Below are 140,777 nucleotides of genomic sequence, written 5' to 3'. Positions count from 1 at the left end.
GAAGAGGCTTGTGTGTGATAGAAGAAAGTGAAGTGAGCAGAATTTTCTGGACTATGTATGACTAGTACATGCAAAGGTGTTTAAAATTTCAGTGATACCCCTTTTTAGGGAGGGAGATGAGGTGTTCTCTTGATAAGTGACAGTGATATCACAACATCACTTAAAATGCTACCTGTGATAAGGTTTCCCCAAAGGTGAAATTAGTCTGAATTGCCACTTGGGTGTTAGTTTCCCTCTTGTGTTTGTTTTAAGTATGGGTAAGTTTGGGTTGCATAGGGTCAGTATAGTGTACTTATGCTGAAATGTGCCCCTCCCCTAGAGAAAAACTATTCGGTGATGACATTTTAGTCAAATTGTTACTTATATTGGAGGAAAGTATCCCTGGAGAGAGCACTGGCTTTCAAAGTTTTCGTTTGTCATTCAAAAATTAGTTGTGTAGGGACTTCCCTGGGGATCCAGTGGTTAAGACTCCCCCTTCCAATGCAGGAGGTGCGGGTTGGGGAGCTGGGATCCCACGTGCCCTGCAGCCAAAGAACCAGAAAGCAAAAGCATTGTAACAAGTTTAATAATAAAGACTTTAAAATGTTCCACATCAAAAAAAAATCTTTAAAAAATTATGTAAATAGACTTGGCTGAAAATTTTTATTTTTGCCTTTTAAAAATCAGACCTTGAACACAACCTACTAAAAAATCTGTGACGTTGGTAAATTGGGGACACAACTTTGGAGGGAGGGGCCTGTTTCATTTCCACTGTTACCTGGTAAATGGTGTCTGAACATGGGCTGGCAATTTGAGAAAATTCTCTGAAGTAAGCTTAAAATTCACTGAACAAACGGAATTTTGTAAAAAATAAATACTAGGCAGATTTATTGAAGTTTTAAAAGTTTAAATGTAGTTTCAAAAATGTTTTTAGCCTAACTTTTTGAAAATCAAGTGATAGGCAAACAATGTTGGAAACCAGATTGCACCAAAGTTTTTTCAGGATCAAGGAAAGGAATTTAAATCTTTTCCCTACTGTTCAAATGTTAATAGTTTGCATAATGAAACTGATAATAAAGTACATGAATTTTATTGAATGATCTGTCAGTTACTCCTAAATCTAATCACTGATACCATTGCAACACATAGAGACTGAATCTTTAAGGAAAGCGGACAGCAATTTTTCTCTTAACCATACTAGTGGTTTTGTTTTGAAATGCCTTATGTTGTTGGTGCTCAAAATGGAATTACTGTTCCACAAACATCATAGGTTGTGGTTTGCTTAAGGCTGCTGCTAGATAAAGAGACCTGTATTTTAAATTCTTTTCAGACCAGTGGAAACTTTTCTGTCAATAGGTGTTCAGTGTCATCAAAATGTTAATTGAAAAAGTAACCTTGAATGCTACATTTTACATCTCCCACTTATCAAGGTTTGCCCATTGTTGGCAAGTTTGAAGTGAAACTGATCCAGCTTTTTTTTTTTTCCTGCCGCGCCTTGTGGCCTGCAGGATCACAGTTCCCCAAGAAGGAATCAAACCTGTGTACCCTGCACTGGAAGCGTGGAGTCTTAACCATTGGACAGCCAGGGAAGTCCCAACCCAACTTCTTGATGGTGGCATTGAACCCTTGGGAAGCAATATTGCAGTGTTTCTCAGGCTGTTCTTAGGACCACCTTCAAAATCAACAGTGCTGGTTAAAAATGAGAATTTCTGGACCATCCTTCAGCTGTACTGAACCACAATCTCTCTAAGAGGTGCCAGGAATCTGCATATTTAACAAATTCCTCGAGTTAAAATAGTTTTGAAGACCTGTAATATAGCAACATGTAGTTAACAGAACCACAAGTTTCCATATTTTTTCATTAATTCATCAAATAACATATTTTGTTCCTAGGTGTACAGTGGTAGGCCCTGAAGAGGCAGTGGTTAGCAAAAAGTATTTGGAGAGAGCAATAATTACAACAAGCTGGTAATGAAAAAGAAACAGTACTGTGAGATGTGTTTAAGAAAGCAGAAACCAGCATACATGTGTATACATGTATGTATAGTCATTACAAGCATATTGCTTGAAACAAAACTGCACTAGGAATATCCCACTGTGTTGACTAAAATTCTGCCTTCTGCTCCTCTTAGCAGATGAAAAAATAAAGACATGGGGCATATATACACAGATCAACATCATTTACCCAGGCCAGGCCTCAACACTTCCAGTCAGGGAAGACATCTGACCTGAGGAAAAAGAAGGGGAATACCTGAAAAATTAAAGCCCAAGCAGTTACCATGTGTCTATATTAAAAATGGGGAGCTCATCTGCTGAATCAAGGTGGTTGGATGTGCAAGTACACATGGAAAAATGGAAAATGCAAGTGTTTTGTGGGGTTGGGCTTCCCTGTTTGCTAACTGAGCAACAGGCACTAGCGAGTGTTGGGGTAAAATGATATACCAGCTATCCTATGACTTTAAAGCTTTATCCGCCTCACTCTTTGTCCAGAACCCATAAGACTTTCGTATCCTCCCTCTCTACAGATCTCCCCCAATTTCTCCCTCTTCCCCCGAACTCAGACCTATAACCCCCAAACCTGTAATTGTGAAGGAAATAAACATTTGGTCACCAAAACCTCACACTTCTCAAAATCTCATTCTCCCCACTTGCCCCCTCTTTTTTTTTTTTTTTTTTTTTTTTGGCCACAGCACACGGCTTGCAGGATCTTAGCTCCCGGACCAACCAGGGATCAAACCTACAGAGTCCTAACCATTGGACTGCCGGGGAATTCCCCATTTTCCCCTTTTGGACATCTTACTCCCTTGGCCCCTTTTTTCCCTAAAGTCTCTCTACCATTAAGGACAGGCTTCACTGGAAAGGAAGGGTCACCTTGTTCACCTAGTATGAAGGAAGTCTATAGAGTAGCAAGGGAAAGCATATGATATCTGCATATCAGACCAAAAGTGGGAGAAGTGATTTTGATAGTAATGAGACAGATTTGGCAGAAACAGTGTAGAAAGTGCCAGCTAAGTCCCTCAGAGATCGCCCTAGGGTTCAGCCTGGGGCAGGGCAAGTGAGCAGAAATTCCAGGGAGGTTGAATAAGAAGCCAAAAACAGAAGCAAGGCTCAAGACACCTATTTGGAACACTGCAAAGTGTCCCTATGACCACATAAGCTAGTAAAGCACAGCAGAATTGAGACATATCACGTTTGGGCACAGAGAGAACCTGAGGCTCTCGTTCTCCTCAGAATTCCCTTTGATTCCTATATGGCATAAGAGGAATATTAGTTAAGTGCTAAGGGGCTTGCCATGGGGCCACTGTGATGAAGGGGGTGGTTACTGCATGACAGGAGCTATAAGGTAGACAGCCCACCCAGGGACTGGATGGAGACACAGCAGAATTTAAAAGGGTTGTCAATACCAGTGAAAGCCAAAGTGAGATCAAGTTAGTCAAGGAAGACCACTGGCCTGAGTGCTGAGAAACCAGACCACCAGTTACACTAGCATTGGTCATTCAGTGGTAACTATAGGAAGAGTATGTGCCAAAATTCAGACACCAGACAGACTACGCCTCAGAGGTCAGAGTTTACTAATAAAGGCCCTTTCCTTCCATTATCAGAACACCTAAACCCTTTGCACCCAGACCTTGGAAAGTCTTGGAAAGGTGGAAATGAAAGAGCTTTTAGTGAAAACAAATAGCCCTAATAATAGGTCTGACCTTTAAGTTAACTGAAGTTATCTAACTTGAATTAGATCATTTTAAACTGGAAGAGATCAACTTACTTTTACTTGGCAAGTTTATGTGTTTGTTCTAACCTCAGTGGAAAATGGAAACTTAATGAGAAGGAGGGTATAAGGGAATTTGGGACCTCTAGAAGTCCCCATTTTAAAAGCAGGAGAGGGGCTTCCCTGATGGTGCAGTGGTCAAGAATCCGCCTGGGAGACATGGGTTCAAGCCCTGGTCAGAGAAGATTCCACATGCCACCAAGCAACTAAGCCAGCGCGCCACAACTACTGAGCATGCGCGCTAGAGCCCCTGAGCCACAACTACTGAGCCTGCGAGCCACAACTACTGAAGCCCGTGTGCCTAGAGCCCATGCTCTGCAACAAGAGAAGCCACCACAATGAAGAGTAGCCCCCGCTCGCCACAATTAGAGAAAAAACCCGTGCTCAGCAACGAAGAGCCAACGCAGCCAAAAATAAAAAATAAATAAAATCAGGAGAGGTAAGGCTAATACTACCAAACTATATGTTCCAGGTGGAGGTGGCCCCAGTTGGGTTGGGGCCTTCATTTGGTAAATCACGTGGCCTTTTTTATCTAGATCATTTATTCATACCTGTGTTTCAAAGTGGCACCAATTCTGTGTACGGTCCAGACTCCAGAATTCTGTGGGATCAGGCTGACACTAATCTCCAGCTGAGATCAAATCATGGCTTGACTGATTCCCTGCCCTATCCTGCTTCCCTCACTCCCTTTCACCTGAGAGCATTTCCCCAGCAAATCATTTGCACAAGAATCGCTGGGCTGGGCTCTGCTTCTAGGCACTTGACCTAAGACAGCTGAGCTGGAGCTAGAGCAGAAATTGATTTCACCTAGACACCCTTGACAGAGTTTGATGCAGTAAATAATGATACATTGAATTATCTCCTTCTGAGGAAGGAGTGCGAATCCTTTTACTTTATGAGGCATAGCTGCATTCTGTTAGGCAGGAGTATTTTTGAAAGTATATATATGGGAATAAAATTGTTTGGGTGCCGAACAGCCATAGGGGTGAATTTTGTTAAACAACACAGCATTCGTTTTTCCTTTCTAATAGAACCCAGTTTTCCTTTTAGAATTTTTCTCTCCCGGTTGTATGTAGACTTGATGAGATAGAAATCTTGGTCATTAGAGACTCCTTATCACCCAAAAGAGTGGGCATTTGACCCAGCCTTGCCCAACCAGACACTTTGTCCTGGGACTTTGAACCTTGAACAAAATAACGGAAGCAAGTTAAAATTATCATAGTTTTTTCAGCAGCACCAGTAGAAGAGAACTTTGGATAGTTTCTGCTCTCAGTACTCTAGAACTGCCTGATTTCTGTTTACACGTTTCATTCCCCAGCCTTCCCTTCCATCCTGAGAGCTTTTTCATAACTTTTTTAAAAATTTGTTTTCCTTAATTAGCTAGCTAGTTGCTATTACATGCAGCCCATCAAATGAAGAGGCTTTTCTATTTATTTATTTATATTGAGGTGTAGTTGATGTACAATATTATATAAGTTGCAGGTGTACAACATGGTCACAATTTTTAAAGGTTATACTTCATTTATAGTTATTATAAAATATTTGCTACATTCCCTGTGTGTACTATATATCCTTGTAGCTTATTTATCTTACACATAGTACTTTGTACCTCTTAATCCCCTACCCCAGTCTTGCCCCTCCCCGCTTCCCTCTTCCCACTGGTAACCACTAGTTTGTTCTCTATATCTGGTAAGTCTGCTTCTGTTTTGTTATACTCAGTAGTTTGTTGTATTTTTTAGATTCCACACGAGTGATATCATACAGTATTTGTCTTTCGCTGTCCAGCTTATTTCACTAAGCATAGTACCCTCCAAGTCCATCCATGTTGTTGCAAGAAGAGGTTTTTCTTGTACAGGCAGCATGGCTAATTTCAGGGAGGAGAGCCACAAAGTATGGGTGAGAGCTTCCTGCTCCACCTCAGCTGCCACTGCTGCAACCAGTGTCAGTTGGGCCTTCACAGCTATGCCATCAGGGGCATAAATCAGTCATTTTATAGGAAAGTGCCAGGCCCTATCTCAAGGCTGCCACTGAACATCCAGAGCAACTAGCAATATGCCCCGAGTTTCTGGCTTTTTCTTCCACTTTCAGACTGCGATAAAATGCCACACGTCACAGGCAAGGAATCTGACTTCTCTAACAGCCACCAAAGGGGCTGGGTGATGCAATCTGGGATGATGGAGGAGTTAACTCCCAGTGGGGAAGACTCTCTGACTATGGGGAAATAAGAGACAGGAGAGAGATGTACACTGTCCTGTGATGGATCCTCTCCAGCCAGCTCCAGCCATGCCGCTCCGGATGCACTGCGAACACTTGGAGGTAGGCAGTCAGTTTTAGCTCAGGCCACCAAGCTGCCTAGCTCTGTGTTGTTAGACATACAAAAAGAACTACTAGACCACAAAGGAGTCGGCATTAGTGTTCTTGAAATGAGCCACAGGCCATCAGCTTTAGCTGAGATTATATAGAATCTCATGTGGGAAAAAAAAAAAAAAAAAGAAGAATCTCATGTGGAAATTGTTAACCGTTCCAGATAATGATTTTTGTGCAAAGAGGAGGGTTGGTTGGGCCAGTTCAGTGCTGTCCCCTTAAACCTGATTGATGTGAAAACCCCCAGAAGCCTAGAAGTTTGGGAACTGTGAGTGTCATCTATTCTAAACTTAGAAGTTATAGGAAAATTCTGGATCCAAGCCCCTGGAACTTCAATCAGGTCACTTCCTCTATGTATTACTGCACAAATGAGACCAGGTCCAGAGTAGAATTTTACTTTATCTCTGATGTCAGGGGAGCACTGCTGGTTTTTGACACGTCCTCAAATTTCCCATATAAACCAGTTTGGTGTTTACAAGTTTGGTGTGATTTTTGATGGTGCCCAGCAGAATGCTGGCTCTTCAGGGGTCACAGTGGTGATCTTTCAAGATATCCTGCTAGGATTCACCCTCAGAAAGTGCCCCTCCATCCTGGAATACAAAGTGCAAGCCAGAAACAACTCCATTCAACACAGCTCCCTGTTTCGGCTTCTATGGCATTGGCTTGGTCTTGGAGTATATTAAGAATAACAGTGGTGAAGGACTTCCCTGGTGGTCCAGTGGTTAAAACTCCATGCTTCCACTGCAGGGGGCGAGGGTTTGATCCCTGGTCGGGGAAGTTCTGCAAAAAAAAAAGAAGACTAACAGTGGTGAAGCAACCATGAAGCTTAGCTCTGTCAAATCTCAAATGATTTATGATGTTATTGATAATTCTCAAGGATCCTATGTATATCCAGTGACGCCCAGAATAGAAGCAAGGCAAATATTCCATTCTGAAGCAAGATGAATATTCCATTCTGCATTGGCAATGCCAAAGGAGATGATGCTTTAGACTAAAAGATTTCTCAATAAAGCTTTTGAATTCAATATAATCTCCTTGAAAGGGCATGGGTCTGTGGCAGGCATCATGGCTTCTCTGTATAATGCCAACAGGAGAGAAGATGTTCAGAAGCTCGCAGCCTTCGTGAAAAATTATTTGGAGATACATCTATGAACACATCCTAACCAATACGTACTCTGTCCTTGAACATCGGACAAAATTTAAAGTAACTTGGGAATGGCTACGAAAAACTTAACAAACATGGCATTTTTCTCGAATGGACATATTTATTATAGACTCTTCTTTTTTTCAAGGAACAATAGCAAAACATCCACAGCTGGTGGGACTTAGACATCTTAATTCTGACTTGAACTGGAAACATTTAAAAAATCTTCCTCTTGCTTTTCTAACAAAAACTAGCTTATGTTGCCTTTGCTGCTACTTTTCCTAGCTAGATCTCAGTATTCACACTTGATTGTGGACTTAATTATGCAAACTGAAGTTGTTTCTAGAGGCACACAAACACACAGTGAGGAGGGTGGATGGTGTTCTCTAGAAACTCGATTCTTGATCCTTTACAAAGTGACAGCAGTGGGGTCTCCTGGCTTCCGCAGCTGTTAATTCAGGTCTGCACTGACCGTGTGCTGAGTGTTCAGAAGTTCCAGACTAAAGGGCAAACTGGAGATCTTTCTTTATACTGTTATTCTCATAAAGCGATAAAAGTGATGTACTACATGTTTATATAGCAAGGTCTGTTTTTAGTACCAAATAGTTTATATCACTATGCGCTTATATTTCCAATAATGTGGTTCTCAGTAACACACATAGAGAATTTTAGAATTTGTTAGAATCCTTCACTTCCTGCATTATAGCATTACATTAGCCACAGTTGCGCTCCCCACTTCCACCCTCCCTCCCTTTTAAAGCTGCTTTACAAAAAAGATTTAGAAGTTCTCAGGTTCACTTTTGCTTTCCTTTCAAAGAGTAGAAGAGAAGGTTGGTTGATTGGCTCTTTTTTTGGTTATGCCGTTGAACTAAAATTCTCTGTTAAATTCCCTTATCCTTTGTTCACTTGAATGTTCTTTTATAGTGTTTGACCAGAGGGAAACTGAGTTCTGGAAGGTCTTTGCTGAAGAGTCTTTTCCCTTATTGTTTATATATTGTCAGTATTTTATGTTGAATAGGTGAAGAACATTAAAATCCTAAAACAGCTAGAAAAAGAGAGAGACAGAGAGAGAAAGGAGGATTTCCTTTCTTTTCTCCCTCCACAGACTGCTCTGAGGCACAGTTTCTTCACATAGTTTGTCCAGGTAGTGCAGGCTGTGCCAATGCTTCTACACAGTGATTAGCTGTGTCTCTTCCAGGCTCACCGTGAAGCAGTAGCCAGCACACATACTATGTCCCCCTGTGTTACTTGCCAACCGAACTTCCTCTTTTCCTCTCCCTCGCTGTCAATGCCCTCAGATTGCACCTCATAGATAAAACATCAGCACTTAATCCCTGCCTCAGGTTCTGTCATGATAAATATTCCTTTGTATCTGTTTATTTTTGCACTTTTTAAAAGTAGTTTTTTTGCATATGTTACTGTGAATCCCCACTCCACCCACACCTTTTTTTTTCACTAAGTGATCTGCTGCCAACTGGCACCAATTCTGCAAATCAAAGTGTGCATTGCAAACATGATCATGTGATCCTCTTTACTAGAAGGTACACCAGGCAATCTGTCTACTTCTGTTCCCCAGAACCTCTCCCACATTTGCGTTTTTTTTTGGTTCGTGTGTTATTTTCTTCCAGTTTTATTGAGATATAATTGACATACAGCACTGTATAAGTTTAAGATGTACAGCATAATGATTTTTTTTTTTTGGCTACTTTTTTTTGTTTGTGTTTTGGTCTTCATTGCTGTGCGCAGGTTTTCTCTAGTTGTGGCAAGCGGGGGCTCTTCGTTGCAGTGCACGGACTTCTCATTGTGGTGGCTTCTCTTGTTGTGGAGCATGGGCTCAGGTGCACGGGCTTCAGTAGTTGTGGCACGTAGGCTCAGTAGTTGTGGCACACAGGCTTAGTTGCTCCACAGCATGTGGGATCTTTCTGGACCAGGGATGGAACCCATGTCCCCTGCATTGACAGGTGGATTCTTAACCACTGCACCACCAGGGAAGTCCCCAGCATAATGATTTGATTTACATACACCAATTTTATTATGAAGTGATTATCATAATAAGTTCAGTGAACATCCATAATCTCATATAGGTCCAAGATTAAAGAAATAGGAAAAAAACTTATTTCTCTTGTGATGAGAACTGTTAGGATTTACTCTCTTAACAACTTGCATATATAACATCCAGCAGTGTTAATTATATTTATCATATGGTACATTACATCCCTAGTACTTATTTCTCTTATAACTGGAAGTTTGTATCTTTTGACTGCCTTCATCCAATTCCCCCTTCCCCTGCCCTGCTTCCACATATTTAAATATCAGTTATGGAAATTTCTTTAGCTTGTCTTTGGGCAGTGCAACAACCCCTTGCTTGATGATTTCCAGAACCCATTCCACTGACAGCTCAGCTCCAGCTTGTAGCATCCTTGAGCTAAAGAAGGTGATTACCAGATCAATACTTTGTGTTACATCCTGAAATGAAGGGTGAGTTCAAAATTGTTCAAAGAGATCTCATGTTCAAAGCAGTGCATACACCAAGTTTGGATGGTGGTGAAGAGAATTTGGCAGGCAGGAACTGGTGATCTCTAATATCATTGAAATCATTTCTTCAATGACATTTAAGTCTTGTTTGTAATCTGCTAAAGGAACATTCCTGGAACTCAGCAAACCTCTCAAGGACTGTCTGGCTTGTTCCAGAACTTTGTTGTGTTTTTTAGACAGCAAGGAAAATAAATAGATTATCAGTTTACTGTAAGAGGATAAAACTCAGGAACAGCCAGATGAAAGAGACACATAGGGCAAGGTATGTGGGAAGGGGCATGGAGCTTCCATGCTCTCCCAGCATGTTACTCTCCCCGAATCTCACCAATCTGGAAGCTCTGTACTGTTTTTTTAATAATACTTAGTTCTTCCTCCAAAGTAGGAAATGTTAATATTAATATTTCACTAGTTAAAAGCAAACTATGGTTCAAAAAAATTCTAATTGGTTTTGAACTGTAGTGAGAATGTTAATGATATATAATGGAAATGATATATTTATTCCATTATAGCTGCATATTTTTAAATAGAAGTTGAAGTATTTAAGAGTCAGAGTTTTCACTAAAAAGAGTCCATTCTGTCCCTAAGCAAAGCCTGTAGATGGGACGTTCTACATACAATAAGAAGAGAGGAGGAAGAGAAGGAGCCTTCAATGGTACTAAGAAAACTAGGATAATATAATATAATGCCCTAGAAGCCAAGAGTGAATTTAAGGAAGTGATCAATTTTAAATGCTATACATGGATAAATCAAGGAGAAAATGAACAGAAAAACTACATAGTAGTGAACCGTATCTCTTTTCTGTTAAGCCTTCTTGGGGCTTTAGTATGTTGGTCACTTCGGGAGAGTCAGGAGAAATGAAAATAACAGATATCCTACCTTCACAAAATCCATTTTACTTCTTTAATTTCCTCCTTCTGCATATATCAGAAACTACTGCTCTCTAGCAATGTCTATTGTCCGTCCATTGCTCTAGCCAACTTTTGCCCAAGAATACATTTTAACCCACTTTTTAAAGTATCTGCCATAGCAGATCATGACAGAAAATAGCAGATGTAGCAATGATTGTTGCCAATGCTTGACATTTAATTTAGCTTTTCAGAATGATGGCTCTCTTGATAACTGGAAAAATCTAACTTGATTACTGTTTGGGGGGTGGAAAATGATAGGGACACAATATCATTGACCATGCCTCCCTCCCTTGATCTCTTCAAAAGCCTATGTCTATGTGGTAGAGCTTCTGGCAAAGGTTTTCAAAAGAAACATACTCAGTTGGCATGTTTCCTTGGCCCTTTGCCCCCTTTACTTTCCTCCTTCTTTTTGTGGACACAATGCCTTGTAAGGGTAGAGCCATCTTACAACCATAAAGGCACATACTAGTGATAGTGAGACAGGAAGCAAGGAGCCTGGCTCCTTGCTGGCATTCTCAGAGTTGCACCAGCCCTGGAGTGCCTACCTCTGGACTTATTATATGAGAATAACAATTCCCTTTTTGTTTAGTCACTAGAATCTGGTTTTCTGTTGCTTGAAGCACAATTCTACCCAGACATTTGATTGTCTGCCTTCCCCACTAGATCATAAGATGTCAGATAGCATGTCTGTATTTGCTACCTAAGATAGGAAGCTTTCATAGCAAATAATAGAAAACCCAACTCAAAACTGCTTTTACTATAAGGAAGTTTATTAACTCAAGATAACTGGAATCCAAAAGTAAGACAAACTTAAGAGTTGACGTGGGCTTCCCTGGTGGCACAGTGGTTGAGAGTCCGCCTGCCGATGCAGGGGACACGGGTTCGTGCCCCGGTCCGGGAAGATCCCACATGCCGTGGAGTGGCTGGGCCCGTGAGCCATGGCCGCTGAGCCTGCGCGTCCGGAGCCTGTGCTCCACAACGGGAGAGGCCACAGCAGTGAGAGGTCCGCGTACCGAAAAAAAAAAAAAAAAAAAGACTAGCAATTTCAAGCCTCATATCCAAGAACAACCATGTCCAGAAGGAGCATGAATCACTTCTGGAAGTTCTCCTGGAATAGCTTTTCTGGAAGCATCCTGCAAACCTATCCTTGCAACTCATTGAGGTGAACTGGGGAACATGCATGACCCTAATCCAATCCCTGACAAGAGGGTAATATTACCCTTAGACCAGTCCAGACCACCTCTGGAGCTGAGGATGCTGTGCTACACCAACTATGGGTAAGAGAGAGATTCCTGAACAATGTCAGAATTCTGCTGGACAGGGAGATCAGCTCTGTGCTTTGTGACCACCTAGAGGGGTAGGATAGGGAGGGTGGGAGGGAGACGCAAGAGGGAGGAGATATGGGGACATATGTATATGTATAGCTGATTCACTTCGTTATAAAGTAGAAACTAACACACCATTGTAAAGCAATTATACTCCAATAAAGATGTTAAAAAAAAAATTCTGCTGGGAAGGAAGAAAGAGGGAAAGGATGTTGAGTAGGTAAAGAACTCACTTTTTCTATTCCTAGCATCTTGCAAACATACTTAAAAAAAAAACAACTCCTCTTATACACGAAAAGTTTATGCTTTATCTTAACAAGTTCCTTGAGAGAAGGAAGCATGTTTTACTTTTGTTTATACTACTCTTATGTCTCACTCAATAGCCTGAACATAGTAGAATTTTGACTTTTTTTTTTTTGTCAACAAGCCTCAGTATAAGAAAATGGCCTAAATTATTTAACCTCTTGGATTCTTTCATAGATTGCTAAATTTTCTTGTTAATCAATCAACTTTTTTTTCCTTTGGCCACATGGCTTGCAGTATGTTAGTTCCGGACCAGGGATTGAATCTGGGGCCGTGGCAGTGAAAGCACCAAGTCCTAACCACTGGACCGCCAGGGAACTCCCTACTAATCAACTTCTTTGACTCCCAAGACTTACAACTGCTGGGGTAGTCAACAGGTTGACATTTATTCAACAACCATATTACTGTACTAGTGACTTCTTCTGGAAGAGCAAATCGTAGTGAAGCTCTTAAAGTTCCTTTTTCTTATCCAAATGAAGAAACTGCAGGGATGAAGAATGTTCTGCTTCTCTAAAGGCACAGTTGTCAGACTTAAAGTTCCAAATACTCCCCCAATTCAATAACTAGAGATGACTACTGATGATTATTTTTAATGGGTGATTTTCAAAGATGTGAACGTTTTATATGATCCATGGAGATTTAAGTCTCTGAAGGGGAAAAAAATACATGCCTCTATACCAAAATTTCATCATGAGGCAAACTTGGATCATCGCTAAACTGACTCCTAAACCTCTCTCCTTATACTACTAGAAGGTTTGTGTGCGTTTTTGTTTTGCTTTTTTAAGTTTGGGGCTGTAAGGTGATACTTATATTTTATAATAATGTCTCTTCAGTTGACTAGAGCCACTGACATAGTCCCTTACTTGACCAGGATGGTTGGCACTGGTGAGCTTGGTTCGTGGAAAGTGCCTCTGACTTGGAGATGGAATCTCAGCCCAGACCACTGACATGACCAGGAAGTAAGCACTGAATCACTCAGCTTCTCTTGCACAAATAGGGATTACGATTGCTGCTTTTGACACGGCCGTAGACTAAATGGGATTCGGTATCTAAGCACAAATCCAGGCACATAATATTAATTTAACGATTTAATACACTTGTTTCCTCATCCATTTCTCCAAACATTCCAACTAATCCTAAACCTCCAAATGGGCCAGGATTCAGCAAAATGAAGAAGTGGCCTGCCTGGGACATGTGGGTGGGGGTGGTGGGACCGCCAACCCGTGTCGTAGTCTAGGGGTGGCTCGGCCCCCCATACCGAAACCCGCGGCCAGAAAGCTCCTCGCGTTCCAGGAACCCGGATGCAGGGCGTCGCCACGGATATCTTGCCTAGACTTCGCCCTCCGTGGAGAGGGGAGGGGCGGGAGCCGAGTGAGGGCAACGCAGTACACCGGTCGGAATCATCGCGACTCGGGCCACGGCGGCGGACGCAGGCCCACCTGCCCGAGGGAGGGGGGAGCACGGGCAAAACAGCCAAGCCCCACGTCTCGGAGTGGGCAACTCCCAGCAAGGTCGCGCCGGACGCTTCGAGGCGGTTTCCAGACCTTCAGAAGCGGAAGCGGGTCCCGGGAGTGCGCCCCGGCGCGAGTGGGCGGGGCCGCCCTCCCGGAAGTGCCTGAGGCCTCGGGCTGGCGCGCTGCGCAGCGCAGCGGTATGCAGAGTTCCCCAGTCTGGTACGGCTTCGGCTGTCGGGGCCGGGCCCAGTCGGTTTTGCTAGCCTCTCTGAGAGGGCGGGTGCCTTTTAGGGCAGCGATCCCGCGGTGGAAAGGGAGGAGGAGTCGTAGGGGACCCTGGCCCTTGCCCCAGCTAGAGAGGGAAGAGAGTTTGGCCGGCCTGCGGGCGAAAGCGTCGGTTCCCTTTCCACAGGGGAGGGGCGGATGGACGGGCTTCTGACTCCCAAGGAGTCCGCAGAATTCATTGCGGAGAACAGTCGAGATGTGTTCATTGACGGCGGAGGCGTGCGGAGGGTGGCCGAGCTTCTGCTGGCCAAGGCCGCGGGGCCCGAGCTGCGCGTTGGGGCCTGGAAGGCCCTTCATGAGCTGAACCCCAAGGCGGCGGACGAGGCCGCCGTTAACTGGGTGTTCGTGACAGACACGCTCAACTTCTCCTTCTGGTCGGAGAGTGACGAGCACAGATGTCTGGTGGGGTACGGGGGGAAAACGTACAGTGGGTACTGGTCCCTGTGCGCCGCGGTCAACAGAGCCCTGGACGAAGGTTGGTGCCCCTTCTCCCGGTCAGACCCAGCAGCTTTGAGGTTTCAGTTTAGTGGTAGGGTCCCACAGAGCGGGTTGGGAGATGGAATAATGTGTTGATAAGGCGAAATTGAAGTTCTTCACTGCCGGTACCTCTGCTTAAAAGTATGAGAAGAGGCTGGCATGAAATCTTTATTCAGTGGGAAATGATTCTAATATTTATCATTGTCACAGATAAGTCAAAGTCAGTTTTCTAAAGAATGCCACTTTGATGGCATCTGAGGAACAAAGGGCAGAAATTATAACACATTTTACACAGTCAAAATACATCTGATGTAATATTACAATTGTTAGAAGTGGATGAATAAATACAGACAAGCAAATAGAGAGTGAGGGATCTGCTTCAGATTTTTAATTACTCATCCACTTTTACTGCATTCCTGTAACAGTTATGCAGTTTCATTTTAATTGTGTTGCAATAGCAAGGGCCTAATGAATATAAATGTATGACGTTATTCCAATGCCTTTTCTTTTCTCCCCAAGGGATACCAATAACTAGTGCTTCGTACTATGCCACAGTTACCCTGGATGAGGTTCGGCATATACTCCGTTCTGATACAGACGTCCCCATGCCTTTGATAGAAGAGAGGCATCGGATTCTCAATGAAACCGGGAAAATTCTGCTTGAGAAATTTGAAGGCTCTTTTCTTAATTGTGTCCGAAAAAGTGATAAAAGTGCTCAGAAGTTATTGCACCTGGTAGTTGAAAGCTTTCCTTCTTATAGAGATGTGACTCAGTTTGAGGTGAGTTGCTTCTGTTGGCCATTTAATTTTTTTTTATTTTTATTTTTTAAAATATACTTATTTATTTTTTGGCAGCATTGGGTCTTCGTTGCAGTGCGCGGGCTTCTCATTGCAGTGGCTTCTCTTGTTGCGGAGCACGGGCTCTAGGCGCGCGGGCTTCAGTAGTTGTGGCACACGGGCTCAGTAGCTGTGGCTCACGGGCTCTGTAGCGCAGGCTCAGTAGTTGTGGCGCACGGGCTTAGTTGCTCCGCGGCATGTGGGATCTTTCCGGACCAGGGCTCAAACCCGTGTCCCCTGCATTGGCAGGTGGATTCTTAATCGCTGTGCCACTAGGGAAGCCCCTGTTGGCCATTTTAGAGTTCTTTAATTATCTTCTCATAGTTAACTCTTTTACTTCCAGAATTCCTTTTGAGAATAAAAATTTAAATTTTGGAATTTTTTTCCATGTGGAACAAAGGAACAATAACAAAATTATTAAGTAGTGTTTCAAAGATATTTTCTTAATTTTTCTAATCAGTGTATTCTCTTTATTCTGTCCTTTAAAAATGTTTCAAACCTGAATTAACACTAGACCTTCAACATGATGTTGTCACTTAGGGATAGTGAGGTCCTTTTAGTACTTCAAAAAATTTACTTCATTGGATGAAAATCAGGATGCATACTAAATTCTCTCTAATAAAAAATATTTCTTGCAGAGTTCTCATGTATATATACTGTGTGTTTTCTTTTTCATACACAGGGTACTTTAACAGTATTATTTGCTTTATGGTACAAAAAAGTTTAAATAGGTGTTCTTTTAAAAGGGTGAAAAAAAATTTTTAAAAAAAGGGTGAACATTTTGTGTACCCTCCCAGTGTATACCTGGATTTTGCTTTTGTATAATTCTTTTAGAATTTGTTATCACTGTTTATTTTAACTGTGACGTAGAATTGAAAGCAACTTCAGGGGGATCATATAATGTAAATCTATTGACTAAGTTAATGAATACTTGTGTCAACTTAAAATTTTGAAGCTACCCTTTTGTAATCACAATTCTACAACTAAAATTACCAGTAATATTGTTCAAATCGTTCTTTATGATTTACAAGGTGTTTGCACAGACACTCTCATTTGATCTACAGAACAACTCTGTGGGGCCTAGGGACAAGGAACATTACAGTCCTGTTTGCAGACCAAGAACCAAAGTCTGAAAAAAAGAAAGGTTAACTAGTGTATCTTAGGTCATTTAGTCAAGAAATAGCTAGCTTTTCAATTCTGCTGTAAAGTGAGAGATGCCTGATTATGTATGTTAAGATTCTTTTAATTGCAACTGACAGACACAAAACAAGAAAAAACTTAAGCAAAAAGAATTTGGGGCTAGGTACTGGGGATAAACATCCGGGATCAGGGACTCAATGCCATCAGGATTCAGTCTCTCTTCTTTGTTTCTCTTGACTCCATTTTTCCTTTACTGCAGACCAGCTTTCTCCATGAAGTAGAAAAGATCCATGAATTTTGCATTTTATCACTTCAGCCATCAGGGAGAGAGGGAGAAACTTCCTCTGGGTTCTAAAACTCCTGCGCGAGGACTGAATGGGCCGGACAGAGGCAGTTCTTAGAAAAGAGGCCCTAGGCCACTGTTGAACTTTATTCTCTTCTGAGGAACCATTTTACTAATGCAGAGGGTACTTGGAGATTTATCTTTGTCTTCAAAGTATGTCATTTCAACCTTGTTTTTCAGGAAATTTGGATCAAGTTCCTTGGTCCATCATTCCGACCATTTATAAATATATTAAACAGTGTATAAAATAAATCAAACTGCCATTAATGTGGCTAAGACTCTGTGTATTCCAGAACTGACATGGTTGTTGTACAAGAAGGGCTGAGATTAAATCTAACATGACTTCAGGATGGAATGAATTCAGGACACCATGTAGTTTATTTACTTTCAAGTTGTCCTGAATTTTTGTCTTTGTGAAAGAAAGGAGTGATTTTTTTTGGTAGATTATGGTGTTGATTTAGTAAGCATTTGTTGAATTTCTCTTTTATTTACAGCATAGTGCTTTCTTTTGATTTGTTATGTATGCTGAAGAGTTCAGTTAAAAACTGTACCAGGATATAGATTAATTTTAAGGCTGATACATTTTAAATGAAAATTAGTACCTGAACCATTTCCCATCAGTATTTATTTCTAAAATACATTCTTACAGAAATATCCCCAAAATGTAACCAAAATCAAACCTAAACCTTTTAACACTTTCCTAAAGGAGTATTATATTTTTTCATGTATTTTTTCATAAGATTATCATTATTGTTACTCAAAAGCACTATATTTCTGAAAGCCATATGATTCCTAACATAACACTGAGCATGTAGTGTGTGTTCACTTAACCCTTTGATTAGTTAATTTACAGTTACTTTTGCATATTCATTTAAAAGATATATAAATAGTTAGAGCACTTTGCTCAATTAATTCCAAGTCTAAAGGAATTCTAATTAAGTTTGGGCGCTGCTTCTGAATTCAGAAAGTGCTAAAATCAAATGTCTTTTAATCCATATTTTAAAATTTTCTAATTGCAAAAGTAAAACAAATTAATACAGAATTTGGACGGTACAGAGGAGCAGTCTTTATTCTGCCAAGAGGTAACCACTGTTCACAATTGGGTCTTTTTCTCTGTGTGTGTGAATGTGTATACATATGAGTGGGGGAGAGTTATGCTATACAAACTGTCTTAAAATTTAACATATTATGAGCATCTATGTCAATAAAAATTCTTTCACAGCACACTTTTTTTTCCATACTACTATTTTTAATGACTTCACAGTATTCCACCATATAGATGTACCTTACCATAATTATTTGCCCGAACTATTTTACCAGAATAATTGTGATACACAGTTTTAGTTTTTAAATTAAATTTTGTATCTTATTGTTTTCAGTTTTATATAATAATAAGCAATACTGACAACAGTTCACACCCATAATATTTTCTTAGGATGGATTCCTAGTAATGGGATTACTGAGTCAGAGCATGGCCAGGATTTTCAGGCTTGTGATACATAAAAATGGTAACTCTTCTCCAGAAAGATGATCAGCCACAGCGTATTGGAATGCCCTTTTCCCTGCTCCTTCGTAATATGGTCGTGGTATTGGTTGCTGTATTTTTTTTTTTTTTTGGTTGCTGTATTTTTTAATCTTCAGCAAGTTACATAAAAATAGTTACAATTGTTTTTAATGTTTATTTAGTTACTGCGATTATCATTCATTTTTAGATATTACGAACAAATTAATGAAATTAGAAAATTTGTCTAAATGAGACAGTTTTAGATCAGTGATTTCCCAACCTGGCTGTGCCCCAGAATCAGTTAGGAAGCTTCAGAATTCAGATACATTTCCAAAGCACCATCCTCAAAGATTCTGATCTATGGGTAAAAGAACTATTTTTTTTAAGCTCTTCAAGTGACTCTGATTTAGACTATTCAGTAGCTATATAAAAGTCCTAATTAATAGATTGGCTTCCTTTACGCTGATGTACTGATAAATATACATGAAAAGCATGAGCTTTTCTGATATTTTAATTGATAACATTTTATGTTACTCTTAAGCATTTGTAATTTTTGACCTTTCTAATTTGTTCATAATAAGTTTGTTGCAGAAAATCAACTCATGGTTATAGAGTTTTACACTGGTAATTACTTTATAAAGGTACTATTTTGAAAATATTTTATTCACAAAGCAATATTATGGAAATATAGGGTAATTGTTATTTGGGGATTTACTGTATTTTCAGTGATATCAGTTAATATTTTACAGATGTAGAATTTTATTACTAAAATTATTTCATTACTAAAAACCGTATCAGCTTGTTAAGAAAATGTTTTATAGGTGATTTGAGTTTATTTTTAGATTCCTTGCTTGAATTTGTTTTTGTTTTCATTTTAGGGTATTATAATCTAATCCTTGTGATACTAGTTGGCTACCATGGAAACAGTGCTCATGATGTGACAATTTGTGTTTTGTTAGATGCCAGCACTGATTTTGTTATATAAGTCTGGTTCCTAGATTTTTCCAGTTCGCTCTATGAATCTTGTTAAAAATAGGAGACAGTAGCTTTTATCATAGTAAATATTATGATGTAATAATTTTGTTTGAAACAGTTTTATTTTGCCAATTAAGTTTTATGCCTTGCTGTTTAATAAAGTAGACTTGAATTAGAAACCTAGTTACCATATATAAGTCCGGTGTATATAGAGGAACAGCTGCCAGGTTGTCATATTTTGATAGGTTTGAGAATATAGATTATTAGCAAATGATATAGGGATATTTCTTAGTGGTGATTTGTTCCCCCAGCACTCAGTGTAATTTACAGTCTTTACACTATGTCAAAAAATGAGTGTATGTGTTTGCCCTAGAAAACAAGATACCTGCTTTTTTAGTGGTGGCCTTAGAAAATTTAGTTTAAAAAAAAAAAAGAAATGAAATTTAGTTTATTTAGTAAAAGTAAGTCTGGATTGATTGTAAGAGGTATACCTTAAGGTTAAGGAATATTAGGTTATTTCTCATTAGGACAGTGTAGCATTGGAGGTTTTTTTAGTAAATAAAGGAATCTATATTATCATCTTAAAGAATTTTTATATGGAGTCTTTCCTTGAAGAATTTAATTTCACTTTTTATTTACTTCTTTATGTCATTTACTTATTTAAACATTCTCCAAGGTGGTCAGAATATATTTTGGGAGCCAGTGATACTGATTATTCACATTTAGCAGACTAGCAGTTATAAAAGATGATTTGAGGTTATTAGCATTGGTGTTAGGACTAAGAGTAGACTGTAATTATCTGTTTTTCCATAGTGAAAGCTAATGAGCATTTGTAGTTTTATAGAGAGTTTTAAAAATTTTATTTATTTATTTGGCTGCACCGGGGTCTTAATTGCGGCACATGGGATCTTTAGTTGCGGCATGTGGGATCTAGTTCCCTGACCAGGGATTGAACCCAGGCCCCCTGCATTGGGAGCATGGAGTGTTAACCACTGGACCACCAGGGAAGTCCCTATAGAGAATTTTTGAGTTAAATTATGACCCATTATCTTATAATGCCTGGTTAAATTTGTTTCTTCCATGTATAAATATAATTGGTAACTAATTTTGTTATATGGACTTACATATTAACTTGGACCATTTCCAAAAAGGGTAGACTTGATAAATTATAGCTGCTGATCAGTTTTGTCTTTATCTCTGAAATAAGTTAATCATTTTATCTGAAAGGAAACATTAAAAAATGGATGTTGTAATTCTCTTCAGAGGTGAATTTAGGAATGAGTATTTTCTTCTTTATACTCTTCCATATTTTATACAATTAATGTGATTTATGTTGCAATCAGAAAAACATATATTTTTTAACTTAAGAAACTTTCTAAAGAAATGCTATCTAGCCCTTAACAATAGCAAGCAGGTGGATTATAGTGACACGGAAATATGTATATGAAGTAATGCCATTGAAAAAGAACACTAAATAGTGCCATGATTCCATAAATTGTATTTTATGTGCTTTGAAAAATATAGGAAGTAAATTTGGAGTGATAGAGATAACTTAGTATTTATTAGACCCCTTCTTTTCTTCTGTAAAAGGCCTATAAATTCTTACCAAAGAGTAAGATTATTCCACCCTTGAAAAATGTTTTCTATGTGTGCCTTTTTTTTAACAGCATACATAAAGCTTTCACATACCCAGGTAACATTTATATTCTCCTCATTCATCAGGGGAAAAGAATTTCTTTTTACAAACGGGCCCAAATCCTTGTGGCAGATACGTGGAGTGTATTAGAGGGAAAAGGAGACGGCTGCTTTAAGGACATCTCCAGAATCACCATGTTTGCTGACTATAGATTACCTCAGGTTCTTGTTTACCTGGGAGCCCTGAAATACTCTGACGAACTACTGGAGAAACTTCTCAAAGGTTTGCCAGCTTAATTAAGCCATTCTTTGTTATATGTTGGGTCTTTGTCTAGTTTCTTTCACAAAAGGTCTTCTTTCCTTAAAAAACAAAACAAAACACTATTACTGTTAAAAGCACATGTAAAGAAGAATGCAGGGGCAATTAAATTACAAAGAAAATTGCTTTTTGTTTACAGTGTGGAATATCGATATTGTTGGAAATCACACTATTTGGACGTCATCATTTCAGAGTCTTATAATAAAATGAAACCTAAATTTATGTCACGTGAAGGTGTGCAACACTAAGACAGTTCAGGTTTGTATTTAAAGCGTGCTAAGCTGAAGAGCACACTACACTGTGAAATAAAAGGTGGGCTGAGGGCTTCCCTGGTGGCGCAGTGGTTGAGAGTCCGCCTGCTGATGCAGGGGACACGGGTTCGTGCCCCGGTCTGGGAAGATCCCACATGCCGTGGAGTGGCTGGGCCCGTGAGCCATGGCCGCTGAGCCTGTGCGTCCGGAGCCTGTGCTGCACAACGGGAGAGGCCACAGCAGTGAGAGGCCTGTGTACGGGGGAAAAAAAAAAAAAAGGTGGGCAGAGAGATAGGTAATATGTACTGGATTTTGCATTAGGAGGCTCCAAGGTCTGTCACTGGCTTATCTTGCACAAGTCGCTCACTTTCCTAGGCTTATTTATTTACCATTTTTGGGTTTGATTATTGATTCTCAAGAGTGGGAGCCTTATTTTAATATGTGAGTATAGATAATTGTGTTTGTATGAAAAGTAGCTTTTTGTTTTTTAAACATTTCTTTGTATAAGGAAAATAATTATACTGTACAATTTTCATGTTAATTTCTCTTTTAGGTACAGTATTTTCAGCTACTTTTTTCTTTATTTTTAAAAGAAGTAGTTTTTATGATTGAATAATTTTCTCTTGTGAAATAGATTTCAATCACCCAAAATAAGAATAGCACAGGATATAAAAGTACCATTATTCCTATGATTGCTTCTACCAGGTTATGCAGCCTTGGGCAATCTGTTTTGCCCATTTCCTCATTTGAAAAATAACAAGCTATTTTATGTCACATTGCTCATGTCTGGGGTCATTAATTGTTGGATACCTTTAAAAGGGACAACATTTAGCAGTCAGGGCTTCTACATACAGCCATATTCAGCTGATCTTTTTTTTGGCCAACATATAGAATGTTCATTCCTATCTCTAAACACACTCTTGCTTGGTTTCCCTCACCCAGATTTTCTTTTTTTCAATTCAAATCCTACACATCCACAAAGGCTTAGTTCAAATGTTACCTCTTCCACATAGCTTTTCCTAACTCTCCATGCTTTGTCCGTCTCCTTCTCCTGAGTTTTTAGAGCACCCAGTTGTCTCTGCTACTGTGGGAAAAACTCTGGTGAGAAGGGATCACCCAGCATAGTTGTACAGAGTTGTCTGAATTTTCTTCTTCCATCCATTTCACCTCCAGAGGCTCTTTTGCAGATGTCCAGCTGCAGCTGTTACTGCCTCTTATTACATCCAGCTTCAAACTATCCTTCGCTAGTTTGTCATAGGGGGAGCAAATTCCCTTGCCTCTTAGTTTATTTAAGCAAAGTTGGACTTTTTTTTTCCCAAAAAAGTACTTTACTAGCAAACTAGAGGAGAAACATTGATAGAACCTATAAATATAAAGGAGCACACATAAGTCTAGGACACTGATTAAAAAAATTTTTTTTTAATATTTATTTATTTGGCTGCGCCGGGTCTTAGTTGCGGCATGTGGGCTCTTTTAGTTGCAGCATGCGAGCTCTTAGTTGCAGCGTGCGGAATCTAGTTCCCTGACCGGGGATTGAACCCGGGCCCCCTGAATTGGGAGCATGGAGTCTTAACCACTGGACCACCAGGGAAGTCCCTAAAGATTATCTTAAGTGAAATCTAGAACCAGGTGGCTTGATTAGATGAGGTAGAAACTTCCTTAACTGATATCCAGTGATACTTTTTCCAAACTTGAGGATATGCTACACGTATAATTCTTCTCTTCTCTTCTGGGTAGGGCAGCTCTTGGAAGACCTACTTAGATTTCTGTTCATTTACCTACCTAGATTTCTGTTCATTTTATCTTTAGCCCATCTCTTCGCCAAAGGCATATTTTTTAGCTAGCTATAAAGACTGACAATGCATTTTGGCTTAAATTAGATTCTTCATTGTGATTCTAAGGCTGAATTTTAGGCCTAATATGTTGGCCAAATTACCTTCCCTGACTCTAATCTATGTCAGTCCTCTCAAATGGTTTCATTCTTTTTCTGTTTCAAAGTCCATGTCCTGTTCCATACTATAAGTTGCTGTATTAGTTACTTTGTTTGTTTCCTTATGGCTGACATAACAAATTATCACAAACTTGATGGCTTAAAACAACAGAAATATATTCTCTCATGTCTCTGGAGGCTAGAAGTCTGAAATCAAGGTGTTTACAGGGCCATGCTTGATCCCTCTGAAGGGTGTTGGGAAGAATCTTTCTTTGCCTCTTCCTAGCTTCTGGTGGCTGCCAGCAGTCCTTGGCATTCCTTAGCTTTGTAGCTGCATCACTCCAACCATGGCTTTCTTCACTGTGTGTCTCCTCTGTCTCTTCGTATCCTCTCCTTTTTTTTATGAGGACAGCAGTCATGGCATTGAAGGCCCATCCTAACACAGTTATGACCTCATCTTAACTTGATTACATCTGTAGAGGCTCTTTACGAGTAAGGCCACATCCACAGGTACCAGGAGTTAGGACTCGAATGTATTTTGGGGGCGGGGAGGGTGGGGGGAAACACAGTTCAACTCTACAGTTAACTGTTACTGTGTAACAAATTTTGCTCATATTTAATGACTTAAAGTAACAAACATTATCTCACAGTTTCTATGGATCAGGAATTTGGGTGCTGCTTAACTGAGTGCATCTGGCTCAAGGTTGCAGTCAAGCTGTTAGCTGGGGCAGTGGTCTTATCTAATGGCTCCACTTGGGTGTGGTATCTACCTCCAAATTCACTGTCATGGTTGATTTGGCAAATCTGGCAAGTTGATAGTCAAGTTTGAAGGAGTTGATTAGCAAGAGAACTGAAGAATGGATTTGTATGCTGGCACCTGGGGCAAAGTAAGGAAATGGAGGGACACAGCCAGTGTCTGTTCTTCCACCTGCCCCAGGGATCAGGGAGAGATGGATGGAGGGGACACTATTTAAGATCCTAGGTGACAGAGTGGAACTCAATGGGGCTAGGGTATTTTCTCTAGGTCTCAGTGGATCACAGGGCCTCTCAGGTACTGTGAAGCTCTGTGCAAGGGTACAGATTGGTGGCCAGAGGCCAAATTTAGCTTGCAGATGTGTTTTGCTTGGCTTGAACAGTGTTTTAAGTGATTTTTAATTAGTTATCAGCACTTGACAAGTAGGAGATTTCACATGAAAATCAACTTTCTGGCTTCTCTAGTAAGAGTAGGGAAATATAGGTACATTGGGTTTACCTTTACACGGGGCAGCACATGCTCTCTAGCTCACCACAGTTTGCATCTGGCAGCTGCATCCACTTACTCTATCTGGCTTATCTTTATAGGCAGTTGAGTTGATGAGCCCAACTCTAGTCTCCCTGGCAAAGCACTGCCAGCGCCCACCCTGCAGGATGATATACCCTGGAGATGGGCGCTGAATATACTGCAGGTCCTATAGGAGCTCGCGGCTCCATATTCAGGCAGAGCTGACTAAAGGATCCTGAATCCAGGATGTGAGGGCAATCTGGCTACGACATCTGTCACCCCATTGATGGCCAGGGTTGATTCGGCTGATCTGGCTGGCTAGGCAGGTGTCCCCTTCTTCCCTCACTGCTCCATGTGCGTCCCTCCTGAAGCTGCACGCTCGGTGGAAGAGGACGACCTTCCCTGATAGAGGAGGACTGTTCTTTGGTCAAGGGTATACAAGTAGCTGCGCTCCCGTGCTAGAACCTCCAAACAAGCTCTCAAGGATCCTAAATCCGAAGAATGATGATGGTTTTCCTTGCTCAAGCTAAGAACTTTGATTTCCTAAGTTTTCCTTGGTGTACCTGGCATGTCCCCAAGACAGTGTTAAGTGGGGAAGGGAGGTACTGTTTATTTGGCCCCCTAGGAGTCCTCCAGATTTTGCAATAATGTTTTTATTTTTCCTGACATTAAACCCAAAATTTAAATCATCTCTAAAAGTAATTTAATAATCTTGCTGTCATATTTTAAAATGTATGGTTAGGGACTTCCCTGGTGGTGCAGTGGTTAAGAATCCACCTGCCAGTGCAGGGGACATGAGTTCAAGCCCTGGTCCGGGAAGATCCCACATGCCGCAGAGCAACTAAGCCTGTGCGCCACAACTACTGAGCCTGCACTCTAGAGCCCACGAGCTACAACTACTGAACCTGCATGCCACAACTACTGCAGCCCGCGTGCCTAGAGCCTGTGCTCCGCAACAAAGAGAAGCCACCGCAACGAGAATCCCACGCACCGCAACAAAAAGTAGCCCCTGCTCGCCGCAACTGGAGAAAGCCTGCACACAGCAACAAAGACCCAGCATAGCCAAAAAAAAAAAAAAAAAGTATGGTTACCCCATACTTTTTATTTATTGGGGAGCTAGTATATGCAAGGTGCTAGGTTAGGTCCTAGGAATATTGAGACAACTAAGCCAGACATGATCCTTGTCCTTGTGGAACTTAACTTGCAATTTTGAATTAATGCCTGAGTTTAGAAATGGTTTAAATTACCAAAAATAAATCTGAGATTTACAATTTTAAAATCAGTACTATTTAAATACTGTGTTTTGTCCTATAGTAAAGTTTTGAGTAGATTTCATTTCATTGACTCTTAGTGCTTCTTGCTCTGTCTTTTTTCCCTTTCAGGAGAAGTGCTTTCGTATGGGAATAGGCAAGAGGTGGAAATCAGAGGGTGTTCACTTTGGTGTGTTGAGCTGATCCGGGATTGTCTTCTGGAGCTTACTGAAAAAAAGGATGAAAAATCTAGTGGAGAGATCAATTCCATTCTTCTGGATTATTTCTTATGGGACTATGCCCGTGATCACAGGGAAGATATGAAAGGAATTCCATTTCATCGCACACGTTGCATATATTATTGACCCACAGTGTAAACTGATCCTAAAAAAACTTGCATTTTTTTTTTTTTCTCTTTGCGGTATGTGGGCCTCTCACTGTTGTGGCCTCTCCCGTTGCGGGGCACAGGCTCCGGACGCGCAGGCTCAGCGGCCATGGCTCACGGGCCCAGCCGCTCCGCGGCATGTGAGATCTTCCCAGACCAGGGCACGAACCCATGTCCCCTGCATCGGCAGGTGGACTCTCAACCACTGTGCCGCCAGGGAAGCCCTAAAAACTTGCATTTTTATATCGCATAATTATTTGTATAATTTTGCTTTGTTATTAGAGAAGGTGGTAGAGGTTACAGCAACAAGAAAATTGATTACCCAGGCTCTCTTAAAATATTTTTCCTGACAGATCACTCTGTATTGCCAACTTTTCCCTTTGTTTACTTGTTTAGTTCTAACTATATTTTCCTTTTCTGTGGATACATGACAGAAATAGTAAAGGAAATTTAATGCTTTCTTTAAATCTCAAGATTTCTTTTTTTTTTTTTTACATCTTTATTGGAGTATAATTGCTTTACAGTGATGTGTTAGTTTCTGCTTTATAACCAAATGAATCAGTTATACATATACATATGTTCCCATATCTCTTCCCTCTTGTGTCTCCCTCCCTCCCACCCTCCCTACCCAGATTTCTTAAAATTAATCATGCCTTATAATGTTATTGATCTTTGGTAATAATATTTCATCCATTCAATTGGTATCTTTTTTCAAGGTGTCATAATTTTCTATATACCTTAATCATTTGATATAAGAGAGGGAAAGTAGGGTCTTTGCTGTATGAATGCTGCTGCTCTTGTAGAAATCAATCTTGACAGATTTTTAAAAACTTCTTATTGATAAACATAATGATTTTCAATTAGGATATCTGTCCAGTTTTCTTTTTTTCCTTCGGAGTAACTACATTAGAATTTATTGAATAAAGATTTTTTAAACTTCTCTTAAATCTGGAATGAATTATTTCATTAAAATAGAATTTACCACACATATTTTTAAAAGGTTTACAATGAATTTGACTATTTACTTTATGTTGCAGGACTCTCATTACCTACCAAGCAAGCACTCGTCTTGCACCTTCATCCCCACCTCCCTTCTAACGTAATCTTGATTTTTGTTACCTACCTTATCACCTCACTGTGACTTGGTGTGAATCAGAAAAAGCCGGCCTTTCTCCAGGCACTTCACTGCCATCTGCTGGAAACTTGTCATAATAGCTTTACAAATGACAATGAGTGGGAATGTGAGTGGGGCCCCCTGGAGTCCTGTACTGCACAACTTGCCCCACCAGAAGTAGCGGTCCTGTATCTGTCTCTCCCCTATGTGACTAAGGGGAAGGTGATCTTGTCCCCAGTTTTGGAGATAGACCCGAGTTAATATGAATGGTGTATTATTCATGATAATCCTATTCTCTGCCTGTGATTGTTCTAATAATAGATATATAATCTAGTTCTGGCCAGTGACACTGGAGGGCAAGTCTGCAGGGAGGCTTATGGGAAAAGGTTTCTTCACTTTTAAGAAGGGGCCATGGGAGAAGATCCCTCTTCTTCCTCTGAGCAATGTTCTGCCTAAAATGTGATACCTGAAGCTGTAGTAACGATTGTGTGGAGCCAGAGCCCTCCTGAACCTGCCCTGCCTGAGTCCAACCTAGCTATGGCCTTCATTCCTGAGATAATGAGCTCAGCACCTTATTATTGCCATAATTTTGAATTAGTTTTCTGTAGAAAGTATCATAGTTAATAGTTTCCAATTTAACCTGCTCTTACAAGACTCCAGGAAGCATAAGCAGAACAGTTGCTTAGACCTCAGGGCTGGCCCAGCTCCTTCTCCTGTCGCCCTTCTTGCTCCTCTCCCTGTCCTGCCCACCGCTGTACCCTTTCCCCTGCTTCCTGTCTTTTCCTTCTTCTCCCTCCTCCCCACCTCTCCCTCTCCTCCCCTCTCCTTCCCCATCCAGGCTCAGCCAGCTCTGGGCTTCCTGCTTTCCCCATTTACTTCTCCATCATGTAAAAGACACGGAAGGCAGTTTAGGGCTGTATGGTGCTCCTTGATGTCCAAGACACAGCTGTCTTTTCTCTTGTTTACACTGAGCATAGCCTGGACTCGCCATCCAAGGTGTCTGCGTTCTAATCTAGGCAGCAGGGTTGAAGAAGCTATGAAGTTGAAGAGTGCAAGTGTTGACAGGAAGCCTCTAACAGTTACCACGTGCAGTTTTGCTTTCATTTCACTGACTAGAACTTAGTCACATGACCACAGCTTACTGCCAGGGAGGCCAGGGAACTATTCTCTATTCCAGGCATTGGGTACCAGCTAAACTAAGGAGTGTGGATGAGTATTAAGAAACAGCAAGTTTTCGTCACCATGCATGGATTTTATAGTTTTCATACCTGATACAGACTAAGAATTTAAATAACAATTCACCTAATGGTTTTAACAGCCAATGATGCTCACTTTCCAGATCTATTGTTTCATTAGGGATTGCAAAATAGTAATATTCTAATTCTAATATTCTTGGTTGTGTGAGCCTTGCACAGAGAGAACTTCTCTCTTGATGGATTTCAGGATAGACTGAGGAGCATAATGAACTTGGAGCCACAGCTCCTGAAGTTCCAGAAGATGAGAATGTAGAAATAGGATCTAGAAAGGTTTCTGGTTATGTTGATTTATTGTGCATGCTAATCTCAAAGACAATTAATGTAAATGTGCACGGTTCCTGGAGCCCTACCCCGCCCTCCCCATCACAGCCCTCCATTCAGGGGAGTCCTTTGTTTACTGTCATTAAACCAGTTCCCTAGCAGAGATCAAACATTAGTTCTGATTCCTTGGTGACTGTTTCCTTTAATAGCTTTTGCTTTGTAACAAGCTCAAAAAACATTTTTTTAAAACATATTTCATTGATTTCTTTAGGATTTTCTGATGGTTTAGCCGCGGTACCATGTCGATGTCCTCCAGCCAAAGTAAACAGGTTGGGTTAATTACTTGTTGCAGCATGGGATGTCTCAGTAAGAGGATGCCTTGGGACAGGGTCTAAGGAAGCAAGGTTCTCTCTAAATTGGATGCCATCAGCCAAAGGCAATTCTACCTTTGGCTATCTCAAATCTTATCCATAAGGAGGGCAGGCTGAAGCAAGGAAAAACAGAAATTGGTAAAGAAGCATCAGTCACTCATTTCAGCCACGATAGTAGGATGTTTGGTTCTGTGTGTGTGGCACAGTAGCCTAGGCAAAATTATCACGTGGACTTATTTTGTCTCACTTTATCAAGGTCTCTGAGTAACCTCGTCTAAGATTATGTTCAACAGGCGAATACCATGGCATAGCTGTGAGTGCCAGGAAAGCTTTTGTCAGGGGCTGCTTTTGTTCCTTTCTCAACCTTTAACTTCTCCCTGATTAGCACTAAAGAAATTAATAGATTTCATTCAATTCAGTTCAGAAATCAATTAATGAATTCCTTCACTGTTCCTCTTCCCTGAAGCTGAATGGATAATGGTTTAATAATCCAGTTGCGGAGGTGCAGGTTTAATGAGCCACAGTACGTGACTTGAGGCAACTACACCTTCCTTTTCCTTGTAGCTCTATGACTCATCTCTCCCTCAGTGTGCTTAGATCAGTTTTTTCCTTTTTTCTTCTTTTTTTACTTTGTTTTTTTATTCTCAGCCCTTTGGTGGATGTTATTGCCAAAGAGAATACCTGAACAAGTAAGGAAATTGACCTTATTCAGTTAATTGCAATATGAAGAGCACCCCAGATGCGAAGATCAGGGTTTCTTGGCAGGGTGGTGTTGCCCTAGTCTTTTATAGGGAGGAGTAGACAGGTTACAGGTGGGGGAATTCACAGGTGGGTTTGTTTTGCAATCAGGAGGCATCTCAGTTCCCTGAAGAGGAAATTTTTATCTTTGTGTCTAGCTAGTTTGAGGCAGACAGATAGTTCTAATCTCAGCTAATCATTCATGAGACAAAGAATGAGGAATTGGGGAGTCTGTGGCTGGCCTCCTCAGCAGGTTTGGGTGAAAGGGGAAACATTCGTGTTTGGTCTTGTCACAGTCACAAGTCAAGCAGGGAGACATGAGAAAGAGTCGACAGACAGTCTTATCTAAGTCACATGGAGAAGGGTCGTTCTTTTGGGTACACCGTTTCCCAGAACATAAAAGGGTGGGGGATTTCAGAAAACAAAAGGTTAAAAGGTTGAAGGGATTTCTTTTTATTCTTTTTTAAAATATTTATTTAGTTAGTCATTTGGCCACCTCGGGTCTTAGTTGCGGCATGCGTGATCTTCATTGTGGCACGTGGGATCTTTCGTTGTGGCACGCAGGCTCCAGAGTGTGCAGGCTCAGTAGTCGCAGCACATGGGCTCTGTAGTTGTGGCATGTGGACTAAGTAGTTGTGGCATGCGGGCTCAGTAGTTGTAGCACGCGGGCTCCTGAGTGAGGGCTCAGTAGCTGCGGTGTGCAGGCCTAGTTGCCTTGCGGCATGTGTGATCCTAATTCCCTGACCAGGGATCTAACCTGCGTCCCCTCCATTGAAAGGCGGATTCCCAACCACTGGACCACCAGAGAAGTCCCTGGAGGGATTTCTTTTTTTCTAATTTTTAAAATTAATTAATTTTATTTTTGGCTGCGTTGGGTCTTCATTGCTGTCCGTGGGCTTTCTCTCGTTGTGGTGAGCAGGGGTTACTCTTTGTTGCCGTGTGCGGGCTTCTCATTGCAGTGGCTTCTCTTGTTGTGGAGCATGGGCTCTAGGCACACAGGCTTCAGTAGTTGTGGCTTGCAGGCTCTAGAGCACAGGCTCAGTAGTTGTGGCACACAGGCTTAGTTGCTCTGCAGCATGTGGGATCTTCCCGGACCAGGGCCTGAACCTGTGTCCTCTGCATTGGCAGGCAGATTCTTAACCACTGGATCACCAGGGAAGCCCCTCTGGAGGGATTTCTTAATGTCACTGTTTTCTGAAAGTACAGAGCTCAGGTAAAGTTCAATGTTGTCGCCATCAACCCTTTCTTGTGCTTGTGCGTTTTTTGGGAAAAAGATAAGCTGCCATGGCCTAGGCAACATTTGTATTTGCTCTCAAACCATGGGAGGTAATGATCCTCAAAGTAAGGAAGTCCAGAATTGTGAGTTCTCCATAGTATAAAGTATCCAGAATTAAGATCCAAGGGTCTGGGCTGCCCTAAGGGGAATCACTGTATGCTCACTCCCTTGGTTCTGTCATCAGCTTTTGAACGAATCAGTTAAAATCCCTATGCCTATTTAATTTACATATGCAAGAGGATAATCTGAGTCTGATTTTCTAGTTCTGGTTCCAGTTTTCTTTTTGCATCATTTTGTAAAATATATGCATGTCTCATTTACAGGCTGCAGTAGGATGATATCGTGGTGGTTAATTTTGTGTCAGCTTGACTAGTCCAAGGTGCCCAGTTAGTTGGTCAAACACTAGTCTAGATGTTGCTGTGAAGATATTCTCCAGGGGTGATTAACATTTACAATCAATAGATGAGTAAAGCAGTTACACTCCATAACGTGGGGGCTTCAGCCAATCAGTTGAAGGCTTTAAGAGCAAAGACTGAGCTTTCCAGAAGAAGGAACAACCCTGCCTCAAGGCTAAAACGTAGAAACCCTGCCTGAGTTTCCCACTTGCTGCCCTGCCCTGAAGATTTTAGACTCAAGACTGTAACATCAGCTCTTATCTGAATTTCCAATTTGCTAGCCTGCCCTACAGATTTCAGACTTGACAGCTCCCACAATCACATGAGCCAATTCCTTAAAATATATCTCTTACTCTCTAGATAGATGAATGGATGGGTGGAGGGATAGATAGACATATATAGATTATATGTCTATAGTTAGATCTATGTATCTATCTCTCTATATATATTCTGTTGGCTCTGTTTCTCTGGAGAACCCTAATACAGGTATGAATAAATAAAATGGCAAAATAATTTTTGTCTAACTCAGGGATATCGAATATATAATAAGAAATTAATAAATGTATAATGGGACTAAGTAATTTTCAAGATTCCTTTCAGGTATAAAATTTGCTGACTAGGGCTTCCCTGGTCGTGCAGTGGTTAAGAATCCGTCTGCCAACTCAGGGGACATGGGTTTGATCCCTGGTCCGGGAAGATCCCACATGCTGCGGAGCAACTAAGCCCGTGCACCATAACTACTGAGCCTGCGCTCTAGAGTCTGTGTGCCGCAACTACTGAGCCCCTGCGCCACAGCTACTGAAGCCTGCATGCCTAGAGCCCATGCTCCGCAACAAGAGAAGCCACCACAATGAGAAGCCTGCACACCGCAACAAAGAGTAGCCCCCGCTCGCCACAACTAGAGAAAGCCCACGTGCAGCAATGAAGACCCAATGCAGCCAAAAATAAATTTAAAAATTAAATCTTTAAAAGAGAAAGAAAAAATCAAGCATGGTTCCTGTACTAACTGTATTTCAGGATAACCTGATAGTGGGAAAGCTCTTCCTTATAGAACAATTCTAGCTAATAAATGCAAAAAAGAATATTAGAATTAGGACATTACCATTTTGGAATTCCTACTGAAATAATACCTCTGTAAAATAATATCAATGGTTGTTAAAACCATTAAGTAAAATGCTGATGGGTAAATTTTAAAGGGATGGATTAGGCTGAAAGCACCTGAACTCACTAATAATCTTATCACCAGAAGTGAGATACTCAGACATCATGTACCTCCTGGTGTGTTGCAATAGGGAAGTACACAGCCCTGTATTCTTGCCAGAAAAATTGAGCCTGAATCTAATCAAGAATCTAGATCTACAAGTTTACAGGAAATGTAGGAAAAAAGAGGAACAAGTTAAATGGCAACACAAAGATGCCATCGCCAAATATAGAATGTGAGATGTTCTAAAGGACAAACGGCACAGTTTCTTCAACAAATAAGTGATTAAAAAAAAAGTGGTGAGCATTGGTGAGGATGTGGAGAAATTGGATCCCTTGTGCACTGTTGGTGGGATTGTAAAATGGTGAAGCTGCTGTGGAAAACAGTACAGCAGTTCCTCAAAAAATTAAAGATAGGATTATCACACAATCCAGCAATTCCATTCTGGGTATATACCCAAAAGAACTGAAAGCAGGATCTTGAAGAGATAGTTGTACACCTTTGTGCTTAGCAGCATTATTTTCAATAGCCAAAAGTTGGAAGCAACTCAAGTGTCCAACAAGAGATGAACGGATAAACAAAATGTTATATGCATACAGTGGAATATTAGCCTTAAGAAGGAAAGAAATTCTGACACATGCTACTGAGGCAAGAGACAGATGGGCCCTCAGGGCAAACGGTTTGCGTTCGTTCCTTGTAGACGGATACTCTGAGATGGGAATAACAGGACAACTGAGAGAGGAGGCTCAGCCCTGCCCAGATAGAAGATAAGAGACCTCATTCTCGAAGTTAGAAGACCTTCCCGACTACACATGTGCAGAAAGGCTCCTTGGAGGTCAAAAGGGGAGTCATGCCAAGTGACCAAACCTACACATAGGCCTCGTTGGTAGAATCCATCTTGGCTAAGAGATGCATGTGCACACATGGGAAAATCCTGAGGTACACCAAATATGGACTCTGAATCAGACAAATCAAAATGCTTGGTCAAAGGAAACATGGAAGAAATGCCCCATATAAGTGATTTAAACTGCCACGAGGGCGCGACTCTCTCTCTGAGCCCGCCTGTGTGTCTATCCACACGTACTGTACTTTTTTTTCTCTTAATAAATACTTTACTTGTTTCACTACTTTCCGTCTTTGTGCGAATTCTTCTTCTGCAAAGACGTAGAGCCAGGGCCTTGTCACTGACCACTGGTCTAGTGGCTAGGATTCAGTGCTCTCACCGCCACAACCTGACCTCAGTTACTGGCCGGGAGCCGAAATCTCACTTCAAGCCGCTGCAGGCCAAGGCCACCCAAGATCACTACAACATGCGTGAAGTTTGAGGATATTATGCTAAGAGAATAAGTCAGTCACAAAAGGACAAATACCATATGAATCCACTTAATGAGGTACTTAGGGTAGTCAAATTCATAGAGACAGAAATTAGAATGGTGGTTTCCAGGGGGGAAAGGGGTGAATGGGGAATGGTTGTTTACTGGGTATAGAGTTTCAGTTTTGCAAGTCAGAAAGTTCTGGAGATTTGTTGAACAACAGTGTGAATGGACTTAACACTTCTCAACTGCATACCTAAAAATGGTCAAGATGGTAAATTTTATGTTGTGTGTATTTACCACAGTTTTTAAAAAGGTGGAGGTAACTTACTAAAAGAGAATTAAGGGACCTGTCAACCAAATGCTACATGTGAACCATGTTTGGATCCTGATTTGAGTAAATACAGGGAGAGAGAAAGATGGAGAGGGGAACAGACAGAGAGAGAGAGAGAAAGATGTACATTATGTAGAAAGCTATAGCTGAGCTCAGTCTTTGAGGAGGCAGTGTTGACTTTGTCATCTGACACATATAGGCTTCAGTCTTGCCTCTGTCACTTACCAACCATGTAGCCTTGAGCAAATTACTTGCTGTCTGTTTTTTAGTTTTTTATTTCCATAAATATTTGTTGCATCTCTGCGACGAGCTTAGTATTTACTATGTATTAAACGCTGCTCAACAATGGGGGCATAAAAATAAATAATATATGGTCTCTGCTGATGCTGGAGAATAAAATGTGAGGCAAGAAATAGCAGGGATGAGTCTAGAAAGGTAGGCAAAAAGTAGATTAAGGAAGGCCTTTGTATACCATGTCAAGAAGACTGGACTTTATCATGAGAGCCGTTTTATCTTTTTCATAAAAGAGCCATGCAGTTTATACATTTTAAAATTTGTCCTCTATGTTTATAAAAATGTGTTATAAATTTAAAAAATTTAACTGCAATTCAATAAAAAAAAATCTCAATGGAACTTTCTTCTGGAAAATGTCAAACTGATTCAAAAGCTCTTCTGGAAGAGAAATGCTAAGAATAGTCAAGAAAGTTACAATAATGAGGAAGGGCTTGCCCTATCAGCAAAATATACAGCAAAATGTGCAAATATACAGTCTGCCTCACTGAATGCTTGCCCGTATTACATTATGAAAAGATGTTGCCAACTTTATAGGGGAAAATGGTTTATCATTTTAATTTTTTAAAATATTTATTTATGGGCTTCCCTGGCGGCGCAGTGGTTGAGTCCGCCTGCCGATGCAGGGGACGCGGGTTCGTGCCCCAGTCCGGCAGGATCCCGCATGCCGCGGAGCAGCTGGGCCCGTGAGCCATGGCCGCTGAGCCTGCGCATCCGGAGCCTGTGCTCCACAAGGGGAGAGGCTGCGGCGGTGGGAGGCCCGCGTACCGCAAAACAAAAACAAAAGTATTTATTAATTTAATTTATTTTTTAATTTATTTCTTTTGGCTACGTCAGGTCTTAGTTGCAGTATGAAGGGTCTTTGTTGAGGCATGGGGATCTTTCGTTGTGGTGCAGGCTCTTCACTGCGGCATGCAGGTTTCTCTCTAGTTGTGGTGTATGACCTTCTCTCTAGTTGTCGCTCGTGGGTTTCTCTCTAGTTGTGGCATGCAGGTTTTCTCTCTCTAGTTGTGGCACGCAGGCTCCAGGACACATGGGCTCTGTAGTTGTGGTGCGTGTGTTCCAGAGCGCGTGGGCTCTTGTAGTTTGCAGCATGTGGGTTCTCTAGTTGAGGCGCACGAGCTCAGTAATTGTGGCAAGTGGGCTTAGTTGCCCCGCAGCATGTGGGATCTTAGTTCCCTGACCAGGGATTGAACGTGCATCCCCTGCATTGGAAGGCGGATTGTTTACCACTGTACCACCGGGGAAGTCCCTATCATTTTAATTTACATTGTTTTGGTTTATTAGTGAAGTAAAACATCACTGACATGTAAGCCAGACTGGTTTTGTCCAGCACCAGACTTGACTTAGGGGCTGGCAGATCTTTAAGTTGCTACAAACAATCCTCTGTCACAAATACCTCGGTTACCAATGTAGACTTTACTGAAGATTTTGCAGGGGAGAGAGAGGAAGAGGTTCACCTTCCTCACAGCATACAACCTAAAGATCTCCATTAGCCATTTCTGTTCTCCCTGGAATTCCTTTATCAGCTATCCTTTCCCTCTCTCTGATTCAGCTTCTTCCCAGCATCTTGGGTTTCCTCCATCTTTCTCATTCCTTCTCAAGAGCAGTCAAATAATTCTCCTGGTTCATATGCGCAACACCATCTTCTCTGAAGCCTGGGTACCTACCAAAGGTCAAACCCAGGAGACTTAACTTCCACCTGGGTGTAGGCTGGCAAAGCATCTTCTCGGCAAAAGAAGTCTCTCTCTCTACATGGATTTCTCATTCCAGCTGCTGAGTAGTAATATTCTCCATGACGTCACAGAAATGGTATAGGCAAAGGGCAGATTTGTGGTCAAGTTTGTGTCCTGCATAGATCACTATAGCAGGTGTGCAGGAAGGATTTGTGAGGGCAAGATGGGAAACACAGGAAAATTACAGGTTCTTGCCCTGCCAAATGGTGGGAGTGCAGGCTGCTGCACTCCAGCACCCTCCCTGCACTGCTATCCAATTGCTTTGCTTCAGTATAGAGAGGCACATGCAGCCTCTTGCCCTAGCCCTGTCCAACCAGAAGGCCAGTTTCCCGTTGGTACCACTCCCCCAGGCTCTCCAGGTCACTCTTAGAGCCTCCTTTGACTTAAGAGAGATGCCTCTTACTTGTGAACCCTCTATTCCCCACTCCACAAGGACCAAGACCCCATGACTCTCCTTTAACACGCCAACTCCCTCTTTATAAGGGCTATAAAAGGAGATAGGATTGGAGTTGGAATGGAATTAGTTTTGTTCTGCTGTAAATCCTGGGGGTGAAGGGGCTGATAATGACTGGTGTCTACAATGTGGGGAACTTAAGTGACCCCTTCTCTTCAACTTTGGACTCAAGACACCACTTTGGGGGCAACAGGAAATGTCCCATTCCAATCCTGTTAGGCATTTGCTGACCTCGTCTGCAGACATGTGGCCTCCTGAAACCTGCTGCCTAGTCTTCCCGGGAATTCCCAAACCTAAATTGTTACTGTTATTCATTGCAGTTTTGTCAGCAGACCAGTCATGATGGGCAACTTTAAAAAAAAAAAATTCTAAAAGTGCAACATAATTAACAAATTCACATCTTTGGATTTTAAAAATTCAAAATAATTCAATTTAATAATTTAAGCAGCTTTTTTTCCTGCTTTCACATTTAATTTTTATGAGAGAAGGACTGCTTTTTGAAGATACTTAGATGGTGCTATTAAAAATGGGAGGCATTGAGGCATTTAAAAGTAAATTGGAAAAGTTAAACATAGAATTACCATATGACCCAGCAATTTCATTCCTAGGTCTATACCCAGAAAAACTGAAAAAAACAAAACAAAATATTAAACAGATACTTGTACATGATGTTAATAGCAGCATTATTCATATTATTCCCAAAGTGGAAAAACCCCACATATCCCTCGGCTGATGAATGAATAAATAAAATGTGGTATGTCCGCATAACGTAATATTATTCATCCATAAAAGGGAATTAAAGTTCTGATACATGCTACAACATGGGTGAAACTGGGAAACGTTTAGCTCTTGCCAGACACAAGGCCACAAATTGTATGATTCTATGACTATGAAATGCCCAGAACAGGTAAATCCATAGAAACAGAAAGCAGATTAGTGGTCGCCAGTGGCTGGGGAAGAGAGGAATGGGAGTGACTGCTAACTGGTATGAGGGTTTCCTTTTGGGGTGATGAAAATGTTTTGGAAATAGGTTATGGTTGCACAACATTGTGAATGTCTAAAACGCCATTGAATGGTACACTTTAAAACGGTTCATGTTATGTTATGCGGACTTAACTTCAATAAAAATAAACGAATTGGTAGCTAAAATATTGAAAGCAATGTGAATCTTTCTCATATTCATCTTACAAACTCCTGGAGAGTTCTCTGGCTCAGCACTATGAGAGGGGTCCCTGGGTAGTATTTACTTTGGAGCTAATGTGGGAGACGGGGCCTCCAGGTGGCCGGCTCTAGGCTCCTCCCTGACGGGGCGGGGTCATGGGCGGGGCTTGGCGGGCTGGGGCGGGGTCTGGGGAGCTTCCGGCCGCCCTGAGGGGTGGGGGCGCGTCAGCGCGGGCTTTGCTGGTTGCCGGGAGAACCCGCGACAACAAAAGGCGCGGGCTGAGGCGGTAGCTGCGGTGCGGCGGTGCGAAGTGAAGGCGAAGAGTCCTGCGCTGCGCTAGCCGCGGGAGACTGGGGTTTCTCGAACCGGTCAGTGAGTGGCAGGCGGGTCGGGCCGGGCTGGCGGGGTCGGCCCTGGTGCGGCGCCGGCCGGCTCTCTGAGCCGGTGTTCCCGGTCGGCCGTTGGGAGGAGAAGGGGCCGGCCGGGGGGATTGGGAGCCTTCGCGGCTCGGCTGGCGGGGAGGGCGGTCGGGGCGCCCGCAAGGCGGAGCAGTGCGTCCGAGGGGCCTGGGCCTATGCTGGGACTCCCAGGCGAGCGGCCGGGGAAGTTGGGTGCGCCTTGAGGTAGAAGGGCTTGGGGAAGAGGGACGCGCGGGAACCCCGGGAACCCCGGACCGAGCCTCACTGAATCGGATCCTGTGTATTTCTTGTTTTCGTGCTTCCAGCTGCGGTATCTGAAGAGGGATGGAAAGGCCCATCTTCCTTGGGGGTTTCGTTTTGTCAAAGGTCTCCTTTTTCCATTGCGGATGTTGAAACTTCGGTGCATTATAAGTTCTGCGGAAGTCTGAAAGACCCCTCCCTTAGAGCAGGAGATAATTGAGAAAGAAAGGGTGCCCAGATTCTTTCTTTGAAACACTTTTAAAATAAAACTTCGCCCACTCCAACTTTAAAAATCTTTGTTGTTTCCCCTGTTTGCTTCCTGTCTTCTCCATCTGTTCTTTATGCATTTGGGGCCTTTTCTGAGATCCTTATGAGATTCACTATCCACTTGCCAGAAAGTTTCTTAAGAAAATATTACTTACAAACTACAATTTTTAGCAGTCACTACTTCTGAAAAGCCAAGGGCACAGGATGGCAACGGTATTTGGAGACACTTTTCTGATCAACGACATGGCATCAGTGATCGAATATTTCTCCTTCCTTTGCTCAGATTTCAAAACTCCGTTGAGTATGCCAGCCAATCAGATTTCACCTTTCTTTACATTGATTGGTGAGATTAATACGTACGCTTCTGATGGCTGTAATTGATCAGAATCTGAAGAAGTATAAGTGCTATGGATTTTTTAAAACACATGTAAATTCTTTTTAAAATTTATTTATTTATTCATTCATTTATTTATTTATTTTAGCGGTACGCGGGCCTCTCACTGTTGTGGCCTCTCCCGTTGCGGAGCGCAGGCTCAGAGGCCATGGCTCACGGGCCCAGCCGCTCCGCGGCATGTGGGATCTTCCCGGACCGGGGCACGAACCCATGTCCCCTGCATCGGCAGGCGGACTCTCAACCACTGCGGCACCAGGGAAGCCCAGAACCATTTATTTTTGTTTTGTTTCTTTAAACATTTTTGAGTATCTTTTTTTTTTTTTAAGATTTATTTTTTGGCTGCGTTGGGCCTTCGTTGCTGTGCGCAGCCTTTCTCTAGTTGCGGCAAGCGGGGCCTACTCTTCGTTGCAGTGAGAAGGCTTCTCATTGTGGTGGCTTCTCTTGTTGTGGAGCATGGGCTCTAGGTGAGTAGGCTTCAGTAGTTGCAGCACGCAGGCTCAGTAGTTGTGTCATGTGGGCTTCGGTAGTTGTGGTGCATGGGCTCTGTAGTTGTGGCTTGCAGGCTCAGTAGTTGTGGTGCATGGGCTTAGTTGCTCCGCAGCATACGGGATCTTCCCAGACCGGGGATCAAACCCGTGTCCCCTGCATTGGCAGGCGGATTCTTAACCACTGCGCCACCAGGGAAGTCCTATGAACCGTTCTGAATTAACTTTTGTATACGATGTGAGGTAGAAGTCCAACTTCATTTTTATGCATGTGGATATCCAGTTGTCCCATGACCACTTGTTGAAAAGACTATCTTTCCCCCATTGAATTGTGCTGACACTGTTGTTGAAAATCAGTTGCCCATAAATATGAGGATTTATTTCTGTATTCTCAATTCTTTTCCATTGATCTTTAAGTCTGTCGTATGCCAGTACCACACTGTCTTGATTACTGTTGCCTGGTTTTAAAATTGGGGAAGTATGTCCTCTAACTTTGTTCTTGTATTGGCTATTCTATGTCCCTTGAATTTCCATATGAATTTTAGGATCAGCTTGTCAGTTTCTACAAAGAAGTCAGCTGGGATTTTGATAGGCATTCTGTTGACTCTTTAGATCAATTTGGGGAATATTGCCATTTTAATATGTTAAGTCTTCTAATCCATGAACATGATATGTTTTTCCATTTATTTAAATCTTCTTTACTTTCAACAATATTTTGTAGTTTTCAGAGTAAGTTTTACACATCTTTTGTTAAATTTATTCCTAAATTTATTTGATTCTTTGTAATGCTATTGTAAATGGAATTGTTTTCTTATTTTTCAGGTTGTTCATTGTAAGTATAGCTACCAATTTAATTTTTTTAAAACATTGTCCCTGCAATTTTTAAAGAATATTTATTTATTTTACTTTTGGCAGCATTGGTTCTTAGTTGCGGCACATGGCATTGTTCGTTGGGACGCACAGGTTCAGCAATTGTGACGTGCAGGCTCCAGAGTGCACAGGCTCTGTAGTTGTGGTGCACGGGCTTAGTTGCCCGTGGTGTGTGGGATCTTAATTCCCCGACCAGGGATCGAACCTGCATCCCCTGCATTGGAAGGCAGATTCTTTTCTGTTTGTTTTTAAAAATAATTTATTTTATATATTTATTTTTGGCTGTGCTGGGTCTTTGCTACTGCACACGGGCTTTCTCTAGTTATGTTGAGTGGGGGCTACTCTGTTGCCGTGCGCAGGCTTCTCATTGCAGTGGCTTCTCGTGTTTCAGAGCACGGGCTCTAGGCTTATAGGCTCAGTAGTTGTGGCGCATGGGCTTAGTTACTCCACGGCATGTGGGATCTTCCTGGACCAGGGCTTGAACCCGTGTCCCCTGCATTGGCAGGTGGATTCTTAACCACTGTGCCACCAGGGAAGCCCAGAAGGCGGATTCTTAACCACTGGACACCAGGGAAGTCCCCCAGTATAATTTTTAATGTATTAATTCCACCAGAGATCTTCAGAAATAAGTACCATGTAATTTAGGAGTGGAACAGCAGTTTTTCTGTTAGTTTTGGTTATTTTTAAATAGAAGATTTAGTTTTAAATTTACATTGACTTATAGAAATCCTTAAAACTATTTTCATGGATTGATTTCTAACATTTGCGACAAAGAGGAGTTGTTATTTTTCAGTACATAGCTGTAAAATCTAAGGGTTTGCTTTGCACTACTGTGTACGTGTACAATTACCCAATTATTTCCTTGCCTTATGTTTCTTTTTAATTAATTAATTTATTTATGGCTGAGTTGGGTCTTCGTTGCTACACGGACTTTCTAGTTGCTGAGAGCAGGGGCTACTCTTCGTTGTGGTGTGCGGGCTTCACATTGTGGTGGCTTCTCTTGTTGCAGAGCACGGGCTCTAGGCACGTGAGCTTCAGTAGTTGTGACATGTGGGCTCAGTAGTTGCGGTGCACAGGCTTAGTTGCTCCGCGGCACGTGGAGTCTTCCCAGACCAGGGCTCGAACCCGTGTCCCCTGCATTGGCAGGCGGATTCTTAACCACTGCGCCACCAGGGAAGTCCTTGCCTTATGTTTCTAATTCCCCAGTTATTCAATATTTAGATTAATGAGCTGGGAAACATATTACCACTATAGAAAGAATGGCATAGTGGAATCCCATGCACTTATCACTTTGCTTCATCATTTACCAACTCAAGGCTCCCATCCCCTAGATTATTTTGCAGCAAATCCAGACATCATATCACTTCATCTATAAATTATAGGTATACTTTTTCAAGACAGATTTACTCTTTGTAGCTATCTTATATTAGAACAAAACCTGCTTTAATTGACTTTGCTTTAGAAGTTGCTTAGTTTATTAGGATAGAGAAGTCAATAACTAAATTTTGTTTTTATTTTGATACACAGGAGTCCAGATCTTACGTAAAATGGATGTTTCTCACGCTAGATACTGAATATTAAGTAGAAAATATGTTTAGTAAAATCTAAGCTGCCATGGAAGAAATACCAGTAAAAGTTGCTGTAAGAATTAGACCTCTGCTGTGCAAAGAAGTTCTTCATAATTATCAGGCTTGTGTGAGAGTTATTCCAAACACCCAACAAGTTATCATTGGGAGAGATAGAGTCTTTACTTTTGATTTTGTTTTTGGCAAAAATTCCACTCAAGATGAAGTTTATAATACCTGTATAAAGCCACTAGTGTTGTCACTCATTGAGGGCTATAACGCAACCGTTTTTGCCTATGGACAGACTGGATCTGGGAAGACATACACCATTGGAGGAGGCCATGTTGGTAAGATTCTCATACTCTTTTACTTTTATTTCAGACAGTAGAAAGAAGCTGAAATACCACAGTGCCTGACACATAGTAGGTGCTCAGCGTATTAACTGAATGAAATAATCAATAGGATAACAGATGTGTTCATAAGATCATCATTTTTGAAAGATTTGCTTTAAATATTGAAGTTTCATTAAACAATTTATGATTATATTAGCTTGAGGAAAGACGTTTAAGACAATGTTCAGTATTCAGCCCTTTGCTGTTTTTCCCCAGTTTTGAGATATAATTGACATGCAACATTGTATTAGTCCAAAGTATACAGCATAATAGTTTGATATATCTATATATTGCAAAATGATTACCACAGTAAGTTCAGTTAACATCAGTCACCTCAGTTACATTTTTCTTCTTGTGATGAGAACTTTTAAGTTCTACTCCCTTAACAATTTTCACAGCTTGGTCACATACTTAAAGCTATATTATTTTTTTTTTAAGAGGCCATGAATACAATTTTAATTCCTTAAGGGAAAAGGTTATTAAAATTATCTATTGTCCTAAAATATTTTAGCTAAAATACTTCATACCAAAAGAAACAGATCACCATTAGGAAGAGTTTTTGATGTTTTTTTCTGCTAGTTTAAAAAAAATTAATGTTCATTGTAAAAAGAATTGCAAGTGATGCTTAAGAAATCTAATTAAACTAATGAAAGCTCCTCTCATTCCCAGGAAATAACAGTTTGATGTATACATTCAGAGTCCTCTAGACATTTTTCTAGGTATATTACAAGTACTCATACATGTAGTGTTTTGGGTTTTTTTGTTGTTAGTTTAATTGTTTGATGAGGTATTTCATACCTGTGATTCTGTAACTTTCTTTTTGCATTTAACGATATAAAATATCATTTCACCTCTTTCCATTTGGGTCATAGAATTTCACTTCATTTTTTTTGGCTGTACATATAATGTTCCATAGTTTGAATGAAACGTAATTCACCCATTCCGGTATTAATGGACAGGATTAATGGTTGGTTTTGATTTTTACTGTTATAAAAAGTTACAGTGTATATATCTTTATGCATTTAACTTTGCATCCATTTGTTAGTATTTCTGTAGAATAGATTCCTAGAAGTAGATTTGTTGAGTAATGGGTATGCACGTTTAAAATGGGGATAGATACTGACAAATTATCCAAAAGGGTGTACCAGTTTATATCCTGCCACCAATATGTGAAAGCCATTTATTTGCTCATATCCTTGCCAGTTACTGGAAATCAGAAATCCGAAATTTTTTTTTCACTATCTGATAAGTGAAAAATTGCACTTTGTTGTTTGAAGTTACATTTCTTGGTGTATTTGTGAAAATACCATTTTTGATTTCCCAGCCTATCTGTAAGACACCAATTCTGGGTCAGTCATCTGCTGTTTGATTATTGACCGTGCAAATAATGTAGTTTTTTTCTCCAATAAATAATTTATTGAGCTTTTGCAGTGGCTAGAGTACCATGCTAGGCACTGTGGTAAATGAAATCTCTTATTTTTCAATATGATGCTTATTTAAATTACTATTCATTTCCCTGTTTTTCAGAACCTTGGATTTACCAACTTTTACCAGGTGTAATCTTCTCTAAAAACTTTCATTTTCATACTCTTTTTTTTTTTTTTTTTTGGCTCAGCGGCCATGGCTCACGGGCCCAGCTGCTCCGCGGCATGTGAGATCTTCCTGGACCGGGGCACGAACCCGTGTCCTCTGCATTGGCAGGCGGACTCTCAACCACTGCGCCACCAGGAAAGCCCTGCATACTCTTTAAATAGTGTATAAGAGCTAAATGATGGCTATTAAAGTATAAAACTTTACAGGTTTTCTCTCTGAAATAGTCTTTCAGGAATATAAGAGTGACGGTGAAAATGTGATCTTTAGGTTACCAGAATACATTTTGAAGCTTTATTTGTAAATATTATTTGTAATTCAGCTTTTTTTTTTTAAGTCTTTTGAGTTACTCTGCTTTGTTATCCGTTGAAGTGGGAAATGAATGAGCTATTCTGATCAGCCTCATATTCTGGCTAATCTAGAATGCATATATTCAATATATGCTGGAGTTTATAGATAGTACTATTGGCTAGTTCCTGGAAGCTCTCCAGAAGGAATTTTCACTTTCTCTTGTACTCGAAAAACCTGCAGCTTCCCATATTTGCTACATGATGGCAATCAAAGGCGGTCCAAGTTAGTAAGGTTCAGATTTTCAGGATGTTTGTTGCCAAAAATCTGAACATTGGTAATCTTCAACTTGGAAGCAAGTTGTTTTTAAGGTTCATTTGTAAGCCACCTTTTTGTAGCTTGGAATGTATTTTCCATGGAACAATGCTAAAAATGGTGGGCAGGTTTCTAAATTGGCCTACAGAAACTTATTTAAGTCCAATTTATTCTTTTACTTATTCTAAATTTTATCTTGTACATTATTTTTACTATTTTAAAAATTGTGGTTAAATAAATAAATGTAAAACAAAATTTACCATTTTAACCGTTTTTAAGAGTACAGTTCTGTGACATTAAGTATATTCACAGTGTTTTGTAACCATCACTGCTCTTTCCAAAACTTTTCATCTCCCCAAATAGAAACTTTGTACCCATTAAGCAATAACTGTCCTCCCCCTGCCATCCCCTGGTAACCTTGAATTTACTTTCTTTGACTGTAAGTTTGCCTCTTCTAGATATTTCATAGAAGTGGAGTCATACAGTGTTCGTCCTCCTATGTCTGGCTTCTGTACTTAGCAGAATGTATCTAAGGATATCCTACATGTTGTAGCATGTATTGGAACTTCATTACTTTTTATGACTGAATGATTTTCCATTGTATGTATAAGTCATCTTTTGTTTATCCATTCATCTGTTGATGGACACTTGAATTGTATTCCCCTTTAGGCTATTGGGACTAATGCTGCTATGAACATTGGTGTACAAATACCTGAGTCTCTTGTATGCATTTCTGTTCATTCATGTTATTGTGTTAATCTGTGTTCTGCATTGCGCAAGTGATGGAGGAGAAGAGGCATAGAGATGTTCCCTTCCTCATTCCTGGATTGAGGTCTTGGCTTGGGCAGAACTGGTCTTTCTGTACCTCTCTTCTGCACACGTCCTTTGTTGCCATTAGACCCTGGCTTGCTCCCCTGTCCCTTTCTTATGCCTGTTTACCCTCAAACTACCTGTACCTTTCCATCCCAGAAATCTCAAAACATGCTTTTTGGCTAAATTTGAAGAAATACGACACAAATAATTTTTTTTAAAGGGTTCTTGCTAACATAAATGAGTTGCATTCCAATGATTGGGATTCTCCCCAGACCATAATAAATGATCTAAAGAGAGATATTTTAGGTACTACCTCTACCTATTTTGAACTTCACTGGTGCCACTTATGCCTATTGCATTCCTGGGGTTTTCAATAAATATTTTCTTATTAAATCTTTTATTTTTGCCTTAAACTGTTATATAACTATCATTTAGTTTTTTTCATTGTCATGTCATTTGATTGTAAGCTTTTTTTTGTGTTGCTTGCAATTCTGTACAGTATATTTAGTTTATTTTTAAGTTATTTATATTTAAACTTTTATTTTTAGACTATATATATTTATTTCTAAAGGTAAAAATTCAGATATTACAGCCATAAGATAAAAGTAAAAGTTTTCCTTTCTTTTCTCTCCCTGTTCTAACTCCCCAGAGGTAACCACCATTTTTTGTGAATTTTTTCAAAAATATTCTTTGCATAGATATGTATGTTTTCTTTTATGCAAATGAATTTGCTCTCCAGTTGCTTTTTTTTTTTTTTTTGCGGTACGCGGGCCTCTCACTGTTGTGGCCTCTCCCGTTGCGGAGCACAGGCTCCGGACACACAGGCCAGCGGCCATGGCTCACGGGCCCAGCTGCTCTGCGGCCTGTGGGATCCTCCCGGACTGGGGCACGAACCCGTGTCCCCTGCATCAGCAGGCGGACTCTCAACCACTGCGCCACCAGGGAAGCCCTGCAGTTGCTTTTTTTAACTTTATGGATCTTAGACATCTGTTTAACAATAGGTGCATAGTATACCATTGTTAACCGTTCTCCTACTAATGGATTTATTAGTGTTTGGAATTTTTTATCAATTACAGGAAATTGTTACTGATCCTTTTACAACACCTTTGGGTATGTGTATATGTATTTCTTTAGGACTATATCTGAGTCAAAGGGTGATCACGTTTCAACTTTTGATACTATTTATACTAATGTTTCTCCAAAAAAGCTGTGCTGGTTAACATTGTCATAGTATTCTAGAGGACCAGTTTGCTCACCTTGAGGAAATGGGGCATTATCAAATTTAAAAATCATTGCTCACATGACATTTTAAACAGTGAATAGTCATAAACAGTGATCACAGTTTTTCATTAATTACACTGATGTTCACAATTACATTGTGAATACAGTTTTTCATCAATTACAATGATGTGATTTTTAATAGTATTTTAGTGTTAATAATTGAGAGAATGCTGGGTAAATCAGTCTTTATTGTATCTTAAAATAATAGTTACATTTCTCACTTCCCCTCTGTTTTACCCACTCTCGCTGCCATCCAACCACCCCACTTCTCTCTGCTCCTCTTTGCAGCAGAACCTTGAAGGTATTATCTGTGACTCGTGGTGTCAGTTCTCCTCTCGGTCTTTCTTACACTCACTCCGTTTGGACTTTCACCTCCACTACCACTGACACTGCAATTGTCGAGATATCACAAATGACCTTCACTTACTAAATTTAGTGGTCAATTCTCATCAAACCGGCCTTTCAGCAAATTTGATGCATGCTCTCCACTTGGTTTCCAGGCCACCACGTTCTTGGTTTCCTCCTACTTAACTGGTCACTCATGCTAACTTGCTGGTTCCTGATAAGTGAACCAACAAATGATGAAGCACCCAGGGCTCAATCTTTGGTGTTCTTCTCTTCTGACTCTCAACTTTTCCCCTTGGTCTCATCCAGCCCTACGACATTAAATACCATCTATATGTAGCTTCCAGTTTTTTACCTCCAGTCCAGATGACTGTCTTGTACTCTAGTCTCATATATCCAACTGCCTATTCAACCTTCCCAACTGTATCCCTAATAGATACCTCAAACTTAATAGGTCAAAAAATGAACTTCTGACATTTTCCCCTTAAACCAGCTCAACACACACTCTTCCCTATATCAGTTGATGGCAACTCCACTGGCTCAAGACAAAATCTTGGAGTCATCCTTGACTCATCACTTTCTGTCACATTCCATATCCAATCTGTCAGGGAATCTTAATGGCTCTCCCTTCAACATAAATCCAGAACCTGGTCACTTCTCACCTTTCTCTGCTGCCAAGCTTATGTCACCATCATGTCCACCTCTCCCCCGAACCCTCTAGACTCCTGAATTAGTGCACTGGTCTCCTAAGTGGTCTCCCCACTTCTGCCCCTACCCTTCTATGACTGAGGCAAAACGCAGCAGACAGAGTGGTCTCTTTTAAATCCCAAGTTACTGCTCTGCTCCAGTGGCTCTCATCTCACCCAGAATAAGACCTAAAATCTATCGTGGTCTACAAGGACCTACATGGTCTTGTTTCTGTCACCTCTCTGACCTCATGCCCTGCTACTCTCCCCTTGCTCCATCTGCTCCAACTACAATGGCCTCCTTGTTTATGGATCACACCATTTTAGCACCTTTGCGCTTGCTGTTCTGGGACATTCAGATACCTACATGGCTCCTCTGCCACCTCTTTCAAGTTTCTGCTCAAAGGTCAGCTTCTCTGTGATGCCCACCCATCATGACTTTCCTATTTAAAGTTACAAGCACCTCCCATCAAATACACTTACACTTCCAGTCCCCCTTACCTTGCCCTATTTTTTTCTCCAGGCATACTTAATGCCTTTTAATATACTATATAATTCACTTATTGTTTTTAGCTGTTGTCTGTCTATCCTAGTACAGTTCCTTAAGGGCAGGGATCTTTTCCTTGTTTTGTTCACTGATGGTTCCCAGGGTCCTAGAATACTGCCTGGCACATAGTAGGTACTATATAAATATTTAATGAATGCATGAATGAAGTTTGAGTAAGAGCATGCATGTGAAAATTTTCACTTCTGAACTTTATAGAAAAAAAGTTTTCTTTTTCTATTTTAAAATTTTATAATAGAAATTTGAGAAAATAAATTTATTGATTGTAGCTTTTCTTATATCAAATTTCAGATGTGCTTTCTTTCTCTAAATTTTCAGCTTCAGTTGTGGAGGGTCAAAAAGGTATCATTCCTCGTGCTATCCAAGAAATATTTCAAAACATCTCTGAAAATCTTAGCATTGACTCTAAGATAAAAGTGTCTTATATAGAAGTATACAAGGAAGACCTAAGAGATCTTCTAGAATTGGAGACATCTATGAAGGATCTTCACATCCGAGAAGATGAAAAGGGAAACACAGGTAAAGTAGCCTACTTAATTGATAGTCTTCATTAGCAAATGAATATGATTTAATTCAGTTTCTGGATATTTTCCAAGGATTCTTTAAAAACAGACATAGAAACAAAATGCTTTTGCTTTTAAATTGAATAGCTTATTGATTACCAGTAGCAGTTAACGCACCCAGGTGAAAAGTAGAAGTTCAGAGTGGTTGGTAAGATGAAGTTATTAAGGTGTAATTCCAAATACAGGTGACCCTTGAACAACGTGGTGGGGAGGGTGGCGATTAGGGGTGCCGACCCTCTGTGCAGTCAAAAACCCAAGTATAATTTACAGTCATCCTTCTGTATCCACTGCCTCAGCGGATTCAACTAACCTCAGATTGTGTAGTACTGTAGTATTTACTATTGAAAAAAATCCACATGTAAGTGGACCTGCACAGTTCAAACCCGTGTTGCTCAAGGATCAACTGTATTTATTTCCTATAATTGCCACCTCCCCCGCCCCTGGGCTGATCTTAAGAAAGTGTGACATAGGCTAAATTAATTTTTGTACTTTTTTTTCTCCCAGAGTTACCCTGAGGTTGGGGATGGCTTCTCCCTTTGGTGTTTTGGTGTTCATCCAAGATAATCCAAGAACTCTCCTTTCTTCCTTTCTGATTTTTGTCCCAGCACACCTATTGCTTCCTCTTTTTTTTTTTTTAAATTTAGAGTGTATGTGTTTGCTCCTTCATATTGACATTTACTCGTCCTTTGTTGTGCTTCTCAACGTCTGACGTTCTGTGCTGTCAACCTGTTAATCTCATTAAACATCTATTTGTTTGGAAATGGGAGAATGTTAGAATGGGAAGGTCAAAATACAAGTATTTTAAAGAATAACACTTTCTGATTTTCTGACTTAAAAGGTAATATGTTCAATGTAGAACATTTTGAAAATATAGTAAAGTATAAGGAAGAAATTTAAAGATCATCTTTAATCTCAGAACTCAGAAATAGCAACTTCCAATTTTGGTGTGTTTCCTTCCAGATTTCTTTTTCTACACACATCTGATTAAAAAAAAAAATACACTCACAATCCCACATATTGTATGGCATCTTTTTTTTTTTTTTTTTTTTTTTTTGCGGTACGCGGGCCTCTCACTGCCATGGCCTCTCCCGTTGTGGAGCACAGGCTCTGGACGCACAGGCCCAGCGGCCATGGCTCATGGGCCCAGCTGCACCGCAACATGTGGGATCCTCCCGGACCAGGGCATGAACCCGTGTCCCCTGCATTGGCAGGCGGACTCTCAACCACTGCGCCACCAGGGAAGCCTCTTGTTTTGTTTTTTAGAAAGAAAGCATACATAGTACTTTGTGACCTTATTAGATAATTTTGCATAGTTTATCTTTTCTGGACGAAATCCAGACGGATGTTTTGAGCTTCTGTAAAATGTAATTATTGAATGTGTTTATCTTTTATTAAAAGTTACCAAAAAATACATGTTTATTGTAAAATAGACAGTAGGGAAGTATACACTATCACTCCTCATAAATTTAATGATGGAAATACTCCACACCTGATAGCAATCCTGCAAAAATTTTGGGAGGATATAACAGTCTTAAGACAAATTACCATATATCTTATAAAATGTCCCAATCACAACCAAAATGCATTTGTTTGACATATTTATTGAGTTTCTCTGTATCAAGTGGTAGTTGGTATCCAACCTGGATGCTGCACAATTAACATCACCTTGGAAGCTTTTTAAGAAATACTGATTTCTGGGCCCCACTTTTCACAGATTCTGATGAATTAGTTAAAGATGGGGCGTGGGTGTTGGCACTTTCCCTTTTATAAAGCTCCCAGGTGATTTTCAGCTGGGTTTGAGGACCATAGGTAGTGCTAAGCTATAGCCTAACATTAGAAAACTTTTAGAAAAGTTATACTATGATTTATGGTTAAATTGTTATATTTTATAAACTGATAGTTTAGCACTCCCTGTTGTAGTACAGGTACATTAGAACTTTAAATGAACTGGGCTGTTAAAAAAGGTGTCATGATGGAAACAATGCAAGAAAAGTGAATATTTTTTAAAGAAACAGTGACATGACAAGATCTGATTAAAGAGGAAGCTTGGTGCTATAATTCAAGCACAGACTTGGGAGGTTTACTGCTGTGGTTCAAATCCCAAATCCACCTACTCCTTTTCGAAATATTTTTGGATATAAACAAATAACACATGTAGTAAGCTTAGGTTATTTTGGGTTCTATTCTGTTGTTAAAATAGAAACTTTTTTGCCTTTTTTGAATTGCCTTGCACTCTTATATTATGTAGGGGGAAACTGTTTTTAAAATGAATAAACAGGGCTTCCCTGGTGGTGCAGTGGTTGAGAGTCCGCCTGCTGATGTAGGGGACACGGGCTCGTGCCCCGGGCCGGGAAGATCCCACATGCCTCGGAGCGGCTGGGCCCGTGAGCCATGGTCGCTGAGCCTACGCGTCCAGAGCCTGTGCTCTGCGACGGGAGAGGCCACAACAGTGAGAGGCCCTAGTACCGCAAAAAAAAAAAAAAGAATAAACAACTTTATTTATATTGAAATTTTCATTTATCATTGGTTATTTACCAAAAACTTTAAACCTTAGGATGGCTTGAATATTAACGAAACTCAAAAGAAACTAATTTAATTTAATTTTAATCTACTACTGATTAATTCTTTTGAGTTATATATATAATTAATCTATTATCTTTCAATCAGTATATTAGATTCTACAAATCAAAATACTGGAATAAATAATTTTTCTTTTGCCATGTGTTTTAAAGAATTGAGTGTGATGTGTGATTCCAAAAAAACCCACAGATTGTTTAAAACATACATATATATGACATCTTTTAGAATTTAAACATCAAAATGAATGCCATCTATTAAAATAGTCCTGTTAGCAGATTATCTAAAATTATTTAATGATGTTGCTGATGTTACTTTTATTTTGAAATGCTATGAAGTTTTTTAAAGGGAATGTCTTAGCTGGGCGATATAAGCAAATGATAATTGTTGTATGGTTAATTTAACTCTACTGGATTTTGATTAAAACTTGCTGTTGCTATTTTAAGTGATTGTTGGGGCCAAGGAATGCCAGGTGGAGACTGCAGATGAAGTGATGAGTCTCCTGGAGATGGGGAATGCAGCCAGGCATACGGATACCACCCAAATGAACGAGCACTCCAGTAGGTCACACGCGATTTTCACAATCAGCCTTCGTCAAGTGGCGAAAAATAAAGAGGCAGCTGAAGATGGATCGTGGTATTCCCATCACCATATTGTCTCAAAGTTCCAGTTTGTGGATTTGGCTGGATCAGAAAGAGTAACCAAAACAGGGAATACTGGTGAACGGTTCAAAGAATCCATTCAAATCAACAGTGGCTTGCTGGCTTTAGGAAACGTAATAAGCGCTCTTGGGGACCCACGCAGGAAGAGTTCACATATTCCATACAGGGATGCTAAAATTACCCGGCTTCTGAAAGATTCCCTGGGAGGCAGTGCCAAGACCGTCATGATCACCTGTGTCAGTCCATCCTCCTTGGATTTTGACGAGTCCTTAAATTCTCTCAAATATGCCAACAGAGCACGCAACATTAGAAACAAACCCACCTTAAACTTCAGCCCCGAGTCAGACCGTATGGGCGAAATGGAATTTGAGATTAAGTTGCTTCGAGAAGCTTTGCAAAGCCAGCAGGCTAGTAGCAACCAAACTAGCCAGATCCATCGGGAGGGGACTCTTGATAAAAATAGGATCCATTCTCTTGAGGAGCAAGTTGCTCAGCTACAAGCAGAATGTTTGGGTTACCAAAATTGTTTAGAGGAAGCCTTTACCTTCCTGGTGGACTTAAAAGATTCTGTCAGACTAAACCAAAATCAGCAACACAAACTGCAGGAGTGGTTTAACGTGACCCAGGAGGTCACCTCATTCAGAGGAGACCAAGGCATTGGAAACCTGGAAGAAGGACCACAGCATATTACAGTTCTCCAGCTGAAGCGAGAGCTTAAGAAATGCCAGGTACTTAGACACTACCTTTGTAAGTAACTTGTTTAAAGACTAAATTTATCTGGGCAAGTAAGAGTCATTTTGGAATTTCAGAAGTTTTTTTGGAAAGGATTATATATAAAATCTCATTTGCCTTTACTCTGTTTCTTTCTCCCTTTTCCTATTGCTTTCTCCTCATAATTCATCTTTCTTGGTTCCTCCTCCTTTCTTCTTCAAATGTATTTTAATTTGTTGTATTTATTAAGTAGGCTCTTGTGGGACTGGTCATTAATTTAGAGGATGAGAAGAAACACAGTTTCAGAACAAAATTAGGTTAAATTTTATTGAGTTTTTAATCCCTCTTTAGGTCAGTGCTTCTTGAAAGAAAAAAAATACTACCTGACTCCTTGAGTTTGGTGTTTTGATTTTTTAGAGAAACAAATAAATCATCATATTTGATAATATTTAAGGAATGTAGCTATGTACATGTATACATATTGTATATATGTATATTGAGTTAAAATTACATTTTCCCACTTTTCATTTGAAAAACATGTGTTATTTAAAGATTATGTGTCACTGGGGAAATAATGGAGAATAGACATACCTAGTTCTGCTTATGTGGAGTTTGCAATCTGGTGGACAAACGGATAGTCCACCATTTTTTTTAAAATAGGAAAAGATATAGGTAATAAGACGGCTTTCTAGTTAGAAATCTTTCCTCAATATCTATTTGTATGTATTAGAAAGAAACCTCTATTACAGCAATTCTCAAACTTTTTGCTCACAAGTTTTCTTTACTTTCTTCAAATTGAGGTCCCCTAAAGAGCTTTTGTTTGTGTGGGTTGTTATCTATTGCTATTTACCATATTAGAATTAAAACAACAAATTTATTAATTCACTCAGAACTAACAATAATAACCCAATTACATGTTAATATAAAGAACATTTTTTCATTAAAAATAACTATTTTCCAAAACAAAAAAATTTAATAACAGTGTAATTGCTTTATATTTTTTCAAATTTCTTTTCATGTCTGATTTAATAGAAGACAGGTGGATTTTCATATCAGTCAGCATGCAGTTTGTTGCAATATGTTGTTTTAGTTGAAGTATATGAAAAAAATCCAGCCTCATCTAGATTTGTAGTTGGAAGAGAGGAATATTTTAATGACTTTTTCAGATAATTCTGCGTATTCTTTGACATTATATCAAAACTCAACAAGCGGAAATTTCCTAAAGGTTACCTGCAATGTGGGATTTGAAACCATTTTGTTACATTAACATTCACTGATTTTTATCTTGTACTTTGAATGGATCTTTTATCCACACACGATTTTGAATCAACATGCATTGGACACTTGAAAAATATTTGTTTACTAAATTATGAAGATCTTTCAATGCTGACACATTTCACTATACACTATCAAAAAAATCACATTCCTTAATATCACCACTGATCTCACCTGCAAAGTTGTTAATTACTGGAAGCTGTCAAGTTTACAGTAGCAGAAGTGTTTTCCAAAATTCTAATTTTTGCATGAAACTTGAATTTTATCATTTGCAACAAATACTATTAGTTGTTTTCCTTGAAATGATGGTTCTGTCACACATACAAGTGTGAATAGTTTGTCTGTTGTTCTTTAGAGTAAAAATAGCACCCTATGAAAAATGTGGCTAGTTCAGCTTGCAACTCAAACAGTTGCACAAGATTTTTTGCCCCAGATAACTATCACCCTTCAGTATACAGCAGAACTACTTTATGCATACCTCCCATTTGACACATAGAATACTAAAAAAGTGCTCATGTGTTGAGATTTAATGAAATCATGTTTATTCCTTCATCAAGATATTCTTAAGTGAAACTGGCATTTGTTGGTTTGTTTGTATTGTTAGTGCACAGAAGGGAAGAATACAGTGGCTACCACTACAGTTTGGTGACACTTTCTTTATTCATACTAGGAGCCAGCAGTTTTACATATCATTGTTTTTGCACCATCAGTACAAATGACAACATGGTGAAAAAGGCAAATATCATTTTAGTATAACTAGGAAAATGGTTTTAACCTCATGGATACCCTGAAAGGATCTAAGGTTCATGCTAAAAGATTCACTACTGAATACACTACGAGAACTGCTGCTCTTTTACAAAGCTTTGATCTTTAAATATAAGCATATAAAGTACTGCTTTTAAAATCATGGATTTTTTTTTTTTAAAGGCAGTAACTCTGCTCTGCCTTTTTCTTAAATAGAGCAGGCCTGGCCCTTCCTGTTCGGTATAAGAAACTGGCAGAACATTAAGTACAGGTAATAGGAAGCTTGAACTTTGTGGTACACTATAGGAGTTGGTGGTAGAAAGCATGCTTCTAAGATGACTGATTTTGGAAGCCCACAAAACCCATCTGCTTGGGGGTGAGATGGGTAGTAACCTCCTCTCTCCGTCTGTTGGAAACTTTAAATTTAAACTTGCTCTAGATAATGTACTCTAGATTATGATATCCCAAAGATATTAACAGTCTTGACGAAAAATGGTACCATGATCAGATTGTTTTGGGAAATGCTAGGTTGCAAAAAACAAACAGGTTTCTTAATCCAAAGACTTCCCAGAACTTTGAAAAGTACTGATGTATATTGTGAGTCTCCAGGTGAGAGATATAGCATTCAGTGTTTCCCAATTTAAAAAAATGGATTCCCTTTTTTGGTCTGCAATCTTCTAGGCCTAGTAATCTATGGATACCACTGAACAGCAAATAGACAAATGATTGGTGTCATTCCTTACCCCATATGTCTCTTTAAAAAATTGTTTTTTAAACTTCATTTCTGTTCTTTTTTTCTGTGAGAGAATATAGTATTTAAGAACATGGGTAACAAACTTCCAAGGTTTGAATCCCAGCTCCTCTGTTTACTAGCTCTGACCTTGGACAAATACTTAACCTCTCTGTGCTTCAGTTTCCCTACCTGTAAAATGGAAACACTAATAATCTCCGTTTAGGGTTGCTTTGAAAGCTATTAGAGCATTATTAGTTCCCATAAAGTGATGAGAAAGATGCCTGAGCTATAGTAAGGCTTAATACACATTAGCCTATTATGATCTCCTCTCATTTATTCTTCTTCTACCTGGGCCTAGGTTATACATCTGTGGCAGCTAAGGGATTGGACTCAGTAATTGTAGGTAGGGCCACGTGCCAGGGGTTCTGTGAAGGCAGCTCATCCCTTCATAAATACCTCTTAAGTCTCTTGGTTACTTCTGTACTCCATAATTTGAACACAGGGACAGTATGTGAACATGAATATACTCAACAGATAAATACTTTTAAATAAATAATAAACAATAAAACTGTAGTTTATAAAGTATATGTAAAAATATTTAAATATGCAGCACTGGGAGAGCAGTTACATTTTAAGCTTCTCGGATGGGCAATTAATTGCCCATAGCAGAGGGTATTAACTAATAAGAATTATAGTTATATTTTATTTTAAAAACAGAAAAGTCATAAAGGTCATATAAATATATAGGGTTATAAGGACCATCAGGGTCATGCGTCCCCTCCTTATTTGGTCATTCAAAGATCCCAAGCAGAGAAAAGAAGGGACTTGCCCAAAGTCCCAAGGGAAGGCTGTAGCAAATTCAAGGCTGGCCTCAGTCCGTGGGTTCCCAGTGCAGAGGCCCGTCCACCTCCACACCACCGCCTGAGAGGTCACGCACATGCTCTGGTTTTGTGAATTAAATCTTGTTTGTAAAGAGAGCACCATTTTGTAAATAGCTACTCTTTCTTCTCTTTTCCTGTGGCTTAGCAGAAAGAACATAGGCTTCGGATCTAGAAAGGCCCTGGAGTTGACTGTCAGGAATTTGGTTTTATCCAGTGTGTTGTCCTGGGAAGAGGTGTTAACTCACTGAGCTTTAGTTTCTTCATGAAAAAGGAATCATGTCTATTCAGTGAGATATTTTTAAAATGCCAAGTTACAATCTAGCATAAAGTAGACCCTTGACCAATGTTAATTTTCTGTTTATTTAGTTCAAAATTTGTTTTAAAAGTATTATTTGCATATCCCGAGTTTATTTGGAGACAGGCAAACTAAGAAAACTATACGTTTAACCATATTTCCAGACATCTTCAAAATATATCTCTTTTTAGTGAAAGGGTGCAAAATTAGCAAATGTTCTTTATTTAAACATCCAAATGCACTGTTATACTCTATAGGTCAGTTTGGGAAATGTGACCTCTTTGATTTTTAAAAACCCACATTAAAATCTCATGGCAATTCTAGAAAACTTATAAAAATCTCATTGAATGTACTCTAGAACTTGAATAACTGGCTTCAATGTTAAAATGCAGGAAATAAAAGTAAGGAAAATCTTCCTGTCTTTGTGGTGATTAATTCTTACATTATAGCAGTAATAGGTCCTCTCAGCTGTTTCTGCCTTTCTTATAAAGAAACCAGAAACAAAGGATAAGACAATTTTAAGAGACATCTTCAAGGTGTCATTAAACCACAGTTTTTGTGGTATTATGTGGGCTCTCTCTCGAGTACTTTCCACATTGAATCTCTCTTGTGCTTTCTTTCCCTCCCCCCAGTGTGCTCTTGCTGCTGCTGAAGTAGTATTTAATCAGAAGGACCTGGAAGTGAAGGAACTAAAGAATCAAATGCAAATGATGATGCAGGAAAACAAAGGACATGTTATATCTTTGAAAGAAGCGCAAAAAGTGAATAGGTTGCAGGTAGAGTTTTTTAATGTACCTTGCTCTGTATATTTCATTGGAATAGTACATGACTAAATAAAATAGCATTGTAAATGATAAGTGGGAATGTTTGCAAAAATAGGTTTCAGATGGAGTTCTGAACACAAGCACCTGAAAGAGTTATTACAGTTTTCCTCCTAAATTGGTGTGAAGGGAAAACATTTTTATTGTTAGCTTGACTTATATTTCAAAAATACAAAACCTGGGGCTTCCCTGGTGGCGCAGTGGTTGGGGGTCCAAGTGCCGATGCAGGGGACGCGGGTTCGTGCCCCGGTCCGGGAAGATCCCACATGCCGCAGAGTGGCTGGGCCTGTGGGCCATGGCCGCTGGGCCTGCGCATCCGGAGCCTGCGCTTCTCAGCGGGAGAGGCCACAACAGTGAGAGGCCTGCGTACCGCAAATAAACAAACAAACAAAAAAACAAAACCTTATACCCAGGAACTTAATTTGCAAATCATATTATGGTTATCCTTTCTTTATACTTTCCCTTCCGTTGTTTGCCAAAGTAATAGGCAATATGATATTGTCAAGTGTTGGAAGGTAAACACATAATTTAAACTTTTTGATTTGTTAGATTATCATTTTATACTCCATCAGTGATTTGCTCTTTAATTTTGGCTAAATATTTCAATTTCTCTATCTTAGCTTTTCTGTATTAACATGGATGTGCCTGCAGAGTAACATGGTATGTCCCTAAATATTATACTCCCTGGCTATGAACCCTTCCACCCCCCCAAACAGTTAATTTCATTTAAAGACTTTAGCTTCCTATCAAGGAGTAACTACTGCTCTGAGTAATAATCTGATTCAGACAAATTAGACTTTGATTTTGACATTATTTTTGTTTTCTTTTTTAACCCTTCTAATTCTGTAATAATTTAAAAACATAAAACATATATAAAATAATATGTGTTGTTCAGTGATTTATCACAAAGAGAACAGCTGGGTAGCCACCACCAGTTCAAGAAATAGCACACTGCCAGCCCCTCGGAAGCCCTTAGTCTCTCCTCCTCGGAGAGAGCTGCTCTCCTAATTTTCATAATGATAATTTCCTTGCTTTGCTTTGTGGTTTTACTATGTATCCTTGAACACTACAGTTTAGTTTTTGGAATTTTTATAAATTTAATCATTCAATATATATTCTTTAGTACCTGGTTGCTTTTATTGAACATTTTATCTGTTCTGATTCATCCACGTTGTGTGTAGCTATAGCTTGATTAGTTTATAGCTGTACAGGATTTCATTGTATGAATATACCACAATTTATTTTTCTGTTCTACTGTTGATAGACATTTTTTTCTATGAATTTTCTTAAACATGTCTCCTGGTGCACACGCACACACATTTCTTTTGGATTTGTGCCTAGGAGTTGAATTGCTAGGTCATAGGGTAGGCGAATCTTCAACCTTAGTAAATGATACCAAACTTGTTTTCCAGTTTAAACTTGCACCAGCACTGTATGAGCATTCCTGCTGCTCCACTTGCTTGCCAGCATTTGTTATTGTAAAGTTTTAAATCTTAGGCAATCTGGTAGGTATATAATATTATTTTATTGTGGTTTTAATTTGCACTTCCCCGATGACTAGTGAAGTTGAGCACTTCTTCATGTTTTTTTGCTATTTGGATACCTTGTTTTGTGAAATGCTCATTCAAGTTTCTTGCTTGCTTTCCTATTGGACTGAGTCTTTCTATATTATCTTCTAGGAGCTTTATTGTTTTGCCTTTTACATTTTGCTGTACAGTTCTCCTGAAATTGATTTTTGCGTATGGGGTAAAGTAAAGGTCAAATTTCATTTTTTTTCCATATAGCTATCCATTTGTTCCAGCGTCACTTTTTGAAAAGGCCATCTTTTCACCACTGTCTTTGTCATAAGTCAAGGTTCATTCATGCATGCATCTATTGTATATTTCTGGGACTTCTGTTGTATCTCATTGGTTTTTCTGTCTTTGGACCAATGTCACATTTCTTATTTTTTTCAGGTTCCTAATAAGTCTAGATATTCTATAGAGCAAGGCCTCTGCTCTGTTTCCCTCCTCCCCAAGAATGTCTTGGTTGCTCCATATAAATTTTAGAATCAGCTTTTCAAGGACCACAAAAAAAAAAAAAAAAAAACCTTTTTGTGATTTTGGTTGGGATTGCATTAAATCTATAAGATACATTTGGAAAGAGTTAACATCTTTTGATCATGAGTCTTTTCACTAACCCATGAACATGGTATATTCCTCCATTTACTCATGTTTTCTTTGGTTTTTCTCAATAATGACTTTTTTGTGTGTATGTAGAAGTATTGCACATCTTTTGTTAGATTCATTCCCAGGTACTTTATTTTTTTATGTGACTATAAATGGAATCTTTTCAGATTTTCATTTTTTGTTGGTATGTGTAACTGTATTGATTTATGTATGTTGATAGCTTATACCCAGCAACCTGATTAAATTCATTTTTTAATTCTGATATTTTATGTAAATTCTTTAGGATTTTCATTTATAATTATGTCATCTGCAAATGAAGACATTTTTATTTCTTCCTTTATGATCCTTATACCTTCTGTTTTTTTTTTAACCTTACTTCATTGACTGACATCTTTCATACAGTGTTGAATACAAGTGTTGATACCAAGCATCCTTGTCTTGTTTCCAACTGCTGAAGAAAAGCTTTCACTGTTTCACTATTAAGTATCATGTTTGCTGTAGATTTTTTTTTTTTTTTTTTTTTTACTTTTTGGCTGCATTGTGCAGTATGCGGAACTTCCCTGACTAGGATCAACCTGTGCCTCCTGCAGTGGAAGTGTGGAGTCTTAACTGCTGGACCACCAGCAGTTAAGGAAGTCCCAATATATATATATTTTTAATTTATCCTTTATCAAACCAAGGAAAATTTCTTTGCTGAGAATTTTTATTATGAATGGATATTAAATTTTATCAAGTGATTTTTCTTTATCATGATTTCCTCCCTTTATCCTGTTAATGTGGTGAATTATATTGATTTTTCTAATTTTTAAACCAATCTTATATTCCTGGAATAAACCTTTCTTTGGGTCATGATGTATTGTGTTGGGGGTCCCCAAGACCACCCTCAGGTTGGATGATGAACCAGGAAGACTCAGCATATAGTTGTGCTCGTGGCTAAGATTTATTACTGTGAAAGGAGAGCAAAGGGAACGGGGACATAGAGTGAAGTCCAGGAGAAACCAGGCACAGGCTTCCAAGAGTTGTCTCCCGGTGGAGTCATCCACATGTGCTTAATTCCCCCAGCAAAGCCTGTGACAACTCACGTGAAATGTTGTCTACCAAGGAAACTCAGTAGAGACTCAGGTTTTATTGAGGGCTGGTAATGAAGGCATTCTCTGCCCAGCATGTACCAAAATTCCAGACTACCAGAAGGAAAGCAGGTGTTCAACATAAACCACCTTGTCTGTACAAACACTTTGAGCACAGTGAGCCACTCTTACCAGTTAGGGTGTTGGGAACCCTCTTAGGATCCAAGTTCCCAGACACCAGCCAATGGACAACCTCTTAAGCAGGTCTTTCAAAGGATAGCAGTCAGGTCTGCTGTGTTAACTGTTTTCTACAAGTGTCCTTGATTTGGTTTGTGATTATTTTGTTAAGGATTTTAGCATCTCTATTCATGTGTGAGATTAGCCTATATTTTCCTTTCTCAAAATATTCTTGTTAGATATTGTAACAAATTAGGTTAGCCTAATAATATAGGTTAGGTAGCATTCCTTCTCTTTCTATACTTTAGAAGAGTGTGTGAAAAATTAGTGTTATTTCTTCCTTAAATGTTTGGTTGAATTCACCTGAAAAACATTTGGGACTGGAACATTTCTTTGTGGAATGTTTTATTATGAATTCAATCATATTTTCTTTTTGCCCCCCTTTTGATAAGGTTTATTTGTCTAAGAATCTAACAACTGTGTCTAAGTTTTCATATTTATTGGCATAAGTTTGTAATAGTCTCTTATCTCTTTAATGTTTTTAGACGTGTGATGATATCCCCCTTTTCATTCCTGGTTATTTGTGCCTTCTCTCTTTTTTTTTTTCCTTGATCAACTTCACCAGGGATTTATCAATGTTATTAGTCTCTTCAGAGAAGAAATTCTTGACTTTGTTGATCTTCTCTAGTATATGTTTATTTATTATTTAATTAATTTCTACCCTTATCTTTATTATTTAATTTTTTCTGCTTTTTTGGGGATAGCATCCTATGCTATCTTTCTAAATTCTTTAGATGGATGCTTAGTTCATTGATTTTTAGCCTTTCTATATATTTTTAGCCTTCTATAATATATGCATTTAAATTTATATGTTTCCTCCTAAGCTTATTTTTACCTGCATTTCACATTTGCCTCAAAATATTTCCTAATTTTTATTGTGACTTTTTTCTTTGACCTATGGGTTATATAGTTATTTTATTTCCAACACATGGAGGATTTCTTTTTATTAACTTTTAGCTTAGTTGGATTTATCAATTTTTAGCTTAATTGTATCATTTCAGTTCTTTGTGTTGAAAATTGCTTTATGGCTTAGCATAAGGCCAGTTTTTGTAGATACTACAGAAGTGTTTGAAAAGAATGTGTATTCTGCAATCATTGGGTACTCTTAATCCTGTTTATCCTGTTATTCAAATCTATATTTTTACTCACTTTTTGGGGGTCTTTTTGTCATATCAGTGATTTAGAGTGATGTTAAAATCACCCACTATAATTTTGGATTTGTCTTGAGAATAGTGACCATTTTTGCATTATATATATTTAAGCTCGGTTATTAAGTACATAGAAATGTAGAATTGTTACATCATCCTGGTAAATTGACCTTTTTTTTAAATCACTTTTTCCCTCATTTTATCTCTTCTAATGGTTTTTGCCTTAAAGTCTATTTTATATTAATATAGCTATACCAGCTTTCTTTTGATTAATGTTTACATGGTATCTCTTTTTCCATCTTCTTTTTAATCCTTCTGTGTCTATTTTAGTTGTGTTTCTTGTAATTAGCAGGTTAGATAATTTTACAATTCTTTCTGACAGTCCTTATCCTTTAATTGGATTACTTAGTTCATTTCTGAATTTAACATAATTACTATTACATTCTGGTTATAATCCCACCATTGTGATTTTTACTTATCCTATCTGCTCTATGTTTCTTCTTCTCTCCTTCTTACCTTCTTTTGGATTAATTGTGTATTTTTAAATTTACTTCATTACCTTAGAAGTTGTACTTTCACTTTTTTTAGTGGTTATTCTGGAGAGTATACCATGCACCCTTGACTTAATACAGTCTAATATTAATTGGTATTTTTACCCTTTTCCTAGAGAGTATAAGGACTCCATTTAATATCCCCCGTCAACTTATATGCTATTGATGTTTTATATTTTAATTATCTGAATACATGACTTTTAAAATAAAGTTACATTTTATAGCTCAGCATTAACACAGTGAAAGTTTAGGGGTTTTTTTTCTCCTATTTAAACATTATAATACATGTGAAATATTAAGATGAATGACATTTCTTATTTACATAATTTTGTGCTTATAAAACAAAGATTGATGTTAGAGCTTTCTAGATTGGATATTCTTCAAAATTTTTCTTTAGAGGATATGTAAGAAGCTAAACCACACACGGTGTCTCCCCCCCCACGCCCCCCCATATAATTTGTTCTGCCTTTGATTTCCAAGTTCTTTCTCCCACGACTCTCATTTGCCTATCTTCTATCTCTTTGTGTTTCTGGCTTTCTTTTTCGCTGAGTAAAGGCTTTCACTTCACTGCACCTGTTACCACTTTCTGTCCCCTTTGCTGTCACCTCAGCTCTTTGCAATTTTCTACACTTTTTAACTTTCTGGTCTCTTGTTACTTCTTGGATTTCACTCTGAAGGTTCAAACTTTTATAAAGATCAGCTAATCACAGTGCTTCAGGTTGGCAAGCTAACCAGTCACAGTGTGTGGGGCACTGTCTTGCACACTCTTTAGGCTGTATTTATTGGTGCTTACTATTCGAAAGTTTTTACCACTCAGGACAATCCTAAATTCTTGTGAACACCAGAAAGCTAGTCTTTGTTTTTTGGGTTTGTTTTTTTAGAAAAAAAATTTTTTTTTTTTTTTGGCTCTGCCACACACCCTGTAGGATCTTAGTTCCGTGACCAGGGATGGAACCTGCGCCCACTGCTGTGGAAGTGTGGAGTCTTAACCACTGGACCGCCAGGGAAATCCCAGAAGGCTAGTCTTTGGATAAGTGAGGTTTTACTGTTTTGTTAAGGTAGTTGTAATTTTGGTCGATGTACAGTTATTTTTAATCATTATACACATACTGAGGTTCTCTGTTTTAAAAATTCTTATCTCTCTTCTACAAAGAATGAAAAAATAATAGAACAACAACTTCTTGTGGATCAACTGAGTGAAGAACTAACAAAACTTAACCTGTCAATGACTTCGTCAGTTAAGGAAACTTGTGGAGATGGGCCAGATGCCAGGATACCTGAAAAGAGACCATATACTGTACCATTTGATACCCGTTTGGAGCATTATATTTATATTCCAGCAAGATCAGATTCCAGGAAGGTAAAGTCTAAGCATTAATTTCTTTCTTACTATGAGATTTAAAAAATATTGTATATAATATAATATCACAGTGTATTTGTATAGTCTTAGCAGGTTTTTTTTCCATTTGGTTTCATACACTTTTGTTTATACTCTTCTTTTTTGTTTGTTATGTATACTCTTTTTTAAATCATGCTTCTTTTTAATAAAAAAATTAATAGGTAGGAGAATGTATAGATATATTTGGAAGGAATAGTTGAAGATAGTGCTTACATTTATCAAGGAGAAAAAAGCTACCCTTTGCTATTGTATTTTCAGACATGACTAAGTCTGATATCTTCATGAATTTTTTCTATCTTTAATTACCCAAGCCAAGTTGATGAGGTTGGAGGTATTTATTTTGACTTACTTTGTCTGATTATTTTCAAAATGACATTTATGTGTTATTCAGTCTTGCCAAGTTTGACATAATCAAGACTATATAAAAATGAGTGTGAAGTTTCATCTTAATTTTTATTTATTTATAAAAAATATGTGTGTGGGTAGTAAATATGTGCACACACTGATTTCTCTTGAAAAATCAAGGAATCTCCAACATGGAAAAGACTAATTAGCAGATTCATGAATTTTGGTTTCCATTTATTAATTTTAGGACTGGAAATGATTTGTTTCAGATCTATACATTGGTTACAGTCAAAGGGATAAGAAATATGAGAGGTGTCATAGACTTTGCAGTCAGGCTGGCTTGGGTGTGGATACCATCTCTATGGTGTAGGCCTGGATGGATGACTAAAACCGTATGAACCCCAGGCTCCTTATCTGTCAGAATGGGGGACCTGCGGGGGTGTATGGAGGATTTACATGAGATGTTGACTCCAAAAGTGCCTGGCACACTGCATCCTAACACATGTTCATGGGGTGCTTCTACTATGTCCCAGGCTCCATGCCTCAGAATGAGTGGGACAGATGCTGGTGTTACCTCTACAGTTTTCAATTTTGAGTGGTTGGATTTAAAATTTAAACCATCATTGCTATTAATTTCAGTTAAACTTTTTAGAGTTATTGACATTTTTTTCTTGGTTGAATACATGGTAAATTTGCATAGAACATTTGAGAAGAAAGATAAGGTCTTTGTAGGATTCAAATTGGATATCTATTAATTCAACTTAATTATATATCAAGTCTTCTATATTAAAAAGAATTTTTTTTACTATTGGCTAGTAATGTGAAAGAATTTCCTGTTTCTGGTCATTCTTTGTTTTTCTTTTTACATTTTTTTTTGGCTGCGTTGGGTCTTCATTGCTGCATGTGGGCTTTCTCTAATTGAGGTGAGCAGGGGCTACTCTTCGTTGCAGTGCGCGGGCTTCTCATTGCAGTGGCTTCTCTTGTTGCGGAGCATGGGCTCCAGGCGCGCGGGCTTCAGTAGTTGTGGCACGTGGTCTCACGTGTGGCTTGCAAGCTCTAGAGTGCAGGCTCTGTAGTTGTGGCGCACGGGCTTAGTTGCTCCGCAGCATGTGGGATCTTCCCTGACTAGGGCTCAAACCCTGTGTTCCCTGCATTGACAGGCAGATTCTTAACTACTGCGCCACCAGGGAAGTCCCTCTATTCATTCTTTTATTTTATAATAATAACAACATTTTTTTCTGATTATAAAAATTAGACAAATTTATTATCTCAGTCTCTGTTTCTTTCTCTTTTTACTAGATGTTCACACACATGCGTGCGTGCACACACACACAAACACACACATTCTTTGAGGAGACTCTTGAGAAGGGGTTAGGCCCCTCTGTTCCTTTTTTTTTTTAAGATTAAAAAAAAATAATAAATTTATTTATGGCTGTGTTGGGTCTTCGTTGCTGTGCACGGGCTTTCTCTAGTTGCAGTGAGCAGGGGCTACTGTTCGTTGCAGTGCACGGGCTTCTCATTGCGGTGGCTTCTCTTGTTGCAGAACACGGGCTCTAGGCGTGCAGGCTTTCATAGCTGTGGCACATGGGCTCAGTAGCTGTGGCTCCTGGGCTCTAGAGCAGTTGTGGCACACAGGTTTAGTTGCTCTGTGGCATGTGAGATCTTCCCGGACCAGGGTTCGAACCCATGTCCCCTGCACTGGCAGGTGGATTCTTAACCACTGTGCCACTAGGGAGGTCCCTAGGCCCCTCTGTTCTTATCTCTAGTTGTTTGATTAGACCTGAACAGCCATGACTGGAATAAAGACTTCCACAGTTATTGTTTCAAATTAGCAAATTATTATTTTTAAAATTTTAATTAGTTTCATTGCCCCCTTTCACTTTCAAGGGTTTTGGTTTGGAAAACATATTGTGTGGTTACCATAGCTTAGGAGAGGGCAGATACACTATAAGACTTGTAGCTCCTCTGTGGTTACAGGTAATCTCAAAGTTCCCTTATGACCAAGTGGGATTAAGATGTAACAGAAAGAAAGAACCAGTGAGTTTGCCAAAAGATTGCTGTGACATGGAAGGAAGAGACCCGACCAGAGAGACTCTGCATTATGTTGAGGAATGGCAACACTTACTCCCAGTGCTGTTTCCTTCACCATGGATGGACTATATTCAAATTAGCAAATTCTTAGTTTTGTTTTTAAAATTTTCCTTCTACCCCAAAAGAGCCCTTCTAGCCACTAAAAGAAGGGGAAAAGGGAGAAAACGCAATGATCAGCAGTTTTGAGGGTTCTCTTGCTCCTATTGTGTGTCCAGGAATCCTGGCCCCCACTCTTGCTTGGACTGGTTACTGCAGCAGACATGAAGACTTGCATGGAAAGACACAAAGCCTGCCAAGCCTTGTTCAAGTCCTGTTTCCTGTTCCATTGTTCTAGAGTGAGCAGAACGTTTCATATTAAATACCAAAACTAGTTAAATTAAGCTAAAGAAGACGTCTGAAATCTCATTTCATTTTTTCCTGGATTTCTGTCACCTTGGCAGAAGTTGAGCTAATATTTTCCAGCTCTAATATTTTCTTTTAGAATTTAGCTCAAATATTTTCTTGAAGTAAAAATAGTCTGACAAGGGAAATATTTCCTTGACTTAAAATACTTTCAAAGAGGGCTTCCCTGGTGGCGCAGTGGTTGAGAGTCCGCCTGCCGATGCAGGGGACGCGGGTTCGTGCCCCGGTCCGGGAAGATCCCACATGCCGCGGAGCGGCTGGGCCCGTGAGCCATGGCTGCTGAGCCTGCGCGTCCGGAGCCTGTGCTCCGCAACGGGAGAGGCCACAACGGTGAGAGGCCCGCGTACCGCAAAAAAAAAAAAAAAACTTTCAAAGGAAAAGGGGAACAATGGCTTAATTAGTTTTTAAATTGATTGCATAAAGAGTTTGATTTTATTTCTTATATGTTTGTTTATACATATTGGAGGGAAAGAGTGAAAAGATCTTATTTATTTTAAAAGTGTATTTTTTATATATATATATATATATATAAAACATATACTTTTGTAGCTAGCTTTTCTCACTTAATGTATCACAAATGCTTGACAGTCATTAAATATTCTATATCATGATTTTGACAGGTAATAATATTTTATCCTAAGGACATACCATTGTGTACTTTTTCCTATTGTTGCACATTTAAGTTGTTTGCAACCATCTCTTAATCTAAAAAGTTTAATTCCAAAATGGAATTTTAGGATTTATCTACTTATGTAGAAATCCTAAAGAAATTGCCCTTCACAACTAAATATTATAATTTACCAAATTATTAGGAAAAACGAGAAAGAAATTCATTTGTCTCAAAAGATACCAGAAACTCATCTAATGTAAACTCATGTAAAATTGAATCTAGATTTAAATTTAAGGAAAAATATGTAACAGAGGTTTCTATTTTCTTAATGTGGTAAATATGATATAATTAAAGCCAAACACCAGTGTTATATCAGTACATACCAAAAAGGTACTTTGGAAGGAAAAAAATTACAAAGTGGTACCAGTCTTTACTTAGGTTTAAAATAATACCATATATGCTGATGATGCTACCATTTTTCATGGATTATAAGACTCACTTTTTTTTTTTCACTTTATCATCTTTGGTGGTAGGATATGTTTTACAATTGATGGTATGTCATAGATGATAGCTTTTTTCTTTCTTGCTGGTATAAAAATAATGGTGTGTCTTACAGTTGATGACATTTTAGATTTGATAAAATATTGTATTATGAAAAGGAAATAAAAGCAATAGGTAAATAATATCACTTTCAGTACTTGACATAATTGTATAGTAAGAAAACCAACAAAAATGTTCTTAAGGGATTTTTTTTCTTTCTTTCTTTCTTTTTCTTTTGGCTGCCTCGAGTCTTAGTTGCGGCACGCGGGATCTTTCTTTTTCATTGCGGTGCGTGGGCTCCTCGTTGCAGCACACAGGCTTCTCTCTAGTTGTGGCATGAGGGTTTTTCTCTCTCTAGTTGTGGTGCATGGGCTTCAGGGTGCGTGGGCTCTGTAGTTTGTGGCATGCGGGCTCTCGTTGAGGTGCGAGAGCTCAGTAGTTGTGGCATGCGGGCTTAGTTGCCCCGTGGCATGTGGGATCTTAGTTCCCTGACCGGGGATTGAACCCGCATTCCCTGAATTGGAAAGTGGATTCTTTGCTACTGGATCACCGGGGAAGTCCCAAGGGATATATTTTTTTAAACCTCTGGAATCTCCAAACTCACAAAAGTGGAAATATCTGTAAAATCTTTTCTGTTTTTCCTGAATGAATTACATTTTTATTGAGTCACAAAATTCTTATGCATTAAATCCCATACACTGAAGTCAACAGCCTTTTCAGTTTTCATTAAGATTTTATCTTTCACACAAAGGCCATTTTTTTTCTCACAAAATAATTAATTAGTTTTGCTTTTTAATCACATCTTTGCATAGATTGTTGCTCATGATGAAGCAGAGCTGTGTGAGGTGTGTCTGCTGAGCTTTGACCAGGTTCCCTTGCCAGCCCAGCACTCATTCCTGCAAAACATACCAAGTTCACAGTAGCAAAATGACAAATTACATCTTATGAACCTTTGTGGAACTCTCAAATTCAACTACAAAATTAAATATGTGAAAGCCACAATCTGTGGTAAATAAGTTACAACACATCTCATGAAACAAAATCAAACGCATCACTAGTGAGAAGAGATTATCTTATTGTATGATGATTGAGAATATTATGCTCAGGTCTGGGTACAACACCTAAGTCAAATTAGATTATTTTTGGAGAACAACCAAGTTGCTGAAGGACCTTGGAGAAAATCTGAAGTAACTCTAGATTTAGTCTGATTCAGAGGAGACATGATAACTGCTTTCAAGTATTTGAAGGCTTATCATTACTGTTAGACTTTGTCTCTAGAGCTAGGACCAATGAGAAGCAATAAGGCAATATAAGAGGCAATATAAAGAGGGATTTATTAATGAGAACTGTCAAAGTAATATGAGAGGTCTCAGGGCTTGTGCAGGTCCCCACAGTGAATTTGTTTAAGCAGAGGTTAAATGATTATTTGCAGTATTACAGAGGAGAGTCAAACATGGGATGAGTTGAACTCTAATCTTTAAAGTTCTGTCCAGTCCTGTTGCTATGTAATTCTTGGAAAAAATGGTTAGAATAAAAAAATTGCCTTCTAGTTGGATACACTTCAGTTATCTGAATTATTACTCAGCTTATTGAGTACTTACATTGTGATCAGTGTTGCTTGGGGTATGGTTGAAAATGCAAAAATATTCTCTGTTGGGAGCAGGGAGTGCAGAAGCAACTGAAAGAAGCAGGACCCAACACTTAGGTAGGAAGGGGCCAGATTATAGAAGGCTTGGTGAGCCAGAAGGGGCTAAGAACAATTCTTTTGGGTGGAATGACTGTTAAGGAATTAATTTACTGAATGTTACTCATTGTGGCAGAACCCATTTGGTGTTCATTATTAAGCTGGGTCATTTGCTTTTCTTTGTAAAAAGAAAATTTTAAAGCAAGTTACAATCCCAGAAAACAAAGTTTGATTCTGAACAAAAAGTTTTATTTGCTCCTGAAATAAAGCCCTCCTCCCAGCCCCCATCCCCACCCCCATCAAAGAGCAACCTTGAATCCTGTTGGTTATGGTGCAGGCGGCCATGCTAGGTACAATGTGCTTGTTAGATAAATACTTCTTGAGTTGGTTCTTCTGTAAATAATCTCCATACCCCAGAACTGGGAGGCCACCTAGAAAACTTTACCCTCCATCCATCATGGTTCTGATGTGATGGATGGTCTTATTAGGTGACCAACAGTGGAGGCACAAAAATCAAGTATCAAGGAATATCCAGTATCAGGTTGGCTTTCCTGGGAGGTGGTGTGTAAAGGACCTATGTCAATTGAATCTTCACACCATGTGATATACACATTCTACTGTATGTAGTAATTTTAATAGCTTATAATGATTTATATTAGTAAATTGAATGTCTCCTCTAAGATCTTATTATTTACCTTTTTTGAGAAATTACCCTCAGGTTTGGTTATAGAGAAGTGGTTAAAAAGGAAATATTTGGTAACAGAAACTAGAATAAAAGTATAAAGGCAATATCTAATTCATTGTTTTCCAAGGTGAATTTTTGAGAACTTAAGGCCAATAGAATAATAATATAGAAAGTTTCCAGGCTAGTCCATGAAAATCTATTTATCCCATGATACATATTAAGTGTCACTTAGAGCATTAATTCAGCTCTCCCTGACTACTACATGTAAAGTCTGAATAAATACATTCAAATTTTCAAATCAGGAATATTTTTCCCTGGCAGAAGGAGTGGTAGTGGCTCTGGATTTCTTCATGTGGTAGGATTTGGATTAGAGGGGAATTGCAGATCCTTAGCAGCACTGCAATTCTCCAAGTGTTCAGAAATGGGAAGATTGCGGTGGGGTGGGTAACAGTTGTCTCCTATTACACTGTGTATGGGCTTCACATTTGTTGGGGAGTGCCTGAGCTATGTTTAAGAGCTGTGATGTTGGGACTTCCCTGGTGGTCCAGTGGTAAAGAATCCGCCTTACAGTGCAGGGCCTGGTCAGGGAACTAAGATCCCACATGCCGAGGGGCAACTAAGCCTGTGTGCCACAACTGTTGAGCTCACATGTCTCAACTAGAGCTGGCGCACCACAACTACAGAGCCCACGCGCCCTGGAGCCTGCGCGCCACAGCTAGAGAAGAGAAAACCTGCAGGCCGCAAGTAGAGAGAAGTACACATGCCGCAATGAAAGATCCTGCGTGCCTCAACGAAGATCCCGCATGCCACAACTAAGACCCAACGCAGCCAAAAATAAATAAATAAATAATAAAGAAATCTTTAAAAAAATATTAAAAAAAAAAAGAGCTGTGATGTTTTCACTCATGCCTCTTTTTGGTTTCATTTTTGAGTGCTATTTTCCCTGAAGCTATATGAGCTTTCTAGAAGAGGAAGAGCTGTGTATAGATTCTGAAAGAAGTGTGTGTCCATGAGGCACAATAGTATTATGAAATGAATTTTGACTTTTTTTGTGGGCGGGGGGGGGGGATGTATATTTTCAGTGATTGGCTATTTTAAGAGTACCTATCTAACCTCTTTAAAAAACATTTTGAGTGATAGGATAAAAACAGACACTAAAAATCACGTTTTTTGTTGTTGGGTGGGGTAATCACTTGTAAGGTCTACACTAGTCCTCCTGTATACTCTCTGGATCGACTAGTTGCCGGATTTCGAACACGAAGTCAGATGCTGCTAGGTCACTTAGAAGAGCAGGATGAAGTCCTCCACTGCCAGTTTTCTGATAACAGTGATGATGAAGAGTCAGAAGGCCAAGAGAAATCTGAAATTAGGTATGTTAATATAGACTGATTTAATAAACATAATTACATGATGCAATTAATATATACAGATGTAGGTTTTTTCATTAAAGTATATCTTTTTCCATTTAGTAGGAGAGTTAAGTGGTTTTTGCTACATGTACTGTCAACTAATGTGTTATGAAACCAGTGTTTGAACACAAGTCATCAGTCTAACAACTGTAAAATAATTTTGCTTTAAAGCATTTATGGTGGTTGAATTTTAATTTTCAGAGAGAATGATTTTGGATTTCCTAATTCTGCTGCCACAGTGGCAACAAACATGATGAATTTTCCACTGGGTCCAACATGGTGGGGGATATCTTTTTATTTTGTGGAATATTAGTAAGTTCCATTTGTTTTGTATTAATCATTTAAAGAATAATTAATCAATTTAAAGAATAATTTGGGGGGAAACTAATTTGAGGGCATATTAGAAACCACTAACAGACAAGTTACCTTTGATCCTGATATTTTTTTTTTTTAGACATAAAGGTTGCTCGTGGATTCAAAAGCCAGGCTCTGTTTGTTCTTTTGTTGAATTGAATGATATTCAGGATCAAACACAAAAGTCAAGATTGGAGAATGAAGGTACACAGACTTTCTCAAGTACTTTAGATCTAATATTTATGACACCTCTCTTTTTCTTCAGGCAATAATTTAAGAAGCATCTGGGAATTCTCCAAGACGGGAACTTGATTAGGAGTGCTTTCCTGGCTTTTCCTTTGTGTTCTCTGCTCTACCTCTACCTGAATTTTTGTTCGTTTTTATTCCTTAATGAAAACAGTTTTTCCACCAATCAATTCAAGCTAGAGTTATAGGCTAAATCTCTCAGAATGGGGATTTTATATTCAAACGTGAGTTGATATACATTGTACTCTTGACTTATTTAAAATGCATCTTAAGTAATTTACTAGCTCTCTACTGCTTCACTGGCACCCATGCCTACCATTAGTGATATATTTGTCATTAGAGCCAACTTAGTCTAGTGGGTACTTATAATGTTCACAACTGACGAGAATTTATGCATCAAAAAACAGCATAAAAGACATTTATGTTGCAAAAAGTATACGTGGAGATTTTAGCTCATTTCTCTTAGCCTATGTGTGGTCACAACACCAAGAGTAAGAATACAGAGAATATAAATAACGTGATAAGTCCTACACTGTGAAAATAGCATCTTTTTAAGAGCCTATGGGAGACTTCCCTGGAGGCGCAGTGGTTAAGAATCTGCCTGCCAATGCAGGGGACACGGGTTCGAGCCCTGGTCCGGGAAGATCCCACATGCTGCAGAGCAACTAAGCCCACGCACCACAACTACTGAGCCTGCGCCCTAGAGCCCGTGAGCCACAACTACTGAAGGCCGCACGCCTAGAGCCCGTTGTCCACAATAGAAGCCACCGCAATGAGAAGCCTGCTCACCTCAATGAAGAGTAGCCCCTGCTTGCCGCAACTAGAGAAAGCCTGTGTGCAGCAGCGAAGACCCAATGCAACCAAAGATAAATAATTAAAAATAAATTTGAGCTTATGCGTGTAATATTAAAAAATGAAATTGAGATAAATTTTTAAAATATATAAATAGTGTAGATAAGTGGTACCCAAGTAGCCATCCTTGAACTGTTTGTTACTGGTCTACAACCAGGTAAGAAACTTAATGTCAGGATGTAAATCAGTGCACCAGCTCCTTCATTGAGGAAGTCTTACTGTGAAAAAAATGTCAGCTGAGCTAAAAGAGTGAGGTAATTGATTTATGTTCTAGTACAAGACAGAAACAAACAGTGTGAGGCCACACTCTTATTAGCCTGGGGTAGAGGGAGATTACATTCTCTGATTACCGTAAAACTGTGAGTTAATAGGAAAAAAATTAAAACCTCTACCTATCTGGAGATTTTATATCTTTCTTAAATAACTCGGGTTAAAGAAAAAGTCAAATTGCAGAATATCTAAGGGTAATGAAAAACTGTATCAGAACCTACAGGATATGACTAGAGCATATGCATATGTTTTAAGGAAAGGAAAACTCACTGTGAGCTGGGAAACTAAAGTCCCAATTGCTATGTATTTTTTCCTTTTTTTTTCTGTCCCTTCCTCTGTTACCTCTAGACTGCTTGTGTGTCTGCCTTTTTTTTTTTTTAACTCTACTTCTGTCAAATATTTCTGAGCAGATAGTTTTTATTTCTCAGTTTTGTTTCTTTTATTTTAAAGATTTAAAGATTGAATGTCTCCAGGAGAGTCAAGGGTTGAATTTGCAAAAATTAAGGAATTCAGAGCTCATACTTACTGAAGCTAAACAAAAAATGAGGGAACTTACTATCAACATCAAGGTGAAGGAAGATCTGATTAAAGAATTAATTAAAACAGGTAATAGTATCCTGTGAACCAGCTTATATGAGAAAGAAAAGCTTCTAGGGCTTCCCTGGTGGCGCAGTGGTTGAGAGTCCGCCTGCCGATGCAGGGGACATGGGTTCGTGCCCCGGTCCGGGAAGATCCCACATGCCGCAGAATGGCTGGGCCTGCGGGCCACGGCCGCTGAGCCTGCGCGTCTGGAGCCTGTGCTCCGCAACGGGAGAGGCCACAACAGTGAGAGGCCCGCGTACCGCAAAAAAAAAAAAAAAAATCTTCTAAAGTTGCTTCTGACGTTGTAACATTTACTTTAATTTTTGATGCTCAGGACTATCCACGTCAGCTTGGAATTCGTTCTAACAAGGTGTGCTCTAGAGCCAGTATGTGGAGGTTAATTATCAAAAGAACTTTGTTATATTTGATTTCATCTATGAATTTTTCTAACCAGTGTGAATTCTGTGTTGTGCTGAAACTCTATGGCACTTAATGTTTTTTGCCACTCTTTAGAAACATTATACTAGGCATCTGGGATAAGTCTGAGATGTTTTCCGAGTTCATTTTTAGTAAATACTTATTTTAAATTATTAGTCTTTATTTTCTTGGATAGTTCATATTTAACCTTAATTATAAACTTTATATTTTAAATGTAGCTAATTTTTGTTTTTCTGAAGATATAAGGATTTGTCCTTGAGAGCTGTCCTCTTGAGTGAGCCGGGCTTTCATCTCCTCCCCTTAATCTACCAGGTTGGGCATATGTACCACATCCTCTCCTCACCCTGCAACTCCATTAGGCTTGCCTTAAAATGCACATCTCAAGCTTTTGGGGTTCCCCTCACTAATACACTCCAAGTGTAAGCCTTGACTACTCTGAAATTCAGTAAAGAATTGAAGGAATAAGACACACTAGCATTTCTTTCCCCCAATTTCAATGCAAAACAACTCTGGTCACATTTGGGGAAACTGAAGGAAATACTATCCTCCTCTTCTTCAAGCCCAAGACTATAATCACACTCAAACTACACGAATTGTGGTTCCCAAATCCTCTGCCAGCAAGGAGAAACCTGCCTGGCCTCTCCCTCCTCTTTCCTGCAAGCTTGCTTTCTGACTGTCGGTCCTCCTTTCTCAACTTCCTCTCCTCTAGCTGCTGTCCAATGCATTTTCCTTTCTCATTCCTAGTGGTGTATGGGCTATGCATCGTCCCAGCTCCAGTTATCCCAGATGTTTGATTTTGACCATTCTCCTTCCTCATAGGCAGGATCAATGCCAGTAAACCTCTCTTAGGAGTATCTAGGAAATGGTTTAGGGGTTTAAATAGCTTCTCTATCCCCATGATTTTAGGGTAGTGAGTGTAGAAATTGAGGATATTTACCACTCTGAAATAAATGATTTTCTTTCATATAGGTTATCCCACCATGGGATATCTAACTAAACAAGCACACTTTTGTAACCTGGTATACCCATCCTGGTTGCCTTAAAATAGAGGGTACCTGAACTTAAACAGAGAAGGTCCTCTTCTTGTTCATAGAACGAAGGGCAGTTTGGAGCTTTCCTAAAGTCCCTTAGAAATGGTGATTAGCAAAAGGGTCAATGTGTACTTACTTTTCCAAGTCCTCTCACTGAAGACTTCCCCAAACAGTAGCTACTTCAGCCAAAATTAATAACAATGACAATTATACTGTATTTCATCAATTTTAATACACACTTTTTTCACATTTTAATATCTCTGAAATCAGGATGCATCTTAAAAATCAGTGGCATTTTAGCATTTTGTCATGGTGTAATTGGTACTGTATATTTTTTTTCTTAGTGGTTCATAAAATATTAGCGTGTTAAACAATTTATGGGATCACAGATTCATTAAAACATTGTTGTCATATGTATTTTGAAGTTAGTTGAAAGCATAGAATTGTAGAGCCAGAAGACAACTTACAGTGCATTTAGTTCAATAACTCCCTTTATTAAAAAATTAAGAGCTTTACAGTATACCAGTATAACAACCTGTCCTGGTGATTATTCACCCCATGACCTCTAGACTCTTACTTCCCACTGCTGCTAGTTTGTCAGTCTGGTTCAGGACAGTCGACTATTCAGAATAAATCAGAACTAAATTTTTAGGGTCAGTAGCTGGGCTTAGAATGAAAAGAGATATAGAAATACCTATATTCTATTTTTCTCTATGTTCTAAATATTCATAAGAAAAGCATTTTAAAAAAATTATCTTTAACAAGTTAAAATGAAATAAAAAAGGAGAGGGGGCTAGCTCTATATTAAAGGATTCTTAAGAAACATAACAGTAAGATGTACTGTGACCTTGTTTGGATTGTGATTAAAATAGACTAATTGTAAAAGACATTTTGAGACAGTTGGGGAAGTCTGAGTAGGAACTGGTGGGTATTAGCATTGTTAGGTGTGATAATAACTTTTTGATTATTTCCATATTCTGTTTAGATGCTTATTGAAGTATACATTGGTGATGACATTATATCTGGGATTGCTTTAAAGTTTTTAAGTAAATTGAAGAAAAAAAGTATAGATGAAGTAGCTGTGGCAAAATCTTGATAACTGTTGAATCTGGGTGATGGACTTTCATTATATTATTTCTCTACTTTTGATATGTTAAAAATTTTTCATAATAGTAAAAGAAAAGAATTCGGAGACAGATTATGGGTGGTAGGAAGACAAAGTGTAGTAAGCAGTAGGCCAGTGAGTCACCCCAAATACCTTTTAACTGAAGTTTGATGCCAGCAAAGGTAAACTGCAAATTCAGAACAAAAGATGAACCAGGGAGAAGATAGAATGGCACCAGATGGGGACAGTCATTAAGGAACTAATTATTAAAAGGACAGGTGGCAAGTTGTGTTTGATGGGGATGGGAGGGACAGCTGGATTTTTAATGCTATGCCTTAAATAGTTACTGCCCAGCTTTTTAAGAGTAGGGAAATTTTATGTTTCTGGTGTTTTACTTAGTTTTTAAACATAATTTATAATTGTTATTACTACTATTATTATTATGAAGGTAATGATGTCAAGTCCGTAAGCAAACAGTATTCGCTGAAAGTAACAAAACTTGAACAGGAAGCAGAACAGGCGAAAGTGGAATTAACTGAAACGCAAAAGCAGCTTGAGGAACTGGAAAACAAAGATCTTTCTGATGTTGCTTTGAAGGTAAAATTACAGAAGGAATTTCGTAAAAAGATGGATGCTGCGAAGCTAAGAGTCCAGGTAATTTAAAAAATATAATTGAGAAAACTTATTTAAGGCTTCCTGATTTTGAGGATTCTTGTACCTAGTTAGGAAAGAAGTAGGATTCAGTTTTTACTAGCGGGAGGAACTGGATAGCAAGTTTTCTTTTCCAGTATGCTGGTGGGTTTACATAGTTTTAGTCTGGGTAGTATATTTCTTCATTCAGGAAGTGTATTATTTTAATCTTTTTATCAAAAACCACATGGTGAGAAATAAAGATAACCACAGAAAATAGTATCCTTTTCTGAAGGATAAAAGATTAACTAATGATTAAATAATACATATATAACATCTGGTATGTATATAGCACTTTCTTGACACTCTACAAATATAAGTGTTTCAGACAGTTTTCTGAAATCATAACTGATTGGTTTAAGAAAGGTTAATAACTTTGAGTACCACATCTTATTCTTAATTTCCTAATGCTGTACTTTGCTATATCCTCAAATATAGCTACAGTTTAAAAATTCTATTCTTTGATAAGTATTCCATTATAGAGAGATTTTGTGCATGAAGCCGTTCCCAGATGCTTTTGGTATAGTCAGAGTGCTTTGTTAGTTTGCTTATAATGAATTTACTAAAGTGCCTTTTCCAGTTCTTTTGATTCATAATCTTTTTTTAAAAATATTTTATTTATTTTTTCGCTGTGTTGGGTCTTAGTTGCGGCACGTGGGATCTTTCGTTGTGGCATGTGGGCTCTTCACCGTGGTGTGCAGGCTTCTCTCTAGCGCATGGGCTCATTAGTTGCAGTGTGCAGGCTCTCTAGTAGCGTGTGGGCAGGCTCAGTAGTTGTGGTGTGAGGGCTCCAGAGTGCATGGGTTCTGTAGTTGTGGCATGCAGGGTTAGTTGCCCTATGGCATGTGGGTTCTTAGTTTCCTGACCAGGGATCGAACCAGCGTCCCCTGCATTGCAATATGGATTCTCAACCACTGGACCACCAGGGAAGTCCCTGATTCATAATCTATTGCTTTCATATTGTTTCCACTGTACATAGAATGGAATTGTAGTTAACCTAGTCAGAGCATTAGTTATCTATTTTTGAAACTGTGCCACAGTTATTTTCTTTCAACAAGGTAAGTGTTCACCGCACACCTCCTGTGTGCCAGGTCCTGTTCTAGATGGGGATGCAGGAGTGAAAAGAGCAAAAAAGTCCCTTCTTCTAGGGTTTTTAATGCCATCTCAAACATCTGCACATCGCCATTAAAATTTTATTTTACTTAAGTAGCCTCTCAAGTCAACACCAAGTTAAAATAACGTGACGTGACACTTTGCACTTTCCTTCAGAATACATTTTTTCCCTTAGCAATTCACCTCCGAGAGTCTTGCGATCAATTTTTTAAAATTTCTTGACCGTTAAATTAAGGCTGCGACATCTAACAACGTACTCGTTTTAACAAAACATTAGTAGAACAAAACAATTAAGAGCTTTCCTTTATGATTATTATGAAATTTATTTATAATTTCATAGGTTTTTATCCTACCTTCAGTTGTTTTTTGTTTTTTAAAGACACATTTATTCAGCGTCCTGATCAGACTATTACAGTTAGCAATCAACAGCATGAGTGCAAAAAACAAAAACCTACATTAAATAAAACCCTTTGTTGGAATGCTTTACACTTTCCGCAGAACAGAAACTAAAATAACCTGTTATACAACTAGGCACAAATACAGCCCTTGAGTTTTTTTTGCCCATACACATGAGTATTGTCTAAAACATGTCTTCTTTGTAGCAGCTAGACCCTGCCACCGCTGTGCTTGGCCGAGTTCACAAATCTCTTGTAACCTGTAGCTTCCCTGTCACTCTCCTGGCTCTCCTCTCCTGCTAAACTTTGTTTCCTGGCAGTAATTAAAACCTTCTGCCACTGCTGTAGCTACTGCTGCTGCTGGAATTACCATAGCCACCTTGGTTTCGTGGTTTGGCAAAGTATTGGCCTCCACCACCATAGGGGCCAGAACTTCTGCCTCCACAGTTTCGTCCTTTCATGGGTCCAAAATTTGAAGATTGATTGTTGTAATTGCCAAAATCATTGTAGCTTCCGCCACCTCCAAAATGGCTTCCGTCATTACCAAATCCATTACTGCCATCCCCACTGCCACCATATCCCCCCCCACCACGGCTGCCACCAAAGGCATCTCGACCACTGACGTTCCCTCCACGAGCAGAGTTGTCATTCCCACCAAAACCCCCTCCACGACCACCACCAAAGTTTCTAGAACCACTTCGACCTCTTTGGCTGGATGAAGCGCTAGCCTTCTCTTGCTTAGATAGGGCTTTCCTTACTTCACAGTTGTGGCCGTTCACTGTGTGATATTTCTGAATGACAGTCTTGTCTGCGGCGTCATGGTCATCAAAGGTTACAAAAGCAAAGCCTCTGTTTTTGCCACTGCCTCAGTCGGTCATGATTTCAATCACTTCAGTTCTCCCACACTGTTCAAAATAATCTCTTAGGTGATGTTCTTCAGTGTCTTCTTTAATGCCACCAACAAAAATTTTTTTCACGGTTAAGTGGGCACCAGGTCTTTGAGAATCTTCTCTTGAGACGGCCCTCTTTGGTTCCCCAACTCTTCCATCCACCTCGTGTGGCCTCACATCCATGGCCGCATCCACCTCCTCTGCAATGGCATACGTGACAAACCCGAAGCCTCTGGAGCACCTGGTGTTTGGACCCCTCGTTACCACACAGTCTGTGAGCGCTGCCCGCTGCTCAGGTGGCTCCTCAGATTCGCATCAATTGTTTCAAAGCTCAGACATCTGATGAGGAGCTTCTGCAGCTGTTCGGGCTCTTTGGGAGACTGACTTAGGCACGACGGCAGTAGAGGGGGGAGGCTTCAATGATGCTTACTTGGCGGCATCCACGGGCAGAAAGGTTATCCTACCTTCAGTTCTGATTGTAATTCTTATACTCAGTATTAATAAGTAAGAACCGATCTTGTACTGGTCATCTGTCTATTCAGATTTTCTATTTCTTCATGATTCAGTCTTGGAAGACTGTGTGTATCTAGGGATTTATCCATTTCTTCTAGGTTATCCAATTTTTTGGTGTATAATTGTTGATCATACTCTTTTTTGTCTTTTTTTTTGGCTGTGTTGGGTCTTCATTGCTGCGCACGGGCTTTCTCTAGTTGCGGTGAGTGGGGGCTACTTTTCGTTGTGGTGCACAGGTTTCTCATTGTGGTGGCTTCTCTTGTTGCAGAGCATGGGCTCTAGGCACGCGGGCTTCAGTAGGTGTGGTATGTGGGCTCAGTAGTTGTAGCTCGCAGGCTCTAGAGCTCAGGCTCAGTAGTTGTGGCACATGGGTTTAGTTGCTCCACGGCAACTAAATGTGGGATCTTCCCAGACCAGGGCTCGAATCCATGTCCCCTGCATTGGCAGGCGGATTCTTAACCACTGCGCCACCAGGGAAGCCCCTGATCATACTCTTTTAGGGTCCTTTGTATTTCTGTGGTATCAGTAGTGACTTCTCTTTCATTTTTGATTTTATTCACTTGAGCCCTCTCTTTTTTTCTTTCTGAGTCTGGCTAAATTGTCGATTTTATTTACCTTTTCAGAAAACCAGCTCTTAGTATCACTGATCTTTTCTATTGTTTTTTTAGTCTCTATTTCATTTATTTCTTCTCTGACCTTTATTATTTCCTTTCTTCTACTAACTTTGGGCTTTGCATGTTCTTCTTTTTCTAGTTCCTTTAGGTGTAATGTTAGATTGTTTATTTGAGATTTTTCTCGTTTCTTGAGGAAGGCCTGTATCACTGTACACTTCCCTCTTAAAACTGCTTTTTTTGTGTCGCATAGATTTTGGACAGTTGTGGTTCCATTTTCACTTGTCTCAAGGTATTTTTTGATTCTCCTTTGATTTCTTTGTTGACCCATTGGCTGTTTAGTAGCACATGGTTTAGTCTTCATGTGTTTGTGTTTTTTCCAGTTTTCTTGAAATAGCCAAAATTATTATTTTTCTAAGGAGGTTATTATATTAACCATATAAATCTATAGCTTAAGCCTTGTGTGTGGATTTAGCAAAGATTATTTTTATGGTTGTGATTAAAAGATTAAATGAAAGATTATTAATAGGGTTTGAATTATCATGTTCTTTTTGTTTTCCATGTTTCTTGTTGTGTATCTTTTTCTGCTGAGGGTACTGATGAGGAAAGGAAAGAACTTAATTAAATTCAAAAGAAACATCTCATAGAAGGAGGACTGAAAGAAGTGTCCCACATAGTTTTAGAGATTTCTGTGCCTTTGCCATATGCATGCACAACTGATGGGGATTGGGATGCTAAAGATGATAAGGATGGTGGTGGGGATGAGAAGTGTGATAGTTAAGTATCTACCAAGTGCTATATACATACTAGATGTTTTATATGTATTATATGTATTACTTAATCATTATTTAATCCTTTGAAGTGGGTATTTTTATTTATTTATTTATTTTTTGCGGTACGCCGCCCTCTGTGCCACCAGGGAAGCCCTGAAGTGGGTATTTTTACACTCTTACAAATGAGGAAGCTAAGGTTTACAAAGGTAAAATAACTCACTCAGTCACATAATTGTGATGATAATAATAGTTTTCAGTACTCTAACATTTCATACCATTTTAACATTGAAATACTAGTGGTTTTATTGGTATAATGAAGTTATTTTAGTTTTTAAAACTTAAAAAATTTGTTTTAATTAAAATCTAAAATCTGTATTCTTGGTCTTTAGATATATATAGCATTATATGCTGCATTATATGCTCTGTTTAATGCTAACAGAGGTGCACGTTTGAGCATCTGTGGAATAAGTGCAAATGACAAACCTATCTCACTTTTAAATAAGATTATCAGTACTTATACTGATATCTTCAATATCATGTGGAAAAGACACTAAAATTCTAGTATTAACATTTTTTACTCCAGTATTGCAATACTGTCAAATATAAGTGACAGAGGCTTCCCTGGTGGCACAGTGGTTGAGAGTCCGCCTGCCGATGCAGGGGACGTGGGTTCGTGCCCCGGTCCAGGAAGATCCCACATGCCGCGGAGCGGCTGGGCCCGTGAGCCATGGCCGCTGAGCCTGCGCGTCCGGAGGCTGTGCTCCGCAATGGGAGAGGCCACGACAGTGAGAGACCCGCATACCGCAAAAAAAAAAAAAAAGTGACAAAGCCAGGGTCCAAATCCAGGCATGGGAAACTGCAGAGTCCTGTGGCCTCCAAGCTAGTAGTACTCCAAGTAGTCCATCTGCAGATTGTTCATTATTGGTCTGCAGTGAGATAAAGGTAAATGGGAGCACAGCTTCTCTCATCAACAAAGTCTTGCATGAAAACATCATCAGCTGAATCTAATAATGTGCTTCATGGTGCAGGCTGACAACAGTCTGTGAGTGGTACTGGTCCACAGACCACATTTTGAGTAGCGCTGCTCTAAGCTACAATGCCTCTGTGAATACTTAGTTTAATTAAAACAAAATGTGTTTATGTCAACAATTTATCGCCAAGATAAAGAAAATAATTAATCATAGTCTGCATAACTTACAAATGACCTCACCTTAACTTTTTTATGTCACATAAGAGGTACTTACTTAGTGTAACGCTAAAGTACAGCATACAAATCTAATATATGTTTGCTTGTTTGATCAGGATTAAATTGAAATACTCTGGTATTTTATATTAGTAAACTCTTCAAAAAATTTTAATGCTGTCTATGGATAACTTTACCTAGAGAGGAAAAGCCTTATTTAAGGTAATTAAAATAGTAATTACAATGGTTGGTCACTCTCAGGGAAAATGGTATCATTTCTGATCATCTTAACTCAGGGATTAATGATTTAGGCTGCAGCTGGATATTAAAGATGAGCACAGTGGAATACTATGCAGTCATATAGAAAGAACAAATCTATGAGAAAACACCTCTAAGATACGTTAAACAGAAAAAAAGGGGAGGTGGAGAATAGTCTACCTAGAACATAAAGTTACTTATGTGCATATAAATTATTTCTCAAGGAATATTTAAGAAATTGGTAATTTTGTTTCAGGAAACAGGACAGGTAGATTAGGCGTCTGAGAGAAGAGTCATTTTAAATATAAGTTTAGTTTTGTATTGTTTTAATTTTTATTATGTACATAAAATATTTTAAAATTAAAACAATAAAAAAAGCAACGATGTCAATTTTGTTCTGTTTGGCTGTCAGCACCAGGAAGTCTCATTATTCTTTATATCTGGTGAAAATTATGATATTTGCTTGACTATAAAAGTAGAAATGTAGAAAACAGTTGTGAAACTATCAAGAATAAATTAAAATCTAGGCAAAAATGCCTACCTGCGTCATTAAATGAAAAGTTTAAGTTTAGTGGAGGGATATGAGAGGTGCAGTTTTACATTTTGAAATATTCATATGATCCCAGGTCTTACAGAAGAAGCAACAAAATAGTAAGAAATTGGCATCACTGTCGATCCAAAATGAGAAACATGCTAATGAACTAGAGCAGAATGTAGATCACATGAAGCATCAAAAGGTACAGCTGCAAAAAAGACTTCAAGAAGAAAATGAGAAAAGGAAGCAACTGGATGCAGAAATTAAGCGGGGTCAACAAAAAATCAAAGTAATATTGTCATACTTTCCTGCTAAGCATAATATGAAATGTTCAATGGCTCAGAGCTAATGTAACCAAGGTCTTGATTCAGTTGGCTTGTGAGGTATCTCACCTTGGCCTGTCCTTGGCTGCTGTCCTCATTCACTTTAAAACTTTGTTGATCTACATAGTAAAAGCTATTTATTGAATTCTGAGTACTGTCTTGAAGGCTTTGACTTCCCAAAAGAAAGTGCCGTGATAATTTCTGTAACTAGGATCTTAACTTCAGTTGAGGCTGTCAAAAACACAAATTTATAAAGCTGACTTTCTAAAAAAATATCTAACATTTGAATAGGATTTGCCATTTTCAAAGTGCTTTGACATGCATTGTCCATGTGGCAGCATAGAAAAAAGTACAAGGTAAAATGGTACCATTTCATTCATAGTGTGCAGAAAAGTGATCAGACCTGTATGCCCAGCCGTTCTATAGAATGGATTGGGCTGGGGAGGAACTAGTGGTGTCAGCCTGGGCTCTGGAGCCAGGCTTGCATGTATTCAATCCCAACTCTCTCAGTTCCTGGCTAGATAAGATCATTTACTGAGAAAATCACTTACCCTCTCTGTGTCTGTTTATTCTTATCTAAGATGGCCTTATCATACTTGCCTCAGTAGGGCTCTTTTGAAGAAGAGAATGATGATAATGATCATAATAACAACAACAAACACTTATCTAGCACTGTGTACCAGGCTCTGTTCTGTTCAAATGTTAAGCAAGACCCAAGGTTTGGAACATAATTGGAGATTTCCTAGATTTTAAACTTTGGAAAATAATATATTCTCAGACCTTCAAAAAAAAAATGACAGAATTTAGTGATGGAAGGGAACTTAAAAGAGCATTTAAGCCAAATTACTGATTTTTTTTTTTAATCAGCTTTATTGAGATATACTTCACATATCATACAGTTCACCCATGTAAAGTGTACAGTGAGTTTTGGTATATTACATTATTGATTTTTATAAAATAATATAACATGAAATTGACCATTTTAACTTTGTTTAAGCATATAGCTCAGTGCCATTAATTACATTCGGTGTTGTGCAACCATCACCACTGTCTTTTTCCAAAACTTTTTCATCACCCTTAATAGACACTTGGTAACCATTAGCAATAATTCCCTTTCCCCTCTTCCCCCCAAGCCCCTGGTAACCCTAATCTACTTCTCTCTTTATGAATTTGCCTATTCTAGATATTTCATAAAAGTGAAATCATACAATATTTGTCCTGTATCTGGATTTTTTCATTTAGCATCATGTTTTCAAGGTTCAGCCATGTTGTAGTATATATCAGAACTTCATTCCTTCTTATGGCTGGGTAATATTCCATTGCATACACAACATTTTGTTTCTGCATTTATCTGATAGGCACTTGGGTTGTTTCCACGTTTTGGCTATCGAATAATGCTGTGATAAACATTGGCATAGAAGTAACTGTTCAAGTGCCTGCTTTCAATTTGGAATTGAAATACCTAGGTGTGGAATTGCTGGGTCATATGCTAATTCTATGCTTAGCTTTTTGAGGAACCACCAACTGTTTCTGATAGTGGCAGCACCATTTTACATTCCCACCAGCAATGTATGGGGGGTCTGATTTCTCTGCATGTTCATCAACACTTGTCATTTTCTGTTTCTTTTTTATTATAGTCATCCAAGTACATGTGAAGTGGAATCTCGTTGTGGTTTTGATTTTCATTTCCATAATGACTAATGGTATTGAACACCTTTTCATGTGCTTATTGCCCGTTTGTATATCTTCTTTGGAGAAATGTCTTTTCAAGTTCTTTGTCTACTTTTTAATTGGGTTGTCTCTTTGTTGTTGAGTTGTGGGAATTCATTATGTATTCTGGACATTAAACTTTATCGGATACATGACTTCCAAATATTTTTTTCCATTCTGTAGATTATCTTTACATTTTCTTTTTTTTTTTAATTTTATTTATTTATTTATTTTTGGCTGTGTTAGATCTTCATTTCTGTGCGAGGGCTTTCTCTAGTTGTGGTGAGCGGGGGCCACTCTTCATCGTGGTGCACGGACCTCTCATTCTCATGGCCTCTCCTGTTGCGGAGCACAGGCTCCAGACGCACAGGCTCAGTAGTTGTGGCTCACGGGCCCAGTTGCTCCGTGGCATGTGGGATCTTCCCAGACCAGGGCTCGAACCCGTGTCCCCTGCATTGGCAGGCAGATTCTCAACCAGAGAAGCCCTTTACATTTTCTTGATAATATTCTTTGATGCACCAAAGTTTTACATTTTTTATGAAGTTCCAGTTTATCTATTTTTCCTTTTGTTGCTTGTGCTTTTAGTATCATATCTAAGAATCTGTTGCCAAATCTAAGGTCATAAGGATTTACCCCTATGTTTTCTTCTGGAATCTTATGGTTTTAGCTCTTATATTTAGGTTCCTGGTCCATTTTGAGTTAATTTTTGTATATGGTGTGAGGTAGGGGTCCATCTTCATTCTTTTGCATGTGGAAATCCAGTTGTTCCAGCACCATCTATTGAAAAGACTATTCTTTCCCTGTTTAATGGACTTGGTACCCTTGTCAAAAATCAATTGGCTGTAGATTTATGGATTTATTTCTAAACTTTCAGTTCTATTCCATTTGTCTATATGTCTATCCTTGTGCAAGTACACACTGTTTTGATTACAGTAGCTTTGCAGTAGGTTTTGGGAAGTAAGTCCTCCAACTTTGTACTTTTTCAGGATTGTTTTGGCTATTTGAGGACTCTTGAAATTCCACATGAATTTAAGGGTCAGCTTTTCCATTTCTGCAAAAAAGGCCATTGGAATTTTTTTTTTAATGCTTTAATTGTGTTTAATGCATGGTTCTTTTTTTTTTACAGCAGCACTCAACAAATTTTTATTTTCAAATTATTCCTTTTACGACGATCTGTTCTTGGGTTTTTCTCTGTAGGTCCACTTTTTAAAAATTTATTTATTTTCTTTATTTTTTTGGCTGCATCTGGTCTTAGTTGAGGCATGCAGGATCTTTCGTTGTGGTGCAGGCTCTTTGTTGTGGCACAATGGCTTCTCTCTAGTTGTGGTATGTGGGCTTCTCTCTAGTTGTGGCATGCAGGTTTTCTCTCTAGTTGTGGTGCATGGGCTCCAGGGTGCGTAGACTCTGTAGTACGCAGCACACAGGCTCTCTCATTGAGGCGCGCAAGCTCAGTAGTTGTGGCGCGTGGGCTTAGTTGCCCTGCGGCATGTGGGATCTTAGTTCCCTGACCAGGGATTGAATGCAAGTCCCCTGCATTGGAAAGCGGATTCTTTACCACTGGACCACCAGGGAAGTCCCAGCCATTGGATTTTTTTTTTTTTTTTTTTTTTTTTTGCAGTACACAGGCCTTTCACTGTTGTGGCCTCTCCCGTTGCGGAGCACAGGCTCCGGATGCGCAGGCTCAGTGGCCATGGCTCACAGGCCCAGCTGCTCCATGGTATGTGGGATCCACCCAGACTGGGGCACGAACCCGTGTCCCCTGCATTGGCAGGCGGACTCTCAACCACTGTGCCACCAGGGAAGCCTGCGGCCATTGGAATTTTGATATGGATTGTGTTGACTATGTAGATCTCTTAGTGTAGTATTGGCATCATGACAATATTAAGTTTTCCTATCCATGAGGATGGGGCATCTTTTCATTTATTTAAATCTTCTTTAATTTCTTTCAGAATGTTTTATAATTTTTAGTGTACTAGTCTTTTACCTCCTTGGTTAAATTTATTCCCAGATATTTTATTATTTTAGATGTTATTATAAATGGAATTGCTTTCTTAATTTCCTTGAGTTACTCATTCTAAATAATAGTGGTAATAATCATTATTATAGCAGTAAATAATATTTATTATTTGTCTTCAGTCAGTACTGTGCTAAGCACTTATGTGCTTTATCTCATTTGTCTTTTTCTCTTCCTGTATTTTCATCTTTTCCTTTTCTCCTAGATTCTTTCTTTAAACATCTTAGACTTTTCTCATCCTAAAATTATTCTCCTTCAACTTTATACTTCTCTCTCTCACTTCTCCCCTTTATAACCAAACTTCTTGGAAAAGTTTACTATATTTGATTCTGTTTCCTTTCCTTTCATTTGTTCTCTTCTCCTCTCCAGTCTGGTTTCTGGGTCTTGGCTGTACCGTTCACTTCAAAGCTCTTGAGAAGTTCACTAGTGCTCTCTCTGTCACACCTCAGCTGCATCCACCATAGTTCACCACTCTCTCCATCTTGAAATATTTCCCCCTTTGCCTTTGTGAAATTATACTCACCTTGTTTTTTCTTCTCTGATTGCTTGTTCTTTGTCTTTGCTAGCTTATCCTACACTATCGTTTCCTACCTATGGAAGTTACTCAGGGCTCTAGCCTATGCCCTCGTATCTTCCATACTCTGTCCTGGGTGACCTCTCACCTTGTCTTTTTCCATGACTGCAGTTTAACTCTGACAACTCCCAGATTTAATCCTTAATACCAGATTTGCCATTTGAGCTCTGGATTCATATATCCAACCATTGACATCTTTATTAGGTTGTCTTATAGGTGAATTCCCTTACTTACCTCGGCACTATTCCTCCTCCCTGCTCCCTTCATGGGAGAGAAAATATAGTTTTCCAGTGTACTTTACATGACATTTCAATGCATTCAGATGGGTAAGCTAGAAATTTAGCAGTCATCCTTGACTCTGTCCTCTTCCTCATTACGCATATCCAATGAATCACAAAGTCCTATAAATTGAGTCTTCTAAATATCTTGAATCTGTTCAATTCTCATTTCGCTGACAACAGCCTAGTCTGTTCGTTCCTGTCCTTCCTCCAGTGTGAGGATCAGGCCTGCCTGTCAGTCCTGTGGTCTTTGGGTCTCAGCTTCTCATCTCTCATGAACCCTGGCTTAAAGCAACAAGACATAGCACTCTCTAAATCTATGTTTAGGGAAAAGAAAAATACTTTTGAGCAGAATGCATAGTCTGCTGAAATGCAACTCTGCCTGTAACTTAAACTTTTTACATTCTTATCTAGGGTAATTTTGTTCCTTCTCTCATTCTAGGGAAATGTGACCCATTTAAGGGGAGAATGAGTATTCCAGAGAAAGGAACAGTCTGCCCCGAAGATATATTGAAGTTTCTACTACTTAATGCAAAAGCAAAACCTGCTCAGAGTCCTAAGGGATATCTTGTCTTCTGTTTGGAGCTAACTGTCTAACATTCCATTTTTCACTTGACTAAACCATTTCCAGAGAATACTATGACTTCTGCATAGGTTCTCCATGTTCTTCTGCATAGGTTCTTCAGTTCTTAACTGAAGACTATGGATGAGCTGTAAAGGAAAGGTATAGGAACCCCTGAAATGTGACCTGGGATTTTTACTTCTCTAAGCACCAATTTCCTCATCTATAAAATGGGATTTATAATGGTATCTGTTTCATAGGATTATTGTGAGGATTAAATGGGATAATTAAATAGATGTAAAAAGCAAAGCACAGTACCTGGTAGACAGTTATTTTACTATTATAATAGAGATTACAATATAAGATAAAGGTAATTATGTCTAGAGCAACATGCAAAAGAGGGGATTAGACCACCTGCAGTACACTTTCAAAGCATTTGTAGAAGAATAGGAATAGTAGGCAGTCAGCTCCAGTATAAGGTGCCTTTATTTCAGCATCCTGAAGTTGCTGTGACTGTGACAGGGGCTAACTTATAACTGTGAACTAGAGCTAGGGAAGCATGAAAAATTAATGGGTAGTAAATATAACAGGGTCCAAATGCACTCATAATTCAACTCAAGTGGGCATAGAAAATGTATCTAGTCTATAGCAGACCTGTGTTCCTTATGACACCCCTCCCACCCTGCCCTGCCCAAACCATGTCACGAGAATTTCTGGAAATATCATGGGAACTAACCAAATTACCAGTCTGTCCAAACCTTATTCTGATAGTTTAAACATTTCCTTCAAATAATTCTCAGTTCTCTTGAATAAGAATATTCAGTCTCTTGGCCTCTTCCTCCCCATGATTCTCAAAGATAGAGTCTGGTATATGTGGTGTTCTGGTGTGTAGCTTTATTGCATCACATGGTGTTGAAGGGGAAGGGACTTTCTGAGTTTCATTTGGTCCTTGGATGTGACTGGCTGGAATCTGCTCTCTCTTGTTCACCTTTCCCTGCTGGCACTTGATATGAAGCCAGTATAGTTCATAGATTGGTCTCACTTTCAGCTTAGAGCCTGGAGGTGCTTTGGCTTCATCTCATCTCCTAATGGCATTATAAATCCCTGTTGAGACTATTAGATCTTCCATCTAGCTTGCTAGCCCAGTGGCCTGTCCTCACCTTCAGTTTTGGGGTCAATTCCCCACAATAACTGACCCCTATTTGTTCTCAACTCAGGATCCTCATCATCTGAGGCCAAGAAGTCCAATTAGTCTCTGTTTCCTGATCGTACTTCTCTGTTCTTTCAGCAAGACTGGGCAGATCCATGTGTGTGTGAGGCCTCTGCGCTGCAGTCCTCATTTTCTCCGTCTGCTCTCAGTGATACCTTTATTTATCATCCCCTTTCTGGGCCAAAACTCAGAGAGAAGAAAATTGGGACACACATCTTTTTTACTGTCTCTTTTCTCCTTTCTGCCATTTCCAGGGCTGGAAAATGGTAGACTTCCCTTTTACTTCCTTTTTATCAGTACTTCTGAAATTACCTATGGAAAAGATACAGGTTTCATTTTATTATTAATTTGTCACAGCCCAATACCTTTGTAAAACAAGAACTAGTAGAAAAATGAAATAAAAACTAAAATATACAAGTCTATCTTTTAATTATTAGATTCAACAGACATAAAATTATTCTGTTAAATTTTTGTAAAAGGTTCTAAACACTTACTTTTAATTTCTGTACTTATCCATCGTGGACCAGTAAGGAATAGCAGTGTGGACCAGTTCACTTTGAGTTCATGGCCTCCTTCCTGATTCCTGCTAAGCTTTGGTGGTGGATGGCAACATCGTCTCTAAACCCCAGTAGAACACAAGGGCCCTCTTGACATGACTCTTAAGATGTGAATGGAAACTAAAGGAATTTGGAAAATACTCTTCAGAGGACCATGATCAATCTTGAAAGACTATTTTCATGCTGCAGAATCTGATTTTTGAATGCTGGAAACTGAATATAACTTTTCTTTTTACATTTCTCCTGTGATAAATTCTAATATCCCCATTGCAGATGGGTGCCTTGGGTGGACTAACTGAAGGTAATGAACTCAGAAAGGCAGAAGAAAAGAGCAAATTTATAATTTTCATACTCTTATCCCTGTTATGCAGATTTGTAACACTGGCAAAGAATGAAAAAAAATACCTAGTTTTTCTAGTAAATCCTGATTTTTACTGTGAGATTTTATTGCTTGAATGAGGGGCTAACATTATTTTCTTCTTAAATGGTCCCAACCTTCATCTACTCGTTTTCTTTCTTTTTGCAACTAAGAAAGTAAATGTTAAAATGATTATCTGCATAAATATTTAATGATGACCATGTAGTAAAAGCAATAAGGTGTTTTCAATTCCTGTTATCTATAGGAACTACAGTTAAAAACAGAACAGGGAGAAGGTCTAAAACTGAAAGCTGAGGACCTTGATGCATTTAAGATGAAAAGGAGAAAAGGTTCGTTTGGAAGTATAGACCAACTCCAGGTTTGTCGATTCTATTTAGTGTTTCCTGGTTTCACTTCAATTTGATGATTGTCTAAGTAGGGGTAAAAAGTGGTGGACTCTGAATAAAATCTTCAAACACTAGGTTTTGCCACTCAAGTACAAAATTTCTAATATTTCTTCTGAATTTTTTGTGTTATTAAAAAATTAATTTCCCATTCGGAAATGTGCTGTATTCTTATTTCAGTAGAAATGGGTTTATCTGAATGTTGAGGAATGTAAACATGAAAACTAGATTGTATTTATTCCCATGTCAATACTGGTTTATTCACCTGGAAACATATATTTCTAAAGATAAGAGATCTCTACTCAAGCACAACCAAATTCTATATGCACCGTATATAATATATTAAAAAGCTATTGTTTTAGTGCCACATTTAAAAAATGAAATCCATAGATTAATATCAAAGTTCAAAGAAACAAAGTTTTAATTTTATGTAAATTAGAAATGGCAGTTCTAAAAGTCTTGAAGATTAATGTGCTTAAAACTGTAATTACCCTCAAATGCAAATACATCACCTTAATTCTGAAAAATTTATTTGCTCTCTCTTCTTAAACCTTATATATTTTAATAGTAAAATTTAGGACATGAATGTATTCTCAGTTATTTTACTAGTGTATTTTAGAAATTAGTTGAAGAGCTCTCTCTCTGACGTGCTTGGTAATATTTCTGGGTGGAAGGGTATGTGGGGGAGTAGGTGAGGTAGGAATGCATAGAATAGTTAGACCTGCTTTTCAAAATGTTAAGGATCTAAATTTTAAATGAATACAATAATAGATTCCCACAGCTTGCACTGATTATGTTGGGTTAAAAATAATAATAAAACAAACAAACAGAGACCTTCATGCTTTTTAATGTTGTAAAACAACATTTTCCAGAATTTGACTCTAAACAAGAACAAGATTATATATTAATCAATATGACTATCCAAAGACCTTTTAATAGGACATTGATTTGATATGAAGCTCTCTTATAAGAAGAGAGTATTTAAAATTGGAACTGTGTGGTAGGAATATTTATTATAAGAAAAGACAAAATAAGAAATTTTCAGAAAAGTTACTAAGATACAGTGAATTGCACAAATCATACCCTTTATTATATCAAATGCAGAAAAATCCATTCATTTATTATTATTTCCCTAAAAAAACCTGTATTATGTTAGCAGACTCCTACCCATTCTTCAAAGCACAGCTAAAATATTGCCTACTCTGTGAGGCTGGCACTGACATTTCTTCCATTTCTCAGACAGAACCGATCCCTCCTTCCATTTTTGCATACATAGTACCTAGGAGTTTGCTGTATACAACATTTATTATCAACCGTCATAATTTTTTGGTTTCTTTCCTGTTGGAATGGAGCTTACAGAATATGTTATTCATCTTTCAGACCCCACTCACAGTCAAGAAATGTTTGTAGAATATGTTTTAAGTTAATTGCTAGTCTTCATAGGGTCTCATATATGGAGTTTCTAAGGTATAGCTGGATATAACAAAACTAAAGTATTTCTGTAGCTGCTCTGGGATATGCTTCCTGTTCCTAATAATTGTAGAGCTGCTATTTTAGGCCTCAATATTATTTGGATGTGCTGTTGCTTATAGGACCATACTATCTAGGTCTGGATGGAAAACTACATAGCTCTGGACCTGCTTTGCCTTGGCCACTTTGCTCTCTTTTTCTCATGCATATTCACTGTCTTATTGTCTTAATATAGATTTCTAGGGACAGTTTTTATCAAGTTTGAGAAGAACTGGAAAATAGTTCTATATCGATTTGTTTTCTTATTATTTGTTATTTAGGTGGCATTGCTTCATTACTATGTCCCAGTGCAGATGGACACTTGGTAGAGTTCATCTTGGACAGTCATTCCATTCACATTTTTGTTTGTACTTATTTCTGGGTATCCTTAACTGAAGAGAATACTGAGATGTTTGGTTTGGAAATCTTTACAGCTCAATTTATTTTATTTTGTAATTATTTGATGTTGACAGGCTACAATGCAGAGTGGATTTCCATGCTCCATCATCTATGTCTTCCACAATGCGTATTCATTTATTCACCTCATTAGTTGATTGACTGAATCAAGAATTCATTTAACATTTTATTGAAAGCCAATCATGGGCCAGGCAGTAGAGCAGGCACTGAGGCTACAGAGGCAAAAAGCACTGTCGCTGCAATCAGTCAAGGAGCTCAAGTAGGGGAGAAAGACTGTAGAACAATCAGTAGTATTAGTGCTGTGAGAGAGGTGTGCACCTCTGTAACAGAGAAGATTTCCAGCATGTTCTCAGAACTAACTCTCAATATAAAGAAAACTGTCAGCCTGAAAAATCTCAGACTCAAAACATATTTGTGGAATAAATTTTAATTCCTTATAAAACAACACAGAAAGATGTTAGCTTAGAACCACTTATTTCTTGACAGTTTTGGACAGACACTATTTTATTATTCTCACTGTTCATTTAAGGTATTCCAGATAGTTTTTAAATGTTCATTTAAGGTGTTTTAGTCAATCTGAAGCTATATTATTACCATATAAATTTTATGGTGAAGAAAAATTATAACATTCCTTTGGAATTTTAATGTAGAAATTGGATGAGCAAAAGAAATGGTTAGATGAAGAAGTAGAGAAAGTTCTGAACCAACGCCAAGAATTAGAGGAGCTGGAAGAAGACTTAAAGAAACGGGAGGCCATAGTTTGTAGGAAGGAGGCCCTGTTACAGGAGAAGAGCCATCTGGAAAATAAGAAGTTACGATCTAGTCAGGTATTCTATTTAATATGCTCTTTGATTCTGGTTGTAAGCCTTATAAACTAGGATTTATTTTTCTCTATGAAGTAAATCATACCACTGTAAAGTTAGAAACCAAAAGAAAACTTTTCTGGTTTTCAGTGTATTTCGCTTATTAGTGCTTACTTAATGTCTATCACTAAAATCTATTTTGAAGTAAAATGTTCAATGTTCTACCAAGTATGATTTACTTATTATTAACTTTTGGGGGGTATTTTTAAAAATTGTAGTATATTATACATAACATAAAATTTACCGTTTTGACCATTTTAAAGTGTACAATTCAGCGGCATTAATTACATTTACAGTGTGGCACAACCATCACTCTTGTCTATTTCCAAACTTTTTATTGCCTCAAACAGAAACTCTGTAACCATTAAGCAATAATTCACCATTTCCCCTGGCAGCCTCTATTATTAACCTTAGTGGATATTTAATTTATTTATTTATTTTGCGGTACGCGGGCCTGTCACTGTTGTGGCGTCTCCCGTTGTGGAGCACAGGCTCCAGACGTGCAGGCTCAGTGGCCATGGCTCACGGGCCTAGCTGCTCCGCGGCATGTGGGATCTTCCCGGACCGGGGCACGAACCCATGTCCCCTGCATCAGCAGGCGGACTCTCAACCACTGCACCACCAGGGAAGCCCCCTTATTGGATATTTTAAAAATTAATTGTACCATTTGATGCTGTAGAGTGAACATTGATAATTTGGAAGAATAGACTTGAAAACGATCTGTCATTTACTACTCACAGTTAGGGGTTTGCAGGTTTCCTGTAAAAGAGAGAAGATTTTGTATAGTGAAGATTTGTTTATTTTTCTAATTAAAAAGACAAGGGAGACTTCTGGTTTTCTAGTTTCAACAAGATGTGATATTTAGGAAGTCAGAACATACTGAGGTAAGCAGAGAGTGCAAATAAAGGAAACCCACAGGAAATCATAGCAAAATTGATTCTTTGAAGGTTGTTTTAATAAAACAGAAGAGAAACTTGAGACATATTTCTGGGTTTCTTTTAAAACAAAAGTCATAAGAATATTACATATTTTTTCAGTATTTAAGAAATACCATAAGATGCGATCATATGCATTTCAGACAAGAAACATGATATAAAAAGGCCTATATTCATAACATATAGAGATTTAACTCAAATGAATGAAAGACCTAGATGTAAGTGCTAAAACTATAAAAGTCTTAGAAGAAAACATAGGTATAACTCTTTGTGACCTTGGGTTAAGCAATGGTTTCTTGGATATTTCACCTAAAGCACAAGCAACAAAAGAAACATTAGATAAATTGGACTTCATCAAAATTAAAAATGTTTGTGATGCAAAGGACATTATCCAGAAAGTGAAAAGATAACCCACAGAATGGGAGAAGATATTTGCAAATCATATGTCTGATAAAGGACTTGTATCTAGAATAGATAAAAAACTCTAACAACTCAATAATAAAAAGACAACCCAATTAAAAAATGGGCAAAGGATATAATAGAAATTTCTTCAAAGAAGATATACAAATGTCCAATAAGCACATAAAAAGATGCTCAACATCATTAGCCGTCAGGTAAATGCAAACTAAAATTTAAATGAGATACTGCTTCACACCCACTAGGATGGCTATAATCAGAAAAATAGATAATAAGTGTTAGTGAGGATATGAAGGAATTGGAACTCTCATACACTGCTGGTGGGATTGTAAAATGGTGCAGTTGCTTTGGATAACTATCTTGTAGTTCCTCAAAAAGTTAAACATAGAATTACCAAATGACCTAGCAATTCCACTCCTAGGTGTATATCCAAGACAAGTGAAGACATACGTGCACAGAAAAACTTGTACATGAATGTTCATAACAGCATTATTCATAATAGTCAAAATATGAAAACAACCCAAATGTCCTTCAACTGATAATATATAAATGAAATAATGGGATATTATTCAGCAATAGAAAGGAATGAAGCACTGATACATTCTACAACATGGATGAACCCTGAAAATGTTATGTTAAGTGAAAGAAGCCAGTCACAGTAGGCAGTTCCATAGAGACAGAAAGTAGAATACTGGTTACTTAGGACTGGGTGGGGGCTTGGTGAGGAAATGGAATGACTGCTAGTGGGCATGGGGTTTCTTTTTTGGGGCTGATGAAATGTTCTAATATTGATTCTGGTGATGGTTGCACAACTTTGAGAATATACTAAAACCATCTAATTATACACTTTAGGTGAATTGTATGGTACGTGAGCTATATTTTAGTAAAGCTATTACTCAAAAAAACTATAAACCCATAAAGGGAAAAAACAGTAGGGGAGACAACAGAGGACAAAATGTTACCAAAAAATGTAAGATGGAAAACAGATAGATAAGTGGTTACTGACTTAGCAGAACAGAAGAAGCTGAAATCCAAATGTCTAGAAGAGGGACATCAATGAGAGCCAAGCCTTTAACTTTAGCTTTTTTTTTTTTTTAAATAACAGCTTTATGAGATATAATTCACATAAACATGAAAAAGACTCAGAAATGAAGGGACCCTGATTTTTAGACGGCGGGAGTGAGGCCTAAGGATGAAAACAGGGCATAGTCAGGAAAGCATCCTTTTCTGATTCTGGGACTAGATGATTTATTTTCTGAAGATTGAACCAGATACAGCAGAGGGCCGGGTTAAGTCAAAATAAACAGGGAATGAATGAAAGTCTGAATCCTGAGATATCCATTTCCTAACCCCTACTTGGATCCCAAAATGCTGGCAGCCAGACTTACACTTCCCAGCAGGAGATTGGTGGATCTTTCTGAAACAGTCCCAGAAAAAAAGACCTTAAAAAATTTACATTTGGGAGCCCCCAACTAAGTGGCCAGATCCCAGATATATCCTATTGTGACACATCTTGCCCACAGCAGTTTATCAGGATTTTAATACCTGACTCTTAAGTATGATGTATATTTCAGGAATGCTACTAACATTAAAGACAGAGGCCAAAACAAAAGGAAAAAAAAAAAAAGAAGCTCAGATAAATTATAGAGATAGAGCAAGGAGCTGAAAAAACTTCTTAAAAAACCTTAATATCTTCAAGGTGGTAAAAGATGATACTCTATCCATAAAGCAAGAATTGCAGCCTATAAAAAACATGAAAGAACTTTCGGAAATTAAAAGGATTGGAGGATAATGTTAAGGAAGTATCTCAGAAAGTAAATAAAAAGATAAATAGAAATTAGGAGGAATAAAATTTAATTGGCAGGTAAACCCACAAAGTCCATCATCCAAGTAACAGGAATTCCAGAAAGATACAACAGAGAAAACAGGAGAAGAGGAAATTATCAAAGACATAATACAAAAAAATTTGTCAGCACTGAAGATATAAGACTGGGTTGAAATAGCTTATCAAAGGCACAGCAAAGAGTACTAAAAGCATATCATTGTGAAGTTTTGAGTACACTAGGGGAAAAAATGTATCCTGAAAGCTTCCAGATAGAAGACTAGTCACTTGAAAATCTTGAGAGTCAGAATGGCATTAGACTTCTCAACCTTCTTCATTAGAAGTTAAAAGACCTGAAGCAGTCTTAAAATTCATAAGGAAAATGGTTTCCAAACAAGGATTCTCTTTTTAGCCTAACTATCAATCAAATGGGAAGGTAGAATAAGGACATTTTCCGGTGAAAAAATTACCTACTACCTAGCCTGTCTCAGGAAACTACTAGAGGATGTGCTCCTTAAAAATGAGGGTGCAAGCTATGATAAAGGAAGACTCAGGATCCTGCAAATGTGATCTAACTGGAAATTTTCAGGATAATACCAAAGGAAGTCCAGGAACAACTAGTCCAGTTTGGAGCAGGAGGATGGAGGCTCCAGGCAAAATGTTCATGTATTCACAAAATCATGTAAACTGACCATTGGTTTATCTAAAAACTATAATACAATTTATGTTGGGAGAATAGAGGGAGGGGAAGTACAGAAGAGGAGGCATAGGAGTGCTAAATCCTTGTCTTCCGTAATAGATAATCAGCAGACAGTATCTAAAATTGGTAATGTTATTTAGAAACATGGACATAAACACCAAAAGAAATAGCTTAAAAGGTTAAAGATGGTTGTTTCTAGGGAGCAGGACTCAGGGGAAAGGGTCAGGTAGGGGACTCTTTTTAAAAACATTATTAAACCTTATGGCAGTATATACATATAATTACTTTGACGAAAAACTCTTTTTAAGATTATCTTAAATTGGTCATAATGAAGATCACCGTAAATCTAACTGGCCATAATTTTGACCGGAATGAAATAAGAGTAGAAACAAATTGTATGTTTAAATAACAACAAACCAAATGTCAACCTCTAGGAAACGTTAGCATACTTAATTCTACTATGTAACAGGCCAAGAAAGAAAAGTTTAATTTGGAAAATAATACAAAAGAAAAATACTGCCTCTCAAACCTGTGTTGTATAGTCTGGTTTGGCCAAGCAATACTTAGTAATAAATTCATTGTTTGAAAAATCTCCACTTTTTAAAAAAAGGCATTCAACTTAAGATTTTAGAAAATGAAGCTCCCCAGTCCCCCAAAAAACTCCATGGGAGAAAACAATAATGTAAAAGCTAAAACTATGTTCACTTAGTAATTTTCTCTGTGTTTTTCCTAATTTATTTACAGTCTGGATTTCTAATAACTGATCTTGGGGTGTCTGGTTGATTGTCTTTTTAGGCTTTAAACACAGATAGTTTGAAAATATCAACTCGCCTGAGCTTGTTGGACCAAGAGTTGTCTGAAAAGAATGTGCAGCTCCAGAACAGCACAGCTGAGGAGAAAATAAAGATTTCAGAACAAGTTCAAGCCCTCCAGAAGGAAAAGGATCAGCTACAGAGACGAAGAAACAGCGTGGATGAGAAATTTAAAAATGGTAGTGTGTTATCGCCTGAAGTAAGTCGGTATGCTTTGAAACTAGAAGTACTGTATGATGGATCACTTGGATGATTTCCTCCATTTTTGTTACTTAAACATAAAAATGACAAATCTGGTCAACTTTGTTTCTTTGAGACTTTTGTCAGATGTAATGAGTCTGCCTGTCACCCGTTTGGCGCCATGAGGCATGCTTGACTAGAAACTGTGATGTCCTCTCGTAGAGGTCCATGAACGTGGTCCCTTCCAGGCATTGCCAGGGACTGGGAGACTAACGTTTCTTTTGAGTATGGTCTTTCTTAGCTGGGGTTTCTCATCTGAAATCACAGAACACAGAAAAAGATTTGAGGGACACTTTTCTTCATTTCTTCCAAAGAGGGCACCTGTCTTCTCTCTATGTACCTTTCTTGAATGATACTTGGTAATTCATCACATATAACCCATGTCTAGGGCATTAATGCTTAATTCTTTCAGAAAGTATGGGAGCATGTTCCACTCTAAGTCCTAGCCAAGTAGATGCATAAAACTCATACCCCAATAAAAACACCTTTTAGGGGCTTCCCTAGTGGCGCAGTGGTTGAGAGTCCGCCTGCCGATGCAGGGGACACGGGTTCGTGCCCCGGTCCAGGGGGATCCCACATGCCGCAGAGCGGCTGGGCCCGTGAGCCATGGCCGCTGAGCCTGCGCGTCCAGAGCCTGTGCTCCGCAACGGGAGAGGCCACAACAGTGAGAGGCCCGCGTACCGCAAAAAAAAAACCAAAAAACAAAAAAAAAACCACCTTTTAGGATTTTTCATTTAGGGGAGGATATGACTTCTCTCACCTTTATTTTTTTTAACTATGTAAAAGATGTTTCATTTGTTGGCTAGCAAACTGTCCCAGACTTTGTCTTTTCAAAATTTTACTTCAGTTGGCAGTGGTATCTATACCTTATTACTTTATCAGACAAAGATGAACTTTTTTTTTTTTTTTAATTTATTTTTGGCTACACTGGGTCTTTGTTGCTGTGTGCAGCCTTTCTCTAGTTGCAGCAAGCGGGGGCTCCTCTTCATTGCAGTGCTTGGGCTTCTCATTGCAGTGGCTTCTCTTGTTGTGGAGCACGGGCTCTAGGTTTGCGGGCTCAGTAGTTGTGGTGCACGGGCTCAGCTGCTCTGCGGCATGTGGGATCTTCCTGGACCAGGGCTCAAACCCGTGTCCCCTGCATTGGCAGGTGGATTCTTAACCACTGCGCCACCAGGGAAGCCCCAAAGATGAACTTTTGAGCCTGGATTTTCTCTGCAAATATTTATAGTTGATGTCCAAAGTAAGGGAACGCTGCTGAGAGAAAGTAAGTGGCTGGGAATCATGTATCTTGTGGTGTTTTAGATTGGAGCAAGTGTGACAAGAAGTGAAAGGGGCTGGTTAAGAAGGAACAGGGGAAAGGATTTCATGACATTATTGTTCATTGAGTTGATGAAAGAAATTGAAGACAACCTTGACTGGGGACTATGTGACATTATAAGCTTCTACTGCCCTATTTTATAACTTAATTGGGGTAGCTTTGTCAAGGATCACAGAATGAGGTTGTCCTCCTGAGGCTGTTAAATTGGAGCCCCAAGCCTACAGATGTGAAGGTCTGAGAGCCTTAGATTCAGCAAAACATAGGATTTAAGGAATTCTTGCCTGCCCAGGACAGTTACTGGGCCCTATGGGAGAAAAAAAAAGAAGGAGAAAACATTATGCTTCTCTTGAGGAATTCATACTACATCTGAGGAGACAGATAGAAAGATGAGAAAACTCTAAACCCTGAAGAACATAAAAAAGCAAGTTATAGATAATGTAATAAAGCTATACTTATTACATTATTTATACAAAACAATGCAGTGATCATTTGGGGGAAGATTCAATTAAGGCAGCCTTGTTAGATCAGAATCTTGAGCTGGATTATGAAAAACATGGTATATATTGATAGATATAAGAAAGAAGGCCATTTTAGATAGAACACTGTTAAATAAGGCATAGAGATGGGAATGAGCAAATTATGTTTGCAGAGGGGTAGAGTGGCCATTCTTTTTTAATTTTAATCTTTTTGTACAATTTTTTTTTTTTTTTTTTTTTTTTTTTTGCGGTACGCGGGCCTCTCACTGTTGTGGCCTCTCCCATTGCGGAGCACAGGCTCCGGACGCGCAGGCTCAGCGGCCATGGCTCACGGGCCCAGCCGCTCTGTGGCACGTGGGATCTTCCCGGACCGGGGCACGAACCCGTGTCCCCTGCATTGACAGGCGGACTCTCAACCACTGCGCCACCAGGGAAGCCCTTTTTGTACAATTTTTAAGGTTACACTCCATTTAGAATTATTACAAAATATTGTCTATATTCCCTGTGTTGTACAATACATCCTTGTAGCCTGTTTTACTCCCAATAGTTTGTACCTCCCATACTCCCACCCCTATAATGCCCCTCCCCCCACACTGGTAACCACTATTTTGTTCTCTATATCTGTGAGTCTGCTTCTTTTTTGTTATATTCACTAGTTTGTTGTAATTTTTAGATTCTGCCTATAACTGATATAGCATTTGTCTTTCTCTGACTTATTTCACTTAGCATATTGCCCTCCAAGTCCATCCATGTTGCTGCAAATGGCAAAATTTTGTTCTTTTTTATGGCTGAGTAGTATTCCATTGTGTATATATACCAATTCTTCTTTATCCATTCATCTGTTGATGGACACTTAGGTTGCTTCTGTGTCTTGGCAGTTGTAAATAATGCTGCTGTGAACAATGGGGTGCGTGTGTCTTTTCTAATTAGTGGGTATTTTTTTTTTTCTGGATATGTACCCAGGAGTGGAATTGCTGGGTCATATAGTAGTTCTATTTTTAGTTTTTTGGGAAACCTCCATACTGTTTTCCACTCTGCACCAATTTACATTCCCACCAACAGTGTATGAGGATTCCCTTTTCTCCACATCCTCACCAACATTTGTTATTTGTGTTCTTTTTGATGATAGCCATTCTGACAGGTGTGAGGTGGTATCACATTGTGGTTTTGATTTGCATTTCCCTGATGATTAGCAATGTTGAGTATCTTCTCATTTGCCTGTTGGCCATCTGCATTTCTAGAGGGTCAATTCTTATCTTCAAGAAACATTTAAGTTTCTATTTCATGAGGAATTCTGTAACTAAAAACATTATGTAGTGTTTTGTGGTGAAAATGCAGCACAATGCATGGTACTTGTTTGGCAGCCACCCTGGATTTGTTTGAGGGAAGGGTGAGCCGCCTACAATCGGTGGGGTTCCATTTAGTCCTGTGAGCGTCTGTGCACCCTGCTTCCACATGGTTGGTTCTTCTTAGCGTAGCTCTGAAATGGGCTCTGCTCTCACCACTGTTTTCACGCCAAGATTGGTAGTACTAAATAGATCTCCAGTAGCAGATGATCAGGAACATGAGATTCTGCTGTGACATAAGACATCAGTAAAATCTAGGTGGAATGGTTTGCTGTTTTGATGTCTTTAAACTTGCTCAGAATTATTTTTTCTTTCCACAATAAATCAGAATATTTTTTCTAATTGTATTACTTCATGGGAAATGATAGAAAGATTTTAGATCACTATACTAGTATAGGATTACCCAACAATTTAATATAAACAAATCACCTCCTTTTTTGGGGGGTAAAATCCAGAAACTAAAATTTAGAAAAAATAAAATATTTGAACTCTGTTTTTCTAATAATGCAGAGCAGTTACCTAGTAAGTGGAGTATAGGAAGAATACATATGAATATCTATGTTTATTTCATCTTTTACATTTTCAATTTCATGTTTTTTCGTTTTTTTTTAAATTTCATGTTTTATCATTAGAAAATGCATATAGTTTATAGAGAAATACATGCAGTGCTTGCTCAAAAGGTTTTGTTTGTCATGTTTGTTTTTTACTAATGGGAAATTTGTGATCTAAGATGTTTGGAGACCACTGCTTTAGATCCTTGTTACTCTCAGTGTGATCTCTGTACCAGCAGCAATAGTATCACCTGGGAGCCTGTTAGAAATGCAGAGCCTCAGGCACCACCAAGACCTGCTGAATTAGAAGTCTGCATTTTTACAAGCTCCCTGGTGCATGTTTGGAAAGCAGTGCTCTGTGACAAAGCATAGTCAACTCTTGATAATCTAAGGTTTGAGTTGTGGCAAATTCTTCATCCTGGGACAGCTTCCCATTGCCCCTCATCTTCTCAACCTACAACTTTTTGCTGGGTTAGATGGAAACACAAATATTTATATGCTGGAGCCTCACTAGAGCAGGCTATCCTCAGGGTTCTATAGATTTGCTGCCTTACATTATCTCAGTGCTTCGCTAACATAGATCCAAAACTATAGAAACTAAATTTGTACCAAATTGTTCTCATCCATTACATAAAGGCAAACTCTTTCCACATTTATTTTTTTTGTTTTTTTTTGTGACCTTTCTAAACTGTTTTAACTTACAGGCCTTATAAAATGTCAGTTTTATGGCAATAAATATTAGCTCCTGTGCTTGCAGAAAACATGAACTTACTACTTTGCAGGAGAAAGAGTTATCAGCAGAACTATGTCTTTTTCACAAATAATGGGGCTCACTGTGCTCAGGTGTACTAGGTAATCCTTTCTTTTTTTTTTAATTTTTAATTTTTTTATTTATTTTTTTATGCAGCAGGTTCTTATTAGTTATCCATTTTATACATATTAGTGTATATATATCAATCCCAATCTCCCAATTCATCACACCACCACCACCCTCTGCTGCTTCCCCCCATTGGTGTCCATACATTTGTTCTCTACATCTGTGTCTCAATTTCTGCCCTGCAAACTGGTTCATCTGTACCATTTTTCTAGGTTCCACATATATGCATTAATATACGATATTTGCTTTTCTCTTTCTGACTTACTTCACTCTGTATAACAGACTCTAGATTCATCCACATCTCTACAAATAACCCAATTTTGTTCCTTTTAATGGGTGAGTAATATTCCATTGTATATACGTACCACATCTTCTTTATCCATTCGTCTGTCGATGGACATTTAGGTTGCTTCCATGACCTGGCTACTGTAAATAGTGCTGCAATGAACACTGGGGTGCACATGTCTTTTTGAATTATGGTTTTCTCTGGGTATATGCCCAGTAGTGGGATTACTGGGTCATATGGTAATTCTATTTTTAGTTTTTTAATGAACCTCCATACTGTTCTCCATAGTGGCTGTATCAATTTACATTCCAACCAACAGTGCAAGAGAGTTCCCTTTTCTCCACAGTCTCTCCAGCATTTGTTTGTAGATTTTCTGATGATGCCCATTCTAACTGGTGTGAGGTGATACCTCATTGCAGTTTTGATTTGCATTTCTCTAATAAATAGTGATGTTGAGTAGCTTTTCGTATGCTTCTTGGCCATCTATATGTCTTCTTTGGAGAAATGTCTATTTAGGTCTTCTGCCCATTTTTAGATTGCGTTGTTTGTTTTTTTAATATTGAACTGCATGAGCTGTTTATATATTTTGGAGATTAATCCTTTGTCCGTTGATTCATTTGCAAATATTTTCTCCCATTCTGAGGGTTGTCTTTTTGTCTTGTTTGTAGTTTCCTTTGCTTTGCAAAAGCTTTTAAGTTTCATTAGGTCCCATTTGTTTATTTTTGTTTTTATTTCCTTTACTCTAGGAGGTGGATCAAAAAAGATCCTGCTGTGATTTATGTCAAAGGGTGTTCTTTCTATATTTTCCTCTAAGAGTTTTATAGCGTCCGGTCTTACATTTAGGTGTCTAATCCACTTTGAGTTTATTTTTGTGTATGGTGTTAGGGAGTGTTCTAATTTCATTCTTTTACATGTAGGTGTCCAGTTTTCCCAGCACCACTTATTGAAGAGACTGTATTTTCTCCATTGTATATCCTTGCCTCCTTTGTCAGAGATTAGTTGACCATAGGTGCATGGGTTTATCTCTGGGCTTTCTATCCCGTTCCATTGATCTGTATTTCTGTTTTTGTGCCAGTACCATACTGTCTTGATTACTGTAGCTTTGTAGTATAGTCTGAAGTCAGGGAGTCTGATTCCTCCAGCTCTGTTTATTTCCCTCAAGACTGCTTTGGCTATTCGGGGTCTTTTGTGTCTCCATACAAATTTTAAGATTTTTTGTTCTAGTTCTGTAAAAAATGCCATTGGTAATTTGATAGGGATTGCATTGAATCTGTAGATTGCTTTGGGTAGTATAGTCATTTTCACAATGTTGATTCTTCCAATCCAAGAACATGGTATATCTCTCCATCTGTTTGTATCATCTTTAATTTCTTTCATCAGTGTCTTATAGTTTTCTTCATATCAACAAAGTGAAGAATAAAAACCATATGATCATCTCAATAGATGCAGAAAAAGCTTTTGACAAAATTCAACACCAATTTATGATAAAAACTCTCCAGAAAGTGGGCATAGAGAGAACCTACCTCAACGTAATAAAGGCCATATATGACAAACCCACAGCAAACATCATTCTCAATGGTGAAAAACTGAAACCGTTCCTCTAAGATCAGGAACAAGACAAGGATGTCCCCTCTCACCACTGTTATTCAACATAGTTTTGGAAGTCCTAGCCACGGCAATCAGAGAAGAAAAAGAAATAAAAGGAATACAAATTGGAAAAGAAGAAGTAAAACTGTCACTGTTTGCAGATGACATGATACTATACATAGAGAATCCTAAAGATGCCACCAGAAAACTACTAGAGCTAATCAATGAATTTGGTAAAGTTGCAGGATACAAAATTAATGCACAGAAATTTCTTGCATTCCTCTACACTAATGATGAAAAATCTGAAAGAGAAGTTAAGGAAACACTCCCATTTACCACTGCAACAAAAAGAATAAAATACCTAGGAATAAACCTACCTAGGGAGACAAAAGACCTGTATGCAGAAAACTATCCACATTTGTTTTTGGTAGAATATAATCATAGTATGCATTCAAAAGTCAAATATTTTTTTGGGTTATTCACTTTTATTTTCTGGTTCTTCTTATTCACCTAAGTACCTTTCATGATTTAAGTTTGTTTTTCTTAAAAAGGTGAATATTATTTTCTTCCTTATGGAGTGATTATCAAATCTTCAAATTCAGTAATTGCACAAAGAAATAAAATGGCTGCTGAACTTTTTTTTTTCCAAAATGGCTCTTTCAGGAGATTTTATAAAATGGCTTTAAAAAAAATAAGTATTATTCAACCTCCCATTGGAATAGGTTATTAACCTACCTTTTCCCTGAATTCCAGAAAAGGAGTTTCAGAAGTCATTCTAACTGTTCGTTGGGGAGATCAGAAATAGTAACATTATTTTTCTTTGAAATGCTATGGGGAGGAGAGGAGAGAAATACTTGGGTCATATACCCAAGACATATGAAAATGTTTTTTGCTCCTCTCCCTTCATTAAGTTGTTCAGCAGATACGTACTGAGTTTAAACTATGTAATATGTACTGTGCTAGGCAATAAGGATGTGAGTATGGACAAGACCATCTGCCCTCAGGGAACTTAAAGTTGAAGTGGCCTCCACCACAAGTACGGGGATACAAAAATATATATCCAGGTCTTACCACGTCCAAAATAATTCCTTACCAGAGATTTAGATCCCCCAAATAAGATGTTATTTGGATAATTCAGAGAACGGCTAGGTTTTCTGACAGCAATTCATCAGATTTTTTTTTTCCTACAGAGGGAATCTTCTTTGGCATATGAAAAAAAGGTTTTGCTGCCACCATTTTAAGTGCCTACACTTTTCCTCTAATGACATCTCCTAGGAATCTTATAAAATGTTTCATGTCCTTAAATCCTCACTACTTTTTCTTATGTTACACAGTGTTTTTTCCCTGGAGACTCTCCTCTGATTACTAGTTCTTAATAACTTATTTTAATATATTTCCTCTTTCCTTCCTAGCAATATATTGTTTTGATAGATCCTTGAAGGGACCCCCGAGGTCTCCAGATCTCAGTGACACATAATATGCACTTTAGGAGCCATGGAGGGAGATAACATGATGACACTGTCAAACCTGTGGGCTGAGGCTTTGTTCAAGTGTATTCCTTCGTGATCAGCATTTGCTTATGACCTTGGGATGTTTCATAACTCACCTAACCTTCCTCTTCCATTTTGCTACCCAAGGTTTACTACAAAGATTCAATGATTATTTGTTATATATATGTGTGTGTGTTTGTGTGTGTGTACACACAGTGCATTGTGTAGCATAGCAAGCACTCAATAAACATTTTTTTTAATTTAGTAGAAGAATGGAACTGTCCATTAGACTCAAATAGCATAATAAGATCTTAGTATATGACAAAGTCCAAGTTATACTGTTTCATTTAAAATGAGTGATTTCTTTTGTACTATATCTAGGAAGAACATGTTCTTTTCCAACTTGAAGAAGGGATTGAAGCTTTGGAAGCTGCAATTGAATACAAGAACGAACATATCCAGAGTCGCCAGAACTCACTCAGAGCTTCACTTCAAAATCTCTCTCATAGTGAAGAAAATGTCTTAGAAAAACTAATCTGCCTGAGTCCTGTTGAGATTAGAGCTATTCTTTTCAGATATTTCAATAAGGTTTGTTTTTCAGGGACAGAGGATTTTCTTATAAAGAGGGGTTGAGATGCTTATACAGCTCACATTTATGTAGAATTTACAGCACTGAATGTTGTCATCTGAAATCTTTGCACTTATCCAAGTATGTAGGCCTAACTTTGTGAGGTTCTTAAAGTTGAAGGGCCTTTTGAAAGAGGGCTTTTGGGAATAGTTTTAAAAACCAAAGAATTTAAGTTATATTCCTCAGTCACTATATCTTGGTTGTATGTTTTCTAGATTTGATTGTTCCTACTCAGCATTTGTGAAAAACCAAGGGCTCTCCAGGTTTGGGTTCCCTTTCCTTCATTGCTGTAGGGTAGGGGTAACCTGTACCTTCTCATTATACCCTATGAATTGAAATGGAGGTGAAATGGTGCATCAGTGACAAAGATAGTAATAGATTTTAGCATTAACCTGGATGGGCTTAATATAAATTAAAATATTTTATACAGATTTGACAGCTTACTGATAGAGATGTTTCACAGCATTGAAAACTGTATCTGTCTTTTCTCTAATGTCTTCTCTTAAGATATATATTATGAAGTGTTAAACAAGTAGATAACTCTTTTCTCTGAAAAATATATTCAGTTTAAGGGAATAGCAGACAGTTGATGAAAAATGAAACACAGAAGTTTTAAAATAAAGTTCTGATTCTGTTAGACAATTGAAATAAAGATGACTAAATTAATGGAAATGTGATACACAGGCCTTCTCTTGGATAATTACCGTCAGTAGTAAGCTTCTATTATTGATGCAAGTGCATCCCATTACTGGGTGTGTGGAGGGCAGAAATACGGTGCATGTTGTCTGAGGCTTTGATACAGATAACTCTTCTGTGGTGTTCTTAGAGCAAGGGTTCTTAACCAAAGCACCCAGGTGAAGGTCAGTGGATTTTCTGGTTAAGAACTCTTTGTAGAAATGAGTATTTTTCTGGAGAGAATGTCATTACATTATTAACAAGTTCTGTGACACAGATATTGTCTGAAGTGTTTTTACTTTATATCAGTGCAGAGAGGAACCCACTGGACTAAATGTACAATCTGAGACCGAACTCTATAGCTTAAAAATTCTGTCACTTATTTATAACATTCACTTTGGAGTTAAAAATGAGAATTATCTAGATGTTACAGAAGTCTTTAGATTCTTGATATCTTTTTAGACTGGAGAAATGGAGTTGTAGGATTATAAATGTAAACTACAAAGATCGTGTCTAAGAAATGATGGAGAGGTGATTGTTAGAGTAGAGCAACATTATATTTAAAATGAAGTTGTTACCAATTCAGAATCTCAACGAATTAAAAAGGCTGTTAGGTTATCTTGTGGGTATATTACAAAGCATTTGCCTAGTTATACCATGGGGATTAAGGGAGTTCATCTTTATGAAGTCTAAGAGAAGTAAATTGTCTATTAGGCTGTCTAAAGCACACTTAAAAGATAAAAAAAATGTCTTTGCTAGGTGGTTAATCTGCGAGAAGCTGAACGGAAACTACAGTTACAGAATGAAGAAATTAAAATGAAAGTTCTGGAACGGGATAATGTGGTTCGTGAGTTGGAATCTACACTGGAACATCTGAAATTGCAGTGTGACCGGAGACTGACCCTTCAGCAAAAGGAACACGAGCAAAAAATGCAGCTTCTGCTACATCATTTCAAAGGTAACTGCCCCTTCACATCAGTTGTGTAATGGGGACGTGTAGGAGGGGGATTGGGAAAGGAAGGTAGGACAGAATTGGATCACTTAAAGTCCAACATGTATAAATAGTTACTGCTTATATGTGTTTTGTGCTTTACATGTTTTGGTCCACATGTTGGGATAGTTGACTTTGATGCAGGGCTATTCATGCTTGAAATGCCATCTCCTCTGCCTGTCCCCAGTGCCACACAGAGAACTGCTGCAATCCTGTTACTTTGTTGTGGTCTACTTTTTATGTAGGAATGTGGGATGACTTCTGGCTTGGTGGTGTACAGTTGAAAAGTTCCCCATCTCTAGGATATAGAACCTTGATATTTAAATCACTTTCCCTTCATAAAATTAAACTGATAGGTTCTGTCAGATTTCTGGTTATATTTCTTGTTACAGTTTTCAGTAAATTATAAATTTTATGCATTAAGGTTATAGCTTAGGGCAAAATTAGTCTACCATTGATGGGCACATAGTGTTATCAGTGCACAGTAGTTCAACCGTCAACTGTGGTATGGAGTTGTCATAGCAATTGGTCTTCAATACCTGGGCTTATGGCTGGTACACACAGTTCCTATGGCAACAAAATCACTGCCTGGCGATAACTTCAACGCCTGGAATGCTTCAGTCCAGGTGGCTTGGCTGTTTAGTCTTGATTCTTATGAATCTATAGCTGGAAATGTGCTAAAAAGGATCTGGAAGAAGCAACCTGAGTAAGCAGAAAATTGGAAAATATATGCATTTGAGTGTTGAGGCAGTTTGCCTCTAAGTTAATTCTATAACAAGTTAATTAGCAACCAGTTGCCTGATGACAGGATTTCCTTGACTGGATCCATATGTTATTTCATTCAAACATGCTTTCCTTACCTTATGTTAATTCTGTCTTAAGTCTCTAAAAGTGATATTTTAATAGAATTTTTAATATGTTTTTCAAGTGGTTGGCATTTTACTGCAAAAGTTCATGCTTTAGCCAAATGAGAACATTTAAAAAATCATTCATTTCTATAGCTCAGACAAGTTTTTCATAGCAAGGTTATAACTGAAAATGTTAACAACTTACGAATTTTCTAATTTCAACTGAATATAGGCCATAAAATTAAGTTCATTTTTATGATATCCTTCATGGGGATTCTGATTTGTAATGTTATTAATTTAAAATGTTTTTTAAATAAGATGATGGGTTAATATAAAATTACAGATATACTTAGATCAATTTTTACAAAACAACCAATTATAACAAAAGAAAATTACAAACCAGTAGGACCATTTTATAGATTTACCAATAGGAAAGAGTAGGTCTGAAAGTGTGTATTTCTGAAGGTCAGTAAACTGCGTTTTACTGGTTCTAGAACCTAACCCAAAGGGGACAGTTTTAGACATTCCTAAATATTAATTAGAAGCTTTAAAATTATATTGTGTCATAAACTAGAACTTTACTTATACTTTCCCCCCCTTCTCCTTTTTTGGTGGTGTTTTCCTTTGTAATTTAATCTTTCTAGCCTCTTTTGACAGGTTTCCAGTTTTTGAGGGTTTTTTTGGTTCTATATTTCTTGGGCCTATAAACTTTAGGCTTATAACTTTCCATATATCCGTGGTTCCTGATATAAACTTCAAGACATTGATGCAGCTGGACAGAGTTCCAAATGTGAACCTTACTTCTGCTCTTCTGAGGATAAATTTAGTTAGTAGCTATTCAAAAAGTGCTTATGAATCATGAAAAATGCGGTAGCTGGTAGGGATTAGGGTGGAGAAAGGCTCATCCTACTTCGAAAAATTTTACAGGCAGAAGACTCCAAATTGTAGCTGAAAACAAATCCAGCCAAGTAATAGATACATGTAACATACTTCTGACCCTACAATACAGTCTGGGAGTTCTGTTAGAATTTTCAATCATTTACTTTAAACTGATTTTAAATGTAAATTTCTGTTTTATAGAGCAAGACGGGGAAGGCACTGTGGAAACTTTAAAAAATTATGGAGATAAAATCCAGCAGCTGGAAAGAGAGCTTTATTTCTATAAGAAAACCAGCAGAGATCTTAAGAAGAAACTTAAGGAATTGGTAGGGGAAGCAATTCGGCGACAACTAATACCATCAGAAAGTAAGAGATTTAGTGTTACTTGTCACGCCAACACCGTAGCATGGTTTGTAGTGGAGCCTTTCCCAATTGATTGGATTATTTAGGATTAGATATTTAACTTCTCTTTGTCTCTGTAGACAAAAATAGTTGTCTAGTCTATGTGTAACACAGAACCACTGGAGAAAAGAATAAATGAACAAATGTATATGTGTGAAGGAAATGATCATTTATTCGATTGCCTGCCATGTACCAGGGGCTCTTGTGTTCTCTAACTCACTTAATTCTTAAAATAACCCTAAATATAGGATAGCTGTTGTTTTCCTGTTTCATAGTAAATTAAGCCTTCTGATTATCATAAAAAAGTAAAATAGAGAATAATAAAAGTAAAATAATATTTATGTATTTCTAAGATCAGTCATGTTTTTTCATATCATGACCTCTAGAAATTCGAACATATAATAAAACCCATCATTGAGACAAGGAAGTTTTCTTGCATAATTATATGTAGATATGTAGAAATAACCATCTTCCCCAATGAAATGATAAAACATGACAAAGAACTTTGCAAAAGCAAGAAGTGCCATGAAGGTGATATACTGTTATGATTAAAACATACTGTCCTACTACCATGTGTAAAATAGATAGCTAGTGGGAAGCTGCTGTATAGAATAGGGAGCTCAGCTCAGTGCTCTCTGATAACCTAGAGGGGTGGTATGGGGGTGGGGTGGCAGGGAGGCTCAAGAGGGAGGGGATACAGGTATATGTATAGCTGATTCACTTTGTTCTACAGCAGAAACTAATGCAACATTGTAAAGCAATTATACTCCAATAAAAAGAAAAAAGAAAAAACATATTGTCTTTAAGCCACCAATAGAGAGGAATCAATATCTCTAAAATAATATATACTCATTTTATAAAAGAATTAGCCTTCCTTTAGAGAAAGTATTCTTCTAATAAGTTAAGAATGGCTTTTGAAAGTTGACTTTACAGCTATTTTTAGGAACACAACTATTTTGTACCTGTAAAGAAAACTAAAGATGGGTACAACAAGATATAAAGAGTACACCTGAAACTAATATAATGTTATATATCAATTATATCTCAACTTAAAAATATAATTATAAAAATGAAACCATAAAAATATAGAAACCAATGGAAAATGATATATATGCACAATGAAAAGATATATACTGAATATATAATATAAGCAGAATTAACATAGTTTTAAATCTTAAAACTTAGTAATATTTTAGAAAAGTAGTTCTAATACTACCTTATATTTATTGTACAGGCATTTTCCCAAATAGTTCAGTTTAGCCCTCAAACTCAGGGTAGGCCGGTATATGCTAACCTCATTTTTAGATGAGGAAATTAAAGCTTAGAGCGGTCCAGTGACTCATGAGCCGACCAGTAATTAGAGCATGGTCTAAGGTCCCTGGTCTTCTGATTCCTGGTTCTGTGTTCTAGTATAAAAGTCATTTTAGGATAGAGATGTGATACAAACATACGAATTCTGCCAAAGAGACTAACCTTTCTGATTTTCAATGTAGTAATGCAGAGGTATTTACTCATATAATTAAAATATTTACTTGAAATACAGCCTGCAACATATAGCTGAACCTTTTACTTGAAACGCTCTCTGCAAAAAATTAAAATGTAAACAGGTATTAAGTAGGACACAGAGCAATTAGCACAAAACCATTTTTGCTTTAAAAAAATTCACTTTCAAATTTGAGATATCTGAAATTAGATGTTTACTGTTTAAATGGCCCATGTTTATACTGCTGAGTCTACTAGACATCTCTTAAAATGACAGTGTGGTATATGGTGGTAAACAGGTTTAAGAAACCTGGATCTGGGACTTCCCTGGTGGGCCAGTGGATAAGACTCCAGGTTCCCAATGCAGAGGGCCAGGGTTCAACTAGATCCAGCCTGCCGCAACTAAAGATCCCGCACGCAGCAACGAAGATCCCATGTGCCACAACTAAGACCCGGCGCGGCCAAAATAAAATAAGTAAATAAATAAATATTAAAAAAGAAAGAAAGAAAGAAACCTGGATCCTAATCATGCTCTTGAATGAAACAAATATAAAAAGCTTTAAAAAAGCTAAATAATCTTGGAGATGTGTAAAGTGAGGATAACTCCTGTTTTACCAACTGACCTGGGAAGTCTAGTCTTTTTCTTTCTTTTTTCGGCTGCACCACGTGACTTGCAGGATCCTAGTTCCCCGACCAGGGATCAAACCCCGGCCCCCAGCATTGGAAGCTCAGAGTCCTAACCACTGGACCGCCAGGGAATTCCTGGAAGTCTAGTCTTAAAAATAATAATGTTGAAGATGTTATCTCAGCTAATTTGCTATATCCCCTAGAACCATCTTAAATATGTTTATTTTTTGGCTATAAAAAGTAATACATAGTCATTATAGAAAACTTTGAAAATATAGAAAAAAATCAGAAAAAGACCACCCATAATCCTACCCACAACTATTAACATTTCAGCATAATTCTTTTCACTGTTTTCCTTATGTTTTAAAAAAATTCATTTGGAATCATATTGGTGATATAGCTTGTACTATATCCTACCTCAAAATGCAGCTCCAATAAAATGACATTAAATAAGACTTGTTTGAATTATAAAATATAGCAGTTTAAATATATCAAATTTTGAGTTCCCTAAACTGTATTATAAGCTTAATAATCAGTATCCTAATTAATATATAACTGTCTTGGTATTCAGTTGACTGGGTTTTGTTAGTAGTCTTTTCATTGTCTGCCTACCAGACTTTATCTGCTTTGAATATTTTTAGCATTTTCAAATAGCAAAAGAATTAATCTTTTGACTAAAATATCTTGGTCACTTCTAAAAAGTGACCAAAAAGACTAAAAGCACTTGGTCATGCTTCTGTCACAGTGCATCTATTTTCTAACATTTTGTGAGGATAAAATCAGTATATATGGACATGCAGTCTGTGTACTTGTTTAAGTATTTAAAACTCTATACTTTTTTTAATTGAATAATATTGTATTTTATCCCAAAACAAAACATAAAAGTCTTGAAAGATACACAATTTAAGACATAAATTCTTATTTCGTTAAATCCAAGAAACTCTTTAAATTCAGCTTTAGCCATAATTAGAAGAATTTAATTATTGTTTCTTTTCTTTGGAGAGGATTGTTGTTTGAATATAAAAATACTTACATACCATTCATTTCAGAGCTTACATTGAATTTCACTGAGAAAGAAAATTCTTTTTTAGCAAAAGTTATGAACTTAATTATAAAATATATAATATTTTGAAAACGTTACACTGGAGGTACAAGTTTATGACACAATAAAAATGTGATGAATGTATATGATACTAAATGCATAATTAGATTTGTGTGTTATACCATACATTTGTAAATATATACTTTACAATGTGGTCAATTACATTAGTAAAACCATTCATCTTTTTTTTTTTTTTTTTACCTTTTATTTTAACATCTTTATTGGAGTGTAATTGCTTTACAATGGTGTGTTCGTTTCTGCTTTATACAAAGTGAATCAGCTATACATATACATATATCCCAATGTCTCCTCCCTCTGGCGTCTCCCTCTCTATCCCTCTAGGTGGTCCCTAGATCCCTCTATCCACCCTCTCTATCCCACCCCTCTAGGTGGTCGCAAAGCATCAAGCTGATCCCCCTATGCCATGCAGCTGCTTCCCACTATCTGTTTTACATGTGGTAGTGTATATATGCCCATGCCACTATCTCACTTTGTCCCAGCTTACCCTTCCCCCTCCCCGTGTCCTCAAGTCCATTCTCTACATCTGCATCTTTATTCCTGTCCTGCCCCTAAGTTCTTCAGAACCTTTTTTATTTTGGATTCCACATATATGTGTTAGCATAGGGTATTTGTTTTTCTCTTTCTGACTTCCTTCACTCCATATGACAGTCTCTAGGCCCATCCACCTCACTACAAATAACTCAGTTTCATTTCTTTTTATGGCTGAGTAATATTCCATTGCATATATGTGCCACATCTTCTTTATCCATTCATCTGTCGATGGACACTTAGGTTGCTTCCATGTCCTGGCTATTGTAAATAGAGCTGCAGTGAACATTGTGGTACATGACTCTTTTTGAATTATGGTTTTCTCAGGGTGTATGCACAGTAGTGGGATTGCTGGGTCGTATGGTAGTTCTATTTTTAGTTTTTTAAAGCATCTCCATACTGTTCTCCATCGTGACTGTATCAATTTACATTCCAACCAACAGTGCAAGAGGGTTCCCTTTTCTCCACATCCTCTCCAGCATTTATTGTTTGTAGATTTTTGGATGATGGCCATTCTGACTGGTGTGAGGTGATACCTCATTGTAGTTTTGATTTGCCTTTCTCTAATGAATAGTGATGTTGAGGGTACTTTCATGTGTTTGTTGGCAATCTGTATACCTTCTTTGGAGAAATGTCTATTTAGATCTTCTGCCCATTTTTGGATTGGGTTGTTTGTTTTCTTGATATTGAGTTGCATGAGCTGCTTGTAAATTTTGGAGGTTGATCCTTTGTCAATTGCTCCATTAGCAAATATTTTCTCCGATTCTGAGGGTTGTCTTTTCGTCTTGTTTATGTTTTCCTTTGCTGTGCAAAAGCTTTTAAGTTTCATTAGGTCCCATTTGTTTATTTTTGTTTTTATTTTCATTTCTCTAGGAGATGGGTCAAAAAGGATCTTGCTGTGATTTATGTCATAGAGTGTTCTGCCTATGTTTTCCTCTAAGAGTTTTATAGTGTCTGGCCTTACATTTAGGTCTTTAATCCAGTCTGAGTTTATTTTTGTGTATGGTGTTAGGGAGTGTTCTAATTTCATTCTTTTACATGTAGGTGTCCAGTTTTCCCAGCACCACTTATTGAAGAGGCTGTCTTTTCTTCATTGTATCTTCTTGCCTCCTTTGTCAAAAATAAGGTGACCATATGTGCGTGGGTTTATCTCTGGGCTTTCTATCCTCTATCATTGATCTATATTTCTGTTTTCGTGCCAGTACCATACTGTCTTGATGACTATAGCTTTGTACTATAGTCTGAAGTGCAGGAGCCTGATTCCTCCAGCTCCATTTTTCTTTCTCAAGATTGCTTTGGCTATTCGGGGTCTTTTGTGTTTCCATACAAATCGTGAAAGTTTTTGTTCTATTTCTGTGAAAAATGCCATTGGTCGTTTGATAGGGATTGCATTGAATCTGTAGATTGCTTTGGGTAGTAGAGTCATTTTCACAATGTTGATTCTTCCAATCCAAGAACATGGTCTATCTCTCCATCTATTTGTATCATCTTTAATTTCTTTCATCAGTGTCTTACAGTTTTCTGCATACAGGTCTTTTGTCTCCTTAAGTAGGTTTATTCCTAGATATTTTATTCTTTTTGTTGCAGTGATAAATGGGAGTGTTTCCTTAATTTCTCTTTCAGATTTTTAGCTCTGGTAGTTTTAGCTCTAGTAGTAGATTAGCTCTAGTAGTTTTCTGGTAGCATCTTTAGGATTCTCTGTGTATAGTATCATGTCATCTGCAAACAGTGACAGCTTTACTTCTTTTCCGATTTGGATTCCTTTTATTTCTTCTTCTCTGATTGCTGTGGCTAAAATTTCCAAAACTATGTTGAATAATAGTGGTGAGAGTGGACATCCTTGTCTTGTTCCTGATTTTAGTGGAAATGCTTTCAGTTTTTCACCATTGAGAATGATGTTGGCTGTGGGTTTGTCATATATGGTCTTTATTATGTTGAGGTAAGTGCCCTGTATACTTACTTTCTGGAGGGTTTTTATCGTAAATGGATGTTGAATTGTGTCGAAAGCTTTTTCTGCATCTATTGAGATGATCATATGGTTTTTCTTCTTCAATTTGTTAACATGGTTTATCACATTGATTGATTTATGTATATTGTAGAATCCTTGCAGCCCTGGGATAAACCACAGTTGGTCATAGTGTATGATCCTTTAATGTGCTGTTGGATTCTGCTTGCTAGTATTTTGTTGAGGATTTTTGCATCTATGTTCATCAGTGGTATGGGCCTGTAGTTTTCTTTCTTTGTGACATCTTTTTTTTTTTTTTTTTGCGGTACACGGGCCTCTCACTGCTGTGGCCTCTCCCGTTGCAGAGCACAGGCTCCGGACGCGCAGGCTCAGCGGCCACGGCCCACGGGCCCAGCCACTCCACAGCATGTGGGAGCCTCCCAGACTGGGGCACGAACCCGTGTCCCCTGCATCGGCAGGCGGACCCTCAACCACTGCGCCACCAGGGAAGCCCTCTTTGTGACATCTTTGTCTGCTTTTGGTATCAGGGTGATGGTGGCCTCATAGAATGAGTTGGGGAGTGTTCCTCCCTCTGCTATATTTTGGAAGAGTTTGAGAAGGATAGGTGTTAGCTCTTCTGTAAATGTTTGATAGAATTCGCCTGTGAAGGAATCTGGTCCTGGACTTCTGTTTGTTGGAAGAGTTTTAATCACAGTTTCAATTTCAGTGCTTGTGATTGGTCTGTTTATATTTTCTTTTTCTTCCTGGTTCAGTCTCGGAAGTTTGTGCTTTTCTAAGAATTTGTCCGTTTCTTCCAGGTTGTCCATTTTATTGGCATAGAGTTGCTTTTAGTAATCTCTCATGATCCTTTGTATTTCTGCAGTGTCAGTTGTTACTTCTTTTCCATTTCTAATTCTATTGATTTGAACCTTCTCCCTTTTTTTCTTGATGAATGTGGCTAATGGTTTATCAATTTTGTTTATCTTCTCAAAGAACCAGGTTTTAGTTTTATTGATCTTTGCTATTGTTTCCTTCATTTCTTTTTCATTTATTTCTAAACTGATCTTTATGATTTCTTTCCTTCTGCTAACTTTGGGCTTCTTTTGTTCTTTCTCTAATTGCTTTAGGTGTAAGGTTATATTGTTTATTTGAGATGTTTCTTGTTTCGTGTGGTGGAATTGTATTGCTATAAACTTCCCCCTTAGAACTGCTTTTGCTGCATCCTATAGGTTTTGGGTCATCGTGTTTTCATTGTCATTTGTTCCTAGGTATTTTTTTATTTCCTTGTTGATTTCTTCTGTGATCTCTTGGTTGTTAAGTAGTGTATTGTTTAGCCTCCATGTGTTTGTCTTTTTTACAGACTTTTTCCTGTAATTGATATCTAGTCTCATGGCGTTGTGGTCGGAAAACTTACTAGATACGATTTCAATTTTCTTAACTTTACCAAGGCTTGATTTGTGACCCAAGATATGATCTATCCTGGAGAATGTTCCATGAGCACTTGAGAAGAAAGTGTATTCTGTTGTTTTTGGATGGAATGTCCTATAAATATCAATTAAGTCCACCTTGTTTAATGTATCATTTAAAGCTTGTGTTTTCTTTCTTATTTTCATTTTGGACGATCTGTCAGTTGGTGAAAGTGGAGTGTTAAAGTCCCCTACTATGATTGTGTTACTGTCGATTTCTCCTTTTATGGCTCTTAGCATTTGCCTTATGTATTGAGGTGCTCCTATGTGGCGTGCATAAATATTTACAGTTGTTATATCTTCTTCTTGGATTGATCCCTTGATCATTATGTAGTGTCCTTCTTTGTCTCTTGTAATAGTCTTTATTTTAAAGTCTATTTTTTCTGATATGAGAATCGCTACTCCAGCTTTCTTCTGATCTCCATTTACATGGAATATCTTTATCCATCCCCTCACTTTGAGTCTGTATGTGTCTCTAGGTCTCAAGTGGGTCTCTTGTAGACAGCATATATATGGGTCTTGTTTTTGTATCCATTCATCCAGTCTATGTCTTTTGGTTAGAGTATTTAATCCATTTACATTTAAGGTAATTATCGATATGTATGTTCTTATTACCATTTTCTTAATTATTTTGGGTTTGTTTTTGTAGGTCTTTTCCTCGTCTTGTGTTTCCTGCCTAGAGAAGTTCTTTAGCATTTGTTTTAAAGCTGGTTTGGTAGTGCTGAATTCTCTAGCTTTTGCTTGTCTGTAAAGGTTTTAATTTCTCTTTCAAATCTGAATAAGATCCTTGCTGGGTAGAGTAATCTTAGTTGTAGGTTTTTCCTTTTCATCACTTTCAATATGTCCTGCCACTCCCTCTGGCTTGCACTTTCTGCTGAAAGATCAGCTGTTAACCTTATGGGGATTCCCTTGTATGTAACTTGTTGTTTTTCCCTTGCTGCTTTTAATGTTTTTTCTTTGTATTTAATTTTTGATAGTTTGGTTAATATGTGTCTTGGCGTGCTTCTTCTTGGTTTTATCCTGTATGGGACTCTCTGCACTTCCTGGACTTGACTATTTCCTTTCCCATATTATGAAGTTTTCAACTATAATCTCTTCAAATATTTTCTCAGTCCCTTTCTTTTTCTCTTCTTCTTCTGGGACCCCTATGATTCAAATGTTTGTGCGTTTGATGTTGCCCCAGAGGTCTCCAAGACTGTCCTCAATTCTTTTCATTCTTTTTTCTTTATTCTGTTGTGCAGTAGTTACTTCCACTATTTTATCCTCCTGGTCACTTATCCGTTCTTCTGCCTCAGTTATTCTGCTATTGATTCCTTCTAGAGAATTTTAAATTTCATTTATTGTGTTGTTCTTCATTGTTTGTTTGCTCTTTAATTCTTCTAGGTCCTTGTTAAACGTTTCTTGTATTTTCTCCATTCTGGTTCCAAGATTTTGGATCATGTTTACTATCATTACTCTCAATTCTTTTTCAGGTTGACTGCCTATTTCCTCTTCATTTGTTTGGTCTCGTGGGTTTTTACCTTGGTCCTTCATCTGCTGTGTTTCTCTGTCTTCTCATTTTGCTTAACTTACTGTGTTTGGGGTCTCCTTTTCGCAGGCTGCAGGTTTGTAGTTCTTGTTGTTTTTGGTGTCTTCCCCCAGTGTCTAAGATTGGTACAGTGGGTTGTGTAGGCTTCCTGGTGGAGGGGACTAGTGCCTGTGTTCTGCTGGATGAGGCTGGATCTTGTCTTTCTGGTGGGCAGGACTGCATCTGGTGGTGTGTTTTGGAGTGTCTGTGGCCTTATTATGATTTTAGGCAGCCTCTCTGCTAATGGGTGGGGTTGTGTTCCTGTCTTGCTAGTTGTTTGGCATAGGGTGTCCAGCACTGTAGCTTGCTGGTCATTGAATGAAGCTGGGTCTTAGCGTTGAGATGGAGATCTCTGGGAGAGCTTTCGCCGTTTGATATTACATGGAGCTGGGAGGTTTCTGGTGGACTAATATCCTGAACTCAGCTCTCTCACCTCAGAGGCACTGGCCTCACACCCGGCCGGAGCACCAAGACCCTGTCAGTCACAAGGCTCAGAAGAAAAGGGAGAAGAGGAGAAAAAAAGAAAGAAAAATAAAGTTATTTAAAAAAATAATTATTAAAAATAAAAAAGTTATAAAGTAATAGAAAAAAGAAAGAAACAAAGAAGAGAGCAACCAAACCAAAAAACAAATTCACCAATGATAACAAGTACTAAAAACTATAGTTAAAAAAAAAAAAGCCAGACTGACAGAACCCTAGGACAAATGGTAAAAGCAAAGCTATACAGACAAAATCACACAAAGAAGCATACACACACACACTCACAGAAAGAGAAAGAGGAAAAATATATACATATCTATATATATAAAAAAAAAGGAAGAGAGCAACTAAATCAATAAACAAATCTACCAATGATAATAAACTCTAAATACTAAACTAAGATTTAGGAACAAATTAGATGCAGAAAGCAACCCCAAGTCAACAGTTGCTCCCAAAGTCCACCTCCTCAGTTTGGGATGATTCGTTGTCTATTCAGGTATTCCAGAGATGCAGGGTACATCAAGTTGATCGTGGAGATTTAATCTGCTGCGCCTGAGGCTGCTGGGAGAGATTTCCCTTTCTCTTCTTTGTTCAAACAGCTCCCGGGGTTCAGCTTTGGATTTGGCCCTGCCTCTGCATGTAGGTCGCCTGAGGACGTCTGTTCTTCGCCCAGACAGGAGGGGTTAAAGTAGCAGCTGATTAGGGGGCTCTGGCTCACGCAGGCCGGGGGGAGGGAGGTGTACGGAATGTGGGGCGAGCCTGCAGCGGCAGAGGCCAGCATGATGTTGCACCAGCCTGAGGTGTGCCGTGTGTTCTCCCGGGCTAGTTGTCCCTGGATCACAGGACCCTGGCAGTGGTGGGCTGCACAGGCTCTTTGGAGGGGAGGTGTGGACAGTGCCCTGTGCTTGCACACAGGCTTCTTGGTGGCTGCAGCAGCAGCCTTAGCGTTTCAAGCCCGTCTCTGCGGTCCGTGCTGATAGCCGCGGCTCTTGCCCGTCTCAGGAGCTCGTTTAGGCGGTGTCTGAATCCCCTCTCCTCGCGCACTAGCCCCTTCAGGCTGTGTTCATGCAGCCAACCCCAGTCCTCTCCCTGGGATCCGACCTCCGAAGCCTGAGCCTCAGCTCCCAGCCCCCGCCTGCCCCAGCGGATGAGCAGACAAGCCTCTCGGGCTGGTGAGTGCTGGTCGGCACCAATCCTCTGTGCGGAAATCTCTCTGCTTTGCCCTCTGCACCCCTATTGCTGCAGTCTCCTCCGTGGCTCTGAAGCTTCCCCCCCGCCCAACCCCTGTCTACGCCAGTGAAGGGGCTTCCTAGTGTGTGGAAACTTTTCCTCTTTCACAGCTCCCTCCCCGAGGTGCAGGTCCTGTCCCTATTCTTTTGTCTCTGTTTTTTCTTTTTTCTTTTGCCCTACCCAGGTATGTGGGGAGTTTCTTGCCTTTTGGGAGGTCTGAGGTCTTCTGCCAGTGTTCAGTAGGTTTTCTGTAGGAGTTGTTCCACGTGTAGATGTATTTCAGATGTATTTGTGCTGAGGAAGGTGATCTCCATGTCTTACTCCTCCGCCATCTTGAAGGTCTCCCCCAAAACTCTATTCTTGTATCAATTTAAACCACTATAAAACTCTACATGTCAGGATACTAGAGTCAGAAGATCTGGTTGGGATCCTAATTTCTTTTACTGGCTGTGTGACTATGGGTGAATAAATCTTTCTTTAGTTTGTTCCTTCGGTGTTGAAATTCTGGAAGAGGGAAACTTTATATTGTGAGGAATCTAAGTGGGCTTGAGAGTGAGCCTTTCCAATGAGCCCATCTCTGCTCTTTCTTATATGATCTTTAAAAATTAAGGGGCTTCCCTGGTGGCACAGTGGTTGGGAGTCCGCCTGCCGATGCAGGGGACACAGGTTCGTGCCCCGGTCTGGGAGGATCCCACATGCTGCAGAGCAGCTGGGCCCATGAGCCATGGCTGCTGGGCCTGCGCGTCTGGAGCCTGTGCTCCGCGGCGGGAGAGGCCACAGCGGTGAGAGGCCGGCGTACCGCAAAAAAAAAAAAAAAAAAAAAATTAAGATGCCTGGCTCCCTCCCCGAGACTCTGTGACCTGGGCATCAGGATTTTTTTTTTTTCATTGAAATATAGTTGATTTACAATATTCTGTTAGTTTCAGGTGTACAGCAAAGTGATTCAGATATATATATACACACACGCTCTTTTTCAGGTTCTTTTCCATTATAGGTTATTAGGCCAAAGGATTTTTAAAAGCTTCCAGGTGACACTAATGTGCAGCAAAGTTGGGGAGCCACTGTGAGCACTATGATCAACTTTGTACCTGCTAATTCCACATGAGGATTTATGTCATTTGCTAGTTCAAGTTTTTTGTTTGTGAGAAGAATTTTAAAAACTAGAAAATCAATCCTTTTTTTCTTTTTTTTATTGAGTAGAGTTGATGTATGATATTATATAAATTTCAGGTGTACAAAAGAGTTATTCACAATTTTTAAAGGTTATATAGAAAATCAATTATGTTTTAAACCAGGGTCACAAACTAAAATGCCTGCAGGAGCCAGGAAGCCAAAGTGAGCAGTGGGACTGCAGCAGTTGTCTAAATTGGCAGGGGCAGCTCTGCTCCAGCTGCTGTTGCCAGGCAGAAATTGTCAGTTTTTCTCATTTTCTTTAAAATCCGGAAATCTATATTTTTATATGAAACTTTCCACTTTTTAAATTTTGTATCACATATTATTTTATAGGCTAAGTAAAACATGTCTGTGGGCAGATTTGGCTTGGGAGCTGCCAGTGTGCAACTTCTGTTTTTAAACTTGGTTCTCGCAGGACCAGAAGTGTCCTAATTGCATCATCAACATATTTTAAAGTTGGCATTGTTTCTTTGCATTAGGTCTAGTACCTATATGGACTTCCCTTAAGTAAGTTTTGTCTTTGATATTAGATTATTCTATGATTTGAGGGCCTCAAGCTTTGATAATTTCACTCACTCCTATCACTCATTCCAGCAAGGTGGTCCCCACTGAGGGGTATGCTGTCATTTCCATTTTGATGGTGAAAGCAGTGGCATGTACCCCAGAGTACATTCAGACGGAAGAACCCTGCTCTCATGCTTGGAGTTCAATCAAGACTAGATTTTTGGACTTCCCTGGTGGCGCAGTGGTTGAGAGTCCGCCTGCCGATGCAGGGGACACGGGTTCGTGCCCCAGTCCAGGAGGATCCCACATGCCGCAGAGCGGCTGGGCCCGTGAGCCATGGCCGCTTAGCCTGCGCATCTGGAGCCTGTGCTCCGTGGCAGGAGAGGCCACAACAGTGAGAGGCCCGTGTACCGCAAAAAAAAAAAATTTAAAAAAAAAAGACTAGATTTTTCACACATATAATGCCAAGTCCCAGAACATTCCCTGGAGATATGACCAGGATTTGAAATGTGATTCACCAGTGGCAAGCCCAGCAGAGGCAGATGTGGAAGGGCACCAGAGAGGCCTAAAGCACCTCTGTGTTTCCAGGGGTACCAAAATCTCTAGAAGACTACTTCTCAGTTTTGTTTTATTAATTGAAAGTTCTCAGTTATTCACATGGAAGATGCCTCTAAGTGAAATAAGAATAATTAATGTTCACACTTCTGTTCCTCTCAAAGAAGTCACTTAACAAGAAAAGCTGGAAGACAATTTATATTGCATGATAATAATGTAGTTATGTTAAGATATCATGATTAAAATACCTGTTTTGGAGGAAACCTCTTAATTTTTTTTTCTGCTTTTTGGATTATTTTTAGATCATGATGCTGGAAATGGAGTACAGAACCCAGAAGAAGCAGGCATGGTTTCAGAAGAATTAAAATGGGCATCCAGAACTGAAAGTATAAAATTAAGTGGAAGGGAAAGACAATTGGACAGTTCCGCAAGCAGTTCAAGAACACAACCAAATCCTCAGAAGCTCTGGGAGGAAGGCGCAGAATTACCACCAATTTATAGCTCTTTAGCACCCACTAGTGGGCATTTGTTAAGCAATGAGGCCAAAACAGAAGGGGATGGCAATCAGTTTACAAAATCTCACAGTCGACCAACACCCCAAATTCAGCCAGTAGGAAATGTGGCACAGTTGCATAGTGTCACACGTGTAAAGTTGTGTCGCAAAGAGTTACGTCAGATTTCTGCCTTGGAACTGTTGTTACGAAGTTCCAGTCTTGGAGTTGGGGTTGGATCTATGACTGCTGATTCCATTGAAGTAGCTAGGAAAATGAGTGACTTAAAAACTTAGGCATTTAATAAGAAAAATTTTAATTTAGTAGGTGGGTAAGATTGCTTTTTCTAATCTGTTAAAAATTAAAACTTAAGCTCACTAGCTGTTCCCTCAGGATAAAAGAAGAAGGGGAGGAAGTAATCCCTAATCCTTTTGTATACCATGGATATGTATATCTTCTATAGTATATTTGAGGAGTTTTAATTTGTATTTCCATAATAACCAAACACATGCTTTATCAAGTAATGGAACATTTAAATGTTTCCACTTCTAAATTTGCTTAAAATTTTTTCCGGGCATATTTGAAGAACAAAACTAAGAGTAGAATAATAAACTAAAATATCCATTAAATGTATATTATTATATAATATGAAAGTATATTATTAAGTATATTGTTATATTATAAAAGTATGTTATAATACAATAATTATAATATAAATTTATATTGTTATTCTCAAATACAAGTATATTTTGTTATTTTTTTAAAAAACAGTTAGGGGGCTTCCCTGGTGGAGCAGTGGTTGGGAATCTGCCTGCTAATGCAGGGGACACGGGTTCGAGCCCTGGTCTGGGAGGATCCCACATGCCGCGGAGCAAGTAGGCCCGTGAGCCACAACTACTGAGCCTGCGCGTCTGGAGCCTGTGCTCCACAACAAGAGAGGCTGCTATAGTGAGAGGCCCGTGCACCACGATGAAGAGTGGCCCCCACTTGCCACAACTAGAGAAAGCCCTCGCACAGAAACGAAGACCCAACACAGCAAAAATAAATAAATAAATTACTAAAACTCCTACCCCCAACATCTTATTTAAAAAAAAAAAGAAACAATTAAATATTGCTTATATCAGAGAGAGAGTCACCAGCTGCGTATGTTTTGGCTGAAACAGCTGAAAATTTGTGCCAGAATGCACTCTATGGGCTAAGGCAACTAGCTAGGTTTAGGGATTAAGGTTAATTTATGCTCCTCAGAGGCTGAGTGATCATTCTTGACTTTTTAAACACGGTCTCTGCTCTTTTTTCTGGAATTGCTTTTAGAGTATTATATTATTGGTTTGCTAATATTTTGGAATTTAGGTTTATCATCTCTCTCTTGCCCTATCTATTCAGCATATCTCTCACTATGCTACTAAAATTGGGAGAAATGAATACAGTTCCATGGAATAGGGAAACAAGGACAGAATAAAACTGAAGTATTCTAACATATCAAGGAAAAGATATCTAGTCATATGGAGTACACCTATAAAGCTTGACATCTAGCCAGAGGATCTTTAGCTAATAAGTTGATGGGCTTAATCTGCGATTTTTTTCCTCTACAACCTGGTTAGTCAGGCCTGTACACAGGCCGCCCAGATTGCATGGGGGTTGTAAATATGTAAATGAAATTTTTTCTTCAAGATATTTTTGGTCTAAATCTTATTATAGAATGTAAACCTCAGTTTGGAATTAAGAACTAAACATTGCTTTGCCCAACAAATTTTTCATCGTAGTTTTCAATCACAGGAAACATTTCATTATAATGACCAGAGGTATGATTTTGTTACTTATATTGTTATTTTTATTACTTTTCCAAACTTTTGCTCGTAAAATAAAGTTTTTTCTTAAACCAATTAATATTTGGGGGGCAGTAGCAAAATCACCCTGATTTATGGAAGCTTACTCCATGAGAGTAACCCACTTTATTACTGACTCCAACTTTTCCTACCTGATACTAAGTTTTTTTTGTTCTTTCCTTTGTTGCTATTGACCCTGACCATCTTACCTAAGACCCAGACTGTTGCCCTGTGCTCAAAGGCTGTTTTCCTTTTCTAGTTTCTAGCCCCTAGGAAGTAGGGTTCCTTGGTCTTACCGGTAAAAAACAGTTCCTATAGGAGAAGAAAACCAAGGCAAAACAAACTTCTAAATTGGTGAATTGTTTCTAGATCTCTTAAGTATGGTATTAAAACTCATTTGAATTATGGGTTAAATAGACTTCTGTGGACTTAACCTGGAAATGGAACCACAAGTTATAACTTCGGCCCAATGAGAAACTGTTTCAACCAACAAATTTACAAACCAACTTAGAGATTTTATTTTTTTAACAGGGACTATTTGAAGTCAGATTCCTGTTTTCAGCTAGTTTTCTCTTTTTGCCTTTGGTTTGTATGATATGTATTTAATATATATATTGTATATAATGTGTGTTTTAGATAGATAGATAGACAATGGCAAAAGGCCAGTGCCTTAGCAAAGCACAGCAATCATATATTTATTAATATGTACATATTAATAAAGCCCCTAATTTTAAGTTCCTTATAAAATTAAGTAATAATTTAGAAATAATTCATATAAGAATGTATTTTGACATTGGAATTCTGCTTGCCCAAGAAATTGACACATATTTGCTTTACCTGTGGAAATATAAACACATTTTCTAAAAGCCAGCTCACTAACAAAGCAAGAAAATTTATATTAAACCAACAATGAGTAGATTTGATAATGCAAATGTGAACTGACATCTAAATAACAAAGGTACAATTTTTTTTCTTCCTTTTGGTTAAACATACATCCTTTATATGCTATGATAGATTTCATATAAATAAACAAACATATAAATCATGTCCTGGATAATATATTCTGGGAGTGAACCTCTTGTCTTTCTTGTTTAGTCAGTGCAGTCACAAAGGAAAGAAAAATTGTCATCTCCCCCAAGGCAAGTACAATTTTTTTTACATTAACTAGTAATAAATTTACCCTTTGTTTCACATGCTCTCCTTAGTCTAAACATTTTGTCTTTGCCTTTTTGCGTGTATATGAAATATGTTTGTGGGGGTTTTTTTGTTCATTATTTTTTTTCCACCTATAACAGAGCATTTGGAAAGAAACATATTTGCCTCCATAAAGTACTAGTTCTTTCCCTAACTCCAGAGTGTTGTAGATAACAGAGTTGGAGAATTCTATGAGTCTGAGAACTATGGGTGGCAAGAACATCAGTGAAGGTGCTTTTGTGCTTTAATGTTTGTTTTCCTTCGCTAATGTTTTTCCCCCCCCTTAGTTCTTCATATCTTCATGAACTCAGTGTCCAAGGAGTCAGCAAAAATATACATATGATCTTCAGTAATGTGGACTTTATTGCCATTGGCTTGTTTGTAATAGTCCAGGTCAATAAAGTGATAAATGCTTATTTAAGAATGGGTGTCTTATATTTTAAAACAAAGCGTCATACTAAGTCTTAGAATGAATTGCTAAGAAGTCAAGTCCTTAGTGGGAGTTCGGTTCTATAGTCAACACAAATTCTCATGCATTAAAAGCAAGTGTGACATGTTCTGCTCTTTCATTTATTTCCTTAGGGACATACTTGTGATTTTATAAAGCACCTGGAGTATGAATAATGAAAGCTCAGTGTCCACTCATGTCTACAATTCCTCTCTCAACTTCACTGGAATTTTTTAAAATATTCATTATGTATATTTTACATTTAAAGATATAACGGGCTGCAGGCTGCCTTGATTAGATTGATAACACATATATCTTCTATGTTTATATTTTCAAAAATAGAAAATAAAGTTGAGAGTGAGATCTTGCCACAATAAATATCTCATGCATTGGGTATGTAGTATTTTGAGCTCATCTGGGCAGTAATACTCAAAGGGTGGATATAGGAGCATCTTTCTTATGGCGAGGAGTATTTTATCACTGTCATTGTTTACCTTGATGCTAATAATAAGAAGTAGACTGACTTTTCATAAGTTTCATTGTTTTAAAATTCTCTACAAACAATGCACCCCTTAATGCCTGCATTAGGGGTGACTGCTTCCATTCCTTGCTTTTAGAATGCAGTGCATACGTGGCAGCGAATACTAGAGTGGTGTTTGATTTTTATGATGGCCTTCATGTTGACACCAACAATACCTCAATGTGGTGGTAGTTAGAACAAGAGAAATTATAAAAAGAAAGCTCAGAAAAACTTGATGTTATAATGTTGGCTTTTGATATTTTGCATAGTTCTTTTTGTCCATTTTTATATCTTCTTTCCTAGGAATGTCCACAATGAATCAACAGAATTGTCACTATTGTAATTTAACTAAACCCAAATATATTGACTTAGATTTAGGTATTAGGTTCTATTGGTAAATTATTACACAAAACTCCACTGAGTGATCTCTACAGTACTCAAAGAGAAAAATAGAACAATCTCACAGACTTTGTTATAATGAGCAAGATCCTTAGATGCCCAGGGAACAGAACCATTCACAACAGAAGAGTAGAAAACTAAACATCTAAAAACTTGTATACTTAGGATTTTTGGAAATTTAAAACTCCATTTATTAGTAAATACTTATGTAACTAAAGTAGAACAAAAGAAATGCATCTTGAAACAATATTTGCATACTGTATTATTGTGTTTTCAAGCTTATTACAGTATATAAAAAGCAAGGTATGATTTTTCAAGTCCAAAGTGGTAAATATTGTTAGAATTTATCTGATCTGAGGGGTCTCTTAAAAGAACCACTTCTTGAACCCTGCCCCAAGTAACAACAAATTATAGGCAGATTATAGCTCCCCTCACTCCCCACAGTGTTCCAGGATTCAAATAGCTCTGATAAAAAGAGAAGAAAAAGAGGTTTATTTTAAAGCATTCCATAGGCCAGCAAGGAATTTTCAAAAATGTTTTAAGAGAATATATTTTATTTCTCTTGAAGCAACATAAATTTAACTTCACTCTTTGGCTATCTCTATACCCTAAAGAATACTCCTAGTTAGTATTGAATTTGCCATTTGAAAATATACATCCCAGTTTTTAATACTGATCTCTCTTCCTATGATTACTATTAATTCAGGATTGTATGAAAAAAAGCCACCCTAGACAGAATTTGAATGGAAATTGTGGAGCCATTCAGTAGAGAATTACAAGAAACATTAGTTTTAGATAAATTTCATCAGTTGTAACATAAACTGAAGAATTTAAGTGAAGGACTTAAGTGATTTTACCGTTGAAGAACCATGAAGAATATGCAAAAACAAACACTGTAGGCAGAATCGACAGGATTTATCTTTATAAAACAATACTTAACCATTTTGCTTAATTTTTCTCTCTGCTAAAATATCCCTGAATTTTTCTCCTGAAAAATCTTTAGCTAAAAGACTTCCATTCATAATTACAAACCAGCAGCTCTTAGACTGCCTTGAGAGGCTGAACTGATGTTATTCATTTTTGTTTGTGGCCTTCAGTGGTATTTCATTGTCCACCATGAAAAGGAGTAAGGAGTGAATCTGAATTTATAATTTTCATAATTTATAAGTATTATCAAAGTTTTGTTGTCACTTTCTAGCGTGATTATTTTTTTCTAGATCGGAAAAAGGGCAAAGTATTTGTATACTGAGGTGCCAGTCTTTTGAAATTCATATCCATCACCTGGGGGTTGGGCAGCATTTAAATTGTTCCATTCAAAGCCTGGAAGTAAGCCTGTCTGTTTCACTGGACATTTTCCCTAGGTGTCACTGGCTGTAAGACAACCAGAACATGATCAGAATGACCCAGGTTATAATCTTATTAATGGAGTACCTTAAATAATTATATTTTCTAAAACACCAAACAGCCATTTCTTTTAAAAGAAAGCAATGTATGAATCACTCCCTTGCATTTAAGATCAAAACCTTATTTTTCAAATGCAACTCTAATTATTTAATAAATTATTTGGTAGTGAAACTACTGTTTTTACTACATGTAAATAGTTTGTTGCTTTATCAAATAAATATATAAAAGCACTTTGAAAACTAAAGGATCATACATGTTTATGATAGAATTACAAGTAGGTTTTCCATGGAGTTGGTTGTCAAAATGTGGTAACTTTTTAGCACAAATGTGGTTGCTTATTTTATATATATCAAAAAACATTTTAAAACAAATTCTCAGAGTTTTAATTATATATGTTAGCAACAGTAGAAATAACTAGTCTCTGGGAAGTTTCATGTGAATTCAATTCTCACAAGAAAATATTTTAAAGACTTGGCTGAGTCTATTTTTATAGGCCTCAGAAGTGCTTCATTACTATTTCTTTGATTTACAAACAAAAACGTATGTTTTTACTGGGTTTTTAACCACCAGTTTTTGGCCATTTATTACTTATTTCTTTAGTAACAATTACATTTTTTTGTTATTGATGAATTCTGGCTAGAAAATAACTTTTCTGGGACTTCCCTGGTGGTGGAGTGGTTAAGAATCTGCCTGCCAATGCAGGGGACACGGGTTCAAGCCCTGGTCCGGAAAAATCCCACATGCCACAGAGTGACTGAGCCCGTGTGCCACAACTACTGATCCCGTGCGGCACAACTGCTGAGCCCACGCACCGCAACTACTGAAGCTGGCACGCCTAGAGCCCGTGCTCCGCAACAAGAGAAGCCACCGCAATGAGAAGCCTGCGCACCGCAATGAAGAGTGGCCCCCGCTCGCCACAACTAGAGAAAGCCTGAGCGCAGCAACAAAGACCCAACGCAGCCAAAAATTAAAAAGAAAAAAAAAAAGAAAGAAAATAACTTTCCTTAAAACTGAAAAGTCTAGTTTCTATTTGGTAAATACTTTAAGCTCAATTTTTCCCTTAGGGAAACTGTAAAAGTTAATTTTTTGGTACATATATAGGTATGTGATCAAATTAACAGCAAAGTCAGTCTTTGGCCTTTCATACTCTTAGCTACTATATACAAGAAGTATATTAGAATTAAATCTAACATTACCATGGCAGTCTCCTTTGTAAGTATTCTGAGGGAAGCTCATTTCCCTTAGTTCACAAGTATCTGCCAATGTTAAGGAATATTTTGTCTCAATTTAGATCAAAGCACCCATGACCTGTGCAGCCAAGTAATCAAAGAGAAGGCCAAGACTTTAAGTGTAATGGAACCTATAATCAGAAGTATTCTAGTGGATTGTGAACAAATAGGAAGAATACTAACATACACTTTTCCTGGGAGAGTTACTTTCATTGGTCCTCTTATAAGGTTTATTACAAAGTTCACTATCTCACTAATCACTGAGAAGGGAAACTAGATGTAAGGACCTGATTATGTGAGTTTAATTGGCCAGGCTACAGCAAACCAAAACACCCTTCAGAACCAGGCCAGTACCCCGGGGTTTAGTTCTTGTACGGGGAAAAATCTGTACCTCTTTCAAAGGGTGAGCTGATAATTAAAGTTACCTGTATTCTGAAGATATCACAAAAATGGCATCTATAGACAACTGATGGAAATTTTCTTTAGATATTTAATTTGTAGGCATTTTTCTGCTTTATGTTTTCTATTAACCTTTTATCATTGAGGCTAGAGCTGAGAACTAAAAGCCCTATCACTCAAGGAACTTACATTGATTGCAGTGATGAGTACTATGGAGAAAATAAAGCAGGGTAAGGTAATAGAGAATCAAGGATGCTTTTTTTTTTAGTTAGAAATGGTTTCTGAGTTAGGCAAACACACAAAGCTGTAAAAAACAGATGTGAGCTCACCAAATTAAAAATTGCTTTTCAATTGACCCAGTGCATGCATGCTCAAAAGGGGCAATTATCATAAATTGCATCTGAACACAGAAATCCCATCCAGCCAGTTTTTATGGGAGGGGAAGAGCACTGACTAATTTTGCTGAGCCACTGGAAACTACTCTAGATCTACTGTTTTGATCTATACAGTTGCTTAGAACTTATTTTAAGTTTAGGATCACATTCCACTTAAAAATTTTTTGAGATATAATCCACATAACAAAAAATTTACCATCTTAAAGTGCACAGTTCAGTAGTTTTTAGTATATTCACTGTGTTGTGCAATCTTACTAATTCCAGAACATTTTCATCATGCCAAAAAAACCTCTGTTTTAATTAGTAATCAGTCCCAATTTTCATTTTCTCCCATCCCCTGGCAACCACTAATCTCTCTGTCTCTGTGGAATTGCCTGTTTTTGACATTTCATACATCCTTTAGTGTATGGCTTTTTTCCTTAGGATAATGTTTCCAAGATTCATTCATGTAGCCTGTAAGAGTATTTCATTCCTTTGTATGACTGAATAATAATCCATTATGTGGATATACCACATTTTGTTTATCCTTTCATGAGTTGATGGACATTTGGATTATTTCTATAATTTGGCTCTTATGAATAACCATGCTATAGAATGCTATAAACATCTGTGTACAAGCTTTTGTGTGAATATGTTTTCAGTTCTCTTGGGTATACGCCTAAGAGTGGAATTTCTGATTCATATGGTAAATCTACGTTTAACTTTTGGAGAGATTGCTGAACTGTTTTCCATAGCAGCTGCACCATTTTACATTCCCACCAGCAGTGTATGAGGGTTCCAATTACTTTACATCCTTGCCAACGCTTGTTATTGTCTTTTTTTATTATACCCATCCTAGTCGATGTGAAGTGGTATATCACTGTGTTTTGAGTTACATTTTCCTAATGACTAATGATACTGAATATTTTTTTCATGTGTTTATTGGCCACTTGTTTATCTTCTCTGGAGAAATGTCTGTTCAAATCCTTTGCCCCTTTAAAATTGAGCTATTTGTGTTTTCAATGTTGAATTGTAAGAGTTCTTTATATTTGCTAGATACAAGTCCCTTATCAGATATGATTTGCAAATATTTTCTCCCATTCTGTGTTGTCTTTTTACTTTTTTGATGGTGTCCTTTGCATTGTAGAAGTTTTTGCTTTTGATGAAATCCAGTTTATCTTTTTTTCTTTTGGTTGTTTTTGCTTTAGTTGTCATATCTAAGAAACCATTGCCTACTCCAATATCATACAGATTTACACCTGTCTTTCCTTCTAAGAGTTTTATTGTTGGGACTTCCCTGGTGGCACAGTGGTTAAGAATCCACCTGCCAATGCAGGGAACATGGGTTCGAGCCCTGGTCCGGGAAGATCCTACATGCAGCGGAGCAACTAAGCCCATGCGCCAGAACTACTGAGCCTGCACTCTAGAGCCTGTGAGCCACACTACTGGGCCTGCATGCTGCAACTACTGAAGCCCATGTGCCTAGAGCCCATGCTCCACAACAAGAGAAGCCACCACAATGAGAAGCCCGCGCACCACAACGAAGAGTAGGCCCTGCTTGCCGCAACTAGAGAAAGCCTGCGCATAGCAACAAAGACCAAAGCAGCCAAAAATAAATAAATAAATAAAAAGAGTTTTATTATTTTAGTTCTTTCATTTATGTCTAGGGTCCATTTTGAATTAATTTTTGTATGCGGTGTGAGGTAGAGGTTCAACTTCATTCTTTTGCGTGTGTATATCAAGTTGTCTCAGCACCATTTACTGAAAAAAACTATCTTTTCCTTACTGAGGTGTCTTGGCACCCTTGTTGAAAGCTAATTGACCATAGATGTTTGAGTTTGTTTATGGACTCTTGATTCTATTCCATTGGCTTATATCTTATGCTAATGCCACAGTTGATTACTGTAGCTATGTAGTAAATTTTCAAGTTGGGAAGTGTCAGTTTACCAGCTTTATCTTTTTTCAATATTGTTTTGGCTATTTGGGGTCCCTTGAGTTTGATTATGAATGTTAGGAACAGCTTACCCATTTCTGCAAAAAAGTCTGTTGGAATTTTGATAGGAATTACATTGAATATATATCTATATTTGGGGAGTATTGCCATCTTAATAATATTAAGTTTTCCAGTCCATAAACATGGGCTGTCTTTTATTTATTTATATCTTTAATTTCTTTTAACCATCTTTTGTAGTTTTCAGTGTACAAGTCTTATGCTTCTTTGGCTAAATTTATTCCTGAATATTTCTTTTCTTTTGATGCTATTGTAAATGGACTTGTTCTATTAATTTCATTTTCAGATTGTTCATTGCTAGTGTATAGAAATACAACTAATTTTTGTATATTGATCACAATTTGTGATGGATAGTAAATTTGGGTTAGAAACACACCACACAATGAATCAAGGAACTTAGGTAATGTTTACCCATACAAACTGACTGAACGAGCAGAAATCCACCTTTTTTTTTTTTTTTAAAATTGGCCGCGCTGCACGGCTTGCAGGATCTTAGTTCCCTAACCAGAGATTGAACCTGTGCCCCCCTGCAGTGGGAGCTCGGAGTTCTAACCACTGGACTGCTAAAGAATTCCCAGAAATCCAACTTTTTTTTGTTGATGATGATCATAACTTTTTAGCTGATTATTTTAAGATTATTCCTTCAAGAATTATTTCTGTTTTTCTTATTGCTAGGTGAAGGATGGTAAGAGCATAGAGCACCACTAGGTAATTTGGCCTTTGTAGTCTATAGTCTCAGGTCTTTCACATGTATTTTTCCTATTTAAGTAAAACACAAATGGAACAATCCTCAGCACCCTGTCTCTCTGTATCATGAGGATACTTTCTGCATATTCCTCAATGCTGTATATTTTAAAGATTAATGGTGATGCAGAGAAAGCTAATTTATTCAACCAATTTCTATGTGCTAGGTGTTATGCTAAAAAAAAAACATAATTTAATAAATCACAGACCCATCCACCAAGAAGCACACAGTCTGTTGAATAAAGACAGACAGTAACATTTTGACCATTTGAACGCATACAAGGAGCCTGGCACTCTAGTGACATACAAGTGAGTAAAAGGCCAGGTTTCTGTTTTAATGGGACTCACAATATAAAGGAGAATATAATGGCTCTGGTAAAAATATAGAGGGCACTATGGGAGTATGGAGGAAGGGCTTTTAACTTTCAAGGGTAAGGGAAGGTGCCCCTTGTGTCTTAATGGATAAGTTGGGTTTTAGAAGGTATAAGCATAAGAGGAATAGCATTTTAGATCAGGAAACCCCATTGCAAAGGCTAAGAAAGGGGAGACAACACCATATACTCAGGGAACAGCAAGCAGTTTAGTAATGGTCCTAGTACATTGGGGACTCCAAATAAGGATCTGCTGAGTGACTGAATTAGTGCTGGGTGTAAGGGATGGCTGAAGTTGAGGATAGGAAGGTAGCTTAGATCACAAAAGGACCACACTAAAGAATCGAAAGGCTATGGAAAGGCTGCTGCATTTATTCTGTACAATTTACACAGCAATTGGACTGTTTTACTTTTGCTGCCCGAAATCCTTTCTCTTTAGACATAGTACAGATGATGTACAAAATACCAGAAGAGAATTTAAAACCCATTAAGTAGAACTAATTATTTACAAATAATTCATAGGTGATATCTGTGTCTATATCTATGCATAACGTCGATTTTAATCACTGCAAGGCTCCTGAGGAAAATCCTTTTTTTTTTTGGGGGGGGGGGTCTAGTGTGAGAGGGTATTTTAAAAATTAATTATTTTTGAAAGTACAAAATAGCCTTTCATAAAACAATTCCATATTCACGTAGGTCATTTTTCAAATTCAAGTTAGTGATGTTTGACTTCATATAAATAGTACACTATAAATAACACCATAGTAAGGGCAAGGGAAGGAGGTAGCTGAGTCAAAATACTAGCAAAGCCATATTGACATTTCTATTTTGTAGTGGGCAGTGTGAAGGTAGAATGAAAAAGTTTAGCTTATTTGATTCATCCAATTCTCTTGAAAAAGATATTTTAAAATTAATTATTAATCAGGAATAGTTTTACTTACAATCTTAATATTACTGCGGGATGATTAATGATCAGTCTATTAAATTGACTGAATTAAGAACAATAATACTGGGCTTCCGTGGTGGCGCAGTGGTTGAGAATCTGCCTGCCAGTGCAGGGGACACGGGTTTGAGCCCTGGTCTGAGAAGATCCCACATGCCGCGGAGCAACTGGAGCCCGAGAGCCACAACTACTGAGCCTGCGCGTCTGGAGCCTGTGCTCCGCAACAGGAGAGGCCGCAACAGTAAGAGGCCCACGCACCGCGATGAAGAGTGGCCCCCGCTCGCTGCAACTAGAGAAAGCCCTTGCACAGAAACGAAGACCCAACGCAGCTAAATAAATAAATAAAATAAATTTATAAAAAACACACAAAAAACAAGAAAACAATAATACTACAACATTTCCCTCTTCTCATTTGGCATTAATTTTTTCTTAAGTGTAAGAAAAAAATTTTTTCTTACATTTTTTCTTGTCATTTTTTTCAAAGTGACAGCATATATGGTTTGAGTCAAATAATTACAAGGCTCGTAACAATAAACAGAAGGCCCTGCTCCATTGGTCGTCTGCTTGCCTGCTTCTCAGAGGAAAACTGCTGTTCTACTATTTAACTCCACGTTTCTAAAAAGCACATTTCTTTTTTCTTTTTTTTTTAATGAATAGTAATCTTTTATTTATTTATTCATATTTGTTTTTGGCTGTATTGGGTCTTTGTTTCTGTGCGAGGGCTTTCTCTAGTTGTGGCAAGTGGGGGCCCACTCTTCATTGCGGTGTGTGGGCCTCTCACTATCGCGGTCTCTCTCGTTGCGGAGCACAGGCTCCAGACGCGCAGGCTCAGTAATTGTGGCTCACGGGCCTAGTTGCTCCGCGGCATATGGGGTCTTCCCAGACCAGGGCTCGAACCCGTGTGCCCTGGATTAGCAGGCAGATTCTCAACTACTGTGCCACCAGGGAAGCCCTAAAGAGCACATTTCTATTGCCATGGCTTAGTTATTCCGTTTTAGCCATTTTATGCCATTTACTAATTTCCCAATATGCTTATATCCCATTGTTCAGTGTTTATATATTTTAATCTCTATTTTATATATTGTCCACAGCATCCCATGTTATATCAGTCAGGAGAGGTTAATTATGCTGCATTAACAAATTACCACAAAAACCTCAGTGGCCTACAACAATAAAGGGTTATTTCTCATTTACAGAGCATGTTGGCGGCAGGCCAGCTGCAGTTCGCTCTACGGTGTCTGCATTCGGGACTCAGATGGCCAGAGGCAGCCTCTAACAAGTGCCCACCTTGTGGCAGGCTCAGAGACACGGCTCTAAAGCTTCTGCCTGTGCCTCTATTTCCCTGGCCACCGTAATTCACCCTGCCGGGTCTGACATCAATGGGGCAGGGAAGTATAATTCTCCTCCAGGAAGGTAACATCAAGTATTAAACAATCATATAGCCCACCACAATTATTTTGTTTTCCCTGGAATTTATAGCCCCCTCTTCCTTGGGTTGCTTAGTTTTCTCTATATCCTATCACCATTTCATCTCTATATGTTCCACCAGAGCTGTGAAATTTCTCTCATAAGGTTCAAACACAGTAGGTAATCGATCAATTCTGTGGCTTTTATAGTTGTTGTTTTGTTTTTTCCTTGGAGACATCCCTTCTGGAGCCCTCCATCCTCCTGTGTCAGAGTAGACTGTTTGCTCTCCAGGCCTGCTACACAGTCGTCATCCTGGAACTTCCCTTCACCTTTATCTCAGGAATTCTCCCTATTTTCTCTTTTGTTGGAGCTCCTGTTTACCAGGTAGGTCCTATGTGTTTCTGTTTCTTGGTTTACACCCTTATTTTGATGAGGCATCTCCCTCTAGTAGATTCCTGAGCATATGTGAGTTAAAATTTTTTACTTTGACATCTTTTTCTGCTCCCTCCATTGTCTCTGTTTCTTTTCTTCTTTTCTTTTTTTCGCGGTACGCGGGCCTCTCACTGTTGTGTCCTCTCCCGTTGCGGAGCACAGGCTCCAGATGCGCAGGCTCAGCGGCCATGGCTCACGGGCCCAGCCGCTCCGCGGTATGTGGGATCTTCCCAGACGGGGGCACGAACCCGTGTCCCCTGCATCGGCAGGCGGACTCTCAACCACTGCACCACCAGGGAAGCCCCTCTTTTCTTTTTCTCTTCTTCTTCTTTCTTTCCTTCCTTCCTTCTTTCCCTCCCTCTCTCTCTGACTTTTTCTTTTTTTCTTTCTTTACCCTGTTTGTTCATTTCAGGCTCTTTCATGTAAGGAGGTTTCTTCAAATATCTGGAGATCCTGGACTATTCACTATTGACTAACAGTGGATGAGAGCTTCTGTTGGTAGGAACAGGACTTGTCTACTGTTGGTCTTCATTGTAAAGAGATAGGTGACAAGCCACATTCTCCATTACAGAACCCCCAGTTGTCAATATTTGTAGGCCTTTACTCTTGGACCAGCTGGTTTTCCACCCAGAGGAAGCTTCTAGTTCCCTGACATGATCCTAGCATTCTAGAATCTGAATTCGGGAATGAAGCTGGGGTGGGGGGGATATGTCTCATAACTCAACATGCATAACTTCATTTAATTCTGCTTTTCTATGGAGTGAGTCATCCCTGTCCTTAGCTCTGCCTGGGGTCCAGAGGAGCTCTGCGTCAAACTGTCCAGAAAGTAAACTTCCTGTCTGCTGAGTTAAGGCAGGAGGGAATGGGTTAGGGACTGGGGGAAGGAAGGATCCCACTGTTCATCATAAAGTCTTCATAATAAATTCTCATTCTCAGTCCCACTCTACTTCTGCTTTCAGAGGTGCAGCAGCTCTAGCTTCAGACCCTTTCCAGGGTCTAGGATGTGAAAAGGTTCACTCTGGCTGGGTCAACCTCCTCCCAGAAGCTTAGATATTAAATTTCTTAGTTTGGGTAAGTTAGTTGTCACTCATCCATCTCCTTCCATGTTCCTAATTTTGTTGACATCCTTCTTCAGCAGGGATCTTTTTTCCTGTTTGCATTGTCTTTATGGGTTTATACCTTTTTTATCCCTTCACTCTCATTTTAATGAGGTATCTGGAGTGAGTAGGGAAAAACATGTGATCAATGCACCGTGTTTAACCAGAAGTCTCCTTACCATTAACACGAATAGATGTAACGAACATGTTTTCTAAGTGGGAAAAGTCCAACTATAGTTATAGGCAATTCTATAAGAATTAGATATAGATTAGTACAATAATATACCTAAATTTTATTGAGTGCTTATATGTGCTAAAAAGTCTTTTAAATGCTTATATGTATTATATATATTAATATTTTATCCTCACAATAATCCCATGAGATGGATGCTGTGATTCAACACCTAGCAGTCTGACTCCAGACCACCTATGCTATATAATGGGGTACTTCATGTTTTAAACTACAGGTAATCTTGTTATTTTCAACTTGTCAGGCCTCTAATCAATCCCTATTTATTGTTAG

At 38.5% G+C, this 140,777-nt stretch overlaps 2 protein-coding genes and 2 pseudogenes across 9 annotated transcripts; 3 read left to right on the top strand and 1 right to left on the bottom strand.

Moving 5' to 3' along the window:
- Window positions 1-6,464: 6,464 nt before the first annotated feature.
- LOC309963821 (phosphoserine aminotransferase-like) lies at window positions 6,465-7,264 on the top strand (annotated as a pseudogene). The gene is made up of 2 exons: window positions 6,465-6,822; window positions 6,919-7,264. The product of its transcript is annotated as a phosphoserine aminotransferase-like (transcript).
- Window positions 7,265-13,810: 6,546 nt separating this feature from the next.
- Window positions 13,811-26,833, top strand: QNG1 (Q-nucleotide N-glycosylase 1). 4 transcript variants are annotated; one of them, XM_082843153.1, is made up of 5 exons: window positions 14,029-14,541; window positions 15,063-15,322; window positions 21,064-21,259; window positions 21,435-21,553; window positions 26,120-26,228. In XM_082843153.1, the coding sequence occupies exons 1-4, from the start codon at window positions 14,205-14,207 to the stop codon at window positions 21,503-21,505; spliced, it is 864 nt and encodes a 287-aa protein (XP_082699279.1). In that variant the 5' UTR covers window positions 14,029-14,204; the 3' UTR covers window positions 21,506-21,553; window positions 26,120-26,228. The 4 variants fall into 4 exon arrangements, with proteins under 4 accessions (XP_082699280.1, XP_082699281.1, XP_082699279.1 ...); XM_082843154.1 differs by lacking the exons at window positions 14,029-14,541; window positions 21,435-21,553 and adding an exon at window positions 13,811-13,978 and having other exon boundaries at window positions 26,120-26,833; XM_082843155.1 differs by lacking the exons at window positions 14,029-14,541; window positions 21,435-21,553 and adding an exon at window positions 13,811-14,000 and having other exon boundaries at window positions 26,120-26,833.
- Window positions 26,834-38,530: 11,697 nt separating this feature from the next.
- KIF27 (kinesin family member 27) lies at window positions 38,531-126,022 on the top strand. Of its 3 annotated transcripts, XM_082843142.1 has the most exons (18): window positions 38,531-38,642; window positions 42,477-42,861; window positions 49,108-49,308; window positions 52,376-53,319; window positions 57,863-58,006; window positions 64,376-64,582; window positions 72,179-72,348; window positions 72,842-72,945; window positions 74,560-74,715; window positions 77,714-77,919; window positions 84,318-84,515; window positions 92,078-92,191; window positions 94,793-94,969; window positions 99,675-99,890; window positions 108,244-108,450; window positions 109,925-110,123; window positions 112,085-112,249; window positions 125,268-126,022. In XM_082843142.1, exons 2-18 carry the CDS (start codon window positions 42,564-42,566, stop codon window positions 125,750-125,752), a joined length of 4,191 nt encoding a protein of 1,396 aa, XP_082699268.1. In that variant the 5' UTR covers window positions 38,531-38,642; window positions 42,477-42,563; the 3' UTR covers window positions 125,753-126,022. The 3 variants fall into 3 exon arrangements, with proteins under 3 accessions (XP_082699268.1, XP_082699269.1, XP_082699270.1); XM_082843143.1 differs by lacking the exon at window positions 84,318-84,515; XM_082843144.1 differs by lacking the exons at window positions 92,078-92,191; window positions 94,793-94,969; window positions 99,675-99,890.
- On the bottom strand, window positions 79,787-84,241 carry LOC309964587 (heterogeneous nuclear ribonucleoprotein A1-like; annotated as a pseudogene). The gene is made up of 2 exons: window positions 84,233-84,241; window positions 79,787-80,767 (listed from the first exon to the last, which is right to left on the bottom strand). The product of its transcript is annotated as a heterogeneous nuclear ribonucleoprotein A1-like (transcript).
- Window positions 126,023-140,777: the final 14,755 nt, after the last annotated feature.

This window comes from Leucopleurus acutus (genome assembly GCF_964270905.1).
Source record: "Leucopleurus acutus genome assembly, chromosome: 7".
Lineage (NCBI taxonomy): Eukaryota > Metazoa > Chordata > Mammalia > Artiodactyla > Delphinidae > Leucopleurus > Leucopleurus acutus.
The sequence above is the reverse complement of the archived record's forward strand: the minus strand, read 5'-3'. Positions and strand labels throughout refer to the sequence as shown.

Bases quoted from the DNA above. Each gene is read 5' to 3' on its own strand.
- QNG1 (XM_082843152.1), top strand. From the start codon at position 14,205: ATGGACGGGCTTCTGACTCCCAAGGAGTCCGCAGAATTCATTGCGGAG. The intron at 14,542-15,062 runs GTTGGTGCCCCT...TTTCTCCCCAAG, and splicing joins CAACAGAGCCCTGGACGAAG to GGATACCAATAACTAGTGCT. The intron at 21,260-26,119 runs GTTTGCCAGCTT...TTTCCCTTTCAG, and splicing joins ACTGGAGAAACTTCTCAAAG to GAGAAGTGCTTTCGTATGGG.
- KIF27 (XM_082843142.1), top strand. From the start codon at position 42,564: ATGGAAGAAATACCAGTAAAAGTTGCTGTAAGAATTAGACCTCTGCTG. The intron at 72,349-72,841 runs GTATGTTAATAT...TTTTTTTTTTAG, and splicing joins CAAGAGAAATCTGAAATTAG to ACATAAAGGTTGCTCGTGGA. The intron at 77,920-84,317 runs GTAATTTAAAAA...ATATGATCCCAG, and splicing joins CTGCGAAGCTAAGAGTCCAG to GTCTTACAGAAGAAGCAACA.